Source organism: Choristoneura fumiferana, chromosome 30, assembly GCF_025370935.1.
Source record: "Choristoneura fumiferana chromosome 30, NRCan_CFum_1, whole genome shotgun sequence".
Classification (NCBI taxonomy): Eukaryota; Metazoa; Arthropoda; class Insecta; order Lepidoptera; family Tortricidae; genus Choristoneura; species Choristoneura fumiferana.
In genome coordinates this window covers 2,264,166-2,406,624 of record NC_133501.1, presented here as the reverse complement: position 1 = coordinate 2,406,624, position 142,459 = coordinate 2,264,166, and the positions used below count along the sequence as shown (strand labels likewise).

Sequence of the window (142,459 nt, the reverse complement as noted above, 5' to 3'; positions counted from 1 at the left end):
CCGGTCCCGAGACTCTGAAGTTCCAGTCTCGGTGATTTTCGAGACTTCGAGACTTATTATATTCAGTCCAGCAAGACCGGACTTGTGATTGTTTACAGTCAATTATTCGGAGACAAGTAAGTCTTTTCAAAAGACAATGCGTTATTCAGGATGGTGGGTTCAAAAACAATTTCCGTTTTCAGTAGACTTTTTTTTTAGGTACCTAGTCTTATTTTATGCCCGGGTATCTGCCTACATTTTGAAAACTTCGGAATCAAGACATTATAATATAAACTTTAACTTATGATATTAGAATTTTACAGGCCACACAGACAATTTACGTATTATAATATGCCTCTACGATAAGCAAAATCAAATGAACTTTCATAAGTACCTCATAAAATCCACTATACGTTAAATACTTTAATTAGCTAGGTGAACTGTGGTTATATATACTGTGATGATTATGTTGTTCACTACATGATAGTACTTAACGACGATGCATGGAAGAAATTGTATTTCGTAATCTACATTTTATGTACCCCAAGCGGATTCATTGCATTGCAGTCGCTAACTAAACCATAAAAACGGATAGAAGAAGATTATGCGATCTTTGAGATCATAAAGAGAAATGTCATGGTTTTGGACACATGCTAAATTTTCTTAGTAAGTTTTTGAAAATGTTTACTAAAGTTTTTCAGAAACATATTCATATTTATTATATTCACATTGAATTATTATTTAAACATATTCATATTGATTAGTTAATTTTATATGTTTTTTTATTTTTATTTATATGTAAAAATTCATTGTTTAAATAAATAAATCTATTGATGTTTATGTATCGAAAAGTGTTATTATGACTTCAGATTCGGACCACCCGAAAGGATTTGTCGTTAAGTCTCGATAGTCTCGAAATTTCGAGACTCCCGGGACTGAAGATAAAGTCTCGTCTCAGTCCCGAGACTCAAAATTATTCCCGAGACTGGACGCCCTACACACAACACGGCGACGAGACTAGCGTCCCGCCGCACATTTGTTGTTTTTTTTTTAATATTTATTCATGTCATGTTTGAGAAAAGCACTATACAAGCTTCGGCCGGAACGCGGGGTTGCCGACTTCGCATCCCTATCTATATCTATTTAGACGACCAGATGGCCTAGTGGTTAGAGAACCTGTTTAATATGTATTTAAGTATGTATCTATCTATATAATTTTATTTATTCGTTGCTTAGTACCCATAACACAAGCTTTGCTAAGCTTACTTGGTGTGAATTGTCCCATGATATTTATTTTATTTATTTATTTATCTGCTTAGCCTTCCCCCTACCCCTTCCCGTGTGTATGTACTATTACAGTATCTGCATTTGTTTTTGCACAACATATCCATTTCCAAAACAACCATTTTACTATAGGGCACAGACGCTAAAGATCACAGCTCATTAGAGCCACCCGAGCCACCCGGCACCCGACCAGCACCGCCTCGACTTTTGGCGTCCACTCGTCGACAGGTGGTTCACGGGTGGACGCCGCGTTGACAACCAGTGGACCTCGCGTGGTCCACGAATTTCCTAGTAGTTACTATGGCGGCGAGCTGCGGGCTGTCACCGAGTGGTCCACTCGCCGCCCGCGCGTGGCAACCTCGCGAGTGAGGCGATCCGGTGACGCAAGGAGTTGATGTAGTGAGCGCATGCCCATACAAATCCATATGAAGAATACTAACCGCTCGAGGCGAGATGGCCCTGGTCGGGTGCCGGGTGGGGAGTTGTGCAAGCACCTTTGTGTATGCGATGTAATAAGACTGAAGATCTTATTCACTTGTGGAATGTGATCAGAATAAGGACATCAGAGTCAGGTAATGAGGGCTATCGTTTTTTGTCTCACCAGATTGCGCACTGTTGCGTGAGGTTTTTAAGTATGGCTTTCAAAGTCATCAAATCATATTTAATACCCCATAAAACCGTACCATAAAAATATCGAGCATGCCACAGTGTTGCATAGTCCCCGTTTTGTTCGAAAAAAGGGAGGACAAAGGTTCCGAAAGACAAACTGTCTCATAACACAGACATTCATTACCCCGCAACGCCATATTTGCCATAATTAATTTTCAGATATGCAAATATTCACAAAATTATTCTAATTATAATAAACCCGCGTAGCTCACCCAAAAACTACGAGATTTGAAATTTCGGAGACCTCACGCTACACTAGCGCCTCTAGTGGCGAATTCATACGCGATAGCCTTCAATGGATGGTATGGGCTTGTTTAATGGAGGTGTAAATGTAATTCTCAGTCGACCGCTTTCAGAAGCAGCGACGCGAATTTACAGATTCATTGGATGGGCCTTTGCATCCAGAGACGTGGTTTCAATGCAAGGGAGAGTGTAATATCTGTCTGTAGTGTTGTGTATATATCTGAGGCTCCCCATGAGGCTGACATAGTCACATTTGGTGTGCTAAAGCCTCGTTAAAATATCAGAGGAAAAAAAAGTCTATTAGGCTCCATTTCCACCAGAGATGTGCCAGGATGTGTTGCGAGAAATGTGTTTTTCATGAACCAATAGAAATGCTTCATTTACCTCGCCTCGCTCCACTCAGCTGTTTCCACGAGAGTCTAGGCTAGAGCTGAGGTATGTAAATGAAGGAGATAGGTAAATGAAGAGTTTCTATTATATTATATTTCTACACATTCTGCGCAACACATCCTCGCACATCTATGGTGGAAACGCAACCTTAGGGTTGTGGGCATGCCCATCGTGCCCACAACGGTGGACCCGCCCTTGAGATACCCTCACCCTCTTAACTTTGTCCTCAGACTCTTCGCCTGTGAAAGAGGCGCCGCCGCACAGGGTCGCCCTGCTGGATCTCTCCGATGACGTGCTGCTGCTCATCATGATGAATCTGTCCCCGAGGGACCTGAAGGCGCTGGGATTGTGAGTGCAACAAACTGTGGCTTTCTTGTCTAACTTGCCGACGTTCAGTATTTAAGTTAGAAACACACTGACGCCGGAGCTAACGTAAAAGAGGGCATCAGTGTTGCCAATTTAGCGACTTTGTCGCTAGAACTAACGACTTTTGCTTAAGTCTTAGCGACCAAAAAAAAGTTTTGACGACAAAAATGGTTTAACGACGTATCTGGCGACTTTTGGAATACAAATTTAAACAGTTCTAGGACCAATATTGGATACATTTATGTCAACTCGACGACGACGAGAATTATACAGTGCCAAGAGATCAAAGCGACAAACGCGCTTGCGCACCAAATCCAAACTTTATTTAATTAAAGCTCTATTTGTTTATGCTCTAGCTTTTGCTATAAAAAAGAAACAATTTCAGTGAATTCGGAAATCTTCAAATTTTAGTTGTTTTTTTTCGTATCCCAACCTTTCAGACCACCAGTGGCCTCTTGTGTCTCTCTCAGACAAAGTTCTGAGTCCGCTCGCTCCTAATGGAATTATTTTTAGCGAACCAAGACCGTTTCCCGATTTTTCAACTTCAATATGACATCTTACAGCACTGGTCATAGTAAAGCTTTAAGCCTGATCATAATGTCAGCATTTTACAGCTGTTACATGGCTAAAATGCCATACAACAGCCATAAACACGACCGTCTTATAGCTAAAAGATAGGGGTTACGACTTATTTGTTTCATAAGATTATCAGTTCTGACAGTGTCGATGCACAAAATGTTAAAAGTAGATTGGGGAACCCTATTAAATAACCCAATAGCAGCTCACTGGGTGCTATACAGATACCCGATAAATAACTGATTAAATAACCCTAAAATAGTGGTAATGGCATCCATATTGCCTCGGCTTACGACTTTGAAGTCATAAGCCAGACCTTTTAATTGTGTATGTCATATTAACAACTTAGAGATAAAATTCGATTAATTATTAAATTAAATATAATAAATCAAACATATTTAAAGGGGGCATTAAAAACTTCTTAATAAACCTAGTAACGTTCGTCGAAAAAAATATTTTCGCATGCGTATCTGATTTTTTATACCGAATTCCATTTCACTTTACTAGATGACGAATCAGTTATAATTACTTAAAACGGTAAAAAAGTTTTTAATAGCGGCAATCATTACACGAAAATAGGTTTTTATGCTATTAATTATGATTAAAACGGCTTCACTATTGCATTTCATCAACTCATTAGTCGTACAAACGTCAGCGTTATGACTACTCTACAACCAATTGCTCTTACAACAGTCGTTTAATATATCTCTTATGACAGCTGTGTAACTGAATGTGCTTGCTTATGACGATTGACTGACCACTCTACGACTATTAAGCCATAAAAACTGCGCCAAAATCGGGTCATTTAAACGTGTGTAAGCCTTAAATTCATACCATTTAGTTTTATGAAAAACGTTTGTACAACACTTATATGAGTTATTTTTGCTAGTTGGGTAATTTTTGCCTCGGCTACTTGTTGATAAAATTTACCGTTTTTGAAAAAAAAAACAAGTCAAATTTTGAACTTTGACTCCTATTAACTTTTTGCACACATGGATTCAATGGGAACTTTTGACACTTTATTCCTAATGGTGTACCCAAGGTCTCCACCAAAATTCGGCTTTGTCGGAATTTATGGAAATTGAAATGTCTATATTAAGCGGAGTAGAGGTTGCTCACATAATCTCGTATGTCAAGGTGTTTCGGCAGAAACAGCCTTGGCAGACTTATATATTCCGGAAATGAGGGTTCATGCCTACCGACTGGAATTGGTTTCATGCTGGTATCAGATGGGTTTATTTAGGGGTCACGTTGGTCACCTTTGAGAGCGTCTGCCAAGCGCTTCTGGCAAAAAAAAAATACTGACATATTTCGCTTTTCTGTATCTACCAGTAAATTCCTAACTGATGCCATGACTATTATTTCAGTATCAGATGGGTTAAATTATAAATTATATTTTTTGGTACTTCCGGCAAGTTCCGCCGCGGCAGACTATCAAAATCCGGACTCAGCATCAGTTTTATGGGAAACCATTGTGCATTTCATCGCGGTATCAAGTAGGTACGAAATTTTGCCGTGCGCTCTCCGTCTACAATGGGCAATCGAGCGCCGCGATGTAATGCAACTTGCACGATTTTTCTTGCAAGTCTAAACTTGGCTTTAGTCTTAGCTCAGCGCCGCGCCCGCCACTCCCTTGGTCCTTGCGCCCTAAGCTCTAGTAGCCTCTAGTCTTATTAACCTGTGGGTAAATCAGGCCCCGACGACGACGAAAGAACGCCATAGTGATGTTGTTATTTGGTCGCAGCGCATGCGAGCGGCTCGGAGCCCTGGTGCTGGACCGCACTCTGTGGGTGCACACGGACGCGCGCGCGCACCCGCTCACAGACGCGCGCCTGCGCTGGTACCTGGACCACGCGCTGCACCCCGGGACCAGCCAGCTGCTCGTGTCTGGATACGCGTGGGAGGCCGACCTGTAAGTAGCAGCTGGCGGCGTCTCGCAGCCCTGTGCTGGACCTGTAAGTAGCAGCTGGCGGCGTCTCGCAGCCCTGTGCTGGACCTGTAAGTAGCAGCTGGCGGCGTCTCGCAGCCCTGTGCTGGACCTGTAAGTAGCAGCTGGCGGCGTCTCGCAGCCCTGTGCTGGACCTGTAAGTAGCAGCTGGCGGCGTCTCGCAGCCCTGTGCTGGACCTGTAAGTAGCAGCTGCGGCGTCTCGCAGCCCTGTGCTGGACCTGTAAGTAGCAGCTGGCGGCGTCTCGCAGCCCTGTGCTGGACCTGTAAGTAGCAGCTGGCGGCGTCTCGCAGCCCTGTGCTGGACCCGTAAGTAGCAGCTGGCGGCGTCTCGCAGCCCTGTGCTGGACCTGTAAGTAGCAGCTGGCGGCGTCTCGCAGCCCTGTGCTGGACCTGTAAGTAGCAGCTGGCGGCGTCTCGCAGCCCTGTGCTGGACCTGTAAGTAGCAGCTGGTGGCGTCTGTCAGCCCTGTGCTGGACCTGTAAGTAGCAGCTGGCGGCGTCTTGCAGCCCTGTGCTGGACCTGTAAATAGCAGCTGACGGCGTCTCGCAGCCCTGTGCTGGATCTGTAGCAGCTGGCGGCGTCTCGCAGCCCTGTGCTGGATCTGTAGCAGCTGCGACGTCTCGCAGCCTGTGCTTGGACCTGTAAGTAGCAGCTGGCGGCGTCTCGCAGCCCTGTGCTGGACCTGTAAGTAGCAGCTGGCGGCGTCTCGCAGCCCTGTGCTGGACCTGTAAGTAGCAGCTGGCGGCGTCTCGCAGCCCTGTGCTGGACCTGTAAGTAGCAGCTGGCGGCGTCTCGCAGCCCTGTGCTGACCTGTAAGTAGCAGCTGGCGCGTCTCGCAGCCCTGTCTGGACCTGTAAGTAGCAGCTGCGTGGCGTTCTGTCAGCCCTGTGCTGACCTGTAAGTAGCAGCTGGCGGCGTCTTGCAGCCCTGTGCTGGACCTGTAAATAGCAGCTGACGGCGTCTCGCAGCCCTGTGCTGGATCTGTAGCAGCTGGCGGCGTCTCGCAGCCCTGTGCTGGATCTGTAGCAGCTGGCGACGTCTCGCAGCCCTGTGCTGGACCTGTAAGTAGCAGCTGGCGGCGTCTCGCAGCCCTGTGCTGGACCTGTAAGTAGCAGCTGGCGGCGTCTCGCAGCCCTGTGCTGGACCTGTAAGTAGCAGCTGGCGGCGTCTCGCAGCCCTGTGCTGGACCTGTAAGTAGCAGCTGGCGGCGTCTCGCAGCCCTGTTAGGGATTGCTCCAGCGAATTCCCCATACTGAAATTCCCGAGAATTCGCGGGAAATTTCATCGCCCTCAGTACCGGGAAACGAAACTCCGATCCTACGTCACCTATCACCTACCTACACTACCTCAGATCTTGAAATTTACCGAACACTTATTGTCCTCAGATGGCTAAGCAAAGCTCAGAAAGAGCGCGAAGAGAAAGAGAAAGCTGCGAAAGAGAAACAGAATTCAGAACACAACAACAACGGTGCGACCGACGGCGAAGGGGCGAATAATTCTGGTCAAAGTAAGTCAACCGGCCCGCTGACGAGTTAGTTCGTTTCGTGCTATCAGCTCTCAGATCCTCGGCTAAAATAATAGTCAGATAGCTGGGGGGCTACTACGAAATTCGAAAATCGAAGTTTGTATCGTATTGCAGGATGGCATGGCACGAAATTCGAATTTGGCACTTCGTAGGATAAGGTCTCGTTGACATTTTGTAGTATTTGTGGTAGAATAGAATAGAATAGAATAGAATAGAAGACATTTATTCACATTCACAAAGACACACAAATACAACCAAACTAAAAAACAACAACAGCAAACACAAATAAAACAAAAAAAAAAAGATATACAAAAATTAAAATATATCTATATTAATATATATTGGTAGAATAAAATGTAGTTAATTACTATCACCTCCCGGGTATAAATAAGAATTTAAAGATCCTCATTTGTACATATTATTGTCAGTTAAAATTTACTAGTGATGTGTCGAATTGCAAAATTGTTTTAGAATTTGTGGATTATTTATCCGCCGGGTTATCAAGAAGTCAAAAGGCTGGTATACCCTAATTTATTGAATCAGGCGTTACTTTGCGGAGGTCCGTATGAACAGAGCTGGATTAACCATGTCGGGGACGCCAGGCAATGCAAATTCTCGGGGCCCCTTTTCCAAACACGTGAAGGTCACGAGCACCTTCAAGTTCAATCAAATAACTGACAGTATGCGTGGAACGAAAGGATGCATATTTTTAACCCCCCACGCAAAAAGAGTGGTGTTATAAGTTAGACCGCTGTGTCTGTCTGTCTGTGGCACCGTAGCTCTTAAACGGGTGGGCCGATTAGGATGCGGTTTTGTTTTATTTGAAAGCAGGTTTTCTAGCGATGGTTTTAAATATGTTTCATCAAAATCGATTCAGCCGTTTTTGAGATATTGAACTTTGAAGTGACAAAGTCGGGGGATTTCCAACCTTTTGTTGGTCAGGTTAAACAATCGATTTTTTATTTTATAAAACTTTTTAAATTTCTTTAGCGCGCGCGCTCACCCGCGACCTTATGATAGCTATGTTTATGCAAGATATTTGTGTTCATGCAGTTCCTCCACCTCCACACTGTAAGAACACGCAAATCACACAAACCCATCTATCACCACCACCACACTACACTGACGCGTTTCGAACTCAACCAGAGCTCATCTTCAGAGTAACACAACCGTTCACCATGCTACCAGATGTTAGACTGTTAACTGGTAATTGTTACATATTTGCTGTGACTTATTTTTCAAGTGTTTTTGAATAAAAAGACACGTCGAGATCGCTTACCCTCATTCTAATGGTAAAGAAACGAAGTACAGCTCCGCTCCAGTAGACAGCGTATTAGTACATTACTGTAGAGGCCGGCAACCCCACGTTCCGGCCGAGGCTTGTATAGTGCTTTTCTCAAAAATGACATAAAATAAAATTAAAAAAAAACAAGAAATCCAGCTGGCGGGACGCTAGTCTGGTCGCCCTGTTGTGTGCGCGCGGCGGCTGCAGCTGGTGGTGCTGGGTGTGGGCGTTGAATGAAACAAAAGACGGTCGCATTGCCGGCCAGCGGCCTACAAAGTTGTATGAAATATCTTTGCAGGCCGCTAGTGACCGCGCGCACGCAGGCGAGTCACAGCGCCTGCATCGCGCTACTTCTCAGTCTATTATTTGTAACACAACGTTAATATTTCATGTCATGTTTGAGAAATAGTTATTTGTGTCACAAGGGAGCAAAATGGTGTATTTACGGCGAGGGCGTACATTGAATCCAGAATGTAGCGAAGGATTCTATAATAGAATCCTGAGCGTAGCGAGGGATTCTAAAGTAGAATCCTGAGCGCAATGAGGGATTCAAGTGTTAACGCCCAAGATGAAAATAATTTTGCTCCCGAGTCGCTCATACAACTTTTCACACCGAGCATTAAGAAACTTGAAAAAAATAAATTCTAAATATTATTAAAGAATAACCAGCACAGAAAATGACGTGGCTTTCCAATTATCAACTTTAAAAATGGCATTTTCAATAAAACACTTAGAAAAGCCTTGAACAGAAAAGTTGCACTTTGCTCCCTCTCGTGAGGGAGGAAAAGTTACTTTTCTGAAGGAGAGGTGTGAAAAGGTATTTTGACTTTGACTTGGTTTGTATTCGAAATGGTTTTTTTAACTAACGAACATTCGACACATCTCTACTAGCATCACGAATTTGAACGTTTTTTTTTTATTGGCCATTAATTATATTTATTTCTTAAATAGGATCACGTTGTCCGTCTATGCGTGAGTGCGTCAGTCAGTGCGTCTGTTTGTCGGTCACCAACACTTTATCTGGAGCAGGTCTAGGTAGAGTTCAAATTGATATCAAATAAGGGTTTCCCCACATCTATCGAAGAGGAATCGGTTCGAGCCGACCAAAAAACCCTTTATGTCCACGCAATAAGAGCGAAAAAGACATCTTCCCGTCGGTAAACGTTGCTTCGCGTCGGCCGAGCAGATCGACGTACATTTCGCTCTTATTGCGCGGAGATAATAGTAGATTATTGTCGTGGCCTGGAAGTAGGCAATTGCTGGCTGAGTATGAGTATACTAATACGAAGCCAGCAATTGCTATTCCAGCCGAGACTAATATAAAACTTTTCTCACAAATGGTGAATAATTCTGAAAAAGAATAAACTTTTTCTCAAAATATATTATAAAATTTAATTTTATTCCAATATTTTTCTTATGATTTCCTGCCTTTTTCATTAAAAATAAACTGCAGGTGTACTTTTTAATTTTTCGCTGACCATAAACTATGCACTTCACCTTCTGATATGTAAAGAATAATGTCAACTTTTACGGACATTTTTGAGAAAAGAGTTTTTTGATCGGCTAAAGCTGATTTCGTGTCGATAGAGGTTTGGGGAGACCTTAATATGGGGCCATGACACTTGCGACTGAAATGGTCTAATCGCAAGCGATCTGAAATACCTTTTGTTATTGTGTTTTCGGGTCGTTATTCGAGCGTTTATTCGGTTTGATTTTCGTGGGCACATTTATGTTGGTTAAGATCGCGGGATCGCGGTGGATGCGGAAAGCACAAGACCGGTCTGAGTGGAGAGCCTTGGGGGAGGCCTATGTCCAGCAGTGGACGTCTTTCGGCTGACATGATGATGATGATTTATGTTGACACTGTAGAAGATTCCGTTATTTTTGATTTTCGTGGGTACATTTTTGTTGACATGGTAGAAGATTGTTATTTTCCTGATTATCTAGTAGAAGTACAGGACGTCTTAATATAAATTGAGTCAAATTCTACAGCAGCTACAGAAAATGTGACCACGGAAATGAGGCGATTGGAACGCTCTAATAATGACCTCAAGCCGGCTAAGTGCGGGTTTCATAACACTAATTTTTTAAGAACATAAGAGCCGGATGATGATTTTTTTTTTTTTATTCGACTGGATGGCAAACGAGCAAGTGGGTCTCCTGATGGTAAGAGATCACCACCGCCCATAAACATCTGCAACACCAGGGGTATTGCAGATGCGTTGCCAACCTAGAGGCCTAAGATGGGATACCTCTGGTGCCAGTAATTTCACCGGCTGTCTTACTCTCCACGCCGAAACACAACAGTGCAAGCACTGCTGCTTCACGGCAGGATTAGCGAGCAAGATGGTGGTAGCAATCCGGGCGGACCTTGCACAAGGTCCTACCACCTGCAATGATGTTGATGATATGAGCCCCCGCAGACCGCAGACTTTCTATCGGCCGATAGTTTAGTTGGGTTCATAATCAGGTTACCGATATATGCAAGTGCGTACACTATAACGATTCGAAGTGAAAAAGTTTAATTGTTATTTGTAAAGTATGACATTCTCAGTGCGTGAATCGGACTCGCGCTTGGCCGGTTTTTTGCATCGTGTATTTTGAGGTAATTAAGGATGCGTTCTCTTTGTTTTGTTTACAGAATAGAAGAAATAAGTTGGTAGTATGTGGGTATGTGTGTAAACCTTTTGTGCAGTCACCGGCACCAATATCAGACAGCAAAGCGTGCATAAAAATCTGATACGACTCCATTTTTAGGGCCCGTAGGACGCGTCAGATATTTTGCACGCTCCTCTGTGGCAGATATTAATGCACGTGACGGTACATAAATAAAGGAAAAACACGTCGAGGGTCTGTGACAGCTACTTTGCGCTAGTATCGTGAGGTTTGACAACTTTGACATTTGCGCCGCGCTCGTGATTGGTTAAAAACCTAAATGAGCCAATCGCAAGCAAGAATAACGTCAAACGGACCTCTCGATTCTAACGCCATCTAGTGATATTCCATCTGTCAGAATTAATTGTTTAATACAGGGATTCCCAAACTTATTTGTACAGGTGGTAGGACCTTGTGCAAGGTCTACACGGATTGCTACCACCATCTTGTTAGCTAATGCTGCCGTGAAGCAGCAATGCTTGCACTGTTGTGTTTCGGCGTGGAGAGTAAGACAGCCGGTGTAATTACTGAAGGCCTCTAGGTTGGCAACGCATCTGCAATACCCCTGGTGTTGCAGATGTTTATGGGTGGTGGTGATCTCTTACCATCAGGAGACCTACTTGCTCGTTTGCCATCCAGTAGAATAATAAAAAAAAAACTTTGACGCCATTGGGTGGGGCTATGCCATTTTTTTTACAACGCCCCTCAACTCGGTTCCCAAAAATACTTACCAATTTTAGCACTAGCCTAGTAACAGGTTATCAGAAAAACACTATTTGGACAAAGCCCCTGGATTTGTTAGATTATTTTCCCATAATATTTTTTTCTTTGCAGCAAAATTTCATTTCGCGTTTTTTCACGAATTTTATTTTTACAAGCCTGTTTTTTTCATGAAGCTTATTTTCACATTCGCATTCTTTGTGTGTCGCATTTTACCCCAGTCGCGTTTTTCCCCAATCCCAATCGGTACAGAAACAGTCTCGACGGAGCTCCTATCCTGGGTGGTTTTGGCCCTTCGGGCCGATGCAAAACTAACATAACCTAAACCTACCTATGAGCCGTTAAGCCTGGTTTTGTGGTTTAGTAGTGGGGTACATAAGACTCGATGGGAAACAGGAGCTAGATGATACCAGGGCTCCATCGACACTGTTTCCGTTTCGATTGGGATTGGGGAAAAACGCGACTGGAAAAAATGCGGCTCAGGAAAAACGCGAATGTGAAAATAAGCTTCATTAAAAAAGCAGACTTGGAAATATTGCCTTCGTGAAAAAAAGCGAAATGAAAATTTGCTACAAAGAAAAAAAGGATTATAGGAAAATAATCTAACAAACCACCTACCCCTGGGACAATGTGTTTGGGAAGCCCTGGTCTAATATTTAGAATACAATGTACAAAGACGAGCTTATCCCTGTAAGGAATTTCTACCATCATTATATCATTATTCTATCTGCATCAGGTGAAAAAACTTACTGTTTTGCTGCTTCCCACGCCTCACGCCAAAAAAAACCGCCACGGTAATTAGACTTGTGGGCAGAGGAATGAGAATAATCGTTCTGCGATGGTCCTTCCACTTGCGGGCCCTTCCAACTTGTTTCTTCTGTTCTGTTACTGTGGTTGTGACTCTGCACACTTGTTTTGATCATGTTCATGTAAATATGTTTTTGTTGCAGCCCCATCGACGATAGAGCGAGAGGGGTAAGACTTTACGGCTCGCGCACGACTGCGCGCGATCGGCGATGTGGCGAACGTTATCTCTGTTCATAGTATTAAGATCACTTTGGGTGGCTTTTTGAAATATGTATGTATGTATGTAAACTCTTTATTGTACAACATAAGTAAACAAACACAACTGACAAACAATGAGAAATAAAAATGAAGGTTTTGCCTCATTTCGGTGGATAGTTTTTTTCGGGTGTATGTGCAATTTTTTTTTATTGTGTCTGGGGTTTGTGTGTTATTAATAGTTATTGAACATAATAACGAGTCTGAGGCCTTATTGTCTAACTCTAACACATTTTGAATCAATAGTCACAGTCGTTTTATCAATGAAATAAAATTACCATTTTAAATAAAATCAATTTAAAATTAAGACTAAATTTTAAAGATAAAAAAATACAAACATTGGAGCATAGAACCTCCTTCTTTTTTGAAGTTGGTTAAAAATATATTAAATATATATAGAAGCGCACGAAATGAACAGGAATTCCTCACCGCGCCGCTGATCGCGCGCAGTAGTGCTCCGGGTATTTTGTATAGCTTTTAGTGACTAAGGACCGACCGATTTTACCATTTTGGTATATGTTCCTGGAGGGCTACTACGAAATTCGTAAATCTTAGTTCGTATCGTACCGTCTTGCTGACGTTCATCATCATCATCATTCCAGCCTATATACGTCCCACTGCAGGGCAGAGGCCTCCTCTCAGAACAAGAGGGCTTGGGCCATAAGTTCCCACGCGGGCCCAGTGCGGATTGGGAACTTCACACGCACCATTGAATTGCTTCGCAGGTTTGTGCAGGTTTCCTCACGATGTTTTCCTTCACCGCAAAGCTCGTGGTAAATTTCAAATGTAATTCCGCACATGAATTTCGAAAAAACTCAGAGGTGCGAGCCGGGGTTTGAACCCACGACCCTCTGCTTGAGAGGCGATAGGTCAAACCACTAGGCCACCACGGCTTGCTGACGTTAGTGTTATTTAATACAAGAGTGAGAGGGACGGTACGGTACGATTCTACTCTGATACCAGAGATACTTTTGTTTTGTAAAATTTTTAAATAACTTTAATTCAGTTAATTTAGAAGATACCTTGCATTCAAAGCCCCATGATCTGAGGCATTCTGTGACCCCTTTTTTCTTTTTCCCTATAACGACTTTTTTAAAATAATTGATTGAATCAGGCGTTACTTTGCGCAGGTCCATATCAATGAACTAAAAACAATTACTTTGCTAACACAAACGCGCGCGCGTCGCGGGTGAGCAAAGTAATTGTTTCGCCTTTTTTTTTTACTAAAAAATTCTGACGTCATCTAATGTCCTCAGTTCACCGGAGATGCTTAAATGGCCCCCGTCTGACGGCTCGGTCCCCGGCCCCCAGCTGACAGTGACCCCCTGCCTGCTGCGGCAGCTCGGCGAGACCTGTCCCAAGCTGACGTCGCTTGCGCTGGACTACTGTAACATTAACTGTAGCACGGTGAGTGAAAAAACATCAACGTAGACTGGCAATCCTTCAATGTCCCTAGTTCACCGGTGATGCTAAAATGGCCCCCCGACTGACGGCTCGTTCCCCGGCCTTGCTTGTTGCTTTGGCAGTGGTTTTTTTTTGCAGAGTCAAAGGACTTTATGACAAAAGAGTACGAAAGTGTAAAGAGTGTGTCAAATACTTTCATCCCCGTTTAAAGATGGTCCTGATGTCAATTCTTTTTCATCACACTTTCTCGTAAACAGTGTCATAACATGCAGGCTACCTTGGTTGCAACCCCCCAAATAAAACCCTCGACCTGAATGTGCTTGTCATGAAACCTGTGGTCGGTCGCATGAGTCATTGCGCGTACAAATTTTCTTGTCATGAAGCCCGCGGTCGGTCGCATGAGCTTGTTACTGCATGGCGTGCTGCTGCTCCGTGCGCGCGCTGCACACGCACGCCATGCACATGCTGCAGAGCGCTGCCAAGAGCGCAGTCAGCGGTATCAGCAATTTTTGATAAAATAATAGTCTTCCTTTTACAAATATACAATTTTACTCGCAAATCTGATGAAAAACATTGTATGTCGCACGGGCGGTACTAGAATTACGAACATCGACTCATTAAAGCCCTCAGTCGTAGACTCTTGTTCGTAATTCCTTATTTACCGCCCTTAAGACACAATGTACTATTTTTCATCACACTTGCTCGTAAACAGTGTCGTAACATGCAGGCTACCTTGCTTGCAACGCCCCAAATAAAACCCTTGACCTTTTGTTCTTGTTATGAAACCCGCGGTCGGTCGCTAATACTGCTGCGCGCGCATGTGCACGACATGAACGACGAGCACAGCCTAAGGTATCGGCAATTCTTTTAAGAATAATATACTGCTCATAAGAAAATAAGGGCCACGTGAGTTTTATAGGTGAAACGAAAATACTAATAAATATAATTCTTTTCATCACACTTGCTCGTAAACAGTGTCGTAACATGCAGGCTACCTTGGTTGCAACCCCCCAAATAAAACCCTCGACCTTAATGTGCTTGTCATGAAACCCGTGGTCGGTCAATGAGTCCGTGCCCGTACTGATGGTGCTGCGCATGGCGTAGCAGCAGGACCACATGCACACGCGGCTCAGGCACATGCTGAGGGAGGGGGAGGGCGGCGCTGCCAAGAGCGCAGCCTAAGCTATCGCCAATATTTGGAACAATTATATTTTTTCTTTTAGAAATATAAATTTCACTCGCAAATGTGAAGAAAAACATTGTATGTCGCACGGGCAGTACTAGAATTACGAACATCGACTCATTAAAGCCCTCAGTCTTCGACTTCGAACTTCTAATAGACTCTCGTTCGTAATTCTTTATTTACCGCCCTTAAGACACAATGTACTATTATAACATTCCTTGTCCGAAATTGGTTTTATTATTACAACATAACACAGTACAAATACTTTTCATTCAATTAAATGTATTCAATTAAAAACGAAAAAATATTTTTGATTTCATTTTACCGGTAAAATCCAACTGGCGCTTATATTCTTTTGAGTAGTATATTTATTATTTCACTTTCATTTATGAAAAACATTGTATGTCGCACGGGCGGCACTAGAATTACGAACATCGACTCATCAAAGCCCTCAGTCTTCGACTTCGGGCTTCTGATAGAATCTCGTTCGTAATTCCTCACTTACCCTTAATATACAATGTACTATTACAGACAAGCATCAATCAGTTCCCGCCTACTTTAAAGAAGCTGTCGCTCCGCGGGTCGCGATGCTACAACCACCCGCTGAACCGCTCCTTCCTGTTCAAGATACAGGACTATCTGCCTAATTTAGAGGTGAGAACGTGTGTGATACACATTCACATTATACAATAAACTCTGTCACTGTTGTCTCTTGGACAACGGGACAGAATAACAAACAAGAAAACGGTTGATTGACTCACATAACATTAAGATTGGTTTTTTGGAATCTTTTTGTATTTTGTATTTTTTATTTCAATTCCAAATTTTTTGTTACTTTTACGGTCATCCCGTAAAACCTATATCGAAAATACAAACTGAAATTTGTTTTTCTGTGCATGTATATTTCAGTTTGTATTTTCACATAACATTTGCTGCAACACTGCTGAGTGGGTCCATTTCACACTATTCGACAGTAATGTTGTTAGTAGACAGGAATCACTCACTCTCTCTCTTATTATATTACTAGCCTGTTGCCCGCGACTCGGTCCGCGTGGAATTCGTTTATCCCTATCCCGTGGGAACTGCAATTTTCTAGGATAAAAACTATCCGCGTGGGAACTTCTGCCCAGACCCTCTCATTTCATTCTCATTTCATCTAAATCGGTTGAGCGGTTTAGACGGGATGAGTTAACAAACAGACAGACTTACAAACCTTCATATATTAATCTTAAATATGAAATAAAATATAATAAAAATAAGTGGGATTATAGTTTAAAAGTCACTGTTGTCTCTTGGACAATGGGCCAGAAAAAACAAGAAAAATTTGACTGACCCATAAAGCTGTGCCGTTTATCCCCAGACGCTGAACGTCTGCGAGTGGGACTCTCTCTCTCTCTCTCTCTAAATTATTACACATATTATGACAGTTTTTTAAGAAACCCTGTCACTGTTGTCTCTTGGACAACGGGACACAACAAACAATAAAAAGTTGATAGAACCATAAAGCTGTGCCATTTGTTTCCCAGACGCTGGACGTCTGCGAGTGCGACTGGATGGAGCCGGCGTCGTTCCTGCCGCTGAGCAAGCTGCCGGGGCTGCGGCATCTGTACATGCGGGACTGCTACCGGCTCACAGAGTTCGTGGCCTACGCCTCGCTCGCCACCAGATACGGCTTCCTCAAGCTGCAGGTACTGGGGCCGGCTGGGGGACGGCCAGACGGGACGGTAGAGCTGGCAGTATACCCGGCACTAGCGCTGCCTGCCTCATGGCAACACTAGCGCTGCCTATCATAGCTTGTGGCAGAAAGGAAAATTCAGAGGTTCGAGGCAGAGTTTAAATCCACGATCCTCAAATTTCACACTAGGTCAAACCACGAGGCCACCGCGGCTTTCCTTATTTCTCCTTCGGACCAGTGTCCTATATACGTAGACCTTTGCCAAATTAGGATCATTACATTTGAATTTGAAACATAACATCACCCAAGAAAAGCTGACATTTGCTTTGACGTTTGTCCAAATTTGACTAGGTGGCTTAAGAAAGGTTGTGTTGTCAGACACTGGACCTCCGCGGGTCCCCGGTGGGCGACTCCGAGGTGTCCGCGCTGGGCTGGCTGCTGGCGCTGCGGCGGCTGTGGCTGTCTCCCGCGCGCGCCGCCGTCACCCGCGACGTTTGCCAGCAGACGGAGCCGCTGCCAGACCTCTGGGAGGACCAGGTACCACCGACAGACTTAATTCTACTAATAACACAGGTTTATGATGGGAACAAAATAATTGCGAAAATGTTGCTAGAATTGGTAAAAATAAGAGTGACGCACTTTATGGACGGCTCCCTATGCTGAGTGGGATCTATTTCACACTATTCGACACTAATTATTGTCAGTAGGCAGGCAGGTAGCACTCTCTCTCCCTTCCTCTCATTCTCTATCTCTCTAAATACTCTTACAAAACGATCTAAGGACTAGGGTCTCTGGATCTCATCTTTTTGTAGACGCGTACTCAGAAGAATTGTACGCATTTTAAGTTTAGTACGCGTCGATACACGGAGAGCGCGTCCAGTAGCAGAAATTGATATGCTATGCTACTATTGTAAATAAATTGTTACAGGAACCCGAATACTACAAAAACAAACCGCCTCGCGACTTCAGCAAAGAGAATGCGATTGGCGCTTGCGACTCGGACGACGACGAGTGAGTTAAATATAATGTGTCTCTTCTCTCAAGGTCGAGATGAATAGAACGATTTTATTTTATTTATATTGGAAAACAAACAGCTTAAAATAAGGGTCAATCACCTTTTTGTGTTTGTTACCATGGTAACGTCTCCTGAAGTACTTATTAGAACGTGTTGTCTCTTGGGCAACGGGACAAAACAATGAACAAAAAGTTGTTTAACCTGTTTTTCAATCTCTAATTATTCACCGCTTCCAGCGACCTAGACGACAAACCCGACGACAAAGACGACAGAGCGTCGAAACGCAAGCCGTCGTCCACGGATGAGCCCGGCCCGTCGAAGCGGAAGCGCGACGATAAAGTCAACAACGGCGCCAGCACCTCCAAAGATGAGCCTGAGCAAGACAAGGAGGCGCTTCCGAAACACCACGTGCTGTATGTCAATGTGGGGCAACAGGTCAGTTGTGTTAGATCACATACTTATTATAAACAATATGAGGGTCGATCAACTTTTTTCTTGTACCTCGATACCATGGCTACGTCCCCTGAACAACTTTTGAAAATCATGAGTTTCTATATGGTTTTTTGTGGTTAAAATTCGTCGAGTGTACATTTTTATCGTACTTACAAGCCCATTATTTTATGGACTATGTCCTAAGTATATTAGTAGCATATAATTAATAAAATAGTTTTTTTAAATCTGTGACTGTTGTCTCTTGGACAACGGCGCAGAATAGCAAACAAGAAAAAGTTGATCTATCTATTAACGAAGTATAGCGCGGTTACAGGTAAGTAACGCATCGCGCGCGTCCCTAGCTCGATGGCTTATGCCATCGCAGGCGGTAGGTGTTCGGGTATCCGTACATTTCGCCACTAACTAAAAATGTAAATATTTCAGGGCCATCATGTAGAACCCTTTAGGTTAGGTTAGTTTTATAGAAATCCTGAAATATTTACAGTTTCAGATATATTAAACAGTTGCGAAATGAATCAGGTTGCCAAAGGTTAGTTGGGAAACATTAGTGAACCGAGTGTTCGAGTGGCCTCTCATTCACAATTAAAGTTAAAGTCGAACGCCGTCGTAGAGTAGCTTGTCTGTCTGTTTTTTACCGGATGCATTTTGGTGAGTGCGCTTATGAATTACATGATCTAATTCCTCCATCTCCATTTTGCCAACGTACGTCAAGGCGGGGGGAGCGTCTTCACCCTTATGTAGTTAGCGTTTCATTGGTTTGCTTCATCTTGCATAATGCGATCTGCTAAGGAATGGAATTCGCTCCCGTCGTCTGAATTTTCGGATAAATACAATCTAATGATTTTCACGGCTAGAGTGAATAGGCTGTTACTGAACCAGTGAATCATAGTTTTATGTTGTGTAAGAGATTATAACCTTAAAAAGCTTAACCTTTCACTCCTAGTCAAAATACCTCTCACAGACGGGACTTATCACGCTAAAACACACGAGTAATATTTACCTCGACGTTTCAAACACATTACAGTGGCCGTGGTCACGAGTAGACTGCAGCTTGTAGGTGGTAGAACCTTGTGCAAGGTCCGCCCGGATTGCTACCACCATCTTGCTCGCTAATCCTGCCGTGAAGCAGCAGTGCCTGCACTGTTGTGTTTCGGCGCGGAGAGTAAGACAGCCGGTGAAATTACTGGCACTTGAGGTATCCCATCTTAGGCCTCTATGTTGGCAACATCTGCAATACCCCTGGTGTTGCAGATGTTTATGGGCGGTGGTGATCTCTTACCATCAGGAGACCCAGTAGAATAAAAAAAGAAAGAAAAAAAATACTGAAGTCCCGTTTGTGGTATTATGATTATTTGTATAAGAGATTAATTTTTTTAAATAATTTATTGAATCAGGCGTTACTTTGCGGAGGTCCATATCAATGAACTAAAATAATTTCCTTGCTCACCCGCGACCTTACGATAGCTAAGCTTATGCAAAATATGCGTGTTCATGCAGTTCCTCCACCTCCACACTGTAAGAACACACACAAATCACACAAACCCATCTATCACCACCACCACACTACACTGACGCGTTTCGAACTCAACCAGAGCTCATCTTTAGAGTAGTACTCTGAAGATGAGCTCTGGTGTGGAGGTGTGGAGGTGGAGGAACTGCATGAACACGCATATTTTGCATAAGCTTAGCTATCGTAAGGTCGCGGGTGAGCAAGGAAATTATTTTTTTATTTAAAAAACGAATAATATTTTTAACAACTTTGCACCATTTAGCAAGGTTGAATAGTTGTGTACATTTATGTGGTCGCATGCACTATGCCTGCAAAAGGGTTAATACTTTGTAGTATTGCAATGTACTCTTCAGGGGTCATCTATAAAAAGAGTGACAAGTTTGTGGATGGCCCCTTTGCTTCGTTTAGATTTTATGTTACACTTTCATTGCATCCCATTTTCATTCCATTCCAATGCTATACGGTTCTAAATTGACGTGCATTAACAAAGGATCGCGTGAAGTATATATACAGGTGTCTTTAAATTGTTCCACAATATATATTTTAAAAACGGTTGGACTGATTTTTATCAGACAGCTAAAATTCACCGAAAAAAACCCGCTTTGACGAAAAAATTCGCTTCGATATCGGTCTATCAATTTGAAAGATACGATGCCATAGACAGATAGACATTGGCGTTGTTATAAAAATACTATTAATTTACAACGCAAAGAATTGTCATACCTCTGAAAATTTTCCGTATTTTTGTAGCATACTTTTTGGCCTTAAAATAATTCAAAATTTATATTTTGTTTTAGGAACCGGTTGAAGAGGTAAATCATCCAATTCACGTTACGCACGAGAAGCACTAAAAGTTACCGCAGGAATGTAACTTGTCACAACCTTTTCAATGCTATTCGAATATAATCTATCGTGGCGGATATGATATCCTTCAGATGTTTTTGGTCAGGATACAGTACCTATTGGATTATTGAATGATTGAAATCGTTGAAAAGGTTAGGCGGGTGATCCATTGGCGAGTAAACCGTTGGCACCTTACGATTAGAATATAATATCGTTAGAACGGCTCGAGAAATTGAAAAGAGATTAAAACAATTAGGTACAGCTGTTTTCAGGTTTATTCACAAGAATCACGAACTAATTGAATCAGTGAGTGCGAATGTCTATGTGTGCATTACAAAATGATTCAATAAATAATGTTTACTCGACTTGGCGGCAGATTCTATACGATAATATATTCTAAATCCACAATTTCTTGCATGTAAAAACGGGCGTTATTATATAAAGTCTGAAAAATCACACGGTATAATTTTATACTTTTCGCTCATGTAGGCTAAGATCACACCGTAAAATTCTGTAGCTATTCGTTATATGATAGAAATGTGACTATCCGAGAGTTCAGCGGTTTGATCTGACCCTAATAGGCTAGACGACTGAAAAAAACTGTTTAGTCCGTCAGTTAGATAATTGAAAAATATTGTGCACGTATTTTTTATTTTGTTTGACAAACAAAAAATGACGTGTATACAGTGCTTAGAAGTTTCGAGTGAAGTCACTATATGCTACGAGTTTTACCTAAGAGTGACGTCACGAGCCCCCACTCCGGAAGTTTGATGATCTATACCTTTGTAAATTTTTAATAATTTGATAAACCAAAATAATACGTGTCCCATATTTTTCCATAATGTAACTGTCGGACTAAATAGAATGATATATTTTTAACCCAGTCGTCAACCCTGTTGTATCCCGATTTTATGGCAAAATATAAAGGCGCCCGTTAGAATATAAGGCACGAGTAGACTGAATAGAATCAACATCATCCATCCAGTGGCGTAGCGTGGAAACAGCCGCCCCGGGCGCAAGAACATTTGGCCGCCTTCTTGTTTAGGTTTCAAATAACTATAGTATACAAGATTTCATTATTGTACCATTCATTTTAAAAAGGGGATTCCCCGATTTTGTCACAGTTATAAGTAATGGGAATATTCGTGCTCATTCTAGCCAGTCCGAATCGTAGGTGCGACAGAACGCACTAGGTTGGCAACGCATCTGCAATACCCCTGGCGTTGCAGATGTTTATGGGCGGTGGTGATCTCTTACCATCAGGAGACCCACTTGCTCGTTAGCCATCCAGTCGAATAAAAAAAAAACTGTGAAATACATAGGTCTTAGGTATCTAGATATTTTTCAGTATTATTTATCATGGAATTTTGCCGTCCCCCCAAAATTGTAGTTTCTCTTTTGTTCATTCATTCAGTCTATTCGTGCCTAAGAAATCATTCACATCAATAAATAATGTAAGGTCGGAAAAACGTCCATCATTTCGTCTTCTCTTATTAGTGCATAATGGCAACATTGAATCTAGAATGAAATACCTATATAAAAGAATTTATAAAGATTTTGTACATTTTTTTTTTCGAATAAAGTATTTTTTTATATGTATCGTATTAATCAAATCAGTAGACTTAATGTGGGTTCAATTATACTAAATTATAGTGTATTTTTCGTGTTGTTAGTTCAGTGGGGTTAAGTTTTAAAATGACGGCCGTTTTTCCGACCCATGTAAATATGTAATGCTTATATTGTGCGATGCTGGAGACGTGATCAAGACAAATCCTAACCAACTCAAGTTACCTAATGTATTTGACAACTCCTGAATAAGCCATATTTTGGCGTTTTATTGATGATGATGACGGATGTTGTAGCGTTTCGTAGCAGTAGTTAGTGAGATTAACGTTCGCTTATTTTTTAATTTTTTTCGTCGTTCAAAATGTAGGTTGGTACTCCAGAGATGTTTGTTAAAAAAAATGAATGTTTCAGGTGAATACAATGACTTTTATATATTTACTGAGTTGTGTTGAGTTGATCTCGATCACGCCGCCAGACACTATTCTAAGCAGAAAGAAAATAGGGGCCAAATGAGTTTGATTGGTAAAGCGAAAATATTATTAATAAAACCATTTTTAGACAACTGCTCTCATCTGTGGGCAGGGGCTCCCCAGTACCAGCTTCTCCCTCTGGACCGAATACAACGGAGAGCGACTCGAATAGTCGGGTGCCAGCGAGTTTCTGATCGACTTGACTTTTTGACGCTGCGTAGAGATGTAGCTTCACTGTGCATCCTCTATCGCATGTACAACGGGGAGTGCTCCGAGGAGTTATTCGGGTTGATCCCTGCCGCATCCTTTCGCCACCGACCTACGCGACAACACTTCCATCCTCACCATTTAGACGGTTGGCGGTCCTCTACTGTGCGTGTTTCCAGAAATTTCCTGCCTCGCACAGCAAAACTCTGGAATGAACTATCGCCTGCGGTATTCCCGGACCCATATGACCTTCAAGTTTTCGAGAAAAGAGCGTACTCCTACCTTAAAGGCCGGCAACGCACTTGTGACTCTTCTGGCGTTGCAGGTGTCAGTGGGCGACGGTAATCGCTTACCATCAGGCGATCCGCCTGCTCGTTTTCCCCCTATACCATAAAAAAAAAAACAAAGAAAATTGTAAAGTATTTATATACTCAGCGGCGCAAAATTTGGCCCCAAATTTTCCTATTACACACATACTTGAGGGCCAGATTTTTTGCCGCTCAGTATATAAATACTTTACAACTTTCTTTGTCTAAAAATGGTTTTATTAATACAACCTAACACAATACAAATACTTTTGATTCAATTTAATGCATTGAGATAAAAACGCAAATATATTTTTGATTTCAGTTTACTTATGAAACTCAAGTGGCCCTTATTTACTTTTACTAGTATGTATACTGTATAGGTAGTGCCACGAGAGTTAAAGTGAATGATTACACAAACAGCTACATGAAGATCTGATTGCATAAAGGGGAATGAATGAAATTTATTAGTGAATGTCAAAATCTCGCTGTCATGTTATTACATGACATGTTCTTGTGTGCGTAACCTCAACTCTGGTGGCACTACCTATACCTATAGACCAGAGTTAGAGAAACCCTTGTAATTGCGTAGTTTCTGTCACTGACTTTTAAAAACTAATTGAATTACACTTGATTTGGATAGATATAATTAACTAAATGTAAACAAACTTACATACAAGGATTTTAAACATTTTACTTATCTATCATTGTAATACAAACTATACTAGTGTATTTCAATACAGAAATGTAAATGTTTAGATAGTTTAATGGAAGAATTTCGAATATTTAAGACACCAGTTTACATATAGTAAAATACCTATCCAAACCAAGTATAGGCGTTTTGTGGAAGTTCAGCAACTAAAACTAAAACCATGTCTTCGTAGCGTTAAGGAACTACCACACCTGTGTTCAAAATACTCTGACGCAACGTGAATGCAATGACGCGTAATATGCGTCACGTTTAAAACGAGTGTCGTCCTTTGCTGCTAAAAAACTGATGCTTGATGCCCATTTATAACAAGCCCATTTTTGAGTAGCAGTGTGGACGATAGGTGTGAACAAACCGACTCTAAAATTGCGGAAATATTCTATTAGTATTCGCAATTTTTTTGAGTCGGTTTGTTTTAATTTCTATAATATAAGGTGTAGGTATGGTACCGGATTAGTTTGTCTCAGTGCGTAATGCGCGATTCATTCATCCTACTCCTGAATGACTTTTGGATAATGAGACTATTAGATACTTGAAAGAGTATAAAAACAATAAAATATTAAAAAAAACGATCCACAATTGACTGATCTGAAAATGATACCTCCTCTTTTTAAAGTTGGTTAAAAGCGTGACGCATTATCTGCGTCACTGCATTATAAAGCGCGTCAGCGTATTTTGAGCAGCGGTATGGTCGTTCCTTTACTCGGCCGTTAAGACGGGCTAGCCGGGTCTATTGCAGGTTAAAGCGTCTTCAACTTTAATAGGGTCGATGACACCATAAAACAATAATTTCTAGACGCGATGCTAGTAAAACACAATTTGCTGTAAACCAGTGGCCGTATTGTCTAACGCTCTGGCACTCGTGATCGTATTTGGGCCACGTATTTGAATATCGAAATTTAAAATATCTAAAGTTAAAACGTCGACGGTCAAAATATCGAAAATCAAAATATCGAATGATCTAAATATCTACTATCATTATATCGACGCCTGGGATTCCTAAAGCCGAAATATCGAACGGCTAAAATATCGAAGGTTCAAAATATCTATAACCGAATGAACAATATATGTCAATATCGAAACACAAAATATCTACCGTCAAAAAATCAAATATTAAAATATCGAAAACAGAATAGCTTCGCTCTCTCGGCTCGTGCTTGTTTTGGTCACGGTTGAACCTAAAACGCTCCTCCTCGCTGCGCTCGTCGTCGCACCTAATTTTTAGGTTACATTACTTAGTACCTAGAATTAAAAACTGAAGTCTGATTAATTCAACCGAAAAGTTTAGGTGAGACGACGAGCGTAGCGAGGAACGTGTTAGGTTCAACTGTGGCCAAAACAAGTTAAAGTTAATGTTAAATTTCGTATCAGTAATCGACTATTGTACCCTTCGGTATTATAGAAATTCGACATTTAGAATTTCCACATTGAAATCGTTCGAAATTTCAATTTTCGATATTTTATCCGTCGATATTAGGATTTTCGAAATTTATAATTCGATAATTGTACCGTTCGATAATTTATACTTTCGACATTTTGAATTTCGACCTTATGATCGTTCGATATTCTGATTTTCGATATTTTGGCCGTCGGTGTTTTAACTATAGATATTTAAATTTTCGATACTCAAATACGTGCCCCGTATTTGCTATCCCTTTCTACGTGATTCCGAGTACGTTAGACAATAAGCCTCTGATCACCATTCAACTACATTTACCCCCTGTTTCACCATCCATTCATTAAATTTATCTGACGGATCAATGTGATGCCGTCTCTGTTTGTTTTGTTCGAATAGACGGAGACGGCACCACATTTATCCGTCAAATAAACTTAATGGGTGGTGAAACAGCTCCTTAGTTGCTTTAAAACAAATAGTAGATTGGGTTGGCAAACGCCAGTACAGATGTGGGGGAGTGAATAATGTTTTGTAATCGTATTTTGTCGGTACAGTTCGTATAGCAGTATCCAGCGATAAAGATTGCACATCGGTCTTCGGAAAAAGACAATTGGCTGTTCACGACGATTTCCGAACACTGGCGACTGTCCATCAATCATCGTATTTATTAAGTGACGTTTTATATCAAATAAATACTGCACCTTTATGGACTTAACACAAACAGTTTACGTCAAATTAATGACATGTAAACTTCGGATATCTATAGAGAGCTGTTGCAACTACTACAAAAAGGATAGTTCCCTCTTTTTCCTAAAGATGCCATCGTACAAGCCGTGGTGGCCTAGTGGTTTGACCTATCGCCTCTCAAGCAGAGGGTCGTGGGTTCAAACCCCGGCTCGCACCTCTGAGTTTTTCGAAATTCATGTGCGGAATTAAATTTGAAATTTACCACCAGCTTTGCGGTGAAGGAAAACATCGTGAGGAAACCTGCACAAACCTGCGAAGCAATTCAATGGTTCGTGTCTAGTTCCCAATCCGCACTGGGCCCGCGTGGGAACTGTGGCCCAAGCCCTCTTGTTCTGAGAGGAGGCCTGTGCCCAGCAGTGGGACGTGTATAGGCTGGGATGATGACAATTTTAAGTTTTGGGGGGTTTTAACAACTTTATATTATATATTTTCATCTAAATGCGTCCGTACTCTATTGCACCTGTACAACGACTGACAAACGTCACATAAGTAGTGTGTGACAACGCTCTACGAAGCCGAAATTAGCCGAGTGTCTTTCCAAAGACCGATGAGCAATCCATATGGCCGGGTAGGTACGGGTATTTACAGTACGGTTACTTGGAGTTAACACTTGACAGATGGGCGTGCCTTCAGTCAATTTTCAACTTTGACGTCATACAAATAAACCCCAGTTTACAAATTATGTAAAAACTATTTTATTAGTATGACCTCATAGTTGAAAATTGACTGAAGGCACGCCCATCTGTCAAGTGTTAACTCCAAGTAATTCTACTGTATCTTGCTTTCTGAATTAGCTTCAGTAAACTTTAGTAAGTTAAAAAGCGAAACGAAGCGTTGGCAGGCCTCCCACCAGGTGAGTTGCGGGAAACCGGTGGATGCAAGTGGCGAGTTGTCGTTCATTGTGGCGTTCTAAGGGGAGGCCTTTGTTCAGCAGTGGACGTCTTCCGGCTGATGATGATGATGATGAAACTTTAGTAAGCTAGTTGAGAGAGCGAGATAAATGGGCGTTTTAAAAGAAGTGTGCCTTTTCTAAAATGTATTTAATTTTTTCATACAAATTTTATGAGTCAGTTTTGTGAACAAATGTGAAAAAAAAATGTCACAAAAATGTATTGTTTTCTTTATTCTGAGTAGCAAAACCCATATTTTCTAAAATTAAAAAAAGGTACAATTTTTTGTAAAATGCCCAAATATGAACTTTTCCGACAAAATACGATAGTCAAACATTATTCAATGGATCTGTACTAGATGCGTTTATGGGTGAAACGTGATCGGACTTGTAAAAACATACAGACGGAGATTGAGAACCTCCTCCTTTTTCGAAGTCGGTTGAAAAGTGCGTAAGATCATCGGTGGTGTCGTCATCCCTATTTGCAGGGCCGAGCCCGCCCGGCCGTCGTTGCGCGTCCTGACATCCGTCCGTCGCATCCGGCTGGACTTGTAAGGCATTGGTCTTAGTTCTTGACTTCAATAATAATATAATTGAGTTTCCACCAGTGTTGTGCGGGGATGTGTTGCGAGAAATGTGTTTTTCATTGGTAGAAATCCTCTTTTTACCATATCTGTTCCGCTCAGGGCCGGTGTTGTTATCCGGGCGGGAAAGAGTGTTACTAGAGCTGTTTCCGCTAGAGCTGTGCTGTGCGAGGAGGTGAATGAAGCGTTTCTATTGGTTCATGAAAAACACATTCCTACGTTGTACAGTCACCAGCACCAATATCTGACACAACAAGCGTGCATAAATACATAATATCTGATACGACTCTATTTCTAGGGCCGGAAGGACGTGTCACGTATTTTTGCACGCTCCCTGGTGACTGTACGCAACTATCCGGTATTCGGCCGAATAGTAAAATTGTATAGTCCATTTATTTTAAAATTTGAAACTTAACGGTAAAATTTGCACACGTTTTTAAATAAGACAACGAAACTATTCAAAATTGTGTTAACTCTTGTAATAAATGTACATGTAGGTATGTTTGTCCGTTTGTGTTCGAAATACCGAGAAACGTGTGTTACAATTTGGTCGTTAATTCAAACCTAGAATTAAACAGAGTATAGCCGGATAGGCCGGATATCCGTTGCATCCCTAATTTAACCGCACCATCCATCCGAGGCGAAATAGATAGGCCTTCTCGAAACCCATCTATTTCGCCTTCCAGTTCTGCGCATGCTTTCATACATTTTTAATTTGCCTCATCTAATTCTATGTTATATTTTGTTTTAGGAAGACCATATCGGTTCGCAGGTAATTTCAATGATTCACTCAAATATTAAATCGAAAGAAAAACATACGTACCTACAGTTGAATACGTTGCCTGTTTTGTTGAAGTCGGTTTTAATATAGAGGCAATCATATCATAATTCATAAACATAAAATCGTTTATTATTAATCGTTTTCGTTTATATTATGTAGTTGTATGAATAGTTCGAATGATATCAAAATCATGTATGTTAATTTTTTCGTTTGGGAATCGAACCCAGTTCCTCGTCATTCCGTGACGCGTGGATAGTAATGAGGGCTATCGTTTTTTGTCTCACTAGATGGCGCATTGTTGCGTGAGGTTTTTAAGTATGGTTTTCAAAGTCATTCCGAGGCGAAATAGATAGGCCTTCTCGAAACCCATCTATTTCGCCTTCCAGTTCTGCGCATGCTTTCATACATTTTTAATTTGCCTCATCTAATTCTATGTTATATTTTGTTTTAGGAAGACCATATCGGTTCGCAGGTAATTTCAATGATTCACTCAAATATTAGATCGAAAGGAAAACATACGTACCTACAGTTGAATACGTTGCCTGTTTTGTTGAAGTCGGTTTTAATATAGAGGCAATCATATCATAATTCATAAACATAAAATCGTATATTATTAATCGTTTTCGTTTATATTATGTAGTTGTATGAATAGTTCGAATGATATCAAAATCATGTATGTTAATTTTTTCGTTTGGGCGAACCCAGTACGCGATAGTGGATTTACCACCACATGTAGTTTTTATAGATGCCCCAACGATTTTTAAATAATAATTAAACTCTTTATTCAGACAACTACATAGTGCTCGTTATAAGGAGTAGAATAGGTACAAAAAAAAGATAGGGTTCATTCTCCTTTAGCACAATAGGGAATAAGCAAGATTTTTTTTTTAAGTGTCGAATAAATCTTTTATTGTTTGACAAACCGTTTGAAATTGTGATTTAGACATTATCCTACATGTAAGTACTATTATAACGTTTTATAACACGACGTCCGTAGACTTCGTAGAATGTCCAATACTAAATTTAATTCTTCTAGAAAGAGATGGAATGCAATCTTCATTCGCTCTTATCTTCCTTATTCCTTAGTTGTGATATTGTACTAGTTTTTAAAATGACATAGACTGAATCAGAGACAAATTGTCACGAAGAGAGCCCACCTCAGCATGATGTCAGCCTTGCAGAAGACGCTGGTCTTTATTGGAACCATTTTGTGTACACTTGAACCAAGTGAATTTTGACCCACTGTGGAACCTTTTCGTAGAAAAACTCATAGTGACATCGCATTGCTTGACAAGGGTATTTATTATGACACTAAGGCCGCTTTTAGACGTCCGTTTTTTTCACCGGACAACGGACCGTTTTTGCGGTGTTGTATGGCTTCGTTGCCGGACAAGCGTCCGGTGCATGTACACACATTCATTGTAAGCATGGCCTACCAACCCCTACCAGCTATATTTAATGCTAAAAAACAGCAATAGATGGCTCTACCATTAACGTTTGTAAATTATAAAATGTGAACAAGCCGAATTAAGTAGAAATATTGAGATTAAAATAAAGACTAGCATATTTTATAAACACAACTTCACATCAACCTTAATTCAACTCCTTAATTTGAAGATAAGAAACACCATAAATATAATAAATTGAGATTTCGAAAATATAGGCTAGATTTCAGCTATGAGGCTTTCGTAGTGTTTTGCAATTGTGACGCTAGATGGCGAATAACCGGAATGCGCTTGCTGGGCTTGCCCCGCGCTTGCACACATTCGTCGAAACTATTTGAGTGAAACATGCCATTCTCTTCTAACGACGTAAATAAGACAAGAGACATCATGCGTATCTCTACTTGTCTAGGCTCAGTTGGTGAGCTTGTTGGTTGTTGTCAGTGTACCGTATCTTAGTGTCTCATTAGATGGCAATACGTATCGTGTTATTTGTGTTCGCACTGGTGCCATCTATTGGAAAATAGAAGGAAAGAAAAATAGCCAGTTGAATAGCCAGTATTAGGGTGATACCATTTGCTTGTACTAGGTGGTGTCTCTGTTATATTATCTACTTTGTGTTGTAAGCGATACCGCAAGTCCGGAAAAAAAACGGTCCGTTGTCCGGTGAAAACAACGGACGTCTACAAGCGGCGTTACTGTCATAATAAATAACGTTGTCAAACAATGCTATGTCACTATGACATTTTCTACTTTTTATGAACATTCTACGGTAAGTCAGCAGGAATAAAATGGTTCAACTGTACGACGAGCAGCTGCCCGCGTAGAATTCGTTGATGGCTATCGTGGTTAGACCTAAGGCCTCTCGAGCAGAGGATCGTGGGTTCAAACCCGGCTCGCACCTCTGAGTTTTACCAAATGTGCGAAATTACATTTGAAATTTACCACGAGCTTTACGGCGAAGGAGCGTCGTGAGGAAAGCTGCACAAACCTGCGAAACAATTCAATGGTTTGTGCGAGGTTCCTAATCCGCACTGGGCCCGCGTGGGAACTACGGTCCAAGCCCTCTCATCCTGAGAGGGTTGTGCCCAGCAGTGGGACGTATATAGGCTGGGATGATGATCATGATGATAATAATAATGATGATGATGATGATGATGATGATGATGATGATGATGATGATGAACTCGCTGAAATATTACGGATAAAGTTTGAGACACTTGTAGAGCCGTGTGTAGATAATTTTGGGTTCAAGAAAAGCTCACCCCACTTCTACTGCTAAAGGTCTCTATCCATTACACCGTATCATACCATGACCGTAATAGGAACGTTTCAGGCACGGAATGTAACGTGCATACATGGCACGCGACGGCGACGGTTGTTTAAGAAACGTGCTAGTCGGCGTAGTCTCATACTTTCCAATACAAATTATATATTTTTGCGATATCGAAAACTGAAACATAGATGCACAGAAAAACCAGAAAAAGAGACCAGCTTTGGGAATCGAACCCAGGTCCTCAGCATTCCGTGCTGCGTGCTATACCGCTACACCACCACTGGACAGGAGTACTGACACGAGTTTCTCCTACCAGTGCACCACACCAGCTTGTTTGTTTCTTATTTAGTCACTTAAGCAGCGACACTAGCGACATCTATGCTGTAGCTCTCATCGAGAAACTTTTAGCACTCCATTGGAACTAACCGCTCACCCGGACAAGAGATGTCGCAATCAAATTAAGATTGGTTTTTGGAGTCTTTATGTATTTTTTATTTCAACTCCAAATTTTTGTTACTTTTACGGTCATCCCGTAAAATCCATATCGCTGGTCTCTTTTTATGTTTTTTTTTGTGTATCTATGTTTCAGTTTGTATATTCGATATGGATTTTACGGGATGACCGTAAAAGTACTTAACAAAATTTGGAGTTGAAATAAAAAATACAAAAGACTCCAAAAACCAATCTTAATATTTTTATCAGACACGTTTCTATTACGGTCATGGTATGATACGATGTAATGGGTAAGATACTTCTGTTATCGCTATCTCTTTCCAGGTCCACGCTGTATACCGCCTCTCCTTGGACACGGACCACATATTCTGCCGGAACCCTTACCTCCGCAGAACCGACCCTAACCAGGTCTTCTTATCCCCAGCACCCCACCTAGACGCTTCTAAACTCGTCACCGACTCCGCCATCCGACGGTTCGGCCGAGCGGACGGAGAGGACATTAACTACGTCCACATAGGCCCAAATGGTCCTTTCGAAGCCGGCGCCCTGGGTCACAGACCCAACCGATCCAACTTAAGACACTTAAGCATAACAGGCTTCAGATACATTACAGACCACAGTTTGATTCATTTAGCAACAGCCGCTCCTCAATTAGAGTTTATAGATTTTTCTGAAACAAATGTAACTGAGCAGGGCGTTGAGACTTTTAAGAGTCTTAGGCCGGATTGTGAGGTTGTTTACAGTCCATTTGTGGAGAGAAAAGAGTAACTTTTGAAAGTATTTTTGAACTCTTATTTGAGTCCGTTCTTGGTTCTTAAAATTCGGTATAGAGAAAGTAAAGTCTAAATGTTTGTTAAATTTTGATATGTTTGCAATTATCTGAAAAGTGTAAAGGATTGGCGTTGCAGTTCAACCTTGTCACAGTAAGGCATTTGTCCCACCGAGTAGCGAAGAGACTATTTTATTACGCTTGCGCCAAAAATACCACATTTTTTTAAATATTACTACGTTCTGCCGGGCAGGATCGACAAGACACTTCTTTCTAGGAGTTGACGAACCGAAACCTGAGACAGGTGTTGATATACAAGGAGGAGGAGCATAATGCTACATTTACACCCTTGCCAAGTCTCGACAAGCTCTCACAAGCACAAGCGTGTAAACGACCCGTTTGGAAAGGCTTGCGCGAGCTATTGGTTTTTCAACACAGATCAAAGGAACTTGCGGCAAGCGCTCGCGACGTGTTTACACGTTGGCTCGTGTTCAGTGTCGCTCAGGAGCTCACGCCGTACGGACGTATATTAAATAAATTTTAGTAATCCTTATGTATGAGTGCTTGGACTAACGAATAAATTATATCCTTTTTCTTTAAATAAAAATATGTGAAGCTCAACACAAGAGCCGAAGCAACTTCGAGATCCACGTCTGCCATGCTTGCCTGTTTAGAATTCACACACGCGCTTGCAAGCGTGTGAATGGCATTCAAGCGTTTGTATAGGCTTGGAGTTTGTTTAAGGATATGATATTACAAATAGATTTCCATGATAATTATTACAATAACACTATATGATGTCGGAATGTCGTTCCGTTGGGTGTACGGGCATTATTCTACAGCCGATTTATACTCATTTACGGACGATGATATGTATATTTCGTTAAGTAATTTAATGAACTATGTTTATGAGCAGCCGGCCACCGCGTCGACTACGATGCATTCGTTCTACGACCAAGCATCTGAGAGAGATGAGATACGTCTTCAGATCCTCACCCATTTACCAAATTTCTAGCTTACAAGATTCTCGTTGCCCGACATTGTAAATTCGAAGATTACTCAAAGAAGTGATTTTGGTGTAATGTCTTATTTTGGACATCTGGTCTGGTATGTAGGTAATAAATAGGCAATGTTTGAAAAATTTAATATTTTGGGAACATGGTATTTTAGGCACGAGCGGTTTATTAGTGTGAAAATTTTATTACTACAATCGTCGAGCGATAAATTTCTCGCTACTCGCCGGTGGTAGGACAATTGCCTAAGCCACTATTGTACTCAAAGGAACTTACTGAGGAATATCGCTTCTATTATAGGGAATACGCTAAATAGCTTAGTGCTCTAAAGATAATCTAATTAGTCCTATTAGATTGTTAAAAAATATTGGACGAGTACTTTTTCTTTTGTGGGAACTACGGCCCAAGTCCTCTCATTGTGAGAGGAGGCCTGTGCCCAGCAATGGGACATTATAGGCTGGGATGATTTTTCTTTTGTCAGTTAAGAGATAGAAATCGTTCAGGGATGCTCTCTTGGCGGACAGAATTCACGCTGAGAGACTAACCAGGAGTCGTTTTAAACTATTCTGTTTTACTGTGAAAAGGTTGCATTGCGGGTCGAGTTTCCTGCGTAAAGTTCCATCCATCCATAAGTCGAGTTTAGACCTGCAACAAAAATCGTGCAAATTGCATTACATTGCGGCGCTCGATTGACCACTACAAACTCGTTGGCTTTACGGCCTCGCAATGTAATGCAACTTGCACGATTTTTCTTGCAAGTCTGAACTCGGCTAATAGGTACAGGTCAATTCACAAGAGCTAGCATGAATGGATTGAATGAGTAAATTATAGTATCTGTGTGTTATCTATTTGAATACTACTTTGAAAAAATCTCGTATCTCAAATTGACCAAACAAAATTGACCTTTGAAATAATGTTCATAAAGTTCAATTAGAAAAGTGCCAATTTTGAGGTACGAGCTTTATTCAAAGTAGTGACGATATACTTCACACAAATATGAAGATAACTTGGATCATTTTCCTAAAAATGTCTAAATGGCATGCTTTCGTTCAATCCATTCGTGGCCACTCGAGTGAATCAAACTGTAATTATGTGATCTAGCTGAAATTGTAGCGGAATTTGTGTTCTTAGTATGCATAGGAACGTGCACACAGATACCGGTAAAAACGCTCCCGCTACCGCTTTTGCTCGCAGAACCAAATGGGAGTAAATGCCGACTGTGAAGTAATTTAAACTTTAAGGTTACTTGTGCTAGGTTAATTTTTGTTCGGTTAGGTTTGAGTATCTGAAATACGGGTAGTTACAGTACTACTACAAAAATATAAGTGCTATCGACAAATCTCAAGACAAGAGCCGAATGGGCTAGTTACTAAAAAAAAAATACTAGAGATGGGCCGATTGTGGTTTGAACCGAATACGAACTTCATGAAAACATTTTTTCATCACACTTGCTCGTAAACAGTGTCGAAACATGCAGGCTACCTTGGTTGCAAATAAAACCCTCGACCTTAATGTGGTTGTCATGAAACCCGTGGTCGGTCGCATGAGTCATTGCCCGTACTAATTTTGTTGTCATGAAGCCCAAGGACGGTCAATGAGTGGGATACTGCATGGCGTGCTGGTGCGCGGCGCGCGCACGTCGGGCACATGGTCAGGCTGGGGTAGGGCGGCACGGAGGCTGGCGCTGCCAAGAGCGTAGTCAGCGGTATCGGCAATTTTTGAAAAAATATTAGTTTTTCTTTTTCAAATATACAATTTTACTCGCAAATGTGATGAAAAACATTGTATGTCGCACGGGCGGTACTAGAATTACGAACATCGACTCATTAAAGCCCTTAGTCTTCGACTTCGGGCTTCTAATAGACTCTCGTTCGTAATTCTTTGTTTACCGCCCTTAAGACACAATGTACTATTACTAGCCCAATTGGCGTGCATTGGGTCGATTCCAGGGTAAGCAGTTGGTAGTTTCCTTGCAGAACTTGAACTGCATATCCTGCTGCCTACTCAATGCATGCCATAACTAGCCACAATATTTCGATGTTCCTGAATATCAGATGGATTCTGAGTAGGTATGCAGTGCATTTTAAATAATACTTATATGCATAAAAAGTAGGCGCGTCAGGATGTAAGCAAAGCAAAAGTATAACGGTTTCACGGAATAAAAGAGGTTGGAAGGTAATAAGAGAGAATTTAGATTAGATCTTATTGAGCAACACAACAGCCATCTACATCTGCTGCTGACTGTACTTATACGTCGAACAAATGAACCTCTATGTTTAGTAAGTGTTCTGTCACTTGAAATACTCATCAAATGAGTCATCGATGAAGTAATATTCGTTGAACCTGTGTTTGCTACAGCTACAAGTATGAAAAACTTTAAATGAATGCTAGATGGAACAAAATACTTATCCTAAATAAAAATACGAGTATTGAATATTCGATGAACCTTTGTGGATGTTATGATATTCGATGAAAAGATATCAGCAAAACAAGGTGCATGCCTTCGATCAAAAATTAGTTTTTACATTCATATGTGCATAATGCTGTGAAACTTTTTATGAATTAAAATAAAAATAAAAATATTGGTAACATAAATATAATGTTAAGTAGCCCAACTGGGGCTCTTCCAACCTCATCTATTTCGTGAGATTCAAGTTAGGCAAAGGGTATTCTTTATTTAAGTCACTGTCTAGTATTTTTTTATTTACTATTATGTCATATTATTTTTATGAAAACTACGGGCTATTCCAACTGGTACCCGCGAGTTGTCGCATAGAAATGGTAGCGTTCCACCCTCAATTAATATTGGCGACAATAAAAATGTGGGAATTTTTAGATTCCCACTCTTTCCCATTAGGATGTAAGAGGATGTTTCGAGGAATGTTTTTGTCATGAACCAATAGCAACGGTTAATTTAGCTATCCTCGCTTAGCGCAGGTCTAGTGGAAACAGCTTGACGGAGCGAGTTTCTATTGGTTCATGACATACACATTCTTCGCAACGCTTCCTCGCACATCTCTGATCGAAACGCAGCCTTAATATTGGCTACAGTAAATGTGGGAATGTTTCGATTCCCACTTTTCCCCATTGGGCGTAAGTGGGAATAGCCCGTCATATCTCTGTCTTGCTCAATTGTTATGACGAAGACGGGAAATCCTTAATATTATCGTGTTCAACAAATTATTATAATCCTTATGATAGTTCAAATTATTTTAAGATGAAATTATTTAGATATAGTCTAAGTTTGAAATGATTATGTTAAATTACATAAAAAGTAATATTATGAATTTATGAATTATTTTTGTGTTTTGATTAGTTAAGTACATTGTTTTGCATTTGATTAAAAACCGACTTAAAGGGCAGTTTAGAAATTTGTTGCCATATGGATTTATTTAAGATAATTTAGTCTCTATTTCAGATAGTTTGTATCTGATCTATGGCCGTATGGTCTAACGCTCTGGCGCTCGTGATCGTTTTTACTACTCTCTACTCTCTTTCTACTCTCCTATACCGTGTAAGGGAAAGAAATGGTGATTCCGATTGCGTTAGAAAATAAGGTCTCTGGTACAGATTCATTGAATAATGTATTGCCACCGCATTTTGTCGGATAAGTTCGCATTAATATTGCTTTCTCAATTGACAAGATTTCATATTTCTAAGACTATAATTTGATTCGTTCTCTGTATTCTGGTTGGAAAGAGAAAGACGCTGATATTTAGAAAATTTCGCTATGATTATTTATTAATTTATTACAATTTTTTAAAGAGGCATAACTCCAAAACTATCGCACTATAGATCCATTACTTTTGTCTAGTCTCTATTAAAAAAAAGATCACGTAATTCTGACGTAGAAGTTGTCAAAATTATGAGAGCTCCTTTTTCTGGTGAAAAAGGCAAAGGAATCATATCTATTCTGTGGCAGTGTTGGCAAATTCAGTTTTTTTTTGTATTTTTATAAATATGGAGAAATATTTTTCCGTGTTCAGGAGGCAAAACTCTTTCGATTCCTGTAGTAATTTACAGGTGTCAAAAATGAAATCTTGTCAATTAGCTTCAGTAAACTTCAGTAAGGACAAGAAAATACGAACTTATCAAAATACGACTATTATTCACTCATCCATATTGAAACTCCTTATATTTGTAGTCGGTTTTTAGAGCAGACCAACGAGAATGAGTGGGAATAGGGATGTTGACGCCATTAAAAAATAATTCGAAGGCACGGCTCCAGTAAAGAACGCTTTATTTTAGCCCTGAAAACCAGATTAATTTTCGATTTACTGTAAAATTCGATTTTTTGTTGCTTTAAAACAAATAAATAGTTAGTTGATTGAGTTGGCGAACAAATAGCGACTTATGACGTCATAAGTCGCTATTGCCATTGAAACTATAGGAGAATTGTGTTTTGACAGCTCATAAAAAGTACGTCAGTTGATTGGTGGTGTCAACATCCCTATTAGACGTGTGCTAATTTTTTGTGGTATTCCCACTTATGGAAATATGGGTGTAGCTACGACTAGTGTTGTCAAAGACTCGAGTTCTCGAGTCCTAATTGTGTACTACAATGTGTAGACTACCTACTCACTTAACAGATGGCTCGCTGAACTCAAAGACTCGGAGTCCCGTGTCGTGTCGAGCGTGAGTCCAGTCCAGTCTTCGATAAAACTGGAGTCGTTGCGACTGTTAGTTTCCAAATTAGACTTTAACATGGATATATTTATATCCGTACATTTATCTGGATAACTGTACTGTATCATCGTTGAAGGTAAGGTGGGTTTAAACAATAATACAGCTAAAGTACGATTTGTTACACCAAAGGATTCGAACGACTTAGTTCGCGAAACTTGCTTGGTATGAAGTTCTGCAATAAAGGGGTTCGTATGTACCGAGTCGAGTCTAGTCATTTGAGTTCCGAGTCGTAATAAAACGGACTCCCAGAAGTCGAATCCTTTACAATACTAGCTACGACACTCATGTTAAGGTAGTGCACCCGCGCCAGCTAGCGTAGGCCCTTACCACAATATTGTGCCCTTAGAGAGTCGCAGAGTTGAATGTCCCCTTGGTTATATTTAGGTTTGTGATATGGATGTAATAGCATGAGACTGAAAGAGTTTAAAAGTCGCTGCGCAGGCGTTCAGTGGTAGCTCATTTATATAATAATAATAACATTATTTATATAGTAATAATAACAATAAATCCATTTATAATGTGTAAAACTTTCGTGATTTTCACTCATTAATAACCCTTAGATGCATATGGTATCAAAATGATACCATAGGCTTTAATCATTTTCTCAAAAAAAAAAAGAGTAATTGTTTTAATTAAGACTGTATGGGGCTGTTTCACCATCCATTGATTAGCGTCAACTGGCGGTTAGGTGTGATGCCGTCTCTTTTTGTTTTGTTTGAATAGACTGAGACGGCATCACATTTAACCGTCGGTTAACGCTAATCAATGGATGGTGAAACAGCTCCTTTATCTATCATATTCTGTTTTGCAAGCAGAATACAATTTTAACTACAATTTGCATGGAGTATCAAAAACGAGAGCATAACGTTAAAAAATAAAATGTAACTTAAACTTTTACCCTGAAATTTTTCAATATTTTTCTCATTATTAAAATGGTGTTTTCTCACAATTGTTCGTATCTACGACGGAAAATATTAAACCATGCAGCTAAGGGTTAAAATACCACAAACGTTCTAGGCGGTGAATGCTAAGGTTTGAATTGTTGAAAAATTTTAATCAATTTAAAAAGGATAATTTTTAAGATGAAAATATATATGGTGATTTCGTCAGTTTTTAATAAATTTTGAAGTCTGATATGCGCGTAAGTGATTTTTTTGCTCTAAACTTATTTTATTCTTAAGTTATAGCTTTGGTTTTTTTCGTATATTTCTATTATTAAGGTTTGCTAATATTAAATTTTGGTTTTAAGTAAAAACTTCTGTTTAAGCTCGTAACAAAAAAAAATTGCATGCAAGAGAATGGCAATAATAAAAAAAATAATCGAAATATTGCAAATCGGTAATAGAGGCATTCATATGCGTGGAAACATTTTTACATTGCACGCATATGAACCGCCGTAAAAAAGTTATTTCTGTGCTCAGGATAGATTTACTGTCATTTGGTGCAAATGGAAAATGGACAACTCAAAATTATACGTCAAAGCAGAAGAATTACAATTTGAAATATGTACATCAACAAGGAAAATGGTCCATCCTGAATATCGTGGCAAATGGAACCTTGTCCTATGGTGAAATTTACAATATTGATAATTACTACATTCCTGCCTTCTGCTTTCCCAAATATTGTAACTCCGTTTTGACTGTGAACCATGGCATAGCGTCATTACTCCTAGCAGCAGTTCCTCACGCTTTGCTTCGGCACGGGTCACAATCATGATGTATGCCGAAAAAAAAAACGACCACTTGTATTTACGTACACTCAGAAATATAACGAGTTGTAAATATGTTCCACCCGAAATCATTTGTTTTGGGCCTACATATTAAGTTAGGACTTGATTTAGAAAACATTCACTTAGCTTATTTAATTTTGCTCCTAATTCATAAGGGACAATATTCCATTTGGGTTTAATTAATTTAAAACAAAAATAAATTTGGTTTTAAATATTTTTTAGCACAAATTTCACTTTGACAAAATTCACTTTGGTTGATATTAATTTTGGTCCTAATTCAAAATGGTCAATTCTATTGGACGATTTTCCATTTGCACCGAATGACAGTAAATCATTAATATTCGATACATACAGGGTTGTCTCTGACCATGGGGCTTAAAGTTTAAAGTTTAAAGCAGTGTATGACATATTGGGTGATATCGTTGTCTCACGTTACGGGGAATTTCCTTGGTAGGGGGCTTTTAATAATTTTACATTTGACAACTCTAAAATAAATATTTATAAATGCACACATTAAAAATTACATTTAATTTGTATGAAATTAATGAAAAGAACACTGATCAGGTTCTTAAAAAGTTGCGGAATAAAAGTAGCTCAGTTATGCGAGAAGAGTCTAACCTTGCATTTAAAGGCCCATGGACAGAGACAGTGGCGGCGCAGGACCTAAATTGCGCCACCACTGAGGGCCTACTCCGAAGTTCGAAAATCGAAGTTCGTATCGTATTAAATAGTATAAGTGTCAGAGGGACCGCACGACACGAACTTCGAGTTTCGAGTTTCGTAGTAGCCCTGCTGTTCAGAGACACCCTGTATATTATAATTGTGAGTGTAAGAAGCGAATGCGAAGAGAGTTACGAATATTATACTTACCATAATATTTTATTACACATATTTAAGATTTTTTTCAAGTATGTTATTCCAAAGTGTTTAATAATATTAATAACTATTTTTAGATGAAAAGTCTGAATGTAAGAATAAGTAATGAAATAAACTCTAATAGAAAACGCATTTTGTGGTTTTATTTACCTAACTATCATGTTTGATTCACTTATCAGTGAATGTACCGTTTCCCCAGTCGTTGATTGACTTGAAATTTGATAACTAAATATTATTGTTTAGTTAGACGAGCACGTGTCGTCTATGTTTTAATTATTGGCTCGTGTACAGGCCACACCCTGTATAGGCTGGGATAATGATGAAATATAGGAGTTGTGATGGATGATACCACACGCTATTAAATAGTGGTCTAAGCCAGCGATTAAATTTTTTTGGTTAGTTGATTGTATTCCCTGGTGGCACAGTTGGTAGAACGCCTCTGGCGCGTAAAGCCATAGGCTCTGTATCTGTTTTGAATCCTGGCGATCCAAAAATCTCTTATTGTTTCAAAATCTAAGATTTCGTTGGGCAAACGTAATTGCCAAAAAAAAGTCATACGTATTTTTGACTAAAAGAAAAGTGCTGTGGTGCCTTTTGGTTTTACGGGAAAAAGTTATTTCTAACCTGAAAGTACAAATTGAACTGTGTGTTTGTCAATTACTCTATTGACAAGAAATTTGGCACACTCTCGGAAGTGTATCGCGATATTAGCATCGCCGGCCATGCCGGCATTTAGACAAGCCGGTGGTACCGGGGTAGTTAGACCGGTAGGCAGTTTTTTAAGTTTTGTTTAAAAAATAAAGTTGGTATTTATGTTGGTCTAGGCTCATAAAATGACTAATGATGTCATAAAATAAAACTCAGTGTCATAAAATAATCTGTGTCAGCCCAAACAAAGAAGTTAACATATTGAAAATAATTTAATTTATATAAAACTAATAATCAATCAAAATGGATCAATAAAACTAAAAAAAAAAATTATAATACTAATGCGTGAACAATAAAAGGTACATAGTTAAGTGAACAACTTTTTCCACTGTTGCTACTTACTTCATTTCCTTGTCATCGAAGTGAAAAGCAGAGTGTAAAACTCGAGCATTAAACCCATTTTCCACTCGACGTGTCTATCTGTGAACGTCTCAGGTAAAATGGCTCGTTTTATGCTCTTGTTGCACAATCTACTATTTAACTTCTCATGCTCGTGAAGTTCGTGTTTATGCTGTATCTAGGCGACATAAAATGAATGACTTTTTACGCTCTAGTGTTCTAGTGCATAAAATAAAATCTTAGTCTAAGTCCAACCACAGAATATAATAGTACTAACGGGCCAACTTAAGACCAAGGTAATCAGGTGTCAACAGCCACAAACAAAAAAGTTTCTACATATTTTTTTAATAATTTTTAATTTATATAAAACTAAAAATCAATCAAACCAATCATAATTAATCAATAAAATTATAAAAATAGATATAAATAGAATCGACATATACGTATTAACGTAGAATATATGTCAATGTACTAAAATTATAAATGCGAAAGGGTGTGTAATTATAAGACTGCGGCGAAATGAGCTGGATAATTTTTGTCTTATAATTCAGACAATGGCGGTTAAAGTCCCCCCCCCCTCTAAAATCTAAACCGGTGGGTGAAAAAATTTGAAAAATTCAGGATGGTAGTAAGTATATCAAACTTACAAGGAAAACTATAACTGTTAAGTTTTCTTCAGAATTATTAGTAGTTTAAGAGTAAATAGCAGCCTAAGGTATAAATATACACTTAAACTTGGAATATTCCGTACAAAATACGAAATCCTTAGAAAAATATTACTTATTTTTTTCGTAATGGCTGCGGAACCCTATTTCGGCCGTGTCCGACACGCTCTTGGCCGGTTTTTTATTCATTAATTATGCATTAGAACTATTTCGGATGCTGACATCATAGTTTAATCTAGTTCTGCCAAACATGCTTTATTTTTATAATAATCCATATAATATATACTAATATATATATACTAATATTATAAATGCGAAAGTATGTTTGTATGTTTGTCCGTCTTTCACGTCGAAACGGAGCGACGGATCGACGTGATTTTTGGCATAGAGATAGTTTATGGGCCAGAGAGTGACATAGGCTACTTTTTATCCCGGACAAATGCACAGTTCCCGAGGGAACAGCGCGCGATCACCGAATTCCACGCGGGCGAAGCCGCGGGCAAAAGCTAGTGTGAATATAAACTCCTGTGAACACACTAACCGTAGTTTAACCACAGTTTAACTATAGTTCAGGCAGCAGGCCCGGTAGCGGGGTCGGGTTAGCACGCGTACGCTAACTGAACCGTTACTCGAACCTAGATCCAAACAAACACCAGCCTCTCGCGCCTCGTGTTAGTGCTCCACTTCCGACACTCACATGGAAATAAGACTTTATTTAACAAAAAAACCGGCCAAGAGCGTGTCGGACACACCCAAACGTCCATGTTTGTCTGTCTGTATGTCTGTCTGTCTGTCCGTCCGTCCGCGGCTTTGCTCAGGGACTATCAATGCTAGAAAGCTGTAATTATGCACAGATATATATGTAAACTATGCCGAAGAAATGGTACAATAAAAAAATCTAAAACAAATTTTTTTAGTGTACCTCCCATAGACGTAAAGTGGGGGTGATTTTATTTTTCTCATCCAACCCTATAGTGTGGGGTATCGTTGGATAGGTATTTTAAAACCATTATTTATTTTTTGATTCAGTGATTTGTTTGCGAAATATTCAACTTTAAAGTGCAAATTTTCATGAAAACATTTGAAACATTTGAAAAAATTCAAGATGGTAGTAAGTATGTCAAACTTTCAAGGAAAACTATAACGGCTAAGTTTGCTTGAGAATTATTAGTAGTTTAAGGGGCTGTTTCACCATCCATTGATTAGTGTTAACTGGCGGTTAGGAGTGATGCCGTCTCTATTTTTTTTGTTCGAACAGACAGAGACGGCATCGCATTTAACCGGTGGTTAACGCTAATCAATGGATGGTGAAACAGCCCTTAAGAGTAAATAGCAGCCTAAGGTATAAAATATACCTAAACTTGGAAGATTCCCTAAAAAATACGAAATCCTCAGAAAAATATTTTTTTTTTATTCGACTGGATGGCAAACGAGCAAGTGGGTCTCCTGATGGTAGGAGATCACCACCGCCCATAAACATCTGCAACACCAGGGGTATTTCAGATGCGTTGCCAACCTAGAGGCTGTCTTACTCTCCACACTGAAACACAACAGTGCAAGCACTGCTGCTTCACGGCAGGATTAGCGAGCAAGATGGTGGTAGCAATCCGGGCGGACCTTGCACAAGGTCCTACCACCTGCAATATTACTTAATTTTTTCGTAATAGCTACGGAACCCTATTTTGGGCGTGTCCGACACGCTCTTGGCCGGTTTTTGACAGTGCTGTGGCAGCTCGAAATTTTCACAGATTAAAAATTGAGTGAGTAAACCCATATCAACAGTTTAAGTTCAACAGTGGATGTCCTTCGTTTGTTATGATGACGAGTGACCTAACTCTTACTATTTTAATAACTAGTACATTGTGTCTTAAGGGCGGTAAATAAGGAATTACGAACGAGAGTCTATTAGAAGCCCGAAGTCGAAGACTGAGGGCTTTAATGAGTCGATGTTCGTAATTCTAGTACCGCCCGTGCGACATACAATGTTTTTCATCACATGGCATCAAATTTTATTTTGTTAAAGATTTTCCAAAAATTTCCAAATTACGATAAAGGCTGTGCTCTTGGCAGCGCCGCCCTCAACCTCCCCCTCCCGCGGCATGCGCCGCAACGTGCGTGTGCATGTGGTCCATGTAGTCCTGCAGCAGCGCCATCAGTACGGACACTGACTCATTGACCGTCCTTGGGCTTCATGACAAGACAATGTGTACGCGCAATGACTCATTTACAAGTTCATGGCAATTAAGGTCGAGGGTTTTATTTGGGGGGTTGCAACCAAGGTAGCCTGATGTTTCGACACTGTTTACGAGCTAGTGTGATGAAAAAGAAATTAAGAGTCAAGGTCATTAGACTATGCATTGACATTGTAGGAATGCAGATGATTTCAATTATATTGGCAGACACGTGGGCCGTTATTGATTATGGCATCAACCTCATTCCGTCAATATTTGGCTTAATAACTTCTAAATTACATAACGGTTTGATTTATAATGAGTTAATTAATCAAGAAAAACCCGCCAACTGCGAGTCGGGCACGAACAAGATACGGTTCCGTAGCCGTTACGAAAAAAAAACAAGTATTCAAGTAGGTAATCAAGGTTTTTTTTATTTTCTACCTACATGGAATCTTCCATGTTTAGGTAGGTATATTTTATACCTTAGGCTGCTATTACTTTTAAACTAGTAATTTCTCAAGCAAAACTTAGCCGTTCTAGTTTTCCTTGTAAATTTGATAGCTATGTGAGTATACTTATCTGATATTAAGATTGGTTTTTGGAGTCTTTTTGTATTTTTTTTTACTGATATATATATAAGTGCGGAGGTAAAGGCTCATTTTCATTGGTCAATAAGTCGGTCGGTAAAATCCGCCAGATCACGAAATTCCTGGGCATATTAATTCATTATTAATAAATTCCTGGGTTACTAATCTATGAAAGTATATTTTGTAGAAAAGTTTTTTATTTCAAAAATAGTATAATTTTAATACTTCTTACCCCTATTAAGTATACCCCTAATTCTTTTTTTATGTAATTTCGCAATACCAATATGTACCGATTCGTAAAAGACATCTACCTTCCAAATTTTAAATTGGTGACAACCCTTCCTTACTTGCATAAATACCTATACAGGCTGCGGTATCGCTCAACTTCAAAGGCGTCGGCCTACTGTAGGGAAAACTTGTTATACTGTGGTAGTGGTACCTATGGGAACCGAGCTGATGAATAGGACGCCATGCTTAATGGAGGGTACGGAGCGGAATCCTGAATTTTCGCCGAAAACATGTTTACGAAATGGTTAATTTCCCAATTTTCCATTTTTTATTCGTTTGGTTTTGGCCTCAGGCGACCCCAGGGCTGGCACTTACCTCTCGCAAAGATTAGGAATAACAGTTCAGAGAGGTAATGCTGCCAGTGTCTTGGGGTCAATGCCTGAGGCAGAAAATTTGGATGACGTTTTTATTTTGTAACATAAATAGATAAATCACCAAAAAAAAATCCCAACTGCTTCATATGGACGAACGATATTTTTTCTGAAACTAATCATCCAGGATATATTTCAGGACTATCCTGTAGAACCTTATAGGTTAAGTTAGTTTCATCACAATCCTGTAAATAATACAGTTTCAAAAATTCGTTGAAACAGTTGGAAACTCAATTGTTTGGAAAAAATATTTTCGCCGAAAAATTCTCTCAGTGCACAAGTCCGATTCGTACCTACTGGGTCTGTTTTTTAATGTATACAAAATACGAATTGTATTGACACTTATTAGTTCCTAAAGAAGCAGAGATATCTTGAAAAAGTACATAAGTAAGTAAGTAAGTTTAGACGGCCGGATGGCCAAGTGGTTAGAGATCCTAACTAAGAAGCTTGAGGTACCTACCGGGTTCGATTCCCGGCCGGGGCAGATATTTGTATGAATAATACGAATGTTTGTTCTCGGGTCTTGGATGTTTAATATGTGTTGTATTTATCTATATAAGTATGTTTATCCGTTGCCTAGTATCCATAGTACAAGCTTTGCTTAGTTTGGGACTAGGTAATTAATTGGTGTCAAGTGTCCCATGATATTTTTTTTATTTAAGTATGCGTAAGTATTACCGATAGGAAATCATAGTAAATAAACTACACCACCACCTTAAATGACCTAATTAAATAAAAACATATCAACACTTGGTGACAGCTTCGCTTTCGCACTTATCTTTTTTTCCAAAAAACCGCATTCTAAAGCCAGGTCACGGAAACCGGCACAAAAATAACTAATAAACTAAAATTATTCGCTTAAACACAACGACATTTACTTACTTTCGCTCAAGCTTAACCTGTCTTAGAGCTAACAGTAAAGCATTCAGTTAAGCAAAAAGGCTGAGCGCTGACGGACGTGGCCATTTTGAATTCGCGCCTTTTTATTTTTTTATCGCGTTCGAAAAGTATTATTAAAAAAAAGTGTAGTGATGTGACAGTTAGTTCGCGATTCAGTGGCTTTCTAACTTTTTTTTAATTTGTTCTAGTGACTTGGATTTTAAAGTTCGGTGGGTAGGTATTTTTTTTTAATATTCTGCGTTTATAAAATAATGTCAAATTGGTGTGAATTTAGTGAAATATAAACAAAATCATCGCTGTTCGCGTTAAATTAAAAAAATATTGAATAAAGTGGTCCGCCTAAAGCAAAGGGGGTCCCATATATAACTTTAACACTAACCCAACCTACCAATGCAGTAGGGACCCCCTTTGCTTTAGTTCAACCAATAAGGTCGGCGGCGGTGATGGTGTTCAACAATAACAAATATTAAAATTGTTAACCTTAACATGATATTTGCTATAGTCGGCCAAGTGAGAGCCGGACTCGCGCACTGAGGTTTCCGTATAAACTTAAACGCCAGCAAATAATACATTATGTAATAATAAGGATTTTTTTTATTAATCGCGCCTTATACCTACTGCACGCCAATTTTTAATAACTCCATGTCTATATTGAACATGAAACTACCGTGAGACTCACTCATATTAAATATAATGACCCGGATAACTCACGTCTTAATCGAGTTTAGCTCGACATGTTTCGGGCACACTGAGTGCGCGTGTTGCAGCAGCCGCTGAGTCGCGTTGCTCCGAAGACGAAGGGCTACGGATTAGCCCGAAACATGTCGAGCTAAACTCGATTTAAGACGTGTGTTATCCGGGTCATTATATTTAATATCCATGTCTATAGGTATCTAGAAAGTAGGTATCTGGAGGATGCGGTAAGTACCTAAGTATCTTTCCATTGCGTGAAGAGACTTTGTTATGCTAGCTTTCTTATATAAGATAAACTACCTATAATTTAATTATATAAGTAGGTACCCATTTTGTTGTGAAAGAATGAGTTCTGCCAAGTTTCTTGTGGCGCATTCTTCTTATCAATGATCCTTCCGGAAGCGCTGGTAGTATGATATTTAGGGTTTAATTAACTGAAATTCACGGCCTTATTAAAACTAGAATTAAAAAAAAAACATCACGCGTGTCTCTGGTTTATTTTTAGCCAAAATCCTGACCTGCCTGACCGATAATCGGGGAATGGGGCACTGCAACAATCGACGCATATTTTTACATAATTGTTTCGTTCACCCTAGTTGTTGTTGCATACTGCAAATGCAATAGACACACAGCATTTACTGCGGGAGATACCTTTAAGCACAACACACAACACACGCATGCCATCAACCATTAAGGAGTTCCCTCCTGCGAAGGTGATCCTGGCTGGACCATCACTACCAAATTACTGTATTGTCACCAGATATAGGTTTAAAGTCAATCTGACCACTGGAAGTGGGTCAAATTTAGCATCCAAAATTTGACCCAAATCCTCACTAACATTATACATGCGAAAGTGTGTGTGTTTGTATGTTTGTCCGTCTTTCACGTCGAAACGGAGTAACGGATCGACGTGATTTTTGGCATAGCGATAGTTTATGGGCCAGAGAGTGACATAGGCTACTTTTTATTCCGGAAAAATGCAGTTTCCGAGGGAACAGCGCGCGATAACCGAATACCACGCGGGCGAAGCCGCGGGCAAAAGCTAGTAAATAAATAAACAAATAGGGCAACCTTAAATAAAAGCTTGTAAAAAGCCGACGTTCCTTAAGATCTTTATCGCATTGTACCCCAAACGGCATACGGATCGGATCAGCTCAGGTCAACTCATTTGTTAATATAATTCGGTACAATTAGATATTCACACGTAAGTTATTTGTGTTTTGATGATATTGAAACATACCGCGGTAATAAAAACAACAAAAATGTAACTGGCAGTCTACTACAGTTCGTTTGTTGCGGAACTTTTTGCCACATCCCAGCCTGTGTACGTCCCAATGCTGGGCACAGGCCTCCTCTCAGAACGAGAGGGCTTGGGCCATAGTCCCACGCGGGCCCAGTGCGGATTGGGAACTTCACACACTCCATTGAATTACTTCGCAGGTTTGTGCAGGTTTCCTCATGATGTTTTCCTTCACCGTACCTAAGCTCGTGGTATATTTCGAAATGTAACTGGATTTCGAAAAACTGCTATTTCCGGACCGGTACTACTCGGGAATTTTCTAAAAACCGGCCAAAAGCGTGTCGGACACGCCCGAAATAGGGTTCCGTAGCCATTACGAAAAATTAAGTAATATTTTTCTAAGGATTTCGTATTTTATACGGAATCTTCCATAGTTTAGGTATCGAAAAATCGTTTTAGCAAACCCCTTAAAGGCCTATCCAACGATACCCCACAATTTAGGGTTGGATGAGAAAAAAAATCACCCCCACTTTACGTCTATCAGAGGTACCATAATTTTTTTTATTTTTTATTTTATTGTAGGTAGGTACCATTTTGTCGGCATAGTTTACATATATTGGATGACGGATGCAATTTACGTCAAAATCATGTCGAACGATGTAACTTAACGATATAATGTAACTTGACGACCGGATGGCTAAGTGGTTAGAGCACCTGACTACGAAGCTTGAGGTCCTGGGTTCGAATCCCGGCCGGGGCAGATATTTGTGTGAATAACACGAATGTTTGTTCTCCGGTCTTGGATGTTTAATATGTATTTAAGTATGTATTTATCTATATAAGTATGTTTATCCGTTGCCTAGTATCCATAGTACAAGCTTTGCTTAGTTTGGGACTAGGTCTGTCCCATGATATTTATATTTATTTTATTTATAAGTAATATGGATATGATATGACTACAATTAGTTTAAAAAAGAGAACATAATTGAAAAATAGTTTATTGTTGTAAATAATAGTATTTTTTTCAATAGGTATTACATACATATATTCAGTGCATTCATTTTATAGTTCACTATCCACTTATGAAAGGAAAATGACCTCTTTACATCTACAGATGTAAGAGGTGCGTATTCGTAAAGTGACACGTCACCATTATTAGGAACATTAATTATCACCATCACTCAAATTTCTATACATTTTTATACAAAAATATTAATCGAAGTTTAATAAAAGTCTTTTTCTTCCAACTATGCTTAAATTTCATCATAACCGCACTAAATACCCAGCACAAAGCGGGACTTTTCTGCTCTAGAGCAGAAAACAATTATGAAAATCCTTTATTGCATTGTTTTAGTTTTTTTTTTAATTGCACCACCAAAGAGGTAACACAAGTATTTTTGCTATAAAATTAGCCTGCATAGTGTAAAAAAATCTAGTGTTAGGTTGCTCAACCTGACGGTCTTATGAAATTTGACAAATTGCGTACAAAAAGTTGTTGCTACCAATCCTACCAAAAACAGTAAATAGCCGTATATTTAAAAAAAAACACTTTGTGTTTGGTTGGCCAACCTGGCCCCCATCCGAAATTTGACAGATCGCGGGTAAAAATACCTATGTAAAATGGAATCATCGAGTGCTAGTGGCATTTCTTTCCTATTAATAGTTTGGCATGAGTTTTTTTTTCGTCTACTATTCCTGTAATAGTTGAAAGAAAAGGAGATTATATACCTCGCATTAAGTAATTTATATTGCCCTCGTGATTTTTAAAGCCCTCGCTCACGCTCGGGCTCCAAATCGGCACTCGGTACAATAATAAATAACTTCTGCTTGGTGCAACAATCTACTAATCGTTCTTATGCTTTCGTCACCATATTGCATCCATCATCGGCCCTTTATTGATTGCTTTCCATCAGGAGACCCGCCTGCTCGTTTACCCCTATCATATAAAAAGACGTGCTTTAATATCTCATACAGCGATGCGTCTCTGCTGTGAAGCATTAAGAAGAACTACTGCTAGTACTGAAGATAGTCTATATTCTTTCCCAAGGTCTATTCTATCTCTGTAGTAACAAATTTCATCAAAATCGGTACAGCGGTTTAGGCGTGAAAGCGTAACAGACAGTTACTTTCGCATTTATAATATATATATACACACACACACACACACACATATATATTATAGTAATAATAGTAATAATATAGTATATAGTATGGATAGTATGGATGGATAGTAGGTGCCTAGTCGAATTACAGTAAAATGTCAGCCAAAAATTAAATGTACGATGCCAAATTACAATTAAATTTAAAAATAATAATAACAATAATTAACAGTAAACATGCACATAAAATTAAAATAAGAATTTCACTGTCAAATAAAACACAGGATAGTGTGTCTGTAAAGGTTTAATAACTACCCTTAGGTTAAAGTTTGTGACTATAACAAAAAACTGTTGTATAATTAATTACAGTAATTATTCGACACGACCAAGCATCGAACCTTTGACCTACGCTACGTCGTTTAATAAGCATGATCTAAACAGTATATTGTCTTAGTACTTCCTAGCTGCTGTGGGAGTTTAAAACAATGCATTATTCGATTTGAGATAATGAGAAGATCGCGTGGATTGTGAGACAAAACCAGCATTTGTAATGATAACTTTTATAATTATTTACTAGTCAAAAGAACTATTATCTACTAGCTATGATTGGTTATTTGGAGTCTTTTTGTATTTTTTATTTCAACTCCATATTTGTTACTTTTACGGGTATCCCGTGAAACCATATCGAAAATACAAACTGAGACATGGATGCACAGAAAAACCAGAAAAAGAGACCAGCGCTGGGAATCGAACCCAGGTCCTCAGCAATCCGTGCTGCGTGCTATAACCCCTACACCACCGCTGGACAGGAATTTAGACACGAATTTTTCCTATGCATACATATCTCAGGTTGCTTATTTCTACTACGCTACTTATGCAGCAGCACTAGCGACATCTATGTTTCGCTCTCATCGAGAGACGTCACATTCTTTCGGAACCAACCGCTCACCCAGACAAGAGATGTCGCTAGTGCTGCTGCATAAGTAGCGTAGTAGAAATAAGCAACCTGAGATATGTATGCATAGGAAAAATTCGTGTCTAAATTCCTGTCCAGCGGTGGTGTAGGGGTTATAGCACGCAGCACGGATTGCTGAGGACCTGGGTTCGATTCCCAGCGCTGGTCTCTTTTTCTGGTTTTTCTGTGCATCCATGTCTCAGTTTGTATTTTCGACATTATCTACTAGCGTTTACCCGTGGCTTCGCACTCGTAAATCATTAGATGGTGTGTAGTAACTTATGTATTTATAACGGTCCGAGGGTTGCCGACGGTGCTGGCTGAAAATCAGCGCTGGGGTGTTCTTAACGCTTCAGCATTATGCTGAGCCAGTGTCCGATTCACAACCGCAATGACACAACGTTTGTGTTGTTTTTTGTACCTAATAATATTGTTTGTGAATAAATGTATTTTCTTTCTTTCTTTTCTTTGTCAGATCCAGCAGCTGAATTGAAATTTCAGGATTTAAAAAAATTCCCGTGGGAATTCCCGAAAGTTAAATCGTGGTTTTCATTGACGTTACATTATAAACAATCATGTCAAATTTCATGACTCTAAGCCCAGCGGTTGTAATTTCTGGATTTTATCCCTATTCCGTGGGAATATCGGAATAAAAAGTAGCCTATGTTTTATTCCAGATGTCCAGTTATCTACATACCAAATTTCATGACTCTAAGCCCAGCTGTTATTAGTTCGAGATTTTATCCCAATCCCGTGGGAAAATCGGGATAAAAAGTATCCTATGGTTTAATTCAGGTTATAAACTAACTTATTGACAAATTTCATCCAAATACGTCCAGCCGTTTCAGCGTGAAGAAGTAACAAACATACTCACTCACAAACTCACTCACTCACAAACTTTCACATTTATAATTATAAGTAGGAACTCGTAGGATAAGTAGGAAGGATTATTTATAAAATACGAGAGTGAGAGGGACGATACGATACAAACTCGATAGTCCAATTCGTAGTAGCCCCCCTGACCATAAAGCCATAATTTTGTGAATATTTTGTAATATCTGAAATTAATTATGGCAAATATGCGTTCCGGGGCAATGAATGTCTGTGTTTTGAGACAGTTTTGTCTTTCGGAAACCTTTGTCCTCCCTTTTTTCCGAACAAAACAGGGACTATGCAACACTGTGGCATGCTCGATATTTATATGGTACGGTTTTAAGGTGTATTAAATATGATTTTAATGTAAACTTTGTTTTCACGCCCGTAATAACAGACTTTGAAAGCCATACTTAAAAACCTCACGCAACAGTGCGCCATCTAGTGAGACAAAAAACGATAGCCCTCATTGAAGCAACGGACATTGCGAAATTATGGTTCCGTTTTTGCCACTTTGGCTACGGAACCGTAAAAACCTTCGATACGGGTACGGTGACAGTTTAGCTTCCGGCCATCGACCCCGGACGCAATGGCCGTCGCAATTGGCGCGTGAACATCTTCGCGTGGATCTGTTAATGACACCCGAGATGGGATAGGAAACGCGATCGAAGCGGGCACGCGGGCCTTTTTCACCGACTTGTAATCATAACTAATTATCATCATATATACGCACTTTCAGAATTAAACATTATTATTATTATTATTATTATTCCCCTTGATGGCGGCCTTAAGGCTTGGGCCAGTGTCAGTTAGGATGACAGGGTTGCGGTTTATTCTGCAGAACGCCAACAGTTTGACAGGAGCAAGAAAATAATTTTGAAAATAAAAATAAAAATAAGTCCTTTTCTGCCGGACGCTGTTGCAGGAGTCACGTCACACTACGACAAAGGACCAAAACGTGTTATTATTGGTTAGAACTATAGTCTTATGTTATTAGAGGATATAAAATCGCACAGAATGACAATAAAAGGGAATTAAACATTAAACTGACTTAATTCCACGAATATTCTACCCGCAGACTACTAAGGGATACTACCACAGAATAGATAATAGTACAAATACTACGTAAATTATATGATTCTGCCCTCATACTTAAAAAAAAAGCACTTTTAACCACAGACGCGTAAAAGTAAGGAAACACAATTAACGGTAAATTAAATACGGAATTTTGTAATAGGTACGGAATACGGATTTTAACAGGAGAAGATTGCATGGGATTAAGCGAAAGAAACAATAGTTATTTGTGTCACGAGGGAGCAAAATGGTGTATTTACGGCGAGGGCGTAAGTACATTGAATCCAGAATGGTAGCGAAGGATTCTACAATAGAATCCTGAGCGTAATGAGGGATTCAAGTGTTAACGCCCGAGATGAAATATTATATTTTTTATCGAGGGACTAAAATAAGCCAATATATACCCGAGGTAGCCACCCGAGCTTTAGCGAGGGTGTCTATTTATCCGAGTGTTTATATTGACTTTTAGTCTCGACTCGAGGTGAAAACTCTATTTTTCACTTCGATTGCGAGAAAAAAAAGTCTTTTCTGCGAAAGAATTAATGCGTTTCTTATTCCTCCAGTCCATATAACTTATAGGTTTTTAAATAAATCTTTCTAGATTTCGGCGGCAAAAGATTATCAATTGTCTTTTGCTTTTTGCCCGACATCACAATTTTCACTATCACTTGACGAGTGACGACATTGTGAGAATAATCAATTTATTTTAATCGTTTATGATTTGCGCTCTACAACAATTTCAATGTTTTCGCGGTAAGTTTTTTTTTCCATCCAGTCTCAGATGTAACAAAATCGCATTGGCGAAATGGTCCATACACAAACTGGAATGAATAGAACTAAGACCACGTAGACTAAGAACGTAACATTTTCGTCATGAAAATGGTCCACACACAATCTTATTTTATGCCAAAAACTAAGCAAGTACTGGCTATTTGAGTCTAAGTCACTCGAAGTAAATTTAAAAAATAATTACTTTTACTCCCTAGGCACTAAAGTACTCACTTTACTCCCGCCTCGTAGGGCTATTTTGACCTACTTTTAGAGCATGAGAAGTGAAAATATTTTGCTTCCGAGTGGCTCATACAACTTTTCACACCGATTATTAAGAAACTTGAAAAAAAAAATTGGCACCTGAGATATGATTTGTCTCTCTTTCAGTCATGAGAGATGAAAATATTGTTTCATTATTTCATTTCTTATGTTAAACTGACGTCAACTTGTTACATCAATTGTCATTCGTTCGTAAAAGAAAGTACCTAAATGAAAATCGATTAATTACAATATCGATCGATCGTAGTTAGGTACGCGTAGTAAATAACTTCGCTGTTTACACTTTCCGATTGTTACACGCCCTTTTGGTTCAGGTCAAACAGTAATTGAATGGACCAAGCATAATTTATGCAATGAGTCAAAGAGAAAATAGAAACTTAATTTTTTTTTTCTTTTATTTTAATTTTTAGTTTGCTTCTGCTAACACGCAGCGGCGTCTTTAGCCCATGTAGCGCCCGTGTGCAATTATTACTTTAGCGCCATCTAGGAAGCGCGCGGTCAATATGCAATAGGTACAAGTTTCCGTGGCCGGCGCCCCTAACACCTCTGGCCGTTCAATGAAGAACCGATCGAATTTTCAACGACCGGCAACTTCTGGCCGGCTTAACCCGCTGCCCTTGCGGAGGGATGTTGCATCCCTATGTATCTTAACTATGGGAGCAAGTGTATGGGAGCGCCAAAGTTCGCATACTCTTCGCTAGTCGTACCATAATTTTTGTCCGAATCATCGTTTGTCATAATTTCTTTCCCACTGAAACCTTACAGTTTCCCGAAAATTTTAAATGGTCATCCTATAGAAAACTATAGGTTAGGTTAGGTTTGTTTTATAACAATTTTGAACAATTATTGCATTCTGAGAAAAAACATTTTTGACAAACGATCGTTCTGACAAACATTACGTTCGGACTTTCGATAAGTATGCGAGCCGATATGGACCCCTTAACTATACCGCATTTATCATGAGTGCTCTGGAGTTGTTCGATCTAATGCCTGCAGGGCTACTTCGAAACTCGAAGTTCGTGTCGTGCGGTCCCTCTGACACATACTATTTAATACGAGAGCGAGAGAGACGGTACGATACGAACTTCGAGTTTTGAGTTTCGTAGTAGCCCAGCTGCTGCTAAGTTTCTCTATCGCACCACTATCGCAACCGACTTTCTTTCAACCCTCACCACTTCAGTAGCTGGCAGTCTACTACAGTTCGTTTCTTACGGAGCTTTTGGGGTGGCCGGTGAAACTTTGGAATCAGCAGGGCTACTACGAAACCCGAAACTCGAAGTTCGTATCGTACCGTCCCTCTCGCTCTCGTATTAAAATAGTATAAGAGTCAGAGGGACCGCACGACACGAACTTCGAGTTTCGTAGTCCTGCAGCTTGCAACGCCATTATTTCCGGACCGGTACTAATTGGGATCTTGTTTTTTAGAAAAATATGGCTGTGTTAATTAGAGGACAATTTTGCCAGTGTCTAGTAGGTTTTGCCGTTGTACGGTAAAAAAATTCAGATAACGAAATATGAGACGTAATGGTGGATGAACGCGCGATCTTCAAAAAACGAGCTTACTTGTTTCTGTATAAAGTGTAAAATTAGTGTAAATAGCAACCGACAGATACTTTCATTATTACTTGCTTACATGTCAATTTACTTTGCTGTACATTGCTGGCAATTATAATTTTATGATTGGTTTTTGGAGTCTTTTTGCATTTTTTATTTCAACTCCAAATTTTGTTACTTTACGGTCATCCCGTAAAAGCCATATGGAAAATACAAACTGAAACATAGATGCACAGAAAAACCAGAAAAAGAGACCAGCGCTGGGAATCGAACCCAGGTCCTGAGCATTCCGTGCTGCGTGCCATACCCCTACCTACACTATCACTGGATAGGAGTACAGACACGAATTTTTCCTATGCACCACATCCACTAGCCCTCATCGAGGAACTTTTAACACTCCATTGGAACTAAACGCTCACCCGGACAAGAGATGTCGCTATTAAGCAATCAAATTATGATTGGTTTTTGGAGTCTTTTTGTATTTTTTATTTCAACTCCAAATTTTGTTACTTTACGGTCATCCCGTAAAAGCCATATGGAAAATACAAACTGAAACATAGATGCACAGAAAAACCAGAAAAAGAGACCAGCGCTGGGAATCGAACCCAGGTCCTCAGCATTCCGTGCTTCGTGCCATACCCCTACCTACACTATACAGACACGATTTTTTCCTATGCACCACATATCTCAGCTTCTTTGTTTCTTATTTAGTCACTTAAGCAGCTGGTCTCTGCTTCTGGTTTTTCTGTGCATGTTTCAGTTTGTATTTTCGATATGGAATTATAATTTTGTTAGAATAACAAAGTCGGAAGTTCGAATTTTGCACTTCGTAGTATAGCGCTTGGTACAGTCACCAGCATTAATATCTGCCACAGCGGAGCGTGCAAAAATATCTGACACGTCCTTCCTACCCTAGAAATAGAGTCGTATCAGATATTTATGCACGCTTGTTGTGTCAGATATTGGTGCTGGTGACTGTACTGTAATTTAAACTGTAACTGGTAACTTGCTGGAACATCTCTCTTTCGCTTCCCACGTCACTTATTCCATTACACGGTGTACACACATAGGTCTCTAACTGTGATTAGATTAAGTACTCGAGATCGCTGAGAAACGAGAGCAACGGTGGACACGGCACTGAACAATAATGCACGTGGTTAGTTAGATTAGGCCCTGATTCTCTGAGACTCTACTCTAAACCACAAACCATTTGGGGGTCTATTTTTACAATGTTATTTGCGCGGTTTAGTGGACTGTATTAAGGTTGGCCTAAAACACTCTGTAGTTTACCTATAAAGGCGGATGGAAATATTTTAACTGAAAAGCTGGTATTCACTCACCCCCTTAACTACAGAAGCACTTGATGATACAATTGCTGCGGTCTTATATAGCTTTAAGTCTTCCGATGGTTTTTAAAATAATTAAATATATGCTGCGAAAAACACGTGGAGCGAAGCGCTGCTGTCGTAGTTGACAGACGACTCTTTTTCTTTTTTACTCTATATGTCATAGAGCAGGACGTGCGCGGAGGTTGGATGGGTGGCGAAATACTTTCCATTTCAAATCAAAATACTCCATCCAACTTTATAGGCTCAAACAAATGTAGATAGGTACTTATAGTAATCAAACCACAAACCACTTGTCTATTTTTTACAATGTATAGTGAATTGAAAACCATTTCCGCTCGAGTCTAATAGAGACAACAATTTTCGCTCTTTTAGACTCCAAGTGCCGACTAAGCACCAGCAGATGTTCCTGCACTCCAACTTCTGGACGGAGGGTGTCTTCCATCGCTTTAGGGAAGCAAGGATAAAAATCCCTTAATAACTTTTTTTTTGTATAATTTGAATGTTACAGCTACTACTGTTTTACTGCAATGCTGTAATTTTTTATTGGCAAATAAATAAATAATAATAAATTTCGAGATAAATGCTTTTAAACGTTTTCTGTTGTTTATTAATTATTTCCCGCGGCTTCGTCCGCGTAGAATTCGGTTATCGCGCGCTGTTCCCTCGGGAACTGTGCATTTTTCTGGGATAAAAAGTAGCCTATGTCACTCTCTGGCCCATAAACTATCTCTATGCCAAAAATCACGTCAATCCGTCGCTCCGTTTCGACGTGAAAGACGGACAAACATACAAACATACTTTCGCATTTATAATATTAGTATGGATTATTATAAAAATAAAGCATGTTTGGTAGAACTAGAATTCACTATGATGTCAGCATCCAAAATAGTTCTAATGCATAAGTAATTAATAAAAAACCGGCCAAGAGCGTGTCGGACACGGCCGAAATAGGGTTCCGCAGCCATTATGAAAAAAATAAGTAATATTTTTCTAAGGATTTCGTATTTTGTACGGAATATTCCAAGTTTAAGTGTATTTTATACCTTAGGCTGCTATTACTCTTAAACTACTAATAATTCTCAAGAAAACTTAACAGTTATAGTTTTCCTTGTAAGTTTGATATACTTACTACCATCCTGTTTTTTTTTAATTTCCACCCACGGGTTAGATTTTAGAGGGGAGGGGAGGGGGGACGCTCGATTTTAACCCTTTAACCGCCATTGTCTGAATTATACGACAGAAATTATCCAGCTCATTTCGCCGCAGTCTTATAATTAAGAAAAAATGACATATTATTTCGGTGTAGGTGGCGATATGGGCACGTACGAATGAAAACGTTTTGCGGTTAAAAGGTTTGAAAATTTGCACTTTAAAGTTAAATATTTTGCAAAAAAAATCACTGAATCGAAAAATCGTTTTAGCAACCCCCTAATGTTTTTGTAAGACCTATCCAACGATACCCCACACTACAAGGTTGGTTGAGAAAAAGAAACCACCACTTTACGTCTATGGGAGGTACAGTAAAAAAAATTTTTTTTTGAATTTTTATTGTACCCTTTTGTCGGCATAGCTTTCATATATATTCGTGCAAAATTACAGCTTTCTAGCATTGATAGTCTCTGAGCAAAGCCGCGGATGGACAGACAGACAGATAGACATGGCGAAACTATAAGGGTTGCGTTTTTGCCATTTTGGCTACGGAACCCTAAAAAGTAGTGATTTAGAGGAAAAATATCGAATTTGGTTTCTAATTGACTTAAATGAACTATATATGTTGTGGACCAAGTGATAAATCACCAATACCATAAGTGTCACAACTAAATGACCAATATGAGATTGCAGTTTGATTTATTCAATTAAGTACATTGCCCGGGCATTATACATAATGTCTATCCCTTATTGGGCAAAGTAATAAAAAAACATGTCTCATTACTATTTTTTTTATTTTTACGTAAAATTTAATGAATCTATAAGCATCTATCAAAATCTGTAAATCTGTTAGAATTTTATTCTGGCACTCGCCGGCCGCTGTTGCTCACCACGACCTTACGATAGCACGTCTACGCAACAAATGTATGTTCATGTAGCTTTTCCACCTCCAAGCTGTAAGATCAGAGTATAAGATCTCAACCATAAAACTACCAATTACTGGCTTTGATATGAATTTAGGTACATATGGTAAGTAATTAAACAAAATGGTCACACGCCCGACAAACCTGGTTTTTTATTACGATGATTATGGTTATGACCCCTTGGTAGGTAACTAAGGTTAAGTACTTTATTTATTCATTAAAATGGAGTTTAATTACATATAATAAAATACAAAATATCCATAGGACTAAAACTACTATTAAATTAAAATAACTAGAACTAAAACTTTAATTAAAAAAAGAGAGGTTGGGCCTCTTGGCATGGTGCCCATCACGCAGGCAGCATTCCCGCGTTGAACTAGGGATAGTTATTAATCAAGGTGCTATTTATATTGAAACGACACATCAACAGCCTTTTTAGGGTTCCTGAGCCAAAATGGCAAAAACGGAACCCCTATAGTTTCGCCATGTCTGTCTGTCTGTCTGTCTGTTTGTCTGTCAGTCCGTCCGCGGCTTTGCTCAGGGACTAGGTATCAATGCTAGAAAGCAGTAATTTTGCATGGATATATATGTAAACTATGCCGACAAAATGGTACAATAGAAAACAAAAAAAAAATGTTGTTTAGGGTACCCCCCATAGACGTAAAGTGGGGGTGATTTTTTTTCTTATCCAACCCTATATAGTGTGGGGTATCGTTGGATAAGTCTTTTAAAACCATTAGGGGTTTGCTGGGATTTGTTTGCGAAATATTCAACTTTAAATTGCAAATTTTCATTAAAATCGAGCGTCCCCCCCCCTCAAAAATCTAAACCGGTGGGTGGAAAATTTTGAAAAAATTGAGTATGATAGTAAGTATATCAAACTTTTAAGGAAAACTATAACGATTAAGTTTGGTTTAGAATTAATAGTAGTTTAAGAGTAAATAGCAGCCTAAGGTATAAAATATACCTAAACTATGAAAGATTCCGTATTAAATACGAAATTCTTAGAAAATATTATTTAATTTTTTCGTAATCAATCAATCAATCATCAATCATTTATTTATTTCTGAGAATATGGTACAATATAAGTTAGTAAAAAGTGTTAGTTCAGCATATTCTGCCGTCATCGGCGTAGAAATATTTTACAGTTAATATAATTTTAGAATAAATAAATAAAAAAACATTATTAATAATAAAAACAGAAAGAAAGAAGAGAGGAAAAAAATACATTATTTTGTTTATCTATAAAATAAAATACAATTTGCCTAAATTAATTGTTACTTATTTAAAAATTCATCAACTGAATAAAAGCACTTATCAAGCAACCACTTAAACATTCTCTTTTCAAATTGGTGTGTTTGTAGCATCTTAAAATCCTCAGGTATTCTGTTATACAACTTTATAGCCATGCAGTATACGTTCATGCCAAACAATTTTAAGTTTTTTCTAGGCTGATGCAATTTTAGCGGTCTCCTGCTAGGTCTGTTAATTTTATTAATTATCTGGTCATGCAGTGGAAAAAACTGTGGGTACTTTTTGACAAATTTAGTAATGACTACGGAACCCTATTTTGGGCGTGTCCGACACGCTTTTGGCCAGTTTTTTATTTTTATTTAAATTAAGTTACTTCATGTAAATAATTAGCTTTGTCAGTAATATTTATTCAATTAAGGCTACAGGTTCAATATTTACAGCATAAAAAAACAGTAATTAATCAGTAATTTCGTCAGTAATTAATTATTAAAAAACACACACACACAACACACTAATTAAAAAAAAAAGTGTAATCGATTCCACTTTCAATTCTGAGCAAACTACTTCCAGATGTTCAGTTATTTAATTAACGTATTGTATATTTTATGATAATGGTATAAATAAGTCGGTAGAGAAGTCGGTTAAAAACTGTTAATTAAGTTGTAACTCAATCTCTCAATAACGGCTGAACGGATTTAAATGAAAAACATAATTTCGTATAACCACTTCTTTGCTTTTTTTTCAGCCCCACAATGTTCCACTACGAATACGAGAAGCGTCCCGCGTCGGCGTCGTCCTGCGCTAGTCGGGCCACGACGACCACCGAGTACAGCCGAGACTGCCCAAGCGCCGCCCGAAGTTTCCCGAGCTACTCCGAGCGGAGAGTCCAGCCGAGCGTCGAGCGCGCGCGCCGCCCGCTCCCCCCACGACCGAGTGGGGACATCATGCCCAGCAAAACTTCAGTAAGCCACGAGCCGAATATTCCCGAAGCTTTCCGAGCGAAGAGTCCTACCGAGCGTCGAGCGCGCGCGCAGCTCGCTTCCTCCGCGATCCGCGACCGAGCGAGGACATCATGCCCAGCAAAACTTGATGAAAATGATTTGGGAATCTGCTGATTTGGAGATCCGTTAAGTTGAGAATCCGTTGAGTTGGGAATCCATTGACTTATAAATCCGTTGAGTTGGGAATCCATTGACTTGTAAATCCGTTAAGTTGGGAATCCATTGATTTGTAATCCGTTGAGTTGGGAATCCATTGATTTGTAATCCGTTGAGTTGGGAATCCATTGATTTGTAATCCGTTGAGTTGGGAATCCATTGAGTTGGGAATCCATTGACTTGTAAATCCGTTAAGTTGGGAATCCATTGATTTGTAATCCCTTGAGTTTGGAATCCATTGACTTTTAAATCCGTTGCGTTGGGAATCCATTGACTTGTAAATCCAAATACTGAATCTGTTCCAGGTCCCACTGAAGGTGTGGCTGATCACCAGCGCGTCGTGCTTCGCCGTCTGCGCGGTGCTGGTGCTTGCGACCGTCGTCGTCACGCGCTGGGGGTACCAGCCGCAGGTCTATGAGACTCCTGTAAGTATGCTCTTACTGGCATCACTGAGGGAGTCACTCGGTTAAATATTTTTTGTCAGACAACACAAAAAGTAAGTAAAGGGTGAGATAGGTACTGATAGGTAGATTAGGTATGCCATCGAATGCAACGCCTTGCAGATAAGTTTGGTCAGCAAAGCTAGTGTATGTGATGTTTAGGTATCTACGTAATATACGTGCCACGAGAGTTGAAGTGAATTTTTACACACACACATACACACACACAGCTGAACTGAAAGAACTGATTGTACAAAAGGAGAATGAATTAAATGAATGAGTGAATGTCAAAATCCCGCTGTCATTACATGATAAAATATGTTCTTGTGTGCGTGACCTCAACTCTTGTGGCACTACTTACATGCGTACACTAACTGCGAGATATTGCCTCCGAAGACATGTTTATCTAACTTGTTCTTCTCTTCCTCGCTCTTTCCATATTTGCTGCTGCAGTTATGATTTTTTGCACCAACTTATCTGACAAATATTTACACGCCACTGCAATTCGGTGAAAGATTTTTTTTTCGCACAAAGAGATATGATGATGAATTTGTTGCCTTTTTCAGGAACCAGTCTACTCCCAACCAATCCAGCACCCAAAGGCGCTGCCAACAACCACAGAAGTCATCCCAACGACAACAGAATCAAGCTCCGAAGAGCTAGAGAACGACATTCAGTTCCCGATACTGGAAAAGCTTTCGATATTCAAGAACATAGTAGCCAAGAGAGACAAGAAGAAAGACTTTAGTCTGCTGTCTAAACCCCAGATGCATCCTATGCATGACGTCGCGTTACATGTCGAAAGGAAGATAGAGAAAAAAGATCACGCAAAGCTCCCTGAACACGAAGTAGCTAAAGATAAGAAAGTTATACCAGATTTCAAACCCACCTTACCAGACGTATTTATCAATAACCAAGATGTCAAATTACCCGATGGTTACGTTGCAGTTTTGAAAAAGAACGATCATGATTTTTATGAAGAATATTATAATGATGAAAACTTATATGACGATTATATGCAAAGCAATACAATGACTAGTTATTTGATTGAGAAAGTGCAAGAACTCCATGATTGGATAACTGCTGATCCTGATTTTGAAATTGCTGGTAATCATTCGAAGAAGAAAAGTAATAATGATTTTGGACAGCTTCTGAAGGCGTTGAACAATAGTTTAATCGAAGGCAATGTGAATATAGTAATGAACAAATTGAAGGATATATATTTTGGTGATAATTATACTAGTGGCAATCATAGCAGGAAGATTATTTTGAGTAACAGCACTGATTTGCTGTCTTTTGGGATCTTGACCTTGGATGTGATGATTCTTCATAATATACAACTTATGGCGTGGGAGAACCAGGTATGTTACATCATTTCGCTTTCTTTACTTTTGTTACATGTATATCATCGATTGTATCACTTCGTTTCCCATAAATTTATTTGTCATAGCAACGTTTGTCATTTTAATTTAATAAATTGTAATACAAAGATAATGGAACCATTTTGTCCATTGGAGGACAATTTTGTCAGCGCCTAGTAGGTTTTGCCGTTGTACGGTAAAAAAAAACCTAGAAAACGAAATATGAGAGGTAATGGTGGATGAACGATGACCAACCGCCTGGAACCGTGTTATTTTAAGACTTTGTTCAAATGTCATCTTATAAAATGCAGTAGACTACATTATGTTAAGATAGTTTTAAAACAATTTCCGAAAAAAGATTGTTTGGAAAATAAATGACTTAATGACAACTACTAACTATGAAAAGAGATAGTACTTATTGCCAGCAAAAAAATAAAATTTTTACGCAATTTTTTCATCGTTTGTTTATCAGGAAGGAGTCCGTAACAAGATGTTGAAAGACCCCGACGTGTTCGCTTTTAACGCCCTATTCTTGGACCCCTCGAAGGTGGAATCCAAGCAGAATGAGGTCTACAATACTGCTGCTTTCTCGTAAGTACAATACCAACTCCCCCCAGTGGGGGGGAGGGAGAAATATGAAACCTCGAGTGCTCGTCACTGCCCCAATAGTTGGCATCTTTAATCTTACGTCATTAGCAATAGAGATAACAGCAGGCTTTCGTGTATTGGGTAGTGATGCAACAAAACCTCTGTTTCTGTTTCCGCAACTATGGAAGTTCCGCGCGCTTTTTGACATCCGCTTCCGCTTCTGTTTCCGCAACTTTTATAACGGAAATATAATTAAGTTTACGACGGTTGAGTGAGTTGAGACTCAATTCTTACTCAGCGGCCAAATTACTTTTCATAAAATATTGTTTTGTATTGTGTATCTCTATTTATAATCTAGGTTTGTTGTGTATTTGATATTTCCTAAAAAAATATTTGTAAAAAAACTGGCCAAGAGCGTGACACGCCCAAAATAGGGTTCGGTAGCCATTACGAAAAATTTAAGTAATATTTTTCTAAGGATTTCGTATTTTATACGGAATCTTCCAAGTTTAGGTATATTTTATACCATACGCTGCTATTTACTCTTAAACTACTAATAATTCTTAAGCAAACTTAGCCGTTATAGTTTTCCTTGAAAGTTTGATATACTTACTACCATCCTGATTTTTTTCAAAATTTTCCACCCACCGGCTTAGATTTTAGAGGGGGGGGGACGCTCGATTTTAATGAAAATTAGCACTTTAAAGTTGAATATTTCGCAAACACATTACTGAATCGAAAAATCGTCTTAACAAACCCCTAATGATTTCAAAAGACCTATCCAACGATACCCCACACTATAGGGTTGGATGAGAAAAAAAAATCACCCCCACTTTACGTCTATGTATACCTACCTACTGTGATACCCTGAAAAAATTTTTTTTTGAATTTTTTATTATACCATTTTGTCGGCGGGGGTACCGTTTTTGCCATTTTGGCTCCGGAACCCTAAAAAGGGTCTTTTTCATAGTATTTACATTTTGCATCTGTTTCTGCTAAAAGTTAGTTTTGACATCTGCTTCCGTTTCTGGTTCCGCTAAGAGACTTCCGTTGCATCACTAGTACCTATTGGGCATTCGGACGTTTACCTTATAAGGCAAAGTTTAAGTTAAGTATTGTTTGTTATAGCAAACGTCAGAACATTCGTGCTGAGAGCGTGGACGACTTTGACATCGGCAAGAATCTTCTCGAGAACGTTCTGGAAATCGGAATGAGCACCGCACGCGCGGCCATACACCTGGGGCGCGCGTACAAGAACACCAAGTGAGTTGCAACAAATGAAACCTATCAAATCTTCAAAATCTCCTCACGCAATACTATGGTATTTGACAACGCCCGAATTTCTCATATCCTATATCCCATCCTATTAATTTATAATTTGAGAAGTTTGTAAGTCTGTTTGTTTGTTAGGTACTTCAGCACGTCTTAACCACGTCTTAAGAGTCCCCGAGAGTTAGTGTAAGTTTTCGGTTACAAAATACGTCACGATCGCGTTCGCGTTAAAATCTCAATTTATATGGAAACACGAACATCGCAAACGTTCCGCTAGAGGCGCTCTTCGTGTTTCCATATAAATTGAGATTTTAACGCGAACGCGGTCGAGACGTATTTTGTAACCGAAAAATTACACTAAGGGCACAGTACGCTCGCGTCCCCATGCAAACGTAGTTTCGTTTTACAAGCAGCACTACAGATCAAAACGCAACTTTGCAACTATAATGGGAGCAGCCATTACGATGTTCATAATTAGGTTTGGTTAAAATAAAATGTAACGGAAAAAAACAATAACGATTTTCTATTTCTCATACAAAACTTAAAATTAATGTGATTTTGTTTTGTTCATTGATTATGAACGAAGCTCCCATTATAATTGCAGGTTTATTCTGTTTCAGTGTGTTGTTTGTAAATTAGAACGAATTACGAAAATAAGTACTTTTGTATGAAAATGCGACCAGCGGCGAGTACTGGCGAACCAATTTAATGAAATAGATATTTGGTATAAACAGATAATTTGAGTCCCGAAGAAGGACATAGGTTAATTTTTATTCCGAAAAATTGTAGTTCCAGCGGCATAGCGATAAACGAATTCTACGCGAATGGAGTCGCGGGCAACAGCTACCACAGAATAAGTAATAGTACAAGTACACAATAAAATAATGAAACAATAAATCAAACACCTATAATTTACTATCATAGACACACGCACGCACATACACACAACACACACACACACACACACACACACACACACACACACACACACACACTAATACTCTTAAGTTTTACTATTCTTATTTTGTTATTATCACAAAATCTTAATTGTAAGGTAATATAAAACTCGAGGCTATCTTGTTTAAGGTAAATAGTTAGCTTTATTATTATTCTAAGAATTGTTTAGTTCTAGTTTATTATGGATTCTACCATTTATTGTTATGGAGGAGCGGTGTCTCCTGACACAAGCATACTTTTGCTTAATAGGAGGCTCCAACCTCGTCTGTATACCACGTAAAATACCCAAATAAACTTTTTTCATTTTCGTTTTTTCATTTTCAAGTAGGTACAGCTACTTTGTAATAATATTTTTGTGTCTTATGTTGTTGCGAATAAAGGTAAGATTCCTTTCTTTCTTCTTTTAATTTAAGGATACCCTCTAATGTCCTGTCCTGTTCGTTTACAGGATAGTCCTGAGTCAGCTGTCAAATCGAGAGAGTCTTAACAACAACATCCAGCAGCAGTTGTCTCGCGACGTCGACGGCAACGCGCATGCGTTGAACCACCTCAGCAGCCAGCAGGTATTGTGATCAATGCGGTACATTATAGACCCGGATTTAAAAAAATGTAAACAAAGGTGTTGCCGTTATCAAAAAACATTTGCAGAATTCAAGATATTTTATTATTTCTACAATGGCCAGAAATCGACTTCCCATTAAAAAACTGTATTTCTTAATCAAGATAAAATATTTTAATTTACTGATGAAAATCTTAACTTTGGCATTTACACTTTGATATATTAATTTACAAAGAGAGTAGTTCATAATTTAGTTATTGTCCTGGTATTACACCCGGGTTTTTAAGCTGTGGGCCGCTTGACGACTTCCGAGACTGAATTCGTAATCGTTTTCCAGTGACTCTTGTTATGTTATTTTTTTTACTGTCGACATTGTAACGTTTTCCGTTGTTTTTAGTTTATTTTTATATGAAAGGAAGGATTCCGGTCCAAGTACCTACTTCTCGGTCAAAAGACGGCGAGATAAGGTGTCTCCCGTAAAAACGGCTCTTTTATCGAAAATAGAAAAAAAATATGGCAACAACAGAACTTTATAATATAATATTTCTAGCGGGCCCATACCTTGAAATCCCCTGAAAAGTCACTTTGACAATGACGAAACGTTGTTTACATTTTTTCCGTGGGATTAAAAATCCGGGTTTAGAAGAGTGGGTAAAGGTAGTGCCACGAGAGTTGAAGTGAATGATTACACACAGCCGCATGAAGTACTGATAGTATAAAAGGAGACTGAATGAAATGAATTAGTGAATGTCAAAATCCCGCTGTCATTACATTACATGTACGTGTGCGTGACCTCAACTCTGGTGGCACTACCTATACATTATAATACATTTTCATTTGGGATAAATGTAAATAACTAACTTTATGCGACTTGGCAGGCGTCACTGTCGGAGTCACGCGGGGCGTACACGGAGTTGGACTGTGTGTGGCTGCTGTACTGCCGGAACTTGGCCGTCACTGCCAAGCTCAACGCGCCGCTCGCTACCATGGCTCGCATCAATGGGTAAGGCGTATAATGCGACTTGGCAAGCGTCACTGCCGGACTCTCAGGGTTGCTTACATCGAGTTTGATGCGTGTAGTTGCTAAATGAGGGCTATCGTTTTTTGTCTCACTAGATGGCGCACTGTTGCGTGAGGTTTTTAAGTATGGCTTTCAAAGTCTGTTATTACGGGCGTGAAAACAAAGTTTAGGTTAAAATCATATTTAATACACCTTAAAACCGTACCATAAAAATTTCGAGCATGCCACAGTGTTGCATAGTCCCCGTTTTGTTCGGAAAAAAAGGAGAACAAAGGTTTCCGAAAGTCAAAACTGTCTTAAAACACAGACAATCACTGCCCCGGAACGCATATTTGCCATAATTAATTTCAGATATTGCAAAATATTCACAAAATTTTTCTAATTATAAATAAATCCCGCGTAGCTCACCCAAAACCTATGAGATTTGACATTTCGGAGACCTCACGCTACACTAGCGCCTCTAGTGGCGAATTCATTCGCGATAGCCCTCATTGCTGGAGCTTGGCTGGCATTGCCAAGCTCAACACGCAACTCGCCACCATAGCTCGCATCCGGATAAGGTATAGAATGCGACTTGGCAGGTGTCACTGTCAGACCCCCGGGCAGGTCTACATATTGCCGGAACTTGGCTGTCACTGCCAAGCTCAACGCACCGATCGCCACCATAGCTCGCATCAACGGCTAAGGCATATAATGCGACTTGGCAAGCGTCACTGTCAGACCCCCGGGCAGGTCTACATATTGCCGGAACTTGGCTGTCACTGCCAAGCTCAACGCGCCGCTCGCTACCATGGCGCGCATCAATGGGTAAGGCATATAATGCGACTTTGCAGGCGTCACTGTCAGACCCCCGGGCAGGTCTATATATTGCCGGAACTTGGCTGTCACTGGCAAGCTCAAAGCACCGATCGCCACCATAGCTCGCATCAACGGCTAAGGCATATAATGCGACTTTGCAGGCGTCACTGTCAGACCCCCGGGCAGGTCTATATATTGCCGGAACTTGGCTGTCACTGGCAAGCTCAAAGCACCGATCGCCACCATAGCTCGCATCAACGGCTAAGGCATATAATGCGACTTTGCAAGCGTCACTGTCAGACCCCCGGGCAGGTCTACATATTGCCGGAACTTGGCTGTCACTGCCAAGCTCAACGCACCGCTCGCCACCATAGCTCGCATCAACGGGTAAGGCATATAATGCGACTTTGCAGGCGTCACTGTCAGACCCCCGGGCTGGTCTACATATTGCCGGAACTTGGCTGTCACTGCCAAGCTCAACGCACTGATCGCCACCATAGCTGGCATCAACGGCTAAGGCATATAATGCGACTTTGCAGGCGTCACTGTCTGACCCCTTTGGCTGTTCTACATATTGCCGGAACTTGGCTATCACTGCCAAGCTCAACGCACTGCTCGCTACCATAGCTTGCATCAACGGCTAAGGCATATAATATAATGCGACTTGGCAGGCGTCACTGTCAGACCCTCGGGCTGGTCTACATATTGCCGAAACTTGGCCGTCACTGCCAAGCTCAACGCGCCGCTCGCCACCATAGCTCGCATCAACGGCTAAGGCATATAATGCGACTTGGCAAGCGTCACTGTCAGACCCCCGTGCTGGTCTACATATTGCCGGAACTACCCTATATAGATACATTGTGTATATTGTATTTAATGTTTTCATGTGTTTTTCTGTAATTTTTTATTTATTTGTGTTAATTTTGCTGTATATGTGTGTGTTCTGTGTAAGTGAATAAATGTCTTCTTTCTTTCTTTCTTTCTTTCTTTCTTTATATAGTATAGAAATACCCTAATCACCGCGTTCTATTAATCTTTGTCTAGAAGGTAGAGACACGGTGTATAATGCCAACTACCCTACATATTCAGATTTTTTTCACGCTCTTTCGCAGCATTGCGTTACGAATGTTGACGGGCGAGCTGCCAGCCGACAAGGCGCTGGACACCATGGTGTATGAGGCCCTCACGGGGTGGACCGAACTGCGGTGCAACGATATGTTCCCCAGGTACCCTACATATATTAACTAGGCTTTACCACCGAGAGTTGAATGAAGGTTTTCCGTCAGGCGAAATATCGCTAGATGGCGTTAGTACCGTGAGGTTCGTTTGACATTTCAGTCTTGTCGAAAATACAAACTGAGACATGGATGCACAGAAAAACCAGAAAAAGAGACCAGCGCTGGGAATCGAACCCAGGTCCTCAGCAATATAATAAATTATGTTTGTTAACTAAATGCATGTATAGTTTCTCTTGTATTTATATAAATATTGATACTTTTCTTTTCTTTTCTTTAAGTTTTAATTGTAAATGATCTCTTGCCTTAATTATTCTCATTACTGTACCGCATGTTTACAATTTGTTTTGTGTGCTAAAGTTAATAAATAAATAAATAAATCCGTGCTGCGTGCTATAACCCCTACACCACCGCTGGACAGGAATCTAGACACGAATTTTTCCTATTCATACATATCTCAGGTTGCTTATTTCTACTACGCTACTTATGCAGCAGCACTAGCGACATCTATGTTCCGCTCTCATCGAGAGACGTCACACACTTTCGGAACCAACCGCTCACCCAGACAAGAGATGTCGCTACTAAGCAATCAAATTATAATATCCGTGAAACCGGGATACCCGTAAAAGTAACAAATTTGGAGTTGAAATAAAAAATACAAAAAGACTCCAAAAAACCAATCATGATATTTCGCCTGTCAAAACCCTCATTGAAATACTAAGCATTTTCCAATGTTAACCGCACTCGCAGATGGCCAAAATACAGGCTCAGCCTACTTTGGTCACTCTCACTGATGGATGATCTTCAAAATGTAACCATGACCATGGTCTATTGTTTCAGATGTAGCAAGGTGAATGCAGCGACGGTGGTCTTAGACAGCATCTTGCAGCCAGTGAGGAAGACGCAAGCATCTAACAGAGTTTAAAATGTAGGTACCTGTTCATCATCATCATCATACAGAAAATGACAGATGAAGCCTGTCAAAGTTCGGGTGAGGGGGCTGTGACATCCCGTGCTAAAAAGTGTCGCACGGCGTGACGTCTCGATATATCTTCGTTAACTGGCTATATGTTCATAATTTTTTCTTGCGAAAAATTCAATTTTGCTAGACAAGCACACTTTTTGTACACGATACTTTAATTGTTACATTGTTATCGAAGCCGGAGCTCTATAGGAATCTATCTCGGTCCATTGGAATGGTTATAATTAAGATAGAAATAAATCAAAGCGCAGAAATAATACTAAATATTCTTTCTTTACTTGACAAAAGAAAAAATACGTATCTAACTTAACCTAAACTTTTTTTACTTGAAGTAGAAACAATACGTATATAACCGAACCCAACCTTTTTTTTTACTTGACAAAAGAAAAACTAGGTATCTAACCTAACCTTTTTTTACTTGATAAAAGAAAAAATACGTATCCAACCTAACCTTTTTTTTACTTCACAAAAGAAAAAGCAAATAAAATAATTCTATTCTATTCTATTCTAAAAAATACGTATCTAACCTAACCTTTTTTTTACTTAACAAAAGAAAAAATACGTATACCTAACCTAACCTTTTTTTAACTTGACAAAAGAAAAAATACGTATAACCAAACCTAACCTTTTTTTTCATTTGAAAAAATACGTATCTAACCAAACCTAACCTTTTTTTTACTTGACAAAAGAAAAAATACGTATCTAACCAAACCTAACCTTTTTTTTTCTTGACAAGAAAAAATATTTATCGAACGTAACCTAACCTTTTTTTTACTTGACAAGAATAAACACGTATCTAACCTAACAACCTTTTTTTTTACTTGACAAGAAAAAACACGTATCTAACCTAATCCAACCTTTTTTTTTACTTGACGAACAAATCGTATTTAACCTTTTTTTTAACTTGACAAAAGAAAAAATATGTATTTAACCAAACCTAACCTTTTTTTTAACTTGACACCAAAAAATACGTATCGAACCTAACCTAACCTTTTTTTTACTTGACAAGAAAAAATACGTATCTAACCTAACCTAACCTTTTTTTTACTTGACAAGAAAAAATACTTATCTAACCTAACCTAACCTTTTTTTTAACTTGATAAGAAAAAATACTTATCTAACTTAACCTAACCTTTTTTTTACTTGACAAAAGAAAAAATACGTATCTAACCTAGCCTAAGCTTTTTTTGACAAGAAAAATACATATCTAACCTAACCTTACCTTTTTTTTTACTTGACAAAAAAATACGTATCTAACCTAACCTTTTTTTTATTTAACAAGAAAAAATACGTATCTAACCTAACCTAACCTTTTTTTTACTTGACAAGAAAAAATACGTATCTAACCTAACCTAACTTTTTGTTAAACACTACTTAGCCCATCTTTAAATTTCTCCTAATCCTTTGCCTACTTTCAATTTCATGTGACATTATCAAATCAAATACATAACTGAAGAGTCACAGTTAGTAGAGTAGGCAGCCCTATCGCGCGTTTGTGTACCGAACCAGTGTAGGTAATTATATCAAGGACGCTGCCGAGACGGAATACTGCTCCTTTTTAGGGTTCCGTAGCCAAAATGGCAAAAACGGAACCCTTATAGTTTCGCCATGTCTGTCTGTCTGTCTGACCGTCCGCAGCTTTGCTCAGGGACTATCAATGCTAGAAAGCTGTAATTTTGCACGGATATATAAAAAAAATAAAAAAGTGGGGGTGATTTTTTTTTCTCATCCAAACCTATAGTGTGGGGTATCGTTGGATGGGTCTTTTAAAACCATTACGGATTTGCGAAGACGATTTTTCGATTCAGTGATGTGTTTGCGAAATATTCAACTTTAAAGTGCAAATTTTCATTAAAATCGAGCGCCCCCCTCTCTTTGCCGTGGAGTGCCGGCGTAAGAATGTGGTCCCCCCTCTCTTCCCGTGGGCGCCGTAGAAACCTGCTGAGGGATAATACCAGAAGATGGGCAGCAGCGTCTTCTTGGCTACTTTTACATCCTATACTGCGCTCGCCAAGCGTGGTGGTATTGTGGAGGTATGGTGGCGTAGGCGTGGAGAAACCTCAAAAAGAAAGTGCACCATTTACCCAGGCCCCTAGTCCTCGGCAGCTCCCCTTCGCGGGCTAACTGTGGATACAAGCCGCTTCCAACCGAGGCACCTGGAGGTCTATGGGGGAGGCCTATGTCCAACAGTGGACGTCCTATGGCTGAGATGATGATGATGATGATGATTCCCTTTGCGATTTTGCCTCTAAGGCTACGTACGCACTATGCGGTTAACCGTACGGTTTTAGCGTGCTGTCCCTCTTCAAAGTATCGCTTGAGAAAGAGACGACGCGCTAAAATCGCGTGGTTAGCCACATAGTGGGTACGTATAGCCTGTGTCTTGTCTATGGTTTCAGATTGACGTCATTGGCTGATCGCGGAGCGACCAACGTGTACACTTTTTCAGTACAAAAAAAAAATAGAGGCCGTGTTGTCGAACGTGCTGACGTTGGCAATCCCATTCACTGTCTCTTTCTCTCCTCGTCTTATACCGTGCGACAGATAGAAGTGGTGAATACGATTGTGATTACAAGTGTGTTGGACAATAACGCCTCAGGTTTGACCTCCGGTGGGTTCAAATTGTTATTAATAGAAACTTATGATATGAAATGTACAATAAGAGTGCTATTTGAAGTAAGATCATGCTCAATATAGGATATTACTTATTGTTTAGTAAAAGTATCCATTATTCATAATACAGACCTGTTATGTAAATCCGAGGCCGTATTGCGTAACGTTTCTGGCGCTCGCGATCGCAATCAAATGACAGATTTTGCATACCAAAACTGTCACTTGATTGCGATCGTGAACGTCAGACACGTTAGGCAATACAACCTCTGATTCTATCTGGGAAAGACAATGTCAAAATGACAGACAAAATAATGTTTTACGAACATTTATGAAGCAGTGTTTAGTAGTAAATTGGTACAAAAAAAGTACCTACCTACCATTTTAAGTTTTATAGAATTAATCTCTGGTATAGGATGGCTGAGCTTGAGAAAATGCCCGCGAATTTACGAGGCCGTTTTTTCAGGGTTTTGAAGTCCTATTAGGAACCCTTTTAGTTTCGCCATTTTCGTCTGTCCATCCGCGGCTGTCTTGTACTCCATTTTTTTTAACATTTGAAACTTAACGGTAAAATTTGCACACCTTTTTAAATGAAACAACGAAACTTTTTAATATTTTGTCAACTTCTATGATAAAAACGTAATAAAGTTTATATTATTAATACCGCTAATAATAGGTATTTTTTAGTACATTTATTTATTGTGTTCGAAATACCGAGACAATGTGTGTTACAATTTGACCGTTAATTCAAACTTTAAATATAACGGAGTATAGTGACTGTTAGAGCATTTTTAAACGCGTTTTCAACGCGCGTTGACAACCCATAGACCAGCCATACAACTCGAGTGCGTAACGCGTTTTTATCGATATAAACGCGCGTCGACGGCGCGTTTAAAAAACACTGTGTACAAAGGCCCTTAGTGTTTATAATTTTTGAACCTCACCTGTAAAGTGGGAATGATTTATCCCGGGTGGGTTGTAACAGAATCCTTCTTAGCGGAGGAGGAAGCGGAGTTTCACGGAGGTAGGCGGAGGTAAAAGTATAAGCAGAAAAAAACAAAATGTATAATGTTAAAAAAAGGCAAATATGTTTATTTCAAATAGAGGTAGGTACAATCATAGTACACTTTTTACTAGAAATATTAATCATTAATATTATATTTCATAAACAATAGTTGTTATTGTTATAGTTATCAAACATCGCCATCGCGCGTTGTAACAAACTTCCGTTTTAACTTCGCATAATTTTTAGGTACGATTGTTTTTGTGAAAGTTCCACTGCTATGGAAGCGGAGACTAATTTCTGTTCGCCTGAGTAGTATTTTTTCGGGCTCAGTTTTCACATAGCAGAGTTTAAGTTTGACTGCTATCGAGGCTTAAATTAGGTTTATTTTAGTTTTAAGTTTTATTTCTGACCGCAAACTTTTATTTTACCAGTGACTAGGATTAAGTAAAACGCATTTTTTTACTATAATATAAGTATGTGGTCGGATCCTTGAAAGTTGTAGACAAATTATTAGATAATAATTAAAGTTAGGTTATTGTTTAAATTTATAAATTTAAATTAATTGTTATTTTTGTTAGACTGATATTACAGTTGCAAATAAAGATTCAGTCTGAAATACACTGTTTTATTTAATTTATTTGAGACCAGATGGGGGTACACGTTGGCGTGAAAAACAATGGGGATTTTAGGATACTTATATCGTTAATAGTAATGTAGCAGCAGGGGGCTACCAAAAATAGTTAAAATTTAAAAGTGGTCTAAGAAAAAAAAAGTTTGGGAACCTGTGGTTTAAATCAAATAAATCATATCATTCTATCTCGGATACGGCTCTAAACGATTTCGATAAATATGTAGGGGTTTCGGGGATGACAATTCGATTTACTTTGGTCTTAGCTCTGGAAAAACACTTGTTATCGAGTTTTAGCCCGAGCAAAGCTCGGTCGCCCAGGTACTGTTTCATATAATTAGTCTTATATTATAAGGTACAGATGTAGTGAATAATCCGTTCTCATCGTGATAATCCGAAACACGACTACTTCCGAATGCTGCCGACGACTATTAATTATACCTACTAATAAGTGACATGTTTGTATTATAGTAGATTGTTCAACAAGGGACTAAAACAAGCCGTAATGACACGAGATGTTTAGCCACTCGAGCAGAGCGAGGGTGGCCGAGTGGCATTATGGTTGTTTAGTCTCGCGTTAAACACTACTTTTCACTTTGAATGCGAGGAAAAAAAACAATGTTCTGTTCAAAATTACAATATTACTTTTTAAAACGTACGTAACTACAAAATAGAAAAAAAAAAATTGGTTGCGCGGTTTTTTCTTTTCTGTTATTTAGCCAACAGTTTCGAAATTGAAAACTATTTTAAAACTAATTGGACTACGCATAATAAAATGAAAGAATCCTTAATATAATTGAATAGATTCATATTCGTAATCATTAATTGTGTTGCACGAAATTACTTAAATCATGTTTTTTTTTCAATATTTTTGCACAGTAGTCATTTTGGGGTTATTTCCACGCCCTACAAATCCTCCATTCACAAACATCGTGTTGGCTGTTTAGGGGTTCCAAAGTAAATTAAAAAAAATACTTAAATCCCTGAGAATAAAAAGGAGACTAAGGGCTTTTATGATCATTGATTAGTGAAAATAAATGTGATGCCGTCTCCGTTATTAGAAGTCAAACGTCACACCACGAGTTAACACTATCAATGGATGTTAAACAGCCCACAATAAATTTTATAGCGAGAAGTGAAAATAAATAGGGTACCTTATTTTATTAGTGACAAACGTCACACCACGAGTTTGAAGTATATCACGCTGAGATGTTATAACCCCCACAATCAAATTTTTATAGCGAATACTTTATAATAGTGTAAACAAAAATCGAATAACAATATTTAATTAACAACTCTATATCGCTCATTAATTTCTCGGTGTGACCTTCCCCTACACTGTGTTGGATATTAAGCCTGGCTCAAATAGCATGATAAAACGTTTCCGAGAAAATACGATGGTAAATTCACTACATCTGTATCAATGTTTGCCACGTATAAGTACACGAATACAATGTTAAACCACATGCAAGTATTGGGACCCTTTGCCATCTTTCACAAGTGGCCTGTCTATAATAGTTTTTAAAGCCTCCAAAAGACTACTTACAACTTTATGAGACATCTTAATCTTATCGAACATATCCAAAATTTGCTTCTCACTCCACCCTGGATGATTCGTTTCTATATCAAGTCTTAAATTATGCAGATTAATCGCTAAAGTGTCGATGTTAGCTATAATGTACCCGATACTATATTCGTCGCTTGCAGCAAAAGTTTTTTTGATTTCTCTTAGCGAGTTTGTTTTAGCAGTGATATCATTAAAATATTCGTTTATATAAGAGAGTAGCCTAGTTTTTACAGCTTTAGAGATTTCTGTATCGATATCATGAGGGTTAAAACTTCTTCTGCTGTTTGTTTGATTGCAATTACTTTTTTCATGGTTTACTTCAGTTTTGTTTACATTCGTAGTAGTTTCATTAACTGTTTTAGCTTCAGTAGTAGATTTGTCTTCTTCAGTAGGCTTCACACTTATAACTTCTGGATCAGTAGATGTATTTTTTTTAACTTCGACGTCTGAAATGTCGTTAGTGTCTCTCTTGTGTCTGGCAAACCTCTGGTTTTCATTCACTTTAACAACGTACAGTTCTTTGGTTTTTGTTTGTCTCAGTTTTTTATTTTGTGTTGACAAATTCTCGTTGACTGTCTCAAGGGCGCTTATCAATTTGTTAAGTAAATCTGTAGCTTCTTCGTTGAAAGCTAGTTTTACATCTTCGTAATTCACTTTCTTTTTGGATGACTCCAAATCAATCAGATTGAGTTTTCTTATTTCATTTTTATTATTTAAGTTGTTTTTTTCATTCGGATTCCTTTGATTATCTTGATGATGTATAGCATCGTTTAAAATATTCATTAGTTTACTTCGCGCTATTGATGATTTTGATAATTCGAATGATTTGGCTTTAATAGGAGTACTATGAGCGGTAATACCTAAAAATAATCAAGAAACAATTTATTGAATCAGGCGTTACTTTGCGGAGGTCCATATCAATGAACTAAAATAATTTCCTTGCTCACCCGCGACCTTACGATAGCTAAGCTTATGCAAAATATGCGTGTTCATGCAGTTCCTCCACCTCCACACTGTAAGAACACACACAAATCACACAAACCCATCTATCACCACCACCACACTACACTGACGCGTTTCGAACTCAACCAGAGCTCATCTTCAGAGTGACACAACCGTACACCATGCTACCAGTTGTTAGACTAACGAACCACAACCACCGTTTTAACTTGTCACTGTAACTCCAAGTACCCACATACGTTTTATGAAACAAAACAAAACTACCCACAAATTATTAATATTTTTTTTAACCGTCCTTCAAAACTACCTTGATTTTTATTTATTTACTGTCAAGGCATGTTTTATTAACTACCATTGCTGAAATTAGATCCAAGCCGTAGCAAGGGAGGGGGGGGGGGGTTTGGTCGAGGAAACTGAATCATGTACCAGGGTGGAACCCTTTCATAATCAATTTCGCTGATTTCTTTGCCAAATGTATGGGATATCAATAAGACATTAGTAGCGCAAAGGTTCCACCCATGTACATATAATTGCATACATACATTAATGTTGCTGTGATATGTACCAGTTATCATCTGATTAGGCATAATCATCATCACCATCAGCCGGAAGACATCCACTGTTGAACAAAGGTCTACCCCTTAGAATGCCACAATGGACTTCAACTCGCCCCCCCCCCCCGCGCTTCCCGCAACTCCCGCGATGTCGTCAGTCCACCTCATGTCCTTCTGTCTGTCTGTGACATCGTAGCTCTCAAATGGTTGGAACGATATCGATTCAGTTTTTTATGGGAAAGTGAGTTTGCTTGCGGTGATTTTTAACTATGTTTGATAAACATCGGTTCAGCCGTTTTTGAGATAGTGCACTTTGAAATGACAATAATCGGGGTTTTATTTTCCAACTTACTTATAGTTAGATTATTTAAGACGTACTCACATAACAATAACAAAAAAAACATGGTGATTCCTCGAACACAAGTTTTGGAATCGTCTTGTGTTTAGTCTATGACAAATTATAGGTTGCTATCGGTGCGATGTTTAGAAGTGTTTTTTTTTTACAATCAACCGTATAAAGATACCGTTCGCATAATATGAAAATTAGTTGTTGTGTTTTATCAAATATTTCATCGATTCTGGTGTTACTTTGCGGAAGTTAATAGATATCAATGAACTCCGTCAATCAATGAAGAGATCCTTTTAAGGGATAAGTCCGCCTTTGTACGTCTCTTTCTCTTTTGCGGCATTTCCTCGCTGCACGGCTATGCTCTGTCTCTGGGCGAACAAGACCTGGCTCTGGGGTCGCCAGAGACGCCAACTATACTTGGTTTAGGTAGATAGGTATTTAACTAAATGTACCTACACAAAAAAACGTCAATTGGTGTCTTAAATATTGAAATTCCCCTGTTAAACTATCTAAACATTTACATTTCTGAATTGAATACACTAGTCTAGTTTGTATACAATGATAGATAAGTAAAATGTTTTAAATCCTTGAATGTACCAAATCTGGCTGCTGAAGTTACTTTACATTTAGGTAAATACCTACCAAACCAATTATATGTAGTTTATTTTCATCATAATCTAAATATATTTATAAATAATGATAACGGGTACAAAAAAATATGGTTAAATAGACAATTCAGAATAAGACCGTTAATCTACCACAAGCATGGAGTAAGTACAATATTTGTTGTACAATCACTACCATCAAGCAAATACGTGGTCTACCACCCTAAAGTTGATAATTGTTTGCATGTCATAAAACAATAATGCCACGTGTCTGTCAACTTAAAAGTTCGACTTTAGCGACATATTAATTTAATTTGGTGCGGGTAAGAATAGCACCATTTGAGTAAGGAACTGAAGTGTGTTGTGGGCGATGGGCATGTCATGCGATATCACATTTTGATCTATACCCACATTTATGCTAAAAGTGGTACTGGAACACAAGTTTCACGTGCTACTTTTAGGGATATGATTATGTATGTAATGTTAATTTGATAGGAACTTGTTTACATATTGATATACCGCTTATTTGGCTAATGGTACAATATTTGTTTGTGTATCTGAAACCTCGCGAACAAATTTTTTGCTTTCGGAAGACCACGGTCCTAAAAAGTCTTCATGAAGATTCGACAATCCTCAATCGACAACCACGACCACTCAGTCAAGAGTGTGCTCTTCTTCTTCTTTTTAATTAAGAGCTATGCTTTTATCGTTGGAATTATCGCCACTCCGCACGGTCTTTGGCCTGCTGTTTGACTTCCTAAAACGACACGACACCCACCCTTTCCATCACCTGGTAAAAATAGGTCAATCTTGGTGTTCCTCTGCCTCGTCTTCCTTTAACTTTTCCTTCCAGCAGGTTAAGAAAGAAGTTGTTGTTTCGTATGAAGAGACAAGAGTGTAGACTTGAAATAGCGATTATTTACGTCACCATAAATTAGCAATATTTTTCTATCCCTACCTCGCACGTGTTAAGAATTAAGAGCCATGCTCCATCAGTATTCATTTAATGAATCCATGTACTAAAATAATTGATTTCTGAAGAGTGCGCTTTCATTAAATCGATCTAACACATTACTAAGCGATTCAATAAACAATTTATTGAATCAGGCAATACTTTGCGCCTGCGGAGGTCCTAATCAATGTAGTAAAACAAAATTGCTTACTCGCGACCTTGTGATAGCTACGTTTATGCAAGAAATGTGTGTTCATGCAGTTCCTCCACTTCCGCACTGTAAGAACACACAAATCACACAAACCCATCTATCACCAACGACCACACTACACTGACGCGTTTCGAACATAACCAGAGCTAATCTTCAGAGCAACATAACCGTTCACTATGCTAAATATACCATACGTTACGTTAGACCCCTTGTGGCTCCATGTGACTCCATCTGAATGAGTGTTTTTAATATAATGTCGTTGAAACTAGCCTAAGATGGTAAGGATTGGAGAAATGGGTACATACCTAGGATACAGTAAAATAAAACAAAATGATTTCTTCAACGTTTTATTTCGGATTTTGCGAGTCTCTCCTAGTACCATTGTCGAGGCTTAAATTAAGCTCATCATCTGAAAAAAATCAACGTTTCAATTAGTGAAGTTAGATAGGTCTTTTAAAACCATTGTGTTGCTAAGACGATTTATCGATTCAGTGATCTGTTTGCGAAATATTCAACTGTAAAGTGCAAATTTTCATTAAAATCAAGCGTCGCGTCCCGCGCGTTGGGTGGAAAATTTTGAAAAAAAAAACAGAATGTTATATGACAAGGAAAATTATAACGGCTAATATTCCATTAGTTTAAGAGTATAATAGCAGCAGGCATAAAATATACCTAAACTTGGAAGATTCCGTAGGTACACAATACGAAATCCTTAGAAAAATATTACTTAGTTCTTTCGTAATGGTTACGGAACCCTATTCTTGGGCTTGACCGGCACGCTCTTGGCCGGTTTTTAAACTAATAACACTTATGTGTAAAAGTGGAGAACATTAATGTTTTTTGTCACCTATATAATACCTACGTACTTTTATCAAATAAATGATTAATTGATTGATTGATGTTCTGATAATCATAACTAGTAAAGTTCATGTTTAAAACATTGAATCCTTATTGTTCCATGACTGGTGGTGTACGTGATCAGTGAACTAATAATACATTAGTGTCTTAAGGGCGGTAAATAAGGAATTACGAACGAGAGTCTATTAGAAGCCCGAAGTCGAACACTGAGGGCTTTAATGAGTCGATGTTCGTAATTCTACTACCGCCCGTGCGACATACAATGTTTTTCATCACATTTGTTCCAAATATTGGCGATACCTTAGGCTGCGCTCTTGGCAGAGCCGCTCTCCCCCTCCCGCAACATGCGCCTGACCTGCGTGTGCGTGTAAGCCAGCGCGCGCAGCAGCATCAGTACGGCCATTGACTCATTTACCGACCACGGGTTTCATGACAAGCACATTAAGGTCGAGGGTTTTATTTGGGGGGTTGCAACCAAGGTAGCCTGCATGTTACGACACTGTTTACGAACAAGTGTGATGAAAAACAAATTACTATTCCTCACCCGCGACCTTATGATAGCTACCGGTACAGTGGAATCATTTGTTTCCTGACCCACCGTAGAAAATTCTCACAGAACGTTGTCAAAATGCGATGTCATTATGACTTTTTCTACGAAAATATTCCACAGTTGGCCACAATGCAGTTGGTTCGATAGTACCAGAAGTAACATGTCATGATAGACGTGAGTCTAACATCTGATAACATGGTGGTCTGTAGAATTTTGTTCTTCTAAGCCAGTACAATTGCCCCCCCCATCCTGGCACCCATGGCCGCCATCGAGTCTGCCGTCGCCAACACGTCGTGTATCTTACACTTATCCCTTCAAGCAGCAGCAGTCGTCTCCCCAGCTGGCTCCTCACCAGCTTGCGTGACTGCGACATCAGCGGCCACCGTAATGCCTGACTCAGTAACTTCAGTGCCCTCCGCAGCCAGCGCCTGAGCGGTGGTCTCTTCGCCTTCACCACCGGCTGTGGTTGCTTCACCGCCGCCTTCTGCAGTTGTTTCGTCACCTAGAACGAGGCTCTTTTTAACTGTAAGTCTTCTATTGGGGTCCATATTGGCATTGGAGTTATATAGGGCTATTTTTCAGTGGGGGCCTGGTCTGGATTTTTATGTCTGTAGCTACGAGTATAGGGTAGAGTTAGGTTATTTACACCGTTTGGGGAGGAATCTTTAGGCCCATGGGGTTCAGGCGCGAAGGAACTCGTCAAAGAGATTTCTTCGCACTGAGCCTATAAACTAATAAATAAATAAATAAAATATCACGGGGCAATTCACACCAATTGACCTAGTCCCAAAGTAAGCTTAGCAAAGCTTGTGTTATGGGTATGTCGGCTCGTGGATGGGTGGAGTGATGCCAGGGAATTGAAAATGCGAGAGGTCTGATTTCTTCGGTGTATATTTGGAAAGTAATTATAATAAAAATTGTTCCCTAAAAGTTGGTTTACATAAGCGCCCTCTGTTAGCTCCCTAAAGAACTACTTGGTTTATTGATTTGCTACAAACAATCGATGACAGTTCTTTAATTTATCAATAAGCCTCGTAATTTGCGTATCATTGTGTAGATGGCGCTGTCAGGCACATTGACAGGGTACTAAGCAACGGCAACGGATAAATATAATTATATAGATAGATACATACTTAAATACATATTAAACACCCAAGACCCGAGAATAAACATTCGTATTTTTCATACAAATATCTGCCCCGACACGGGAATCGAACCCGGGACCTCAAGCTTCGTAGTCAGGTTCTCTAACCACTAGGCCATCTGGTCGTCTGAATGTACAAAGTGCAATACAAAGCGCCTATACAAAGTGCAAAATTCAAACTTCGTATCTTGCCGTCCCGCTGACGCTAATCTTGTTTAACACGAGAGTGAGAGGGACGGTACGATATGAACTTCGATTTTCGTAGTAGCCCCCCTGTCCTATAATGAAAAAGGTTCAATGTTCGACTGTATGTATTAAAATGATGATGCGGATCGGCAAGCGCGGCGTAGGACGTCCATTAACAAGATGAACGGATGAGCTGGTGAAAGCCCCGGGTTCACGGTGGATGCCGTTTCCAACCGAAGGTAGAACCAAAGCAAGTGGAGGTCTATGGGGGCCTATGTCCAACAGTGGACGTCCTACGGCTGAGATGATGATGATGATGATTGAATATACTTTCTACGTGATTTTTTAACTCACCAGCTGGCGCCGCGGTGGTTTCTCCGTCGGGGGCGGTTGACGCATCTGCTCCTCCGCCTTCCGTAGTCTCTGACCCGTCGCTCGTTGTTTCTAAATTAAAAATTCACAGTAAGAAAACTGTAGTTTGATTCAGTATTCAGTAAAGTACATATTCTTTTTTTATTTTACTGTAAGTAATAATTAAAATTAAACTACTTATCCTAACAAAAAATAAAACCCACACATACATAGGTACATAAAAAAATAATACTAAACTATTTAAATTTAAAAAAGGCCCCCGTGGCATGGTGCCTGAAAGGCTGGCAGCATTCCCTAGTATTATTGGCAATGAAAATTCGTTGAGAGAGATAGCTACCTAACCTACCTATGTACTTTGCTGCAGCCTTTTGGTCTCCAGTAGTGTCGACCAACTTAGATCGTAAATTGCAAACCTTGCGCGACATACGGGTGCCTTGGATTTCCATGAATAGATATTTAAATCTTTGATTTTTAAATCTTGGGCTCCTCAAAGCTCGATTTTTTTAAATTTTATAAAAAGAAGCTTGTTCGTATGTCCGTTCCACAGATTACCATAGGGCGAACTCTTTCCTCGGTCAACGCATTGGCACTGCCATACAATAAGGAAAAGCAGCCAGCCTTATGAGCGTTGCATTTTTGTTAGTTTTTCTCGATTAAGTATTCCATAAAAATTGAATGAAAATTAAAAATGTTGTCTGATAGAACACTAATTATACTGGGTGTGGCCTGTAATACGAGCAAAAAATTAAAACGTAGATCCCCAATAGTCGCAATCTGGATAATAAATGTAAAAAGTTTGTCAGGCTTAGTAAAGTAAATATTTGAAAGGGTTGAGTAAAGTATATATTGTGTGTAAATAATGAGCTTCTATAGTTATTTAAAGATAGATATAAAAACTTTAATTGTGAATAACGAGCATAGCACTTTAAATATTAAGTATTTTGAGATAATTTTGAATTAAAATGTCAGAAAACGTAAATAAATATTAAATGTCTTACGATCTCCGTCAGCAGCTGCTGTTGATGCTTCTAAAATAAATAAAAATAGAACATATACCAACCTAGTTAATGTCATGTTAATGAGTTATTGTAATTATTTTGTTGTATTTATACATTGTTCAAATTCGTTTGCTTTTACCCGACAGCGATAATTTTTGGAATGGTACTCGTAACAATATGGTATCAAAATGAAAGCTAAGTTTTTAAGGCAGTGGGGTTTTTGTTTTGTTTATCTATTTTTTGTAATTCGTACTTGTAGTGTAGATATTTGTTAAACTTCCTTCTTCTTCTTCTTCTTCTCTTTTAAAATATGGCTGTTCTGTCCTAATTAATAGGACAATTTCGCCAGTGTCAAAGTAAACTCTCTTTGAGAGGCACGTTGTACGGTGATTGTAGTTTTTGCAACTTGATAGTAAAATTTCAGAAACCACGTGGAGACCACTTGCGCATTAAAAAATGTTAGACACGAGAGCAATATAGGATTTTGGGATCACTGTTCACTGTTAAGGTTAATCGCCGCATAAAAGAACTGTCCAACGGCCAGGGCAATTGCGCTGCTAAATGAATTTTTGACTGAAATCCAGGATGCTGACGTGTTTGCCGATGGTTGGGGAGCACTTTTATCTAAAATAATGTTATTTTTAGCATAGTATTAAGTATTAACGAGCTAGGCGTTTTGGTGCAAACTGTAAGCCTGACTTCGTATTGAATAAATAAATAAATAAATAAATAAACACTCAAAATTATACTTCAACTACATCCGCCATCTTCGAATGCTACAAATCGAATCGTTAAACTTCCTTATTTAATTCATTTACCAACCTTGATCGCTTGCTTCATCTCTGAAAGGTATAAAAAAGGGCACAGTATCAAAAAAAGTCCTTTTTTATAAAAAAAAAAAATCCGAGTTCACATCAAAATTACTAATAGCACAGTAAAATACTCCACTTAAAATATAACGTAATAAACCGGAACTTATATTCGTGGCGTACCGCTATTTATCTTAAAGTACCTAAAGCATTTTTATTATTGCAGAGCTAATAATGACTAACGCACATCATACCTTGTAACTCTTTTTTATTTAAATCTTCTATTTTTGCACATCAAATATATCATCATCATCATCTTGTCAGCCGAAAGACGTCCACTGCTGGACATAGGCCTTCCCCAAGGCTTTCCACTCAGACCGGTCTTGTGCTTTCCGCATCCACCGCGATCCCGCGATCTTAACCAAGTCGTCGCTCCATCTTGTTGGAGGCCTACCGACAGCTCGTCTCCCGGTCCGCGGACGCCATTCGAGAACCTTCTGGCCCCATCGGCCATCAGGCCTGCGAGCAATGTGCCCCGCCCACTGCCACTTTAGTTTCGCAATTCTTCTATTTCTTCATCAAATATATACTTACCTATCAATTTATTTTAAGCATTTATATACTTTTTACATAACCAGCACTAGTGGGGCCGAATTATTTTCTAAATAGATTAGGTTCTGGCGCTTCGCCGGCCGCTACCGCGGCGCGCTCACTTTGCTCGCTCGGCTCGCGCGCTGTAGTCTCAATTGTACCTCTACTACACTACACTAGGTACTACACAATTTTCCGGTGCCAAATTGATAGTAAAAGTTATTTTGCTATGAGAATGAGTATCATCTACGCACGCTCTAGTTAATTTGCTGTGCAGTCAGTATTTTTAATGTGATTGTAGTATTTTTGTATAGTTTGTGTTGCTGTATGTACCAGTTTGCTAATCATTTAGTTTGTTTGTATTTAAATAATTTAATTGATATACAAAGGTATATTATACAAATGATGAGAATAAATTGATAGGCAATTATTTATTTAATGTGTAATTAATAATATTCCTAAAAAAACAGTTTTATATCTTATATATACGTCCCACTGCTGGGCACAGGCCTCCTCTCATAATGAGAGGGCTCGAGCCGTATTTCCCACAAAAATAGTGTGGTTCAATCAAAAATATTGTTAACGTTATTTTTTTTACATATTGAAAACGAAAAGTATATTAAAGTATTTACTAAGTGTGTAACTCTGCAATTAAAAGTGTGGGGGTTTTACTTAAATGTAATTGTGAACGATCCGTTACCAATTACTGGGGGTGTTAGCTTGGTCCTGGCCATAGATACATCCATACTAATATTATAAATGCAAAAGTGTGTGTTTGTGTGTTTGTATGTTTGTCCGTCTTTCACGTCGAAACGGAGCAACTGATCGACGTGATTTTTGGCATAGAGATAGTTTATGGGCCAGAGAGTGACATAGCCTATTTTTATCCCGGAAAAATGCACAGTTCCCGAGGGAACAGCGCGCAATAACCGAATTCCACGCGGGCGAAGCCGCGGGCAAAAGCTAGTATACATAAGTATATAAAAAAAAAACCCCGAAACCCGAAAAACAAAACCCCGAAAAAAAATATATATATATATAAGTATATATATATTTTTTTTTTCGGGGATCTCGAAAACGGCTCCGACAATTTCGATGAAATTTGGTATGTAGGGTTTTCAGGGATGAAAAATCGATCTAGCGTGGTCTTATCTCTGGGAAAATTCTTGTTATCGAGTTTTAGCCTTAGCAAAGCTCGTTCGCCCAGTTACTATTATTTAATACAAGTGAGGGGACGGTTACTTCAAATTTCGTGGTAGCCCCCCTGCTCACGTCTCTCGAATCACCCTGTACACTTGACTAGGCAGAAAGTGATATAATTGTACTTACAGTAGCTCCATGATGTTTTTGGTGCACGTCTCGTCTCCGAGTTGGAACTTGGCTTGATAAACTCCCAAGTAAGTATCAGTGTATGCTGTTATACGTATGTCAATGGTCGATGACGTTGCCTGTAAAATCCATACTAATATTATAAATGCGAAAGTGTGTGTGTTTGTATGTTTGTCCGTCTTTCACGTCGAAACGGAGCGAAGGATTGACGTGATTTTTGGCACAGAGATAGTTTTTGGGCCAGAACATAGGCTAATTTTTGTCACGGAAAAATGCACAGTTCCCGAGGGAACAGCGCGCGATAACCGAAGTCCACGCGGGCGAAGCTGCAGGCAAAAGTTAGTTAATTAAATAAAAGTTTCTTGGATGAGCGAAAAAAAAGGATAGCTGAACTGTTTAATTTCAAGGAATTATATTATGTAAGCTCATTTTAAGTGAACTGTATTGTTCTTATGAGTACGAGTAAATAAAGCTTCTTAAAACCTAAAAAAAGTAGTAAGTACGGCAGGCCAAGGCGGAGATAGCGGGACGACCTAGACGCGTTTTCCTACGGGCTACTACGAAACTCGAAGTTCGCGTATCGTACGGTCCCTGTCGCTCTCGTATTTAATAGTATATGTGTCAGAGGGACAGCACGACACGAACTTCGAGTTTCGAGTTTCGTAGTATCCCTGCTGGTCAGACATAAGTGCCGACAGGGCGAGTTGGAAATCCAGCAGGGCTACTACGAAACTCGAAACTCGAAGTTCGTATCGTGCCGTCTCTCTCGCTCTGGTGTTAAATAGTATAAGTAACAGAGAGACCGCACGACACAAACTTCGAGTTTCGTGTTTCGTACTAGCCCAGCAGGAAGAGGCCTTTGCCCAGCAGTGGGGCATACAGACTTATAAAATAAAACAATAATAATAATCACTTCTACCACAAAGAAAGCCACGGCGCCGCCGCCGTCAGTGTCCAGTTTCATTCCATTTACGTACACCTTTAAAAAAAAAACGATAATTTCAATGAATAAAATTTATACAACACACGATCTATGTAATGTATTTTTACTAATAAGTTTAAGTTTAATCATGTCATTTTTCATAGGGGCCTTTTCTTAGAGAATCATCGTTTGGTTCCACCCTGTATATTTACAAGCTTTTATTTAGTTTCACCTGTCCCGTTGTCTGTCTGTCTGTAATCAAATCTCGCAAGTTAAATTTGACCAACTTCCAGAGTCAGATCGACTTGAAATTTGGAATACTTATGTAAATCGCGTGGCAATACAATAATCTAGTAGTGACATCTTGGTAGTCCGGCCAGGATCGTCTCCGCAGGACGGAACTCTTCAACTGTTAATGGCATCGACTTGAAATTTGGTATGCAAATGTAGTTCGGGTGACAATGCAAGTACCTGCAGTCAACAAAAAGTACAGTCGGCAAAAAAAGGTTGAATTAAAAATTGTTTTTTTATGGTTAGGTTATTTATCTCTATATGTATGTCTATCCGTTGTCTAGTACCCATTGTACAAGCTTTGCTTACTTTGGGGCCAGGTCAATTGGTGTAATTTGTCCCAATATATATTATTGTATGTGAAATTCACATTGTGAATGTGTGTAGGTGCGATTTTGGTATTTCACAGGCGCGGATCCAGCCCTCAAAAAAGGTTGTGGTCACAGCCAAGTCAGCCACCCAAAAATCGGCCAAGTGCGAGTCGTAGCACAAACTCGCTCATGAACAATCATGACTCATGAATGACTTTTGAAAGTGTGTAATTACTAGTATATTTGGGTTGTGGGCGTGCCCATCGTGCCCAGAAAGGTGGATCCGCACTTGGTATTTCAGATAAATTATTATGTATATGTAAGTTTATACAAGGTGTCAATTAAATAACTGAAAACCTCAGACACCCCAAAAATATTTTTAACATTTTAAGTTAATCAATTGCATTTATTTTTAAATACCTTCATTATTTTAAAAGATATTCGTGTGTTTTACTAAGTCAGTAATTCTACTTCATTTCTAACTCTACAATTCTACACTCATGATTTGTACTATGTGTCAGTTGCGCTTTGACGTTTTAGAATAAAACCATAAAAACACACAGTGACAGCAAACCGGCCAGTATTCAATTATTAAAATAGTATGCAACCTCGCTAAAATTTTTAATTGGCGCCTGTTGCAGTCGTAACTTTTAGACCGGGCACAATAAAAAATGGATTTAAAAACAGAAACACAACCTAATTTAAAACATAGTGTAATCGACTCTACTCTCGAATCTGAGAAAACTACTTTCTGGTTATCAGTTATTTAATTAACACCTTGTATATATGTAATACAATACATATAGGTATTAACAACACCTTATCAACGTTGCAGTCCTCGCAAATAAAGTTGATCTCCTGCTGCCACTGCTCGCCTTCCTGTGGCGGTTTCAACTTAGGCTGGTTAGTAATCTTCACGGCTGAAAATTAATGTCAAAACCAGCAATGTATGTGCAATTACGTGTTTTTAGGGTTCCGGAGCCAAAATGGCAAAAACGGAACCCTTATAGTTTCACCATGTCTGTCTGTCTGTCCGTCGCGGCTTTGCTCAGGGACTAACAATGCTAGAAAGCTGTAATTTTGCACGAATATATATGTAAACTATGCCGACAAAATAGTACAATAAAAAATTCAAAAAAAATTTTTTTAGACTACCATAGACGTAAAGTGGGGGTGTTTTTTTTTCTCATCCAATCTTGTAGTGTGGGGTATCGTTGGATAGGTATTTTAAATCATTAGGGATTTGCTAAGACAATTTTTCGATTCAGTGATTTGTTTGAAATATTCAACTTTAAAGTGCAAATTTTCATCAAAATCGCCCCCCCCCCCCCGGTGGGTGGAAAAATTTGAAAAAATTCAGGATGGTAGTAAGTATATCAAACTTTCAAGGAAAACTATAACGGCTAAGTTTGCTTGAGAATTATTAGTAGTTTATGAGTAAATAGCAGCCTAAGGTATAAAATACCTAAACTTGGATGATTCCGTATAAAATACGAAATCCTTAGAAAAATATTTTTTTTTCTTAATGGCTACGGAACCCTATTTTGGGCGTGTCCGACACGCTCTTGGCCGGTTTTATTTTTCTAAGTTTTTTTTTACTTTATCAATAAGCATAAAAGTAAATAGTAATGAAACAAATGTGTTTTTTACCTGGTGCTAAAATTAGGAAGTAGGCATTAAATATTATTTAACAAAGGAAATTAATTTGTAAAATAATTCGAAACAAAAGTGAATAAGTTCAATAACTTACATTTGTCTGTAAATAAAATGGTTTATTTTTAGTAGATTTCGCTAAGTATTTTATAACCTTATTATTTTATTCTAGTATATATTTTTTAAATCAAATAAAAAAGCCGTGGTGGCCTAGTGGTTTGACCAATCGCCTCTCAAACAGAGGGTCGTGGGTCAAACCCCGGCTCGCACCTCTGAGTTTTTCGAAATTCATGCGCGGAATTGCATTTAAAATTTACCACGAGCTTTGCGGTGAAGGAAAACATCGTGAGGAAACCTGCACAAACCTGCGAAGCAATTCAATGGTGTGTGTGAAGTTCCCAATCCGCACTGGGCCCGCGTGGGAACTATGGCCCAAGCCCTCTTGTTCGAGGAGGCCTGTGCCCAGCAGTGGGACGTATATAGGCTGGGATGATGATGATGATGAATCAAATGAAATTAACTTACTCTCGATGACCGCCAACACTTTCGTATAGACCTTGTCCTTGTGTTTGAACAGACCCAGGTACACACAAGAGTGGGCATCCTCAAATCTAACAAAAAAAAAAGATGTTGCAGCGCTTTACAGTACATACTTAGTACACTAAAAAATATATAGGTATGATTTCATTTAATTAATGATTTGGTACACAAACAGTTGAACATACCTCATCATATAAAGTAACAAAACAGTAAGCCACCAGGTCTCTTTTTCTGGTTTTTCTGTGCATCCTGCAGGGCTACTACGAAACTCGAAACTCGAAGTTCGTATCGTGCGGTCCCTCTGACACTTATACTATTTAATACGAGAGCGAGAGGGACCGCACGACACGAACTTCGAGTTTCGGGTTTCGTAGTAGCCCTGCTGGTATGTTTCAGTTTGTATTTTCGATATGGATTTTGCGGGATGACCGTAAAAGTAACAAATATTTGGAGTTGAAATTAAAAATCCAAAAAGACTCCAAAAACCAGTCTTAGTAAGTAGTTTTTTTTTTTTTATCAACCGGATAGCAAACGAGCAAGTGGGTCTCCTGATGGTAAGAGATCACCACCGCCCATAGACACCTGCATCACCAGGGGTATTGCAGATGCGTTGCCAACCTAGAGGCCTAAGATGGGATACCTCAAGTGCCAGTAATTTCACCGGCTGTCTTACTCTCCACGCCGAAACACAACAGTGCAAGCACTGCTGCTTCACGGCAGGATTAGCGAGCAAGATGGTGGTAGCAATCCGGGCGGACCTTGCACAAGGTCCTACCACCTGCAAAGCTTGAAATAAGTTTGCCTGTAAGTTTGAAATAAGTTTTTGTTAAAGATTTCATTTCATTTTTTTTGCATTTGAGTTTATTTTGCTGACTGTACTTTTTGTTGACTGTATGTACTTGCATTGTCATCCAAACTACATACCTGTCAGTATCAGTACCAAATTTCCAATCGATGCCATTAACCTCCTGGCTGGACCATCAGGACGTCAGTACCAAATTATTGTAAGTATTGTCACCGACACACATAAGTATGCCTTTAAAGTCAATCCGACCACTTGAAGTAGGTCAAATTTAGCTTCCATGATTTGACCCAAATAAATAAACGAACTGGGCAAGCTAAATAAAAGCTTGTAAAAAATCAGCCTCCCAGCTGAAAGGAAGTGAAAAGCAAAGTCTTTGTCACTATTTAAATCTATGCTCAAGAGCACTATCTGTCATCTTGTAATTATTAACCTTATTATAATTTATTTATTTATTTGTTGCTGTTTATCTCACTACCTATATTTATTTTGGACGTATATTATATGTACGATATAATTATGTATTATTCGTAGATGTATTGCTGTTTACGTTAAATTTTTCTTATCTACTTTTGATGCACCACCTGTTGTAAACTAGTCCTTCCTTCTTTCTGTAAAAAGGTTGCCTGGAAGAGATCGCTCTTAAGCGATAAGGCCGCCTATTGCTCACCTTGTAATATTTTTTTTTCTGTGTATCTGTTTTCTGTATCGCTTACTGTCTGGTGTACAAATAAAGAGTCTTTGTATTGTATTGTATTGTATTGTAAGTGAACTTGAGAGTTCCGTTTACTTATTCCTTTTGAGATATCTACGCATTTGTCTTAAATTACATGCACGATTGTATTGTAGCGTTTACCTTTAAACGCCAAAGTCGGCAAAACACGACAGCTGAAAATCGTGCCATAGATGCCACGTCGGCATTTTGTGGCGCCCATGGCACGATTTTTAGCATTTTTTTATCGGGTATTGCCGACTGTGGCGTCCAAAAGGTTAAACCAGTGGTTCTTAACCTTTTAGTTAGGAGGGACCATTTGTCAAATTTTTTGTCTTGCCATGGACCACCAACTGTTTGAAGGTAAAATTGGAAACGAATGAACGGTTGCGACGGCTACTTGACTGGCGCATCGTTTTGCCAATTCGTTGTTGATCGCTTCGCGGACCAGTCTTCCAGGGACCACCTGTGGTCCGCGGACCACCGGTTAAGAACCACTGGGTTAAACGAATTGACTGTATTGTTCCATTACCGAGGGAAATTGAAGCTGATCATCTTGGTGACGGACACGATGGACACGCGTCCGGCGGCCAGCACCGACTCGCCGTTGCACAGGATGTCGGTGAGGTCGCAGCTGTCGCACTGGTACGAGATAGTCGTGTCGTAATGTTCGCCGACCTCGTAGGATGCGTCGAAACGGGATATTTTGATCACTGAACGACAATATTTTTTTTGAAAAAAAAAACTTCAAAGACCAGTATATAATAGTATATTGCGCTAGCCGCTGACAACTATATTAGGCTAGCGCCAATATACTCTACGGCGTAGAGTCTACGCTAACTTTATTGTCAGTCAATATTTTTTATCACTTCACTTAAATAAATAAATGATAAACGAACAACACTTACAATTTTCTGTAATTAAAAGAAAAATAAAATAATTATTTGTACAGATTATAAGAAGCTATTACATTTCAATAAGTACTAAAATGTCAAGCCTGCTTACCAATATCTGGAAAAAAATAAATTTTAATTTAATTGAAAGAGTCACAGAAACATTTTTTTATTTTCAATATCAAAAATAATATTTATTTATAGTTTCACTGCTTTAGCTCACCCTTTTCTGTAATAAAAAACAAATTAATTAAATATCAGGTTGAATAAGAGTAATATGTATCAATTTTATCAAAATTTTAACAATTAATGAATTCCTACCTGGCGCTAGAAAAAACAATATCTCAAATTATTATTTATATTTTCATGACATTAAAGCAGTGTTTTTTAAAATGTGGGTCGCGGCTTAAGGGGTCGCAGTCGCATCGTTATTGTGTATGACTATTCAATGTTTATATATATATTAACCTAAGATTAATACAAATAACTGTAAGTGGAGGTAAGCAAGCAGAGGGGGGGGGGGGGTCGCGTCCAGAAAAAGTTTGAAAAACACTGCATTAAAGCAACGCACGACCAACCAACAAACTAGGGGACTAAAAGTGGAAAGTATGTTTTCTATATTAATAAATAAGTTACGGATGGACAGACCAATTAGTAGACAATTATGATTTTAGCTAATATTGTATCGTTTGCATATTCTCACTGGCAATATTGCCACTGAGATTATCAAGCTACTTATATTCCTAATATTGCCGGTAAATTCCACAAAAACAATATTGGAACTTTTTCTGTAACTGTATCTGGGAACACGTATTCACAGAAAGAAAATGTAGCTGTATGTCCGTGTTCTCTCAGTTAATTCAATAGATCCGCGGTACAACAAGCGTGAGAAGGAGGGGGGGGGGGGGGGGGTGCTAAAAATGTCCAAAATTGGTGTCTTACTTTATGGATGGCCCCATATCAGTTACACAATTTTTTTGCTATGATCCTATAAATTGTTGTAAGTGTGGAAAAATAAATAAACATAAACAAACTATGTACCTATGTAAAATAAATAAATGGGAATATAAACTCACATCTGACGGTGAGTATTTTGACTCTCTCCTCCTGGCCGTCGCCGTTCTGGAAGATCGCGAAGTAATCCCCGAAGTCTTGGGGTTTTGGATTTTCCATGTCTATTTCGATCGATTGCTGTCTGAGAATAAAGATTATTTTCAAAACGAGTAGTTATAATAATGAGGTTAAATTCTATGTTTGTTTGTAGGGAGTAAGCTTTTGAACGCTTCATAAATTTCTCCATTTCCGAATTAACATGGACAACTAAGTGAAAGATAGATATATTTATTTATTATCTTTTGATTTTTTTTTTATAAGAAATTCACAAAAGGATCGTCAAATGTATACAAAAAGTAAAATATAATTTACAATGTCAAATTAGAGTAAAACTAAATAATAATAATTAAAGGTAAAAACAAATATTAATCTATGTCAAAAACTAATTATTATTATTCTAGTCTAGGGCATGTTCATGAAATTGATGTTAATTATCTACTTATTTTGTAATTTTATAATATTAAAATTAATGTAACCTAATTAATTCAATATTTTATGTATGGTCCTCTTATTGTCTTATTTAGCAGCGCCATCTAGTCGTTACAGAGAAAAGCGACATCCTGCATTGCACTATCGATGTTTCTCAACTCGGACGCATAATACAATTTCCGACGGTCTTCCTTCAGACTTCGGTTCCTAGGAATAGATACATAACATCTGTCTGGAGAGTGATCTCTTTATTGTGCACTATCTTCACATAGTTCATACTTAAATACTGATTTACTCACTGTTTCCCTCTAGAGCTGGAATAAAGCGAAAACGCGATTTCAAAAATGATATTGAGTATGTGGCGCTGCTTAAGTGACTAAGTAAGAAACACAAGCTGAGATATGAGGTGCATAGGGAAATTCGTGTCGGTACCGTTGACCATCAGTGGTGTAGCGGTATAGCACGCGGTACGGATTACCGAGGACCTGGGTTCGATTCCCAGTGATGGTCTTATTTTTCTGTTTTTTCTGTGCATCTATATTTCAGTTTGTATTTTCAATTTCGGTTTTACGGGATGACCGTAAAAGTAAAAATTTGGAATTGAAATAAAAAATACAAAAAGATTCCAAAAAACCAATCTTTATGTGGAAGACATTTTGATTTTTAACTGCTCCCACCCTTTGTGACGTCTTCTGTTTGTGCGCACATTGATAAAAAGTAATTGCCACCTATGGTTCAAAAGTTATTCTGTTGAGAAAACTATATAACTTGTTCTCTGACTAATGAAGTAAACATATTTATGAGCTTTATGGTGTTTCTAAATTTATGATTTAATTACTGAAGACATATTATTGCACATGTGTAGCATACATAATTATCTTTCAAACAATGTGTACATGTTTATGCACATTTAGATGTTCCCAAATCTATGATCTTAATGATGAATGCTATTTTTTGAGACTGGGATGTATACATATCTATGCACTTGACTGTACCTAACCTACATGATCCAGTGAACTTTTTGTAAAAAAAAACATTATTGATTTTATTCCTTATACTATTGTGCTTTCATAGAGGTTGTGATTACTTCGAGCTAATAGTAACCATAAGCCACCCCAGTTAGATACATGAAATTTAGCAAACATATGCATTAGAAAGCGATAGTTGTAGCGGTAATATAAATATGCGCAGTTCTCGTAGGTATGTGTAGGTAAATTTCAGTTATCTATGTGGGGTTCTCGAGATCCAGCCTTGTGACAGACAGGCAAAAGCGACAAAAGCAGCGGGCTCCGTTTATCACTCTTCTGGTACGAAATACAAAAATTGAATAACTATCCAATAGTCATCATCATCGCCATCATCAGTCCGAAGACGTCCACTGCTGGACAAAGGCCTCCCCCTTAGAACGCCACAATGAACGACAACTCGCTACTTGCATCCACCGGTTTCCCGCTACTCTCACGATGCCCATGCATGCGATGCTGATGTTATCCAATAGTAATCCTAAATAACTGCCCAATAGTGACCTTAAATACCTACCCAATAGTGACCCTAAATACCTACCCAGTAGTGACCCTAAATACCTACCTAAAAGTGACCCTAATTACCTACCCTAAATACGGATTACCTACCCAATAGTGACCCTATAATCTACCCAACAGTGACCCTAAATACCTACCCAACAGTGACCCTAAATCGTGAAGTATCCGCGTTGTAGATGGTCTGGTCCTGGCCCCGGATCATGATGGTGGTGAGGCGACACCGGTTGCACTTGTACGGGACGACGGTGCTGTTCAGCTTCTGTCCGTGGATGCAGTCCAGGGCCCGCGGCTGCACCAGCACGGAGCTTTGTACTGACAAGAAAGTTTAAGTAAGTATGTACAGTTAACTACAAAATGATCTTACAAAATAATGACACTTTTCGCATGCCATAATTAATTACCCTTGGGTGCCCTTGGTCGGTGACATTTCTAGTAGCAGCAAAAGCTTACATTGTCATCGACTCGTTTAAAATGCAACAATTCCTCCCGCAACGATTCCTCCGAATGTAGGTAGGTACAGTAACAAGCTTCTTTTACTATCTACCGATATATTATGTATGACAAATATAAGCAAACATTCAATGTTCCAAAAAAATGTAAATTTATTTTCTTAAAAGATATTTTACATTTCACTTTAACAATAATAGTGATTACCCATACGTACTACATGCAAAAAAAAAACTAATAATGCAAAATAAATGCTTGTGTGTATGTGGTTCTATTTATTATTATTTTTTTTTTCTTTAATTATATACTGTAGTTTTTAAGTATTTATTTGTAATTATTTTATTTTGAAAAAATGACTTTCTGCCAAGTTTCTTGCGGCGCATTAAAAAATGACGTGTAAAAGTGCCCATTGCGGCCTATTTACTGAATAAATGATTTGATTTTGATTTGATTTGATTTGGTGTAATTTTAAGTGTACCTATTAATTTGTTTTTTGGCAATAAACATTTTTCATTTATAAAAAAAAACTTACCAATCGTCAAAAACTTAATCATAATGTCTCTCCCAGTGCTGGCGCTCCTGATTACAGCATAATACGTGCCGAAGTAGATCGGTCGGAACAAACTGAATGTTAACGTCAGCGTCACGGAACACATGTCCACCGACAAGTGGAAAGAGAAGTGGTTCTCGTTTAGCTAGAAAAAGAAACAAACACCTTAGTAATATTACAAAAATTAAATGGAAACTCAGAATTACATTAGTCATTAGTTAAGCAGGAACGACCCGACAAGTTTCGATCTTTTTGTAAGTTTTGTTCAAAGGTATTTTTTTATTTTTCAAATAACGAAAGCGTAATTGTATCAATTTGTATCTTACTAAAATTGTAAATGCGAAATTTTCTAGGGCCCACCCCAGGATGTTGGGCTACCGATTCAAAATTCCATATACTGATATCTTCACACAAAAATCCAAGATTCCCTGAAAAATAACCCTAGAGATACGGCAATGATCAAAAATTCCGGGCTCTGCATTATATTTAATGTAGAACCGCACAGATACCTTCCTGGTGCCTCCGACGCTGTCCTTCATCCGAACACCAACGAATGTGGACTCCAAAGGCTCACCGGAGCGACGAGCTGCAACACAAAACGGCAACAAAATACAGTGTGCTCAGTTTTTCCATGAGTTCAAAAAGGCTGACCCGATTGTGATGAAACAAAAAAACTTGCTTCCACTCCACATACTTATAAATAAACGGCATCGGACTTTTCCCATCTGTTTGAGAGCTAAGAAGTCACAGGCAAGTCAAGACCCATTCAAAATTATGACCAGCTCCAGCTCCATAATTCCCAGTAATGGGTTCCGATGGATTTTTAGTTATTGCTGTGATTTCACTGGTAAGCAAAATGAAGTTTCGAAGGACCTTAGTCTACTAAGTTAATTGAGCCACTTGTACCCTAAATTAATTGAGCCACTTGTACCCTAAATTAATTGAGCCACTTGTACCCTAAGTTAATTGAGCCACTTGTATCCTAAATTAAAGTTTCTTTCTTACCTTTGCTATTGCCAGGCAACTTCACCGTTCTCGGGCTGGAATTGTATGGCCCCTTGCTCGAAGGATGCACGTGCTCCTCTGGACTGTCCTCTGATTATTGATAATACAAAATAGTAGTTTATAAAGCAAGAAAAATAGCATCCATGCTTCTATATGAAAATATTTATTCGGGACACACACATATAAATAATAGTTACAGAACAAAAACATAATAATAATAAAGTTAAATAAAATAAAATGAGAATACAAAATAAAAAAATTTTATGCGCCCGAAATGGTCCCGCCTCAGCATAAAATTCTAATTCATTTATTTACGTTATCACCTTCTCTTTGAGTCACAGACTTAAACTTTAGTGTACCAAAGTTTCAACTCAATCAGCCTTTCAGTTAGACAGACAGACACAACAGTGATTTTACAATGTTTTTTTTAAATAAGGTTTCCGTTTTTGTTTTCGTACGACAGCACAAAGGGTTGAGAGGTGTTCACATCTAATTTTAATTCTTTGCTGCCGCATTACAAATTATCATTTCTCAGATTGTAAAAAAAAGTTTCCACTTACCCGGTACGGCTGTAATAATCAATAATCACGCAAATTAGATAATGCTTTAATTTTTTAGATGTTGTAAATATTTTATTTAAGTTTGCTTGGGTAAATAATGAAATAAACGTACCTGGAACGATTTCTGTAAAATTAAAAAGTAATTGTCAATATAAATTATGTATGTCGGTAGGTACTATAGAAGTCCGTGTTAAAAAAATCCTTTTCAAAGCAATTTTTTTTGCTTATTGTATTTACATTGTCACCCAATCACGTATGTATACCAAATTTCAAGTCAATCCGACCATTGAAAGTAGGTATCAAAATGAATTTGCAAGATATGAACCAATAACAACAACAAACAAGGCACTATTCTGGTTGATTTAAAATATAAATTTACTCACCGTCACCTGTTAAAAATTAAAATTAAAATTAAAACTTGCGAAACTTTCATAAAATCCGAAAATTTAATATCTCTAGGCCATGATAAAAAAAGTTTTTTTTATCTGACTTACGTTCGTATTCTAAAAGAAAAAAATACTTATTATTATTGCGATATCTTTACGTAGGCTTATAAAACAAGAAATATGTTTTTTTTTTTCATTTTTAATTAGAACAATGTTGTAATTTGCCACTAAGTAAATTTATAAAAAGCATACAAACCTTCTGGCTCTAAAATTCAAAATAAATAACATGACTATGATTATCGGAGTAAATAAATAAAGGTATGTTTAAATTAGGAACATCTACTTACTTTCGCCTAAAATAAATAATAATATGATATTATTAATACATTTATAGGAAAAATGGACATAAGCATGCATAAATAAAGCAGGTAGATTTATTAAAAAATAAAACAAAATTTTGATTAATATGAATTATGAACTACTTACGAACTTCAGCTGCAAAATTAGCACAGCTTAAAAATTAATTTCGTGAACAAGAATTAATAATAATAATACTTAGATTATGAGCGGCAAAAAATTTGGTCCACCCTTCATACAAAATTACCGATTCTACATACATTTGAAGGCCAGATTTTTTGCCGCTCAGTATATTAAAATGCCCAAAATTAAGCAGTTCTTACATTGAGGGAATACAATATTCTCAAAGTTTTTAATCCGATTTAATACAGCCGGCGACATTGGGAATATACCCGGAAGAATCTCAGTAGCAATATAAAGAATATCGGCAGTCTCAGTTGTAACATTGAGAATATCCCAAAAAAATCTCAGTAGCAATATTACTTAGGAATATAAACCAACTTTAAGTTAACATAGTCCTCGAATTCATCGCTGTATTCTTTAAATTGATAACCCGCCCTCCGGTTACGCAAATCGTTAACAATGTGAGTCAAAAAATATGTTTTACTATAATTTACTCTACTTATTACTCTACTACTACTCTATAACTTCACACAAACATCACGCCTGTATTCCCAAAAGGGGTAGGCAGAGGACACGAAACGTTACCGCTTCGGAACCACTTTTAGCAATTTTAGGTTTTGACGAAGCATATGTGGCTGAATATTTTTAAGTTTTTAAATTATTGTTCCTCTTTTTATGTAAACTGTTATTTTTTCTGTTTCGATAAGTAAATGTGATTTTAGGTTTTAAGTTTGACAAAAACGTTTGTATTTTTGTTTTATATATTTTTCTAACTATTTATATAATAATATATACTCACGCCACAATTCGCTCGCAGGGGTAGCCATATCCGGTGATGGTAAACTGTATATGTACCTGCAAACCGACATGACGTTAAGAGCCGGTACAGACAGACTGCTTTCGGACTGCAACGTAAAAGCCTCTCACCCAATCTGGCAGGGGTTCCAGTGGTCACACACCTCGTGGTCGGGATCCAATTCCGTTACGTATTTGTATGTCTGGAATTAAAGGAGTAAATTAACTTTCTGATAACTTGATCGTCTAGTCTAGTTCTTCGTAGAGACGTCCGTTCTCTAAGAGTAATTAGAAATCTCGTAAAACCCTCTTTTCAGAAATGTATACATACTTTATCTAAATCTAATGACAGCACTAATCTGGTAGTGACATCCTAGTGACTAGCCAGATCGTCTCTGCAGGAGGGAACTCCTCAATAGTTTACGGCAAAAACGCAAATCTTTGCATGATTGAATTTCAATAACAATTTGTTTATAGACACAACTTGATGCTGCAACTAAGTATCGTCTTCTTATGAAGGAACTCCTCAATGGTTGATAGCACAGAAACAAAACTTTGCATGATTGTTCAATTTCAAAGGTAGCGCATTTACATGATAGACACCACGGGAAGCTGCAGCCAGGGTCGTCTCCTCTTGAGGGAACTCCTCAATGGTTGATAGCACACATACGAAACTTTACTGTATGTTGAGTTTGATGATACACATGACTTAAAATATGTAACTAAAAATTAAGAAAATAAAACTTAACAGTTAAGTGAGGATGATTGACTCACTCGATCAGGGTAGTACCGATAGTGCACAACCACGTCGTCAGTGTCTTCCAAAGTGCATTTAGACGTAGTGTAGTTCAACGATGTCCTTTCTATAGGCGCGCAGCCAATCACAGTACTCCCGTTGCGGGGTAGGTCCGGGCCTTCGATCTTGTGCCCTGGAATTTGTTCAGTTGGACGACAAAATATGGCACACTAGGACACTAGGTTTACCCCCGGCTTCGTACGCATAAATCATTATTATTGAATTGAAATTACGTTTTTTTTTTAATTTATTAAGGCAATAAACAGTCACATAGTTCAACATAACTAGCATTTAAGACCTGACAAGATAAATACTTATAGACCTGAGGCTTTATCGTCTAACGCACTCGGAATCGAATTCTCTAGATTTATGTTCCAATTCTAATTAACGCGTCGCTTTTTTCCTCACTTAAGTAGTTACTTTTCAATGAATTTTATCTCAAATACTTATAGTATAACATATCGATCATTGAAACTTAAATGTTTATAGGACACTTTATTATTAAAGGTTAACAAATTAAAAAATATATGACGCGTGAATTAGAAAAACGACATGTTAATTAGAATATTTTACTTTTGCTTGACGCGTGAATTAGAAAAGCGCAGCGTTTATAGATGGTGATTGTTATCTCGGGCCTTTGTGCGTTAGACAATGCGTCCTCTGGAGTGCCAGAACAATACTAAAATATACTTTGGTAAACAGGAACAAGATTGGTAGAATTTTACTAAATTCCTGTAGGAATTAAAAAAAAGAACATTGTGGTCTTTATCAACGTTGCGTTATAAACAACATAATATGGGAATATCGGTACAAAAAGCAGCCTATGTGTTATTAGATGTCTAGCTATCTTCATTATCAAATTTAATCCCAATCTGTCCAGACTTCTAGCGTGAAGGATCAAACGAAAATTCCCGTGGGGTTTACCAAAATATCTCCCGACCGGAAATCGAACATGGGACTTCAAGCTGCGTTGTTAGGTTCTGTAGCTACTTGACCATCCGGTCGTCATATGCCACTCTATAGGTTTAAGGGCCTACGCTATCTGTGTTGGGTGCACTGTTTGTGTTGGTGCAGGTAACATCGTATGCACGCGTCGCGCGCAGTTAGCGCTGCTCCGTGCAAGCGGCAGCCAGCGTAGGCCCTAAGATACTCACGATTGCAAAAAAAGTATTTAGTGTCAGCGTTGTAGAGTTCCTTATCTTCCGCACTGAGGCAGGAGTCGTACATGATCTGGGTGGGCGTGATGTCATCCTCGCAGCCCAGGACTCCTGAACCATCTGGTTCTTTAGGTGCTCGGTTCGCTGGACAGCGGTACATGAGCCCTGACGAACAAAAGTTAGGTGTTTGAATCACGAATCAGCTGCATCAAATACTTAATCATCAAATAATTTATTGAATCAGGCGTTACTTTGCGGAGGTCCGTATCAATGAACTAAAACAATTACTTTGCTCACCCGCGACCTTTTGATAGCTACGTTTATGCAAGAAGTGTGTTCATGCAGTTCCTCCACCTCCACACTGTAAGAACACACGCAAATCACTCAAACCCATCCATCACCACCACACTACACTGACGCGTTTCGAATTCAACCAGAGCTCATCTTCAGAGCAACACAACCGTTCACCATGCTACTTGATCTGCTCATGTGGTCAGTGTATTATAGTGGTGATAGATGGGTTTGTGTTATTTGTATGTGTACTTACAGTGTCCAATAAACCAATAAGATTTTGCATTACACTGCAGCAACGCACGTTAAAGTGTGGTAGTATGTACATATTCAATTCGTTAAAATTATTAGGTTTAAAATAACACACACCATAAGAACAAGAGAGATTTGCAAGATTTAGATGAGAAAGAAAGAAAGTGAGATAGAAAGAAATAATTTATTTCCACCAAATAACACTTAAACAACAACAACGGTGTGGCAAAGCTGCCTCACATACCCTTCCTGATGATGAGCGGTGGCTTATTCCGTATCTCGGCGACGGTCACCCCCTTTTCACCATTTTGTATGGCCGTCATCACCCGCTTGTGGAGGGTGGTACGTCTTTCCTGCTCCGCTATTATGTATGGGAGTAACTCTTCTGACAATACATCGACTTTCTTCTTAGCTTCGGCGTTCATCTGATGGGATTTTTTTTGGATTGTAGCTATACTGGATGGATGGATTGTACCTACCTACATCCTATACAGCTTTTTTTATTTCCGATTAACTTCGATGGCTCAGTTCATTCATTGAAACTTGATTGATTGAAACTATTAGCGGGGCTACTACGAAAATCGAAAATCTCTCTCGAAAGTGCCTCTCTGACACTTACTCGTATACTATTTTCATACTTCGATTTTCAAATTTCGGTGTAGGCTCTCTGGTAATTATTTTTTCTCCTTGTAGTTAATAGAAGTAGAAAACGAAAAATATTACCTAATTGGGACGCTACCTGTACAGATACCCTGGCGGTGTCCTACCTACCAGCAACTACCAAATGTGTGGGAGCGGCGGCAGACGCCCGGGAACGCCTCAAGGTCACAAAATATAGCTGTCTCGGCGCCCAATATCATTTCTTTGCTTTCGGCGTCGAGACTCTAGGTCCTTGGGGTAAGGGTGCGCTGGAGCTACACAGGGAGCTCAGCAATAGGTTAAGGGAGGCAACAGGCAACCCTCGCGCCGGCAGCTTTCTCGCGCCAAGAATCTCAATCGCAGTTCAACGCGGGAATGCTGCCTGCGTGATGGGCACCATGCCAAGAGGCCCACCTCTCTTTTTTAATTAAAGTTTTAGTTATAGTTATTTTAATTTAATAGTAGTTTTAGTCCTATGGATATTTTGTATTTTCTTGGAGATTACCTCTTTTATCAAAGTTACCTAATAGAACATAATACTACTTATAATACCTAAAAGTAAGTAGTAAGTATAAAAGTTCTATAAAATTCGCAAACTTGACTAGTGACACCATTGTCGTAGAATTGGCTAAGTAAAGTTTTTTAAAGAGGTGCTAAATATATTTTTCTTCGATAGTCGACGTTTAATAATCGAGAAACTGCAGCTCTTATTTTTATTTCCGTCTTATTAATTAGAAATATTTTTTTAAGTGGTCGATATGACGTTGTGAGATTGAAATGGCAGAACCGTTGAGGCTCAGTACTTAGTAGAAACAGTAAAAAAAAAGCGAAGTCAACTGTCACTGCTGTCACTGTCAAGTAGAATCTAACCTAAAACGTTTTTTACTTTGCGATTTGGTGAAAAAACACTCTTTTTCGTATAAAAAAAAACGCATCGAACGAAACCGGTCCATCCGTTTCAGAGCTACGGCCACAAACAGACAGATATTTGCGTCAGATTTATAAACCCCTCTTCGCGTCGGGGGTTGAAAAGGAAATACATCCAATGTCCTGGAAACTACACGCTACTTCCGCCTCTATAAACTCTACTTTAGGTTTTTTAATCCGTTTTTTACCTTCTTCACAGAGTACATATATATTCTTTTATTTTAAAGTACCTCACGCTACACTAGCGCCTCTAGCGGCGAATTCATACGCGATAGCCCTCATTAAAACACCCATGCCAATTTTTTTTTTCGAACGGACTGTTGCTGGTAGCCTCTCACGGCTTTTTTTTATTATTTTCTCAAATAACAGAATACATTGTTTACAGCTTACCGGAGAGAGGGCGAGCTGCCAGATGGGCTGCTCAACCAAATTGCATGACTCTAAAGCCCAGCGGTTTTTATTTCGAGATTTTATCCCTATCTCATGGGCACATCGGGATAAAAAGTAGCCTATGTGTTATTCCAGACGTCCAGCTATCTACATATACCACGCGCCATATAAATCTGCCTAAAAGTTCATTACTTAATACTCAGTTTTGACGCATTTTTGAGATACTTACATTTTTTATGCGACGTCTTTACGTTACTCCCGGATTGTGTTCGAATCGCTTAACGGTATAGTGCCTATTCAATTATTGGAATTATACCTTTATAGTTTTTGTGGTACTAGTCGGGGCAATGAACTTTTAGGCAAAGTTAGGCTGCGGAAGGTATACCAAATTTCATGACTCTAAGCCCAGCGGTTGTTATTTAAAGATTTTATCCCTATCCCTTGGGAATATCGGGATAAAAAGTATCCTATGTTTTAATCCAGGCTATAAACTAACTTTACGCCAAATTTCATCCAAATCCGTCCAGCCGTCTCAACGTGAAGAAGGACCAAACATACTCACTCACTCACAAACTCACTCACTTACTCACTCACAAACTTTCACATTTATAATATTAAGTAGGATTAAGATATACTCACACGGTCAGCATCTTTGTTAAACTTGATTCCTGTGCCGTCCTGCAAAATAAAACATCATCATCAGCATCCCAGCATATATACCTCCCATTGCTGGGCACAGGCCTCTCAGAATAGGAGGGCTTGGGCCGTAGTTCCTACGCGGGCCCAGTGTAATTGGGGAACTTCAGACACCTTTGAATTGCTTCACAAGTTAAGCTTTCCTTATGATGTTCGTCGTATAAGCTTCATCAAGATTTTATTCGGCAAATGCTGACTACTACAGGGCTCTAGCGAGTGTCACACGAACTTGTCAAGGTATACGTACACATATCTAAAGTTTCTCATAACTTTATTTCCCACCAACAAGAGAAGCACAAGCTGATCTATTGTGTTGTTTATGATATCAAAATAAATAGATATTAGCTATGGTGAATGGAAGACCGAATGAACTACTTGTAACAGCTTTCTTATGTCTCAATAAAGTCACTTCGTTTAGCAGCAGAACTGTGTGTTTGTCTAAATCTAAATAGATACTAGATTACTCTCATATTTTACTATAGGTTATGAGCCCACTAGTTTTATGGTGTTGCCAGCTTTTAAAAGGATATCTTACCACAGCCTGCCGTCGTACGATGTTGGCCAAGTACCGTCCTCTTCTAGAAGCAGGCAGGAGGACACTGCCCGGTTGGACCTCATCTCCTGTCTGAGGACATAATTAACAAGAACATAATTCGCTCATCCAATAGAATAATGACTTATTTACAAAGCACAAGATTCAGAGAGTTTGAATTAACGGTTTGATATCTTTAAATTATCTATCTATACCCTAAAAAATCAAAATCAAAAAAAATCAAAATCATTTATTCAGTAAATAGGCCGCAATGGGCACTTTTACACGTCATTTTTTAAAAACTACCAGCGCTTTCGGAAAGACCATCATTTGCCAAGAAGAATGCGCCGCAAGAAAACTTGGCAGAAAGTCATTTTTCAACATAAAATAATTTACAAATAAAATACTTAAAAACAACAGTATACAATGAAATAAAAGAAATAAAAATATAATAATAATAATAATACAGGGATGTATGGGGTCCCTTAGTTACAAAACTAAACTCTAACTATAAATCTACGTTCAGTGGAAGTGTAGACTGCTTCCACCGTCATAAATTAAAAATAATAATAATTTATAATAATAATAATTAATTCTGAAATTTACATTTCGGTCAAGTAACCATTAAACTTTTGGATTCCGAAGGCAAGCTCACGTCTGCCGCCCCCAAAGTTAGCTCACACGAACTCATGTCATGCTCTGAAAGCAGAGCGGTACCGAGTGCATGGTATTGCTTCCGTTCCCATAAGCTCTATGGGATCGTCTTGGGAGCTTCGACGTCGCGGCCTGTGACTAGAAATTAAACTAAAAATAATACACGTTTAAAAATCCATAAGCTTAACAATATACAGCCTTAAATATAGCAAGGGGATGTATAAAGTCCCTGAGTTAATAATAAAATTACTATATAGCAAGGGGATGTAGAAAGTCCCTGAGTTAACAATAAATAAAATTCCTAATCTAAATAATTCAGAGATGTATATAGTCTCTGAATGTCAAAGTAAACTAATTTAATTAACCAAATTATACAATCTTCAGAGGTGTAAAAAGCTCCAATGTCAAAAAACTTAAAATAATTATTAAATAAAGAAATGGAGATGTATAAGGTCTCCAAATGTCAAACCAATAAATATTTTTAAATTAAATTCTGCAACGTGGACAACGGCAACAGAACCAGAAACTAGACACGAAATGCGCCGGGACACTGCCAAAGTCACACTTCACAACACTTATTTATACACCGACATAAAAACACACACATACACAAACACGAATACATCACATCACACATCAACATCCTAATTTTCATCGGCTTTCAGTTTAGGCCATGTCGCATCATCACATAAGTACTCCTCAAACTTTATAGTAAGCTTTTTTCAGAAGTGCACTCTTTATGTATTCTTTAAAAGAGTTGTGTGGCAATTTCCATGCTTCTACAGGAACTTTATTGTAAAAATCTCACACAGTTTCCCACAAAAGATTTGCTTACTTTCCGTAAACGGAATTTTGGAACGGCAAGCTTGTGCTTATTACGAGTATTGATATCATGTACGTCTGACACTTTTTTAAAGGACTCGATATTCTTGTGTGTATACAATATCACATCATGTATATACTGTGAAGCTACTGTGAGGATGTTTATCTCCTTGAAGCGTTCTCTTAGTGAATCTCGGAGCCAAGGTTGTAGATAGACCGGACTGCCTCTTCTGTAGAATGAAGATAGTTTCTATGTCGGCTGCCTTGCCCAATCAGCATACCATAGGACATTATGCTGTGAAAATAACTGAAATAAACTAGCCGGGCAGTTTCAACGTTGTCTGATTCTTCGTACAGCATAGGCGGCAGAGCTCAATCTACCAGCAAGACCAGAAATATGCGGGCTCCATTGTAAATTACGATCCAACGTAAGACCAAGAAAAACAGTCTCATGCACAAGTTTCAGATTCTCTCCGTTTAAGGAAATAGTTGTTTCAAACTGTCTCACATTAGGCAACGAAAATTTTATTACACTTAGTTTTAGCTGCATTTAGTAATAAATTGTTAGCGGTGAACCAGTTTAGCGCCTCTGCTAAAGTCTCATTGATGTGGGTTGGATCTTCTTGTTGCCTGTTTACTTTGAATATCAAGAAGTATCATCTGCAAACAATACTATGTTACATTTCTGTTCTAGCAAGTGGGGCAGGTCATTTATATATACTAGAAAGAGAAATGGACCCAAAATGGAGCCTTGTGGAACTCCAAGCTTCACCGCTGAGCCAGCTGACTGCGTTCTATTTATGTCCACTTTTTGAATTCTTTGGCTGAGATAAGACTTAACCAGGTTAAGTGCTTTAGCTGAAAGTCCATAGTGTTGAAGTTTGCGGATAAGCGTCTCATGCTCCACGCAATCGAAGGCCTTGGAGAGGTCGCAAAATATTCCTATTGCATCTTGCGAATTTTCCCATGCATCATAAAATGTACTTCATGAGACTTGCGGCTGCATCTGTTGTCGAACGGCCTTTTGTGAAACGAATTGCTGACTGTGTAGTAGGTTGTTTACATTGAAGTGACGAAGCAGCTGGTTAAGCATGATCTTTTCAAACACTTTACTCAGCACAGGCAGCACAGATATCGGACGAAAGTTGCCAGGATCAGATGAGCTCCCAGCTTTAAACAATGGAATCACTTTGCTATATTTCATTAAGTCCGGAAACACACCATCATCAATGCACTTATTAAATATGACGGCTAGGTACGGTGCCACAATATGGATGACAGATTGCATAACTCGAACAGAAATACCCCAAAGATCCTCCGTATTCTTCAGTTTTAAAGATTTAAAAGTCTTTATAATTTCTTCAGAGTTAGTATGTTGAAAATCAAAAATTCAGACGTTTATCCTTCGCAATTTCATTTAGATAAGAACTAGCCAGCACAGTGGAAGACTTTAGATCGCGAGTCGTATTTACAGCAATATCTGAGAAAAAATTTTCAAAAGCACCCGCCACTTCTAAATCTGAAGTCAATATTCTATCATCCACTTTTAATTGGAATTGACAATTACGGGGCTTAGATTTACCTGTTTCTGAATTTATTACATTCCATACAGCTTTTACTTTATTTTCAGCGGATTTAACTTTATTACTAAGATAATCACCTTGGCAGCAATACATACTTTTTAAAATAATTTGGAATATTTTCTAACGTAGTCTATAAAGGAGGGGTCTTGACTGTGACTTTTCATTTCATAAAGTTCGTAAAGCCTAGTTCTACTCTTATGTATTCCCACCGTGGCCCAGTCACTAAACTTTGCCTTGTTACCGTTCTCATTTTAGTTCTTAATGTGAAAACTTTTTCGAACTCTCGATTAATTACTGTAGACAGGTTCTTATATAGGACGTTAGGATCACTTCCCTCCATGTAAGGCTCAGGAACGCTGTTGATAATATTTTCCTTGAATTTTTCTACACGGGCTTCTGTAACGGGTCTGTAGGTTATTACTCGATCATTTGTCTGTTTAAGTATTGTAAAACAGGCTTTTTGGCCGCTGTGATCGGAATTAAAACAGTTTATTATTTCCTTGTCCATAGCATCACACTTGCAGAAAATATTATCTAAACATGTAGCTGTGTTAGCCTAACCAATAGAAACTCTTCATTTATCTCGCCTCGCTCCGCTCAGCTGTTTCCACCAGAGATGTGCTGTGCCAGGATGTGTAAATGAAGAGTTTCAAATCAAATATTAAAAAAAAAGTTTTTATTTGATAAAACTTACTGGCGGATATCCACATTGTATTAAATAGAAAAAACTTAAAAAATAAACGACTCTAGGCACAGGCGTACCCATCTTAAACTGCCTGCACACTGCAGTTACGTGAAATATAATTGCTAAAGAAATGATAAAAAATAATTGAACCATATTGTTAAAAGTTTTATAGTGTTTTGGCACCACTTTAGTTACTTTTAAATCGATAAGATTAGATTGACAATGGGTTAATTGATTTCTGCTGAAGCCATGTTTTTTGGGACCCTTTGAGTATTTAAATACTCAAAGTTGGGACCCCGCCTTTTGTGTCTTTTTAGAAGTCACCCATAAGTAAGTATCTAAGCCTCCAAACTTGCTTCTTTAGAACTTATCATCATCATCATCCCAGCCTATATACGTCCCACTGCTGGGTGGTACAGGGCTCCTCTCAGAACAAGAGGGCTTGAGCCATAAGTTCCCACGCGGGTCCAGTGCGGATTGGGAACTTCACACGCACCATTGAATTGTTCCGCAGGTTTGTGACCGTTACCTCACGATGTTTGCCTTCACCGCAAAGCTCATGGTAAATTTCAAATGTAATTCCGCGCATGAAGTTCGAAAACTCAAAGGTGCGAGCCGGGGTTTGAACCCACGACCCTCTGCTTGAGAGGCGATAGGTCAAACCACTAGGCCACCACGGCTTTTTTTGTTTAGAACTTATAACAAAACTTAAATCGTACCTAATTATTATCTGACTGATAAATAGATGATGGTTAAAAACGACACAAAAAAGCAGTTCTTATACAATTAAACAATCAATATTTATTTTTATCATTCTCTTAAAACAAACAGCAAGTAAACAGCCCTCTTCACATTAATAATGTCTCGTGCGTTAAACAGAACGATAACTTTGTTCTCGTGCAAATAAATGATGAAACATTTGTTTTGCGGTTCCTGTAAATTGATTACTTACAGTGGATTTTTTGAAGTCGGTTAGTATATTTTTCGGATGAGAAATTTTTATTACAATAACACAAGAGACATGGCTCAGAATCTTTTTTTGTACATAAATTGTTGTTGTATGGACTATGTTTCTTTACCTTCTTTAGTTTGCCACAGACAGGGGAGAAATAAGAAATAAAAAAAAATGGCGACGTTGTAGCGGCAAGCGATGTCGTCGACGTATTTTTTTGTGTTTTGATCGCAATTCCTGAGTTAATTATCACAAAATATTGTAAAAATGGAACGACTTACGATATCTAAATTAGAAAAGCAGACTATCTATGAAATATACCGCGCGTGTCGAATATGCGGCGCTGGTGGAGGCTATCGAATGCCTATCATCCAAAATATTGTCGCTTTAGACACTTCCGATGTAGAATTAGTGCAGAAAATTCAAGAATGCTTGCAATTAGAGGTAAATTAATATGTAAACAACCCCATATCTATTCTAAGTGCAACAAAACTGGTGTAAAACTTATCTAGAACGTGTGCTTACGCATCAAAACATAAACTTTACTGTGCCAATAAACATTAAATTTTAACATAAATTTGAATTGGTAATACTCTAAAACTTCCCAAATATACTAGCAAAATAACTAACTAGCAAGTTACCATTGCAATCAAACACGTAACAATCTTTTAAACCAGTTTCACATGAGCACTTTCATTTTCTTTACATTGATTGTTTTTTATATCGTTATGTTCCAGGTACGATCGGATGACAGAATGCCTCCTCTAATATGTGAGCTGTGCGTTGATAAGGTCAACGATTATTATGAGTTCCTGAAGCAGAGCAGACAGACAAACATACGGACAAGGACTCGTTTGGGACTACCGTTACAAACTGTCAAAAAAAGTGAGGTATGTCAATAATAATTTATTCTGTGCCTTGAATGCATGTATATATAAATAAACAGTCATTGGCACCAATGGTACAGTCATCAGCATTAATATCTGCCACAGTGGAGCGTGCAAAAATATCTAACACATCCTTCCGGCCCTAGAAACAGAGTCAGATATTTATGCACGCTTGGTGATGGTGACTGTACAACATTGAGTCAAGAATCTCTATCGTCTAGTCCAGTGGTGTACTAGATTACATGGTGTACTAGAGACCAATATTTTAGAGGAAGGCCAGAATTAAACTAAAGATTATTTTGTATTTAATTTTTGAATCACCTCACCTCTACTCTACTACACGGCTAGTCTAGCTGACTCCTTTACCCGTGCATCTATTACTTTTTCTTTTTTATATAAAGTACTGGGCAATCAAAATAAAGTTTTCAAGTTTCCTTCAGTAATCAGAAGTATTTAACACAACTTTATTTTTAACACAATAGGTTTGCTATTTGAAGTAAGGGATTGCCAAAGCTGATCGAAACCTATTTCCAAATATCCCTGTCCATGATATTATCATTAACTTTATAATGCGCCTTGGATATTAATGTCTTCTTGACAATAGATCTGAATTTTGTACCCATTTCATTGGTAATATTTTTTGGAATTTTATTATAAAAACGTATGCAATCTCCCAAGAAACAACTTTTTGATTTTAGCCAGTCCAGTCAAGCCCTGGCGACTGTACCCTCGGAGACAAGGCACTGGCATGTGTGGACAAGCCTGCACCAAAGAAGAGCAAGGCTGGCCCCAAATGCTCTAAGAAGGAAGAAGATAATGTTAATGTTGAGGTACTGTTAGAATGGTCTAAGAGATAATAAAATAAATGTGAATGTTTGTGAGTGAGTGAGTCAGTATGTTTGTTTTGGGTTTGGTGTGATATTATAGCTAATTATGTATTTAATTCGAATATAACATTGCCAGACGTTTTAATTGGGGGAAAAGTAGTGCCAGGTGACGTCGGACATGCATCAGAACTCTGTAATAAAACTTAATGGCTTAATGGCATCATTGTGAGATGCACTTAGACCACACGTCGGCAACCTTTTGGCAGACAAGGGCGCAATAATGGGAAAATTGAAATAAAGGCTGTTCCGGCTCCTGCCTTCACTTCGACACCACGGTGCTTTTACTCTATCCTTTTTCTTGGCCTTTTATTCCTTTATATAATACACCGTTTAAAAATTATTCTGAGTTTTCACTGAAGAAAATTCCATTCCTGAGGCAAAGCAAGAAACAAAGGCACTTGTAAATTTTGATACCGTAAAATGAGCTTTGCTCTCCCACTGTGTAAAATTATGCTCCAATTCGGTATTTTGTTTAAATGTCTTGCAAGTCGAAATCCCGGTACTCGATACACTTGCCAATAAAGTGGCAACACTGAACTTAAGTTACAAACAAAGCAAACAGAAAGAGGCAAATGAAGATTATGAAATTTGGGGCAAATATTGGAGCAAAGTAAATTTTACAGTAGTAGTATAAACAACAACAAATTGCAAGCACTCAAAATAAGTCTCGTACAAAACTAGTGTGACGTTTGAGTCTGCAATGCATGTTATCTTTGTAATTTGCAAATAAATTGTGGAAACACTCTTATTTTTCATGGATGTCGTAAACAGGACAAATTAAGGTACGTAAACAGGCTAGCACTGTCAAAATGTACCGTTTGTCAAACTTAACCTAAAATTGCTAAAAGTGGCTCCGAGGCGTAACGTTTTGTCTCTTATTATGCACGTGATTTTTATGTATGTATGTATATGTATGTAATTACTTATTTGTCAAAATAACACGCACAGGACTTATCACGCTAACACACACGAGTAATATTTACCTCGACGTCTCAGCAACATTACAGTGGCCGTGAGTCTAAGTAGAATCTATTTTGACTATGAGTGAAAATCACGAAAGTTTAAAACGTTAATTACTTATTTATTTATGTAGGTAGATACATAACTTATTTATTAATAAATAAACTCGTTGGAGGGTGTAGGACGCGGGTCTAAAAGAGTCACGGGCCACAGGTTGTCTACCACTGGTAGTTCTTAAACAGTCAATGTTTTTGCCGAACAGGAACCCCCTGTGCCGTCGCCAGCGGAGTCCCGGGCCTCCAGCGTATCCAGCCGCAGCAGCCGCACGGCACGCAGGGCTCCGACGCCGCCGCGCCCCGTTCGTGTGCTCAAGAGTGCCACCAAAACGACCCCGGTACGGCTTGTTCACAATTATACAGATTTTCCCCCCAGATTCCCATAGTTACAAGCTTTGCTTAGTTTGGGACTAGGTCAATTAGTGTCAAATGTCCCAACTCAACAGATTCCCAGCTCAATAGAGTCTCAAGTCAACTGGTTCCCAACTCAACAACAGATTCCCAACTAAACCGATTATCAACTCAACTAATTCCCAACTCAACAGATTCTTAACTTACATATTCCCAACTCAACAGATTCTCAACTCGATAGATTCCCAATTCAACAAATTTCCAACTCAGCAGATTCTCAAATCTATAGATTCCTAACTCAACCAATTCCCAACTCACTAACTTCTAAACTCAACAAATTCCCAACTAAACAGCTTCTCAACTCAACAAACTCCCAGCTGAGCAGATTCCCAACTCAGCAGATTCTCAACTCGATAGAGTCCCAATTCAACAAATTCCCAACTCGGCAGATTCTCAACTCGATAGTCCCAATTCAACAAATTCCCCACTCGGCAGATTCTCAACTCGATAGTCCCAATTCAACTAATTCCCCACTCGGCAGATTCTCAACTCGATAGAGTCCCAATTCAACAAATTCCCCACTCGGCAGATTCTCAACTCGATAGTCCCAATTCAACTAATTCCCCTCGGCAGATTCTCACTCGATAGAGTCCCAATTCAACAAATTCCCCACTAGGCAGATTCTGAACTCGATAGTCCCAATTCAACAAATTCCCAACTCGGCAGATTCTCAACTCGATAGAGTCCCAATTCAAGAAATTCCCAACTCTGCAGATTCTTAACTCGATAGAGTCCCAATTCAACAAATTCCCAACTCGGCAGATTCTCAACTCGATAGAGTCCCAATTCAAGAAATTCCCAACTCGGCAGATTCTCAACTCGATAGAGTCCCAATTCAAGAAATTCCCAACTCGGCAGATTCTCAACTCGATAGAGTCCCATCCCAATTCATCAAATTCCCAACTCAGCAGATTCCCAGCTCAACAAATAGGGAATTTTACTGCAATTTTCTGCCGTCAGAGTGCGGCACTAGCACAAACCGTAAACAGTTCTTTGAGCATCTTAAATGTCCGTAGGATGTCATAATATCATATTATTTGAATTACATTTTTGGAAATATAGCTCTATCGTTACTAGATGTATATATCATGGTCATGATCCGCCATGACGACAAAATATAAAGAGAACTGACGTTGTCATGGCGGTTTGCGCTAGTGTCGCCCCCTGCGTAGAGCTTTGTATATTATGCCATATTATATGCTAATCCTGCTATGAAGCAGCAGTGCTTGCACTGTTGTGTTTCGGCGTGGAGAATAAGACAGCCGGTGAAATTACTGGCACTTGAGGTATCCCATCTTAGGCGCCCTATCCCTGGTGTTGCAGATATTTATGGGCGGTGGTGATATCCTACCATGAGGAGACCACTTGTTCGTTTGCCATCCAGTTGAATAAAAAAAAACCCAACTGTTGAGATTCTCAACTTAGTTTACCTTAGAAGATCCAGGTTAGGTAGGATGACTAAACTTCACAGCAAATAATATGGTCTCTGTTATCAAGTTCTCATGTTACCACGGTTTTTTTTTTCAGATTATGCTAGGAAATAAAAAAGTCGCAGAAAAAGAACAAGAGAAAGGGACAGAAAGCAATGATTTCATTAAAGCAGTGAGAGGCTTAGGAAAAGAACTGCATGATTTGATTCAGGTAAATATTGAAATACTATTATTATAATAAATGAGAAAATAAAAATAGGTCAAGTGCGAGTCGGATTCGCACGCCAGAAAACCCAATTTCATTTTTTTTTTTTTTTATTCGACTGGATGGCAAACGAGCAAGTGGGTCTACTGATGATGATGATTTCACTGTAAAGGCCAATGGGCAAATTTGTTATGGGCACTGTCCCCACCCATCAACAGAAAAGAAACATGTCTCATTTAATAGATCTTGGCAACCTGAGGATAGATAGATAGATAAAAACTTTATTTCCACAACACATACACGGCTTAATAAATAACAAACAATTGTAATGTAACATAAAAATTATCATGATGATTAATGACTTAATAACTAACATTCAACAGTTCCGAAAGTTAAATAAAATAATAAACATTGATTAATTTATCAATTTAAGAGAGCCATGTGATGTGGAGAATAGGCGCTGACTCAGCATGTACTGCGGCTATGGGTGGCCACAGAGCTGATATTCTGTCAGATGTCATGATTTTTTCCTATGACGAGGATCGTCCTATGAATCGGAATTTTACTTTTAGTTTTACCTATTATTGCTAGTAACATAATGTTTCTGTAACCTTCTTCCTGTAACTTTCAATGAAATGAGAAAAAAACCCCATCCCTACATAGGGTGATCCTCGTCATAGTAAAATATCATCAGGTTGCCAAGATCTAACATTAACATTCACTTATTGCTTATTTAATTTTGCTCCTAATTTATAATGGACAATATTCCATTTGGGTTTGATTAATTTGCAACAAAAATAAATTTGGTTGTAAATATTTTTCGGCAGAATTACGTTTTGACAAAATTCACTTTGGTTGATATTCATTTTGGTCCAAATTCAAAATGGTCAATTCAAGTGGACGATTTTCCATTTGCACCAAATGACAGTAAATCTTTTTATGGCTTTTTTTATTCATTATGTATATCTGTTTTACAGGATAATCAAAAATATGATGAGAACTCGTTGCTGGTGCCTCGCTCGATGAAAAGAAAAGAGACAGAACCACCCAGGCCTGGCATCATACCGAAGAGAACTAGGTACCTATGTCCTGCCAAACAAATTGAATCATGGAACCTTTGTGCTACTAATGTCATGTTGACATCTCATATTTTGTCTAGGTTTAGGGAAATACAAACTGAGACATGGATGCACAGAAAAACCAGAAAAAGTGACCAGCACTGGGAATCGAACCCAGGTCCTCAGCAATCGTGCTGCGTGCTAAACCCCTACACCACTGCTGGACTACTGAGCTACTACTAGTACCTAGATTCCTGTCCAGCAGTGGTGTAGGGATTATAGCACGCAGCACGGATTGCTGAGGACCTGGGTTCGATTCCCAGTGCTGGTCTCTTTTTCTGGTTTTTCTGTGCATCCATGTCTCAGTTTGTATTTTCGATATGGTTTCACGGGATACCCGTAAAAGTAACAAATTTGGAGTTGAAATAAAAAATACAAAAAGACTCCAAAAAACCAATCATAGGTTTAGGGAATCATAGTGAAATTGATTATTAAAAGGTCATGAAGTCATGATTCAATTTGTTCGACTGTATTGGCCTATTCACCCTACTACCCGAAGTAGGGTTATGTTGAGTCCAGACTGTTCAACTTTAAGTTACTTAACAGAGTTCTAGTCTAGACTAACTAGACTTGTTTATTTTCTTTTCAGTTTTATTTTTTAGCAGTTGGATATTTTGATTTTTTTAATATTATTTACTAGCTGTTGCCCACGACTCCGTCCGCTTAGAATTCGTTTATCGCTATCCCATGTCCTTCCCCGACTCTCAAACTATCTGTATATCCAAATTCATCTAAATCGGTTCAGAGATAGACCTCCAGTTGCTTCGGTTGGAAGCGAACTGCATCCACCGTGAACCCGCGGCTTTAACCAGGTCACCCGTCCATCTCGTTGGCGGACGTCCTACGCCGCGCTTGCCGATCCTCGGTCTGCATTCGAGACCTTTTCGGTCTGGTATCTATTAAGCTGAAATTTGGCATACTTGTGTAAATCCGGTGACAATACAATGATCTGATAGAGAAATTGTGATGGACTGGCCAGCATCGTCTTTGCTAGAAAAAAGTCTATAACAGTTTATATTATGATTCAACTTGAAATTTAGTATGGATATGTAAGGTTGGTTTTATGTCATTAGCAAGGAAAGATAACAGCAGGGTGTCATTCATTGGGCATTAGCATGACCAGCACTCGAACGTTTACCTTATGTAGTTTCATCATCATCATCATCATCCCAACCTATATACGTCCCACTGCTGGGCACAGGCCTCCTCTCAGAACAAGAGGGCTTGGGCCATAGTTCCCACGCGGGCCCAGTGCGGATTGGGAACTTCACACGCACCATTGAATTGCTTTGCAGGTATGTGCAGGTTTCCTCACGATGTTTTCCTTCACTGCAAAGCTCGTGGTAAATTTCAAATTTAATTTTGCACATGAATTTCGAAAAACTCAGAGGTGCGAGCCGGGGTTTGAACCCACGGCCCTCTGCTTGAGAGGCGATAGGTCAAACCACTAGGCCACCACGGCGTTTATGTAGTTTGGTTAACTTTTATAATAATCTAATGCCTAATATTTCAGGGCAACCCTTAAAGAGCCTGTAAAAGAGCTGGTGAAGGAACCCTCGCCACCGAGATACAAGCCGGGGCCCAAGTCCCGTCAGGCGCCCAGAGAGGACCCCAAGTCTCGAACCGCACCCAAGGAAGACCCTAAGTCTCGCCTGGCGCCCAGAGAAGACCCCAAGTCTCGGACAGCACCCAAAGAAGACCCTAAGTCTCGCCTGGCGCTTAGAGACCCTAAGTCTCTTCAGGGTGCCAAAGAAGACCCTAAGTCCCGGCAGGCGCCCAAAGAAGATCCCAAGATCCCGGTTCCCCTCAAGATACTTAAGTCCAAGTCTAAGCTGAACGTGGTATCAACACCACCAAAGGTAAGGTCCGCGGGTTTATATTGAAATGAATTTACACATCCTACTAATAGATTACCTCTTTGCAATGTATTTATGTATGTGAGAATGAGGGTGAATTTTTATACGAATAATTGATGTAAAAAGAGCGACTAACTGACTTATTCCGATTTTGACGACCGGATGGCCAAGTGGTTAGAGAAGCTGACTACGAAGCTTGAGGTCCCGGGTTCGATTCCCGGTCGGGGCAGATATTTGTATGAATAATACGCTTGTTCTCGGGTCTTGGGTGTTTAATATGTATTTAAGTACGTATTTATCTATATAAGTATGTTTATCCGTTGCCTAGTATTCATAGTACAAGCTTTGCTTAGTTTGGGACTAGGTCAATTGGTGTCAAGTGTCCCATGATATTTATTTATTTATTTATTCCATTTAATTTCCAATAAACTTTTTTTTTTTACTTTTACAAAAGTTTGTTTTCCTTCACACGATCCCACATGTATGTGCGGGTCAAATATTACAACTGAATTTCGACCCACTTCCAATAGTCAGAATGACTTATAATTTAGCATACTTATGTAAACCCGGTGACAATACAATAATCTGGCAGTGACATCCTGGTAGTCCGGCCAGGTTAGTCTCCAAAGGATGGAATTCCTCAGTGGCTTATAGCAGCGACTCGAAATTTGGTACATTAATGTAGTTTAGATGACTAGGCAAGTACAGTCAGCAAAAAAAACTTGTATTAATAGTTACATATTTAACAAAAGTCAACGTCAAAATATCTTTATTCAATTTAGGCTATAACAAGCACTTATGAATGTCAAAAAAAATCTACCACCGGTTCGGAAAAACCTCTGCTGAGAAGAATCCGGCAAGAAACTCAACGAGGTATATATATATATATATTATATTATATATATATATATATTATATATATATATATATATATATATATATTTATAGATTTACAATATTATTAAATGATACGTATACATCACAAGTATTTAACACAACTTTATTTTTAACACAGTAGGTTCGCTATTTGAAGGGATCGCTAATGCGGATCGGAATTATTTCCAAATATCCCTGTCCATGATACAATCATTAACTTTATAATACGCCTTCAATGTCTTCTTGACAATAGATCTGAATTTTGTATCCGTTTCTTTTATAATATTTTTTGGAATTTTATTATAAAACGTATGCAATTTCCCAGAAACGACTTTTTGGTTTTAGCCAGTCTGTAAGATTTAAGCTTCCCTGTGTTTCTAGTAGCCTTTGGCTTATCGACGTTAGTGGGAAAATCACCTATGTTCTTCCTAACATACATGATTATTTCAAAAACATAAAGCGACGGCAGGGTTAGGATACCTGTTTCCTTAAAAAAGGATCTTAAAGATTCACGTGTCTTCAAAACTTTTTTTTTTTTAGGTTGAAGAGCCTCCGCCAAAGACGACTCCCCACTGCACGATCTGCGATACGCCATTCAAATCGCACAGCGGGCTCTCCAATCATTTGAAAACCCATCTAGTGACGTACACCAAACTATGGTGAGTTATTACATTACCATAGACAAGGTAAACGTACGAATGCTCGACACGCTAGTGCCCAATAGACGACACCCTGCTGTCATCTCTATTGCTATTGGGGCAGTGACGAGCATTCGTACGTTTACATCATGATCATCATCCCAGCCTATATACGTCCCACTGCTGGGCACAGGCCTCTTAGAACGAGAGGGCTTGGGCCGTAGTTCCCACGCGGGCCCAGTGCTGATTGGGAACTTCACACAAACCATTGAATTTGATTTGATGTTCTCGCTCGTGGTAAATTTCAAATGTAATTTCGCACATGAATTTCGAAAAACTCAGAGGTGCGAGCCGGGGTTTGAACCCACGATCCTCTGCTTGAGAAGCCATAGGTCAATCCACTCGGCCACCACGTTTACATCACATAGATTTATTTATTTCTAAATGAAAATCACGTATTATATTTTATACGTGTCAAAAATATAAGGGATGACCGGATGACCAAGGTGGTCCCAGGTTCCATCCCCGGTCGGGGCAGATATTTGCATGAATAATATGAATGTTTGTTCTTGGGTCTTGGACATTTAGTTTAGATATCCGTTTTAGTATATATGTTTCTGTGTCAGTATGACATTATGACTATTCGTTGCCTAGTATCCATAGTACAGTCAAGGGCAAAGATATCGACACGGCCAAAGTTGCAAAAATATGTATACACGGCCTTAATGCTAAATGCATAGAGTCGCGTATACATATTTTTGCAACTTTGGCCGTGTCGATATCTTTGCCCTTGACTGTATAAGCATTGCTTAGTTTGGGACTAATTGTGTTAATTGTCGTATAGTATTAAAATAAAAATTATCAAATGAATTCACAAATGATCGTCAACAAAAATAAAATATAAATAAAATGACTGTGGTGCATACTGTATACAAAAAATATACAGGTCGGGTAAAAGAGAGCTGGCATTAAACATTGCCTATTTTAACACAAATATTTTTTAAACTGTTAACACTGCTATAATTTTTGACAGCCAAGCGTGCAACCCTTGCGGCAAGTGGTTCGTGACCACGGAAGAGGCGGCGACGCACCACCGCTACCACCGCGCCGCCACGTTCCCGTACCACTGCCGCCGCTGCTTCGAAGACTATAAGACGCTGCCCGACTATGACAGGTACATTTTCTATGCCCTCCTCCTCTCCTTTATAATATAATATAGCCCTTTTTGTTTTGAACTGGTAGTTTCCTTGTACTATTTTTGTGTATGTTGTCATAAAAATCCCTCAGTTCGGTGTGTCTTTTAGGCCTCCTCCAGCTGACAGGGTCCAATGGAGGCAGTTGGAGGAGGCCTCCCCTTTACTCGGGGCATTCAAGTATTAACGTAATTTTTGACACTGCACAGCACAGAATAAAGCACCGTAACTTACGCTCGTTACATAATTCTGTGCCGGTTGTCCTGTGTAAACATATCTGCGAAGCTGTGTAAAGTTCCCTGCGGGGCTATGTTAACGTCTCTGCGAGTCTGTTAACATCCCTGCGGGTTTTTATAAATATAAGGTCTGTAATCAACTCTGCTGGACTGTAAACATGCCTGTGGGTCTGTAAATATTCCTACGGGTCTATTTAAACATCCCTGTGGGTCTAAACATCCCTGCGGGTCTGTGTTAACATCCCTGCGGTTCTGTAAACATCCCTGCGGTTCTGTAAACATCCCTGCGGATCTGTTTTAACATCCCTGCGGGTCTGTTTAAACATCCCTGCGGGTCTGTGTAAACATCCCTGCGGGTCTATTTTAACATCCCTGCGGGTCTGTTTTAACATCCCTGCGGGTCTGTTTTAACATCCCTGCGGGTCTGTTTTAACATCCCTGCGGGTCTGTAAACATCCCTGCGGGTCTGTTTTAACATCCCTGCGGGTCTGTAAACATCCCTGCGGGTCTGTTTTAACATCCCTGCGGGTCTGTGAACATCCCTGCGAGCCCGCGCTAATATCCCTGCGGGTCTGTGTTAACATCCCTGCGAGTCTGTAAGCATCCCTGCGGCTCTATAACCATCCCTGTTGTTCCAGCCACATCAGCAATGGCCTGTGCATGCCGTACGACCTGATACCGGACGTCAAGTGCGAGCGGTGCTGGAAGACTTTCATCACCAGCACCCTCATGGACGCGCACAGGTGCCAGGGCGTCGACGGCAGGCCGGGGGGTGAGTGCTACCAATAACCTAACCAACTAAAGAGATGACTTTTTTGAGATCCTTAAGATGAGCTCTTGCCTTTGGTATCCATTTAGCAGTATTGGAAAAAAAAATGGCATTGTTCATATTTTACTAATGTACCCTAGTAAAGAAATGTTGTAACTATATAGCCATTTGTTTGTTACATTAGTGGCTGTAGCTATACTTTATAAATACACCTACACGCTATTGCTATTGTTCGTTACCGCTGGGGGAGAGAAATCCTCGAGGGTCGATCATCGTGAAAGTGGTGGTGGGAGGTTGTTGACTCACAAATCGCTAACGAGTTAAACGTCCTTTTTTCTCAGGTAATTGTTCGAAGTGTTCGCGGGGGTACCTGACGCAGAGAACACTAAAGGCGCACCAGAAAACGTGCACATACAAGAAACGTGAGTTCCTGTATTTATCAGGGGGCGGGGAGGGTGATATTATTGATAAAATCTTTTTTCTTCTGATAGCAATATTTCCATTCGCATTTCTCATCTCATCCAACTACTGGAAGTGGGTCGCATTTAACTTGCATGATTTGATTACAGACAGACAGACAACGGGACAGGTGAAACTAAATAAAAGCTTATAAAAAGTATGATTTTGTGAGGTACCATCAGCCAATGGTCTATCAATTTTTAAACAAGTTCCTATCAAACGAATATGTCGCTAAAGTCGATTTTTCAAGTTGACAGACACGTTTCTGACAAAGTGTATCGCTTATGTCTCTTTATTTAAAGGACATAAGTAACATACACTAAATAGCTAATTGTTTCACCTGTAATAGTAGATTATTGTCGTGGCCTGGAAGTAGCCAATTGCTATAACTAATACGAAGCCAGTAATTGTTATTCTAGCCGAGACTAATATAAAGCTTTCCTCAAAAATGGTGAAGAAAAACAACGAAATTAGAATAAATCTTTTCTCATAAAAATATATTTAAATTTTATTCCAATAAAATTGTTCATGCTTTCCCGCCTTTGTTTCATTAGAATAAACAGCAGGTGTATTTTTCCACCGAAAACACCACAAGCTGTTTTAGAGCCAATAAAAAAAGTCTGGAGATCCAACAAAATAAAATTAGCAGCCATTTGAGTTGGCTGTATACGACTCGTGCCAACATAAACATGGCCGTTTATACTTTTTAAAAAGTTTGATACTCGAAAATAATAAATTATTGTCAGCTAGCGCGCCTGCAATCTTTTTAATTTCTCGCTGACCATAAACTATGCACTTAGCCTTCTGAATTCTGATATGTAAGGAATAATGTAGACTTTTACGGTCATTTTTGAGAAAAGTAAATAAACATACAAGAATTGCTCGTTCAAATAAACTTTTAATTGCAGCCGCAGGAGGGCTGATAGCGGACCCGGACGTGCTCCGGCGCCTGAAGCCCATGCAGGTCCGGATCGCTCGCTGCGACGACCTGCTCGCAAGGACCGGCGGCCGCGTCGACGCCTCCACTGTTAAACCGGTAAGCGAACAATTTATTCATTGCAAGACCCAAGTGCACCATAACCCCTCGTTGGCGGGAACTAAAAGAAGTACTGAATTCTAGTCTCTTCTGTTTTAATAAACACAAATTCTGCTGATTCAATTTGACTCGGATGTCTTAAACATACGAAGGGTTAAAGTGTCTTAGAATCCATTATTTGGAACTGGCTGGTACGATGGACTCGGGTAGAGGAAAAAAGACTAGGATCCATCAATGGAGCCATGCAGTAGATCCTAGTGGACAGAGGGGAATCAGAGGGGCTACTACGAAACTCGAACGAAGTTCGTATCGCACCGTCCCTTTCACTCGCGTATTAAATGACATAAGCGTCAGCGGAACGGCAACATACGAAGTTCGAGTTTTACACTTCGTAGTAAAGGGCCAGGCGTTGATTGGCGGCGGTCCATACAATCCTACTAATAAGTAGACTAGAAACAAGTCGACTGGCACCCAAAAAAGACCCCAAGTCTCGACGGGCGCCCAAAGAGGACCCCAAGTCTCGACTGGCGCCAAAGAGGACCCCAAGCCTTGACTGGCGCCCAAAGAGACCCAAGTCGTGTCTGGCGCCCAAAAAAGGCCCTAAGTCGCGTGTGGCGCTCAGAAAGTACCTAAGTCTCGTCTGGCGCCCAGGGAAGACTAAGTCCCGTCAGATGCTCAAAGATGACCCAAAGTCCCGTCAGGCGCCCAAAGAGGACCCCAAGTCTCGTCTGGTGCCCAAAGCGGACCCCAAGTTTTGTCTAGCGCCCAGAGAAGACTAAGTCCCGTCAGTTGCTCAAAGATGACCCAAAATCCCGACAGGCGCCCAAAGAGGACCCCAGGATCCCGGGTCCCCTGAAGATATCCAAATTAACAGACGAGATACCGAGAAGAATAAATCATAGTTTCATGATATATATTGAATAATTTTACTATTGCACACAATAAAAACAATTTTTTGCTTATATTTTGCGAAATGCTGCCTAGATAGCGCTAATTGTATGTAGAAATATACTATCATTTTGTTACCCTGAAAATCTAAGATTGATTTAAGCTCAAACCACTCACACTTTAATTCCTGCAGCACAGTGGTGATAATCGGTGATAGAATAAACATTTTTTTTGTTTAATTTCCATTTCAGTTCTTACTTTAATACATATTAAATTAATTATTTTTTACACGAATTTTTTAGGACTACTGAATTAAAATGTTCTTACCATAATTTATCAGATTGACGAACCCTGGAATAAATAAAAATGCATTATTTTTCTTTTCAGAACCATGGTCTAGATAAGAACTACCTTTATCCCTACATTCGCTTCAAATCAGTCAAGCCTAAGCCACTCCGAAGAATCCTGGCCGCGCGCGGACCAATCAGAGACAAGCCCGAGCGAGACAGATACACGCACTGGGACAGTGACGACAGTGACAGCAATAGCATCATCAAAACAGTTGATAGCCTCTCTACTTTGTGTCTAAAGAAAATATTTTCCAAAAATATGCTCGGCAAAGTACCTAGAAAAAAAAGAAAAGAGGAAATTGATGCGTTCGATTCTGTTAATGACTTTAGTATCGATAGTGACATAAATAACATTATAAGTAGTTTGAATGATGATTTAAATAATGATTGTGTTCGTCGAAATAGAAAAGACAGCTTGATAGCTATTGCTATTAATGATATCATTGGTGTACCTAATTTTGTACCTAACTTTAAATTGGGAAACGACAATGTAGCTAGGAGCTCAAATGATGTACATATAAATGATAAGAATGAAAGTAATTCTAATGTAATTGCTGGAAATGAAAGTTTGAACGAAATTGACAAATTAAAAGATCTGAATGATGTTGAAATTGAAAATGAAGGTACTGATACGGTTGTTAGTGCTAGTGATATTAGTACCGAATTACATTTAATAGAATCAGAAAGTCGCGATAATACTCGTAATGAAGCGGTTTGTGAAAGAATGGGCGATAACATGGAAACAAATGATACAGAAACGAAAAATGATTTAGATGATAAGAACAAAGATGAGAATGTTGAAATAAATAATGATGAAATCCGGAATTTCACAAGTGTAGATGGTAAGAATAATGATGATCATTTTAAAGATTGCAACGAAACAAACGTACAAAATAATCATTTAAGTACTGAAGAAGATTATAAATACGCAGAACTTAATCATTCAGAAAACAATATTGATGATTTAGATAATCAAGACAAATCTGATAATATGCAGCAAAGTTCTAATAATGGTAATGCTATTACAAATAATGACTCTGAAGTAAGTAACGATAATTTAGGGACTAAAAATAGGTATGAAAACACTGACATAAATTATGATTTAGAGACACAAAATAGTAAGCATGAGAATCAAAATATTAATGATTTAGATAATTCACACAAATCTGATAATGTGCAGCAAAATTCTAATAATGATAATGTTGTTACAAATAATGACTCTGAAATAAGTAACGAAAATTTAGAGTCTAAAAATAATCATGAAAATATTGTCATGAATGATGATTTAGCAACGCAAAACAATAAGCATGAGAATGTAAATCCAGATCATTCAAAAATTCTTAATGACAATTTAAGTATAGATGATGATCCTGTTATTAATAATTCAGAAACACAAAATGAAAACGACGTGCAACAAAATAGTGAGACTGATACACAAAATGATAATTTCAATATAAGTCATAAAGATATCAAAAATGATGACATAAATAGTCATTTAGATAACCTAAATGAAGACTTAAATGCCGTTAACCTAAATAGTGAAACAAATACACATAGTGACTGTATTAATAGTAATGTAGATACCAAATATAATGAAAATACACAATTACATAGAATAGAGGATGAAACTAAAAATTGGGATGTTAGTAAAAACGTATTAGAAGAACCAAGTTTTGAAGCACAAAATTCACCGGAAAAAGAACTCCAAAATTCTGCTGTAAACGGTATTACAACCAGTGATAACTTTGGAGAAAGTATAAAAGAAACAAAGAAAATAACTAACGAAAGTCCAATTAAACATAGTATAGAAAATTTAATAGGCGATACAGACAAAAATCCAGATAAATACATAGACGAGGTTATATCAAGCATCGAAGATATTATCAACAAAAATTCAAGAAATGAAGATACAAACGATCATTTGACTAACGGAGAACATTCAAATCAGATGGATGATCGTATGTTGATGGATGCTTTGGACACTCATATAGGTGAAGGGAAAGAGAAGACAGATAATGAGAAAATAACTCTAGACGATCTTTTGCCTAAAAACAATACGCCGATGGAGTTAGACGATATTTCGGATGATGATTTCAACTTTGACGCTTGACGCATGTATTTTGTAATTCAAAGAACACGAAGTTCCAGCTATGCTGGGGCTACATTATCGGGCGAAGATTCGTGTCGCTATATAAGTTGAAAGTTCTTGATACAACGAACACGAACTACATGGCCACAATCCCTTTGATGTGCGGTAAAAACCGACGGGAGCCCGAACACTTCGAGTTCGCCCGGATGATTCGCGTTACAGCGAACTGCGTGGCTATACATGTCGGCACAGGTCGAACATTCGCCGAATCCCGATAACGTAGCCGCAGCATAAGCTTTTTATCGATCAATTTGTATATGATAAAGATAAAATACACATCACTGTATTTCTATTCGCAGGCGCCCATCTTTATTTCGTTTTTTTTTTATTCTTTCAGTATGTACTAGTTATAATTAAAATATTTAAATGTGACAACAATCGAATTTGTGATATTTTAGTTTCTTTATCCGTTATTTTTATCTCGTGCTGCCTTCGATTGTACTTAACACCTATTTGGTATTAAGAACTTTATAAATACATTTTTGATGTGTCGGGCAAATACAGTTGTAAATATAAAAATAATTGTAAATAATATTGAATTGTGTATTCAATCATCGAGACGATTTAAAATTTCTTTGAAACATACCTTTGAGTTTTTTTATGTTCTATTCCGTTGCTGCTGTTATATAGAAACGCTGTGTAATTTATTGGTAATGACAGTTATCTGTTGTACTTTTGATGCGCGCTGAGTGTCCCGAGTATTAATATTTGGCAGCTTCGGGTAAGGTACGTCCAGGAATTTAGGCGTATTTAAAAAAAAGTGTACCTTTTCTTTCAATATGTATTTCATATCGAGTGTATAAAAAAAAAGTCACTAACTAACGTTTTTATTTGGAATATTTTTTAACTTTTTCACCGCCCCAGTCATCCAGTCGTGACAGCCAATGGAATAATAATAATATTTATTTCAAAACTCAAGGCAAACAAAATAACAATATTTTAAATTACATAGTCACAATCAAAATCAAAATAAAGTATACATGTCAGAGTTAGTATATAGAGTTGCCTTACGTCTAGTGTTAGTATGCATTACTGCCTAATTATATGGAGCGCAATGCAGTCGTTGAGATACACTCCATCCAACCTGCCGGCAAACATTGCTAGGATGCTGTTGTTGGCCTGACACGCCACGATCATCTACATGACCAACATTCAACTCGAAATTAATCCTTCTGAAATGGAATTAAAAATCAAGTTGGTTTTTCGCTGGTTTTTCTGTGGCGTAGGTATAACGCGTCACTTCGTTTGTTTTGAGGTGTTGAAGAGGCTAACTATCGGAATCGATTGTGCTCTTGATTCTGAATAGGAAAAAGCACATTTTTTTCTAAAATTAGAAAAAGAAAAGGTACACTTTTTTGTGTAAATGCCCATTTACGACCTCATAATGCACGTCTAGATAATTTATGAGAACAAATTGTATAAGAGCATGAACCGAGTAGATTTCTGGGCAATACCATAATGTTCTATTTAGTCTGCCAATTTGGATAATAAAGTATTGGACATTTTTTCTATTGTCAGTCAAGCAAAAAATTGCAAAGATGAAGTGCTTCAAAGTTCTGGAGGTGGGGGCATGGACGTCATGCCTTAGTGTACGTAAGTATGACGTCACGCCGATCTTAAACCTGCTATTGATCCATATCAGGCATGTAACGGATGTGGTTTTATCGGAACCGAAAGTGCAACCAGATGTTTTCGATTTAGTTTATCGGAACCAGAAACGGAACCGGAACCAGAATCGGAGCCTGAGTGATAGGTGCACGAGATGTTCAGCACGTGGGAAGCGGGGCGATGAGCGAATGACTGGTATAAACCTGATTGTTTTGGATGTACCATCAGCCAAATATAGTTGATAATCGTTTGCATGTCATAAAACAATAGTGCCAATAGACGTGTCTGTCAACTTGAAAGGTCGACTTTAGCGACATATTCGTTTGATAGGAACTTGTTTAAAAATAGACCATTTATTTGGCTGATGGTACGCCGATCATGTCCCTCCGCCGCGCTACGCACTGGCACTGACACCCTTGATTCATATTTTTTGCTTAATTTGACAAAAGAAAAAATATGTACATGTCCTATATTTTGTAATCGGATAATCTAGCTGAAGGACTAAATAGGATGTTTGAGGACATTAACAATCAACGCCATCTCTTGTTTTGATCTAGCATTATGTCTGGACTAAAGGAATGTTCAATTTCGTTCAGAAATACTCTCATAGATGGCGCCTTACAACAAGATTACCTGTAAACACAGATCTAATAAGAATAGAAATGCCATAGTGTGTTTTTCAGCACCAGTGTCCCAACTTTTTCGCTTCGATTAAATACGCACTCGGTTTTTTTTTCAAACTTATTAATTTGTAAATTACGGTACAGTCAGTAGCAGAAATGGATGAGCAGTTTCGGTGGTCAATATAATCTACACGCGACTCTACTGCTAAGTTAATAATTTAGATCATTTTGAGCCCCACAACTGCTCATTTACTTCTGTTGCTGACTGTACTTAAGTAGTAATAGTGTTTTTTTTTACTCTCTGAGCTGGGGAAATAAATGTGTCCTTTTAGCCATATGTGCGCCTCGTGTGACATTTCTATTCTAGTTCTGTGGCTCTAAGGGCGGTTACAGACTAGCGTTTTATTTGCGCGTATAATCTCGTTTTTAGAAGCGCGTGTACGGTCAAGGGCTTTTCATGAGCTACCATGGAACCTTTCAAAAGGAAAAGTCATTACGATTTTCCTTGTTAATTAATGCGATGTCACTATGAGGTTAACTGTGAAATCGTTCCATGTTGGCTTAAGTCCTTGGCCGTACAAGCGGTTTTTTTTTGAGCGTCGACGCAGCAATGAGCGCGTACAGTCGCCATCCGATATTTCAAAGGCCAAGGTGGTCAAAAATATCAGAACATGCACTCTATTAAAAAATTAGACTTCATGTTTCGATATTTTTGATCACCTTCGCCTCTTCGAAATATCGGATGGTGACTAGATGCGCGTTTGCCGTTAATAAATATTTGTTGGTTTTTAAAGAATATAAGTCTGTTACGAATAATTTTTGGAGTAGACACATTAACTTATATATAAGAAAGAAGAACTATCAGACCACATTTTTAATTTTCATTCAATTTTTATGGAACAATCAAGAAAAACTAGCAAAAATGCAACGTTGACAGCTCAGCAGGTATATAAACGCTCTTAAGTTTTAAATTTCGATGTAAATTTTTGTTGTATGGCGGGTCTCAGGAGATGCACTCTGGTAGGGTATAGCCACAATTGTTATGTATGAAATAGGTAATCTAATTATATTACGCTACGTGACGCTACTAAAAAGTAAGATATCCTACATACATGTCTATGTACAAGGGTCAATCAACTTTTTAGTGTTGTTATTCGTCTCGTAACCCAGGAGACGTCAGTCACTTTGTTAGAAAAATGTTTGCGATGTATACCTACTGTTAGCACGCTTAGGAGATGAGTTAGAAGGAATTGCCTTTAAACTGTCACAACTCCTAACTTTTACTTGATTTGTACCCCATAAAATGATACTTCTAATAAGTAACTCAGGGGACGTTACCATGGCAACAAGCTAGAAATTTACTTACGCGCTGTAAAAACGCTAGCCTGTAATCGCCCTAAACATTCAAAATTTGTCAGTATATTTTTTTACGTAGGTAAGTAAAATTAATAAATAAGTATTTATGTTAAGTTTTATTTTAATTATAAGCTTCAATTAATTGTAACATGCGTAGGTTACAGCAGTTATTGTAAATATTTACCAGGGGTAATCCAAGATATATTAAATTTTTATTGAGTATGTTATTTTTTATTACATAGCTACTTGATCGCGCCTTTAGTCCGTTTTCGTAATTGGCTACGAAGGAGAAATTATTTTTCGCTGTTTCGTAATTAATTATCAAACAAGAATTTATTTGCCCTTTTAGAAATCTAGTTTCGTTAACTACGATATAAGTTTTTTTTTCCGTGTTCGTAATGAATTGACTACGAATGAAGAATTATTTTTCGCTGTTTCGTAATTAGTTATCTAACACGAATTTATTTGACTACTACCTATACAGATGCCTTTTCGCAACGTTACGTTTGGCAACCTGTTTCATTTCACAAACTCTAAAACTGCAAATATTTCAGGGCCATCGTGTAGAACTCTTTAGGTTAGGTTAGTTTTATAAAAATTCTGAAATATTTACAGTTTCAGAAATATTAAACAGTTGGAAAATGAAAAGTTGCGAAATGAAACAGGTTGCCAAAGGTTATTCGCCGAAACATTAGTAAATCAGGGTGGGGTAATAATAAGGGGTATGTTAAACTAAAAATACCAATTCATCCTCTAATAATCTTTATTTGCTCCTTCATTTTCACCTCAGTATCAGGATCTATTTTCTTAAATCCCCTGTTGACGTTTCGCTCCAATGCTTTAATTATCTCTAGTATGTCTGTCCGTTTGCCATCACGCCAATCGCCTAAACTCCTCTCTATGTCCGTCCATTCTAGCTTGTTGGATTCGTCACCGGGCATAGCGTCCTCCCACATAGCCAACAAAGTGTAAAAGGCGGCAGTTTTCCTTACCACTTCTGAATTACCCCCCTCGTCTTCCAATGGTGTTTGCAGGTTTTGTAACATACCTAATGTAAATTGAAAAAATATCACATTCAAAAAAACTTGTTACACTTAGTTTCGCCATGTCTGTCTGTCTGTCCGTCCGTCCGCGGCTTTGCTCAGGGACTATCAATGCTAGAAAGCTGTAATTTTGCACGGATATATATGTAAACTATGCCGACAAAATGGTACAATGAAAAAACTACCCATAGACGTAAAGTAATAATAAAAAATACCTAAACTATGGAAGATTCCGTATAAAATACGAAATCCTTAGAAAAATATTACTTATTTTTTTCGTAATGGCTACGGAACCCTATTTCGGGCGTGTCCGACACGCTCTTGGCCGGTTTTTTTTCTAAAGGGGTCATCCTGGCAGTGGGGGTCAAGCGGTTTGTGACACAGGAATAAATATTTTTTAGACAAGAACAATAAAGTAACTGAATCGTCGCCGTAAGTCTAACATTCTACTTCTTGAAGTACTAGACTGGTCTTTATATGCAGTGGAAGTATCGGGGGAAGGCCTTCGTTCAGCAGTGGGACAGAATAGGCTAACAGTAATAAAAATAATAATAAATATACCAAGTAGTACACGTAGAGCTTTTCTCAGGTCTTCCGGTTCCTTCTTTTCCATCCGATTAATCTTTTGCTTGAAAGTTTTGTCGGTTTTTGAATCAATTAATTTGCTGTAGTCACCGGTTTTTAATACTTCCGTGAGGGCGTCCCTTGCTCGGTACATCTTCTCGTCGTCGGCGGTCATGAGTACCTAAATAGCATTAGCTTAAAGGTCACAGCTCATTAGAGCCACCCGGCACCCGATCCGCACCGCCTCGTCGCCGATTTGTATGGGCATGAGCTCCATCAACTCCGTAGCGTCACCGGATCGCCTCACTCGCACACGGCGAGTGGACCACTCGGTTAAAGCTCGCTGCCCGCACGCTTGCGATGCGGCGCTCTCCACCCTTCATAGTAGACTACTAGGAAATTCGTGGACCACGCGAGGTCCACTCGTTGTCACGCGGCGTCCACCCGTGGACCACCTGTCGACGAGTGGACGCCGAACGACGAGGCGGTGCTGGTCGGGTGCCGGGTGGATCTAATGAGCTGTGACCTTAAGACCATTACATTATGCACTACTTATACATTTTATAATTTTTTGTACTTTTTATTATGTTACGAAACGTGCTAAATTGCATAGTCTCTACTTTTCAATACAAATAATATATTTTTGTCTGACGCGTTCCTATTGCGGTCATAGGTCATAGTGTGATACGGGGTAATGGGTAGAAACCTTTATGCAGTTCTGCAGCATGTTTGTGAAACCCTTGTCACTCCTGCAGTAGCCGTATTTGGTGCACACGTGCTTGTACTCGAGGTTTCTCGCGGCGTCGACCTCTCTTTGCAGCGTGCTGTCGTGGGACCTCTCGATGTTTGCTTTCTCCATGTCCGCTTTTAGGAAGTTCACTAACCTGTTAGAATTGAAGTTTGACATCAGCGCCATCTCTTGTTTTGATCTAGCCTAGCAGTATATGTTTTAACTAAAAGAATGTTCAATTTGGTTCAGAAATGCTCCCATAGATGGCGCTTACAAAAAGATTCGCTATAAACACATCTAATGAATAGAAATGTCATTGTGTATTTCTCAGCACTAATTTCCCCACTTTTCCACTTATTGGTTGATGAAAAACATCCTCACACATCTGGTGGAAACGCAGCCTTAATGAAAATTCCTTGATTTTGAAAAAAAAACTCGTTAAGTCCTGGGGGTTAACTACAAAATTCGAAAATCGAAGTTCGTATCGTACCGTCTCTCTCACTCTCGTATTAAATAATATTAGCGTCAGCGGGACGGCAAGATACGAACTTCGTAGTCGGTAGGTATAGGGGTTAGGGGGGCGTTCAAGTTTTACGTAAGGCAATTTTTGAATATTTTTGACCCAATACCTATCTCAAAAACAGCTGAACCGATTTTTATCTTACATAGCTTCGCCGCTTTATGCGGGTTTACTCACGATGTTTTTTCATCACCGTAAAGCTCGTGGTAAATTTCAAATGTATTACTAAAAACTCAAAGGTGCGAACCCACGATTCTCTGCTTGAGAGGCCATAGGTCAATCCACTAGGCCATCGAGGCTTTCCCTCCACTGCCACTGCTACTGATGTGCCAAAGGAAAGCGGAATATTTCGTAGACGAAAATTTCGGTAACTTCTCACAATTTTGTTTGCGGATTCAAACTTTCCGTTTCTTCAATTTATATTTCTTGTGAAAATTTCCAGAAATTTCCGAGAATTATCCAACTTCTTGGAAACTTCTCACATCTGGCCCTATACTTACTACAAAGTGCAAAAATCGAACTTCGTATCTTGCCGTCCGCTGACTATTATTTAATACGAGTGTAAGATGGACGGTACGATACGAACTTCGATTTGCGAATTTCGTACTAGCCCCCCTGTAGCCTTGTACAAAGCGCCATCTATGTGACGCTCTTTGAACTAGCTTGCTAGATCCTTTTGCCTAACTCATAAGTCGATGTTGTTAGCTAGAAAGCAATAAGCTTCAAGACACGACCCACAGAGGGCGTGATTGTAAATAAATCTAGTTCTAAGTATTGCAGAGGGCGCTGCTTGACTTTATATAAGCGCATGCACAGCGCAGCTCAGCCCTTATTTCTCGCTTCATTTTTGAGCTAATAAACCACAACCACCGTTTACCTCTGTAATATCAAGTTTGAGGTGTCCATGGTATGTAGTATGGCTCTCTGATCACCCATTTTTGTACGGACCGAGTTCTCTCTCTGTTGCCGCACAAAATCCCCGAACTGGTCTCTATAACTGCGAGCCATTTCATCCACTTTCGCCTTCATCACACCGTTGCCCATTTTTCTTTTCATTGAATCGAATACCTGCAAATAATAGACTCAGAGCCGTATTGAGCAGGAAAAACTTTAACAAAAAATGGAGCCGACTTCAAAAACCTTGAAAATATTTTTCTACTAGTTTGAAGTCGGTGCCTCAGCACGAGCCAGCTAGAGTGGAACTATTGTCGTCTGTCTAACCTACTACTATATATTGGTCTTCAATCACTAGCACTTTAGACACAGCGATAACACCGCCATGTCCCATATATTGATTTAACGATTAAACTTTGAGGATATAAAAGTAAATTACCTACTTATCTAAATTCAAGTTATTTGAAACTGTTACAAAATAAAAGTAGAGCAGTTGTGCGAGTAGAATCGAACCTTGAATTTAAAGCCAGAGTCAGAGTCAGAGATATCCTGTACATTCAAGACACGAGCAAAAAGTATTTTATCACTAAAAGTATTTTTCACACAAAAATCTGCTCCGATCAACAAATCAAAGAAAATCAGTTCAAGTACAATGTAAGGGCCTACGCTATCTGTGTTGGGTGCACTGGTTGTCTTGGTGCAGGTAACATCGTATGCACGCGACGCGCGCGCGCGCAGTTAGCGCTGCTCGTACTGTTGTTCAACAGGCGGCCACCCGCGCAGTGCAAGCGGCAGCCAGCGTAGTCCCTAAGATAACTAAGTAGCTGCAATTCCTCACCTGCATTGTCTGTTTGAACATGTGCACTGAAAACTCTTTGGTCCGTTCATCATCCTTTACTTTATGGTCCGTAGTCTTTGTTGTCTCAAATTGAGTGACGCCTACAATCGCATCCTTGTGTCTTTTATGTCGTGGGTTGGCTCTTTTGTCACTTTTCTCCGATGTCTCATTACCAATATCATCATCATAGTCAAACTTATCTGGATCCCAATGGACACTTATCTTATCATTGATTTTGTCTCTTAAATCATCGTGCTTATGTAATTTGTCATGTCTGTCGTGTTGAGTATTGTCTGTGAATTTGTCATCTTTATGCTGTTGAATCCAATTATTGCCTGGGAAATTGAAATCATCTTCCTTGTTTAATTTGTCACCTTGAAATGGTTGAATCAAGTCATTGGTTGGGTATTTGAAGTTATCGTGCTTATGTAATTTGTCATGTTTATACTGTTGGATATTGTTTGTATATTTGAAATCATCTACCTTATGTAAAGTGTCATCTTTATGCTTTTGAATCCAGTCATTGTCTGGGAATTTGAAATCAATATCTTCCTTATATATTTTGTTACCTTTATGCTGTTGAATCCATTCATTGCTTGAGTATTTAAAATCATCGTGCTTATTTAATTTGTCATGTCTATCGTGTTGAGTATTGTCTGTGAATTTGAAATCATCTTCCTTATGGTAGGTGTCATCTTTATGCTGTTGCATCCAGTCAATGTTTGGTAATTTGAAATCATCTTCCTTACGTAATTTGTCATGTTTATGCTTTTGGAGCCCGTCATTGTTATAACCTGGGATTTTTGGATTCCTCTCGTTAACAGCTCGGTCATCCTGTCTTATGAATTTGAAATCATCCTGCTTATGTAATATGTTATCTACATGTTTTTGGAGCCGGCCATTGTTCGTGTGTTTTATATGACGTGTGTCGGACCAATTCTTGTTATAATGTAGGACTTTTGGATTATTCTCGTTGACACCTCGGTCATTTTGTCGCAAGCTCTGTCTTAGTTTACTCATTACTTTTCCAACAGCCGGGTAGCGCCAATCAGAACCCAATTCAATCGAGCCGTCTATTCTTAAATCTAGTTTATCTGAAGCACCTACAACAGAAAGTAATATTTTACAGTAGCAGTACAGTATGTTGTTTACAGTAGCAGTACAGTAATATTGTTTGTACTTTATTTTAGGCAGCTAGCTTTAAGGTCTATCCACTTCACCGTATCATATCATTAATAGGGACGAACGCGTCAGGCAGGGAATGTAACGCGCATGCATGACAAGCGACGGCGACGGTTGATTGAGAAACGTGGGCATAGTCGCATACTTTTCAATACAATAGTACATTTTTGTAGAGGCTGGAAAGCAAGCAATAGATGAACGAGTTAGTTCGAAGGTCTCCCTTATAATAGGTACAAGTTCATCTATTGCACTTTTGGCCGAGACTAAACATTGTGCTTTTCACGACCACTGCGAGGAAATAAAAAACATTTATCACAAACAAACAATAACAATCCAAAGACTGCGTTGCTCCCGCTTGGCTCCCGCCAATTTTTATTTTTCTATTGTATACTTAACGTGCTACATTGTTGTCGTGTTTGCGAGCCATAAATGAGTCGGCTGTTAATGTACAAATATAAGCAGTTTTGTGTACTGGATTTAGGTTATCTATGGCCATATTTTCGAGCAGTGTCGTGAAAATAATATATTTCTGCCTGAGACGTTCCTATTACGGTCCGTATGGTACGGTTTAGTGAGAAGAGACCTTTATACCTGGATCACGCAATAACGTCAATGTAACATGTCCTCGTGTTGGCAGAAAGAAAACACAAAATACAGGAAAATAAAGAAAATTCATTGCTTATCTTTACAACACTGAAGTAAATATTATGTTTTATGGGTACGGAGAGTGGATTGAATAAAAGCTTTTATTACCTAGCACTTACACTGTTTACAATATTAAAGATAGAGTAGAACCAGTGAGTTCCGGCAGTAAACTATTGATATATTATATACTTGGGAGCAAAGAAGTCGAGCCACCCTAGCAATTTTTACGTTGATTTTTGTTTTTAGGTCGTAACTGTTATAATGGAAACGTAAAAATTTGCAAGGCAAATTTGGGAGGTAGACTCAGTCCATGATTTCGAGCTGTAAAAACAAGGTTTATTACGAAACTTATTAAGAAAAAATCGTAACAAAACGGACACATCCATACAATATTTTGGGGACACATCTGGAGACCCTATTTTTACAGCTCGGGATCAAGGACTGAGTCTACCTCCCATTTTTTTTTAAATCGGATAGATAAACTTTCAGGGTACAACGGTAGATAGAAATGCTCTTCTACTGGGATGTACAGTCTACTTGGTAAGCCACTTTGCCCATGTCCAAAATGAAAAGACTAACAGCTTCGTTTCTTTTCAGGAAAAAATTTATTTGTCTCTTGGAGACATCGAACTCTTTCGTTTGGTTTAGTATAACCAATTAACTCTGGTGGATCTTCTTCATAATGGTCCCATACATCTTTAAACCTGAGATATACATCCATAGCAGCACAAGCATTTTCTACAGAATCGTCTTCATTTTGTATGGTCCGTCCCAGCTGGCATTTCGCTAGGTACTCCAAACTAGGCTTTTCATGAGGTCCCTGCAATTAGAAATTGTGTAAAGTTTTTTAAAATTTACATCTGTACATATCCTCACTACTTTACAGTATTATTAGGACTGCGGGTGCGTTGCCGGCTTTGCAATAGACGACAACACAACTTACTTACCTAACTTACTTTTTTCACTTGAAACCATAACTTTCATCATAAGTCTTTGTGTACTTCATATAGTACAAATCTATAAAATTGTGAGAATTTCAAATGTTCTATATGGAGTACAAACTTTTCAATAAAATATTTTCCAAAATAACAAACTTAGAATGCTCTGTAAAAATATGGTAAAAAAATCAGGACTAATGACATTATGAAGAACTAAAAACAATTACTTTCAATTGCGTTCACCCGCAACCGTATGATAGCTATGTCTAATGTGTGTTCATGCAGCTCCTCCACCTCCACACTGTAACACACAAATCACACAAACCCAACTATCACCTCCACCACACTAAACTGACCGTTTCAAACTAAACCCGAGTTCATCCTCAGAGCAACACAACCGTTCACCGCACTGCTTGATGTTAGACTCAGAGCAATAACCGTTCATCATAATAGGGCCTGATTCAATTAATTATTATGAGGGTGGACTGGAAATAATGAAGAACTCAAATTCAACTTACCCTCCTAAAAAATCTGCAGAATGCTGTATCCCTAATGTCTTTAGCAGGATGTGTCACACTGAGGATTTCCAGAACCTTTTCCAGGTCATGACCCACTATGATGCAATCATTTATCAAATCCTGTACCTCCTTTTGAGCTATTTTTAATATTACTGCACCTAAATGTTCTTGAGGCTTCATTCCATTTGCAAATTTCCTATAATCAGTCACACGTCGGGAAGGATTTACATATTTATCATAAATACAACCATATTTGTTTACCAATGATATTCTCGCTAGCATATTTATATGGCCTCTCTTACCGGCACCCACCGTCTCAGCATCTAAAGCTATAAATCTTCTTATACCTTCCCGATTCAATATATTTAAAGCATCTTTTAATTTATTTTTAACATCAACTTTAGAATTGTTTTTCAAGATTTTCTCTTCTATTTTAAAAAGGGCTTGCAGTTGCAATTGATCTTTGGTTGAAATTAGATGGCAATACTTTTTAAAAAGTTCCATAATTCTCCGTGAATGGGTACTGTGTACATAGGACAGGTATTGTAAGTATTCTAAAAGTGTATGGTGCTCTTCTGCTATTGAATGAAAAATAATTTTCTTTTCTTTTAAATTTTGACAGAACAGCTCCACAAAATGGCGACTAGGGGTCATTTTTGGCGCCAAAACCGACCATGCGTCTTTCAAACTTTTCGCAACGAACAAGTGTTCTTGATTACAAGCAACTTCGACACTGATGTTATCGATAAAACTTTCGGGCGTAACCTTTTTTAAAGTAATTATGGCATCCAGAAGTATTCCTTCTGCGCTAACTACCTTTGGGAAGCCGGAACAACTTAATTTTTCCACACTTTCTTCAACACAAAGAAATGCTCGTGAAATTTCGTAATTTTGTTCCCATCGGATATCGTCGTTTTTGTGCCAGCCGACTTTAGCGAAATCGCATTTAGAATGCCACAATTGGCAATGGCACTTATTCTTCTGATAATGCTTCTCGCTGTCGAACACGCGCCTGGAGGTCATGTAATTAATGAAAGACACTAACTTACTGCATAACCAAATTGCAGATAAACTTGTAGTAATAACGCCGTAGAGGCTAATGGTAACAACGGACTCTGTTTTTTTACAAAGCATTGTTGTTCTAATTACCATTCGAATCGGTTATTTCATTTGTTTATCTTTGAAAGCACACGTCCACGTGATGATAACAACAAGATAAAGAAAGTTAATAACATAACAAGTTTACTGATAGTCTGATATTTCTTGTATTGATTACCGGCACGCATAATACCGAACCGATATTTCGTGTACAGGCCCATACAAATACAAACAAACCGGTGACAACATAGACTAATAATTAATACACTACGTTCGACAAACTGAAGTGCAAAACTCGAACTTCGTATGTTGCCGTCCCGCTAACGCTTGTCATTTAATACGCGAGTGAAAGGGACGATGCGATACAAACTTTGTTTTATGAGTTTCATAGTAGCCCCTCTGACAAGTTTCTATGGGCGTGTACACGAAATAATCATGTCGGTCGGTATTTAGTGAGTTCGGTGTCTGTCACAATCATAGAGGCGTTTTGGCGTACTTAACTCTGAGCTTGCGTTTTCCTATTTGATTTTATCGATGCGTGTGAAAAGGTGATTAGTTGTTTTTGCAGAAAAACGAAAAATGCCTCAATGTTTATTTGAATTTGAAATTGACAGTTTGAAGGGACATCCCTAAAACTTTTTAATCAGTGTTGCAGGTAAACAAAATTTTAAAACAGTATTTTCTACAATCGTTACATAATAATAAATTTAGTACTACTAAATAAGAATTGTAACCGATTCAAAAAAGGAGGTTCTATGTGCGACTATAGAATTTTTCGTCGGTCGCTCGGTGCCAGGCAAGGTAGCTAAACTTACGTGTAACGAAACGACTTACAAATCAACGCACGTAAAATGAGCTCCTGGCGACATACCTGCGCAGTGAGCGAAATACGGACCAAATTGGCGGCGGAGCAGGGGGGGACGCGGGAGGGGTCGTAGGAGCGCGCGTACGGCCGTCACGCCATTGGCTTGTTAGTTGACGGATGCGCAAACGTATCCCCTCCACTAGCCACGAGCTCTTATTACGTGCGTCGACTTGTACTATAATAATCATCCGACTCCAAAACTAGTAATAATAATTATTGTAATAGATTGATTCTACGCAAGGATATAAGATCCAGTAGAAGAAAAGGTTGGACAAATAAATTGCAGCAACTAGATAATAGATTTTTAGCCTTTTTGAGTCGGTTTTATTTTTTTAATATGTAATATGTACTGGATGGGAAACGAGCAAGTGGGTCTCCTGATGGTAAGAGATCACCACCGCCCATAAACATCTGCAACACCAGGGGTATTGCAGATGCGTTGCCAACCTAGAGGCCTAAGATGGGATACCTCAAGTGCCAGTAATTTCACCGGCTGTCTTACTCTCCACACCGAAACACAACAGTGCAAGCACTGCTGCTTCACGGCATGATTAGCGAGCAAGATGGTGGTAGCAATCCGGGTGGACCTTGCACAAGGTCCTACTTACCACCTGCTTACGCCTCCTACACTACGAAGTGCAAAATTCTAACCTAGTTAAGAGAAAACAATTTTAATTGAATTTAAATTCTTTATTAAGATATTTGTTTTATGTCGTTAGCATAAGCACTGAAATTATGGCTAGGTGTTAGTATACAACAAACCGATGTACTACATAGTCAAAATACCACGCACAGGACTTATCACGCTAACACACACGAGTAATATTTACCTCGATGTTTCGGCAACACGTGACGTGACGTGGTGTGTCTACTCGTGACCACGGCCACTGTAATGTTGCCGAAACGTCGAGGTAAATATTACTGTGTTAGCGTGATAAGTCCTGTGCGTGGTATTTAGACTATATAATCACGAAAGTTTAAGACGATATAAAGTACAATTCAATAGAATCTGTCATTTTTCTACATATTTAAGACACCCTATCGTGGGCAAACTTGATTATATATGTCCCTGTTGTTGCAATTATCATCTAAAAGGAATCAAAAAAGAATAATAGTCACATCACAAAGCCTTAGCAGCCGTGTTTATATTAGTAGGCTGGAGTGTCTACAGGATTTTCCAGATTTTATTGAATTGGAGTTTAATGTACCTACTACTACTACAGTCAGTATTGACTCAATATATTTTTTT

The 142,459-nt window shown here is 38.8% G+C and overlaps 7 protein-coding genes across 13 annotated transcripts in view; 3 read left to right on the top strand and 4 right to left on the bottom strand.

The window, feature by feature from the left end:
* LOC141444817 (uncharacterized) overlaps positions 1-33,078 on the top strand; it is a 62,281-nt gene extending 29,203 nt beyond the window's left edge. Inside the window, exons 2-15 of one of the 4 annotated variants that reach the window (XM_074110477.1) lie at positions 2,796-2,913; positions 5,252-5,419; positions 6,842-6,963; positions 9,218-9,301; positions 12,592-12,616; positions 13,960-14,110; positions 15,822-15,944; positions 16,817-16,978; positions 17,344-17,502; positions 17,894-17,976; positions 18,217-18,415; positions 20,741-20,755; positions 28,892-28,912; positions 31,936-33,078. In XM_074110477.1, the coding sequence (XP_073966578.1) occupies positions 2,796-2,913; positions 5,252-5,419; positions 6,842-6,963; positions 9,218-9,301; positions 12,592-12,616; positions 13,960-14,110; positions 15,822-15,944; positions 16,817-16,978; positions 17,344-17,502; positions 17,894-17,976; positions 18,217-18,415; positions 20,741-20,755; positions 28,892-28,912; positions 31,936-32,379 (1,874 nt within the window). In that variant the 3' untranslated portion in view covers positions 32,380-33,078. Of the gene's footprint in view, positions 1-2,795; positions 2,914-5,251; positions 5,420-6,841; positions 6,964-9,217; positions 9,302-12,591; positions 12,617-13,959; positions 14,111-15,821; positions 15,945-16,816; positions 16,979-17,343; positions 17,503-17,893; positions 17,977-18,216; positions 18,416-20,740; positions 20,756-28,410; positions 28,432-28,891; positions 28,913-31,935 lie in introns of all 4 variants that reach the window. The other 3 variants (XM_074110476.1, XM_074110479.1, XM_074110478.1) reach the window with 3 other exon arrangements.
* Positions 33,079-46,758: 13,680 nt separating this feature from the next.
* Positions 46,759-75,716, top strand: LOC141444656 (uncharacterized). 2 transcript variants are annotated; one of them, XM_074110234.1, is made up of 11 exons: positions 46,759-46,925; positions 61,675-61,891; positions 62,392-62,511; positions 63,093-63,887; positions 64,360-64,478; positions 65,604-65,738; positions 67,153-67,267; positions 68,142-68,266; positions 70,195-70,308; positions 71,158-71,245; positions 73,699-75,716. In XM_074110234.1, the coding sequence occupies exons 2-10, from the start codon at positions 61,682-61,684 to the stop codon at positions 71,240-71,242; spliced, it is 1,818 nt and encodes a 605-aa protein (XP_073966335.1). In that variant the 5' UTR covers positions 46,759-46,925; positions 61,675-61,681; the 3' UTR covers positions 71,243-71,245; positions 73,699-75,716. The 2 variants fall into 2 exon arrangements, with proteins under 2 accessions (XP_073966335.1, XP_073966334.1); XM_074110233.1 differs by having other exon boundaries at positions 46,759-46,929.
* A 1,228-nt stretch (positions 75,717-76,944) lies between these two features.
* LOC141444680 (uncharacterized) lies at positions 76,945-79,099 on the bottom strand. The gene is made up of 2 exons (XM_074110263.1): positions 79,007-79,099; positions 76,945-77,970 (listed from the first exon to the last, which is right to left on the bottom strand). The coding sequence occupies exons 1-2, from the start codon at positions 79,026-79,028 to the stop codon at positions 77,000-77,002; spliced, it is 993 nt and encodes a 330-aa protein (XP_073966364.1). The 5' UTR covers positions 79,029-79,099; the 3' UTR covers positions 76,945-76,999.
* A 1,975-nt stretch (positions 79,100-81,074) lies between these two features.
* LOC141444463 (uncharacterized) lies at positions 81,075-94,661 on the bottom strand. Its single transcript, XM_074110014.1, has 12 exons — positions 94,645-94,661; positions 94,406-94,419; positions 93,342-93,522; positions 91,281-91,366; positions 89,922-90,022; positions 88,498-88,557; positions 87,579-87,697; positions 85,672-85,691; positions 84,850-84,879; positions 83,834-83,923; positions 82,502-82,651; positions 81,075-81,150 (listed from the first exon to the last, which is right to left on the bottom strand). Exons 1-12 carry the CDS (start codon positions 94,659-94,661, stop codon positions 81,089-81,091), a joined length of 930 nt encoding a protein of 309 aa, XP_073966115.1. The 3' UTR covers positions 81,075-81,088.
* A 40-nt stretch (positions 94,662-94,701) lies between these two features.
* Positions 94,702-110,540, bottom strand: LOC141444630 (uncharacterized). The gene is made up of 14 exons (XM_074110197.1): positions 110,442-110,540; positions 106,692-106,781; positions 106,100-106,138; positions 103,749-103,929; positions 102,959-103,126; positions 101,783-101,937; positions 101,141-101,211; positions 101,013-101,068; positions 98,788-98,877; positions 98,292-98,368; positions 97,765-97,927; positions 96,923-97,097; positions 95,544-95,558; positions 94,702-94,897 (listed from the first exon to the last, which is right to left on the bottom strand). Exons 1-14 carry the CDS (start codon positions 110,511-110,513, stop codon positions 94,744-94,746), a joined length of 1,506 nt encoding a protein of 501 aa, XP_073966298.1. The 5' UTR covers positions 110,514-110,540; the 3' UTR covers positions 94,702-94,743.
* A 1,005-nt stretch (positions 110,541-111,545) lies between these two features.
* Positions 111,546-130,263, top strand: LOC141444600 (uncharacterized). Its single transcript, XM_074110169.1, has 13 exons — positions 111,546-111,828; positions 112,122-112,274; positions 112,970-113,101; positions 114,381-114,512; positions 116,113-116,226; positions 117,198-117,298; positions 118,852-119,197; positions 120,611-120,729; positions 121,742-121,882; positions 122,776-122,909; positions 123,248-123,328; positions 124,274-124,401; positions 125,677-130,263. The coding sequence occupies exons 1-13, from the start codon at positions 111,652-111,654 to the stop codon at positions 127,747-127,749; spliced, it is 3,831 nt and encodes a 1,276-aa protein (XP_073966270.1). The 5' UTR covers positions 111,546-111,651; the 3' UTR covers positions 127,750-130,263.
* Positions 130,264-132,120: 1,857 nt separating this feature from the next.
* On the bottom strand, positions 132,121-140,474 carry LOC141444660 (uncharacterized). Of its 3 annotated transcripts, none has more exons than XM_074110241.1 (7): positions 139,248-140,474; positions 138,486-138,611; positions 135,965-137,067; positions 135,110-135,300; positions 133,689-133,866; positions 132,980-133,163; positions 132,121-132,423 (listed from the first exon to the last, which is right to left on the bottom strand). In XM_074110241.1, exons 3-7 carry the CDS (start codon positions 136,982-136,984, stop codon positions 132,122-132,124), a joined length of 1,875 nt encoding a protein of 624 aa, XP_073966342.1. In that variant the 5' UTR covers positions 136,985-137,067; positions 138,486-138,611; positions 139,248-140,474; the 3' UTR covers position 132,121. The 3 variants fall into 3 exon arrangements, with proteins under 3 accessions (XP_073966342.1, XP_073966343.1, XP_073966341.1); XM_074110242.1 differs by lacking the exons at positions 138,486-138,611; positions 139,248-140,474 and adding an exon at positions 137,738-138,060 and having other exon boundaries at positions 135,965-136,299; positions 136,534-137,067; XM_074110240.1 differs by lacking the exons at positions 138,486-138,611; positions 139,248-140,474 and adding an exon at positions 137,738-138,060.
* Positions 140,475-142,459: the final 1,985 nt, after the last annotated feature.

What these genes read in the sequence shown, in the direction of transcription:
- LOC141444656 (XM_074110234.1), top strand. Translation starts at nt 61,682, where the DNA reads ATGTTCCACTACGAATACGAGAAGCGTCCCGCGTCGGCGTCGTCCTGC. An exon ending in ACCACCTCAGCAGCCAGCAG is followed by an intron (nt 67,268 to 68,141) that starts GTATTGTGATCA and finishes GCGACTTGGCAG; the next exon opens with GCGTCACTGTCGGAGTCACG. An exon ending in TGCAACGATATGTTCCCCAG is followed by an intron (nt 70,309 to 71,157) that starts GTACCCTACATA and finishes CTATTGTTTCAG; the next exon opens with ATGTAGCAAGGTGAATGCAG.
- LOC141444680 (XM_074110263.1), bottom strand. Translation starts at nt 79,028, where the DNA reads ATGTTTTTTTTGTTATTGTTAT. An exon ending in GTTTTTTTTGTTATTGTTAT is followed by an intron (nt 77,971 to 79,006) that starts GTGAGTACGTCT and finishes GATTATTTTTAG; the next exon opens with GTATTACCGCTCATAGTACT.
- LOC141444463 (XM_074110014.1), bottom strand. An exon ending in ATCAGCTTCAATTTCCCTCG is followed by an intron (nt 91,367 to 93,341) that starts GTAATGGAACAA and finishes TTTTTTTGTTAG; the next exon opens with ATTTGAGGATGCCCACTCTT. An exon ending in TGTCGCAGTCACGCAAGCTG is followed by an intron (nt 81,151 to 82,501) that starts GTGAGGAGCCAG and finishes GATTTTTTTCAG; the next exon opens with ATGATGAGCTTAATTTAAGC.
- LOC141444630 (XM_074110197.1), bottom strand. Translation starts at nt 110,513, where the DNA reads ATGGGTACGCCTGTGCCTAGAGTCGTTTATTTTTTAAGTTTTTTCTAT. An exon ending in ATCGGTACTACCCTGATCGA is followed by an intron (nt 101,212 to 101,782) that starts GTGAGTCAATCA and finishes CTTTAATTCCAG; the next exon opens with ACATACAAATACGTAACGGA. An exon ending in GATTAAGTTTTTGACGATTG is followed by an intron (nt 97,098 to 97,764) that starts GTAAGTTTTTTT and finishes CTTTCTTGTCAG; the next exon opens with TACAAAGCTCCGTGCTGGTG.
- LOC141444600 (XM_074110169.1), top strand. Translation starts at nt 111,652, where the DNA reads ATGGAACGACTTACGATATCTAAATTAGAAAAGCAGACTATCTATGAA. An exon ending in CGTCGACGGCAGGCCGGGGG is followed by an intron (nt 122,910 to 123,247) that starts GTGAGTGCTACC and finishes CTTTTTTCTCAG; the next exon opens with GTAATTGTTCGAAGTGTTCG. An exon ending in AACGTGCACATACAAGAAAC is followed by an intron (nt 123,329 to 124,273) that starts GTGAGTTCCTGT and finishes TTTTAATTGCAG; the next exon opens with CCGCAGGAGGGCTGATAGCG.
- LOC141444660 (XM_074110240.1), bottom strand. Translation starts at nt 137,822, where the DNA reads ATGAATTTTCTTTATTTTCCTGTATTTTGTGTTTTCTTTCTGCCAACA. An exon ending in TGTTCAAACAGACAATGCAG is followed by an intron (nt 135,301 to 135,964) that starts GTGAGGAATTGC and finishes TATTATTTGCAG; the next exon opens with GTATTCGATTCAATGAAAAG. An exon ending in AGCTCTACGTGTACTACTTG is followed by an intron (nt 132,424 to 132,979) that starts GTATATTTATTA and finishes AATTTACATTAG; the next exon opens with GTATGTTACAAAACCTGCAA.